Source organism: Sciurus carolinensis, chromosome 19, assembly GCF_902686445.1.
Source record: "Sciurus carolinensis chromosome 19, mSciCar1.2, whole genome shotgun sequence".
Lineage (NCBI taxonomy): Eukaryota > Metazoa > Chordata > Mammalia > Rodentia > Sciuridae > Sciurus > Sciurus carolinensis.
The window spans coordinates 6,845,666-6,989,507 of NC_062231.1; the positions used below are offsets into that span (position 1 = coordinate 6,845,666).

The 143,842-nt window shown below is 45.4% G+C and overlaps 3 protein-coding genes across 13 annotated transcripts; 1 reads left to right on the top strand and 2 right to left on the bottom strand.

The window, feature by feature from the left end:
- Positions 1–1,058: 1,058 nt before the first annotated feature.
- On the bottom strand, positions 1,059–30,188 carry Uroc1 (urocanate hydratase 1). Of its 4 annotated transcripts, XM_047534892.1 has the most exons (20): positions 30,000–30,188; positions 25,683–25,813; positions 24,288–24,381; positions 22,387–22,446; positions 21,767–21,895; positions 21,542–21,603; positions 19,780–19,846; positions 19,548–19,691; positions 18,068–18,156; positions 16,795–16,857; positions 16,314–16,493; positions 15,441–15,538; positions 14,299–14,371; positions 10,786–10,907; positions 10,155–10,225; positions 9,286–9,384; positions 9,040–9,139; positions 6,493–6,574; positions 3,721–3,820; positions 1,060–1,954 (listed from the first exon to the last, which is right to left on the bottom strand). In XM_047534892.1, the coding sequence occupies exons 1-20, from the start codon at positions 30,123–30,125 to the stop codon at positions 1,814–1,816; spliced, it is 2,031 nt and encodes a 676-aa protein (XP_047390848.1). In that variant the 5' UTR covers positions 30,126–30,188; the 3' UTR covers positions 1,060–1,813. The 4 variants fall into 4 exon arrangements, with proteins under 4 accessions (XP_047390850.1, XP_047390848.1, XP_047390849.1 ...); XM_047534894.1 differs by lacking the exon at positions 16,795–16,857 and having other exon boundaries at positions 1,059–1,954; XM_047534893.1 differs by lacking the exon at positions 22,387–22,446.
- A 4,374-nt stretch (positions 30,189–34,562) lies between these two features.
- Chst13 (carbohydrate sulfotransferase 13) lies at positions 34,563–45,140 on the top strand. Of its 2 annotated transcripts, XM_047534896.1 has the most exons (4): positions 34,724–34,831; positions 36,904–37,872; positions 42,365–42,447; positions 43,620–45,140. In XM_047534896.1, exons 2-4 carry the CDS (start codon positions 37,626–37,628, stop codon positions 44,460–44,462), a joined length of 1,173 nt encoding a protein of 390 aa, XP_047390852.1. In that variant the 5' UTR covers positions 34,724–34,831; positions 36,904–37,625; the 3' UTR covers positions 44,463–45,140. The 2 variants fall into 2 exon arrangements, with proteins under 2 accessions (XP_047390853.1, XP_047390852.1); XM_047534897.1 differs by lacking the exon at positions 36,904–37,872 and having other exon boundaries at positions 34,563–34,831.
- A 1,779-nt stretch (positions 45,141–46,919) lies between these two features.
- On the bottom strand, positions 46,920–111,886 carry C19H3orf22 (chromosome 19 C3orf22 homolog). Of its 7 annotated transcripts, XM_047534768.1 has the most exons (5): positions 111,818–111,886; positions 101,927–102,124; positions 49,014–49,139; positions 48,597–48,722; positions 46,920–47,263 (listed from the first exon to the last, which is right to left on the bottom strand). In XM_047534768.1, the coding sequence occupies exons 3-5, from the start codon at positions 49,103–49,105 to the stop codon at positions 47,080–47,082; spliced, it is 402 nt and encodes a 133-aa protein (XP_047390724.1). In that variant the 5' UTR covers positions 49,106–49,139; positions 101,927–102,124; positions 111,818–111,886; the 3' UTR covers positions 46,920–47,079. The 7 variants fall into 7 exon arrangements, with proteins under 7 accessions (XP_047390724.1, XP_047390731.1, XP_047390730.1 ...); XM_047534775.1 differs by lacking the exons at positions 101,927–102,124; positions 111,818–111,886 and adding an exon at positions 111,731–111,772; XM_047534774.1 differs by lacking the exons at positions 101,927–102,124; positions 111,818–111,886 and adding an exon at positions 51,204–51,863.
- Positions 111,887–143,842: the final 31,956 nt, after the last annotated feature.

Below are 143,842 nucleotides of genomic sequence, written 5' to 3' on the forward strand. Positions count from 1 at the left end.
TGATGTGGGGTAGTGAAAGGGGGCTTTGATGTCACACTCAGTTCCCTCTGGCACTATTTGGTTTTGTTTTAAATGACAGGCACTTGTATCTAAAATGCTTTTTATAATACAAAAATATTTTTCTACTATGGAAAACACTGTGAGAGTTCCTCAAAAATTAAACATAAAATTACCAGGTGATTCTGCAATCAGACCTCTGCATATATACCCACAAAGAATCGGAAGTAGAGACTAGAACAGAAATTGGTACTCCCATGTTCCTAGAAGCATTATTCACAAGGGATCCTCAGCTCCTGGAGGCTCCAACAGGAGTCACGGAATCATCCCTGAGTTTTTGGGAATCATCTCTCTGAGAGCAGAATCTCCAAGATAGAATTAGGATGAGAACGGAATCAGGGAGGCTGCATACGAGATCACTGCCAGAATCTAAGCAAAACCCGACCTCTTTAGTAACACAGCTCTGCACTGATTGTGGGCTCAGGGAGTAAACAGCTTCCTCTTCCATCTGCCATTTGCCATTTGGCAGCCTTGCCAGAGTCCCAGAGCAGTCAGGCTGCCTAATCTCAGGCTGGAACATTCAGAACTGTAAGCCAAAATAAACCTTTTCTATTTATATGTTATTGCCTCGGGTGTTTCCTTATGGTAATGTGAAGCGGACCAATATAACGTCTATGATCCTCCGTTAGGATCAGACTTGAAACAAATTAAATGGTTATTCAAGGTTTGGTGTCTCATTAACAAAGCCTAATAAATTTCTTTAAAGGAAAGGGGCCAGTGTCATGGGTTGCTCAAGACAGGGAAGCAGCCAGGTGCCATGATGCAGGTCAGGTAATCCCAGCGACTTGGGAGGCTGAGACAGGAGGATCACAAGTTGGAGGCCAGCCTCAGCAACTGAGCGAGGTTGTTAAGCGAGACCCCGGATTCAAAATTTAAACTTTTTAAAAAAGGGCTGGGGATGTGGCTTAGTCAGTGGTAAGGTGCCTCTGGCTTCAATCCCTGGTACAAAAAAAAAAAAAAAAAAAAAAAAAAAAAACCAACCAACCAAAAACTGGAAATGTATGGCTACAGAACCCCCTGGCCTTGGTGGGTCCAGCCGTGGGTGGGTCATGGAGTCTGGGGAAGGGGTGCAGAGTTTCAGTCTCAGGGACCCACACATTTCCTGCCGGACACACAGGTCCCGAACAGAGCTCTTGGGGACCTCTCTGTTGGAAGTGGTCAGGCTGCGTTTCCCCGCAGTGTAGGCCACTGGGGGACCCCAGCCTCTCCTTCCCCCTGGAGAAATGGGTGGGTTTCCCTGAGGGGACGCCCGCTGCTCAGTCCCACCAGGCCACACTGCCAGCTGTACAGAGTCCTGTCTTCTCCTTTATTTCTCATCTTTCTCCAGAGGCTCCTCCTTTGCGTCCCCAAGCCTGGGGCACGGAGGGGCCAGAAGTGCTGGCAGACAGACGGACGACAGAGAGAGAGAGAGAGGAGAGGGTGTGGGGGTGGCGCATGGACAGGAGGCCAAGCCACCTGATAAAACTGGGGCCTTCCGAAGGACCTGGTAGGTGACCAGCGTGGTCAGTGTGCGTAGGGAGCGTGTCCAGAGCTGGTGTCCGTTCCATGACCCTGAGCATGCTGTTCCCTGTGCTCCCTGGGTCAGGCTGTGTGGTCCCGGACAAATGGCTACACCTCTCTGGGCCTTGGCTGGCTGGCTGTGTGAAGACGGTCGTGGTGCTCCCATCCGGGACACTGCGGGGTCCCGCCAGCCTTGTGGCCCAGGGGAAGCTGCAGCGGGGTGGGGGGAGGACGGAGGCTGGTCCCGGGCCCCCTCTCAGGGCCGCAGGGCCTGCTGCAGGATGCCTTCCTCTGCCACCTGGTGGGGCAGGGTCACCTCCAGGCCGCTGTTCTCCTGCATCGTCTGACAGATGATCTCGTAGGCCTTTGGGTTCCCGGACCAGCAGCGCCGGGCCACCTGGAGGAAGGGGAGGTGGTGAGGCCGGAGCCCAAGGGCCACCCGCGGGGTCAGGAATGGCGGCTGACTTGAGAGGAGACAAGACACTGATACCTCCAGAGCGTGTCCCCCTCCTCCAGCCTGCTGCCCAGGGGCCCTGCCCGCAGGAGCTGTGGATGGGGCCTTGCATGGAGAGCAGGCCTGGAAGGTTCCTTTCCCACCTTCGGGCCACGTTGGGGGTGAGGGGGGCGCAAGAAGAGAGGAAAAGGGGGCAGGACACCCCGCTCCCGTGGGCACCGGCTGTGGCTCCCCTCCTCTCCGGAGGCCTCTCTCTCTCCCGTTTCTGGGGTGTCCCCTCTTCCACCCTGGGGGAGCGGGGCTCAGAGCGCCCGGCCCCTCTCTGGTCTCAGTGGGGTGGATGGAGCAGTTGGGGTCAAGGTCACTGAGCTCCTTGCGAGGTATGGCGGCTCCCACCTTCCACCCGGGGACCTTGGATGCCCTCCGTGGGGCTGCTGGCTTCCTTTGCATCTGTCCCCTCCCCAGCTCGGGACGCCTCCTCTCTTCTGTGGGCTGCGGTTGCAGGGAGTTGCCCTCTTCTTGGTCTGAAGCGGGGCCACCTCCCCACCCTAAGAATGACCTGGCCTCCCTGCCTCCCAGGGCCTCAGCACCTGCCTCCCCACCAGCTTTAGGGAATCCCATCCACCTCTGATCCACCTTCAAAATCCCTCTCCAGTCCACTCCTTTCTCTCCACCTGGTCTCCCCGGGCAGGACAGTCATGTATGTCCCCCACCCCTGTGGCCATTCCTGCCCAAACCCCTCCATCCACCCCCATACTGCACCCAGGGAAGTTTCCAGAACAAAACTCATTGTGGCTCTCTCCGGCTTTCACAGCTTCAGAGCGAAGGGTCCCCAGTCCCACTGGAGTCCCCTAGTCTCAGACTCACCCTCTGGGCCCAATGCTGGGGGCTCCCAGTCAACTGCTGTCCTGTCCTTTCTCACATCTCACGTATCCTCTGATCTCCAGTTTCAGCTGCTTCCTGCCTGTCCCCCTGGCTACCTGTGATGCGGTCCTGGGAAGGAACCCAGCCCCTCCCATCCCAGAGGCTGTATCGCAGCACAGGTGGGTCACCATCGTACGACCCGAAGGCCAATCTAGTTTAAGAACCTGTCTTAAGGATCTGACCCTCTGAGCTGAACACAGTGGCCCATGCCTGTCATCCCAGTGGCTCGGGAGGCTGAGGCAGGAGGATCGCAGGTTGGAGGCCAGCCTCAGCCACTTAGCCTGAGCAACTCAGTGAGACCCTGTCTCTAAATAAAATACAAAAAAGGACTGGGGACGTGGTTCAGGGGTTAAGCACCCCAGGGTTCAATCCCCAGTACTGGAAAAAAAAAAAAAAAAAAAGCTGCCTTCAAAGATGGTAGACATACTTTAAAAACGAGGCTGTATAGACTGGAAGTCGAGTCCATCCCAAGCACCAAAAAAATGTGAGACCTTTTAGCACCGAGGGTGGCTGTGCCAGGAGGAAGGGCTGGGACCACCAGGGCCACCTGAGTAGACAAAGGCTGGACTGAACAGGTGAGACCAGCATTGGGAGAGTGCGAAGAAGATTCTGGAAATTGTCAGGACGGTGTGGTAAGGGGGTGGCTGGAGAGGGCAGGACCTGCTCCTGACTGTCGGGGCGGCGGGTGTGCGAGGACCCTGGCTCACGTCTGCAGTCTGGAACCTACTGAAGACACGGAAGCAGCCAGGCAGCAGAAGAAGAGCCGGGGGTCTGGGGGCACTTACGCCATTGGAGACGTCCCAGCTGAGCATCATTCTGGCTCTCTGCTCCGCCTCTGGGGTCCCATCCAGCAGGAGGCCAAAACCCCCGTTGATCACCTCTCCCCTGCAAGAGGCAGAGGGGCTCTGCGGTCACTCCCTGAAGTGGGCACGAACGCGTGTTTTGAAAGCATGGGCTTGAGGTTGTCAGGAGGGGGGACATCCTGCCACACCGGCCTCTGCAGAGGAGCCACGGGGGCACCAGAGAGGCAGAGCCAGGGGCAGCTTCCTGGGCCACATCCTGGCCTCTCTGCCTGTGCCTCTGAGCTGCTCCAATGGACCCTGAGGTCATCTCCATGACCCACTTGGTGTCTCTTCCTTCTTGACGTCTGCCTGACCCCCCAGTCAGGGGTAGCCTCCTTCTCCTTCCTGCTCAGAGACCTGCCCAGGACCTGGGGTGTAGGTTGGTGACCTACACGCATGTTTACCTAACACGCATGAGGCCCTGGGTTCAACTGCCAGCCCTGCAAAAAACCAACCAGCCAATCAAATAAAAAACCCACAAAAACTCTAGTGTAACTCAGTTCAATGATCATTCTTCTTGATTTTACCTTTATGCTTTCTTAAATTTTTGTGCACCTGTGATAGAACCCACTGAGCTACATCGTCAGCCCTTTTTATATTTTATTTAGAGACAGGGTCTCGCTGAGTTGCTCAGGGCCTCGCTAAGTTGCTGAGGTGGGCCTCGACCTTGCGTTCCTCCTGCCTCAGCCTCCCGAGCTGCTGGGATGACATGCATGTGACAATCACTCCCTCTGCCCCCCTTGCTTGGACCCGGAATTTTAACAAGAATCTGTATTTTAACAATCCCCAGAAGACTCCTGGGCGCCTTCAAGTTTGCGATGCACTGTAAATAGACAGAGCCTGGCCTGACCATGGACCTGCCAGATCACCCATCCTGCAGCCCCATGGTCCAAAGTCCACTTGGGCACCCGGGGCTATGGTCAGCATGTTAGTGCCTCCATCAGCAGGTCTGTGGCCTTGGACAAGCGACTTGACCTCTTCCCTTCCAGAATCATCCCAGTAAATCCAGGGCCAAAATGTCAGGCAAGCCAATGACCAGGCAGCTCTTCTCCGTCCTGGTTTTCTTCAGGCCACGTGTTGGAAAGGACATGCGCTCTGGTCATAGTTTCCATTAATTAAAGCCACCTGACTCGGCTACAAGCTCAGAATTTCATCCTCCACGGGCAGGAGGCCAACCCAGCCCGTTGGAATGCTCTGGGAAGCTCAATTTCTGGAGGACTTGGCTGTGGAGGGCAGGGGATTACTTGATCCCGCCAAATCAGGCTCAGAGGTCAGTTCAGAGATGGCCATTGGAGCCAAGCCTGGGGAACTGTTCTCTGTTCTGAAGCCACAGCGCCCCCTGCTGCTCAGAGCAGGCAGAAACCCAGCCTGAATGACAGGATTGCTTGGGGCGGGGCGGGGCCGGGGGCGGGGCCGGGGGCGGGACCTGCAGAGGCAAACCCACGCAGGCGCAGTTCATCAACCTCTTAGTGCCTTGGTTTTCTCATCTGTCAAAAGTACATTCCTGCTGGGTGCAGTGTTCAAAGCCAGCCTCATCCACTTAGCGAGGTGCTAAGCAACTCAGTTTTTAAATAAAATATAAAATAGGTTTGGGGAAGAGGCTCAGTGGTCAAGTGTCCCTGAGTTCAACCCCTGGTAAAACTCTCCCCGACAAAGAAAAGTACATTGCTTCTAAGATTAGGCGAGCTAGTGGGTTCAAAGGGTTTAGCAAAGGTCACCGTATGGTCCACGTTCAATAAATGTGAGTTATTCCTTTTCCTTGGGGTGGAGAAGGTTTATTTTGAGCCAAAATAAACCTTCCTTCTTTATAAACTGATGATCTCAGGCATTTGTTACAGTGACAGAAAGCAGCTGGATGTGGTGGTGCAGGTCTGTCATCCCAGTGACTTGGGAGGCTGAGGCAGGAGGATTGCAAGTTGGAGGCCAGCCTCAAAAACTTAGCAAGGCCTTCAGCAACTTAGCCAGACTCTGTCTCTAAATAAAATACAAAAAATGGCTGGGGATGTGGCTCAGTGGTTAAGCACCCCTGGGTTCAATCCCTGGGACCAAAAAGAAAAAAAATAAAGAGATCTTCTGAGAAACCTCAATCTCAGTCTGGGAACTGGAAAGGACAGGGACAGAGCTATGAGCTAGGGAGAGAGTACCCAGGTCTCCTGGTTCTCAGCCCAGTTTCCCTGGGAACTTTGGGTGTTTCTTTTCTTTTCTTTTCTTTTTTAATTGGTACTGGGGAGTAAACTCAGGGGCACTTAACCATGGAGCCACATCCCCAGCCCTTTTTTGTATTTTATTTAGAGACAGGGTCTCACTGAGTTCCTTAGGGCCTTACTCTTGCTGAGGCTGGCCTTCAATTTGTGATCCTCTTGCCTCAGCCTCCCAAGCCTCTGGGATCATGCCTGGCTTTGGTTGGGTCTTATGCTTTCAAATGAGGCTGTCAGAGGGAAGAATGAGACCTTAGACCCTGGAAGGGGTGACTGCTGTTCTTATCAAGCATCCACAACAGGGCTTCATGTCCCACGTGACAGGTGTGACCCAAAGAAGTGGAGTCCCCTGGGCAGGTTTCCCCTTGATATTCTGTCCCTCCAATTCCTGGCTCACAGGAGGAACATTTTTTTTAGCGGAGCTATTGGTAGAGTAAGTGGTAGGGAAGCTGGGGCCCAGGCCTTTGGTTCCCCCAAACCTGCTCAGCAGCCCACAGCCCATGCCCTGGCCCCTTACCAGCCCACGCCCCCTCCATTGTGAAGCGCGACCCAGGTGGCTCCACGGCAGGCATCTCCCACGAAATTCTGCACAGCCATGTCTGCAGAAACAGGAGAGCCACATGTCATTCCACACTCCAGGCAGGCCCGAGTGCCTACTGGGGATTGAGGGACACATGGGAAACGGGGACAGGTAGCTCCAGAAACAGCCATCATTGTATTTGAAGAGCCCAAGCTGCAACAGGAGACACTGACAAAGACTCGGCTCTTTTCTTTAAATAGGAGGTGGGGGGCTGGATGTGGTGGCGCCCGCCTACCATCCCAGTGGCTCCGGAGGCTGAGGCAGGAGGATCGTAAGGTGGAGGCCAGCCTCTGCAACTTGGTGAGGCCCTAAGCAACTCAGCGAGACCCTGTCTCTTAATAAGATATAAAAAGGGCTGGGGAGGTGGCTCAGGGGTTGAGTGACCCTGGGTTCAATCCCCAGTACCAAAAAAAAAAAAAAAAAAAAAAAAAAAAGAAAAGAAAGAAAAAGAAAAAAAGGAAACAGAGAAAGAAAACCAAACAGGAGGTGGAGGAGGTAGCTGCAAGGCTGCAAGGCTGACATTTTTTGAGGTGATCATCTGTGCTTGCAGGGTGGGGCAGTTCTTGTCCCTTTAAAGGACTGTTAAGATTCCTTGGAGTTCTTCTTTCATTTCGGGTAACACCTTCCAGAAAAATCTAAGGAACCAGCTCACATCAGGGAGTCACTGACCTGCCGTTTCAGGGACCTGAGTCAACTGTGCGTGTGATAATCCTGAATCCGCTGCCCAGGTGGCCCCTTCTCTTGGTCAGGTAATGTGCGAAGAAGCCTGATCTCCAACTGGGCATGCTCAGAAATGTGCCCGCCTCTTATATGAATATGCATGAGTTTCTCCAGTGGAAGCTCCTTGCTTTTTTATTTTTTTGGGTGGAACAAGGGAACTGGACCCAGGCGTGCTCTGAGCTACATTCCCAGCCCTTTTTATTCTGAGACAGGATCTCTCTAACTTACCCAGGCTGACCTTGAACTTGGATCCTTCTGCCTCTGCCTCTGGAATTGCTGGGATTACAGGTGTGCACCACTAGGTACAGCTGATTGTGTGTGTGTGTGTGTGTGTGTGTGTGTGTTTTCAGACAGGGTCTCGCTAAATAGCTGAGGCTGGCCTCCAGTTTGTGGTCCTCCTGCCTCAGCCTCCCGAGTTGCTGGGATGACAGACTGTCTTCATTCAGGGAAAGATCGGGCTTTGGGGGGTAATCCCAGGTACTCTCCTTACTTGCTGCAAGTAATAAACCTTTCTTCCCTTGTTTATCTCCTGGTTGTGCTAATTGGCTTTGCACGCACCAAGGGGTGAACCCATTGCGTTGGGTCGCACCAGGACAATCCAACTTGCAATCTAGCGGGAAACGGTACTTGTAGAGGCAGAGTCCCCACTGGGTGCTTTCAATATCTAACACACTGTTAAGGGACAGACATGAACCAGCCTGAGACTGTGAAGCCTGCTGGGGACCCGGATATAGGGTGTCTCCTCTCTCTCTCAGACTCTTCCTCCAAAACTACCAGGTGCTAGGGCTGGGGAGAGAGTTCAGACTGTAGAGTGCTTGCCTTGCAAGCACAAGGCCCTGGGTTCGAGCCCCAGCACCGCAAAAACAAACAAACAAACAAACAAACAAACAAAACTATCGGGTGCTCACAAGATCAGGGAGAACCCGGAAACCTCCTCCTGAGGCTGGGCTGTGAAGACAGAGAAGGGGCCACAGGCCAAGAAATGCAGTTCTAGAATCCGGAAAAGACAGGAAAGCAGCTTCCCTCCTAGGATCTGAATGTCACCCAGCAAGTGACAAGGTCAGATGCACGCTCAGGTACAGAGAATCCAGTTAGTCCCTTTGCCTAGCACTTGCTTAGTTTGAAAGCAGCAAGTCCTCCATTCCAGAACCTTCTCAGCCCGAGGCACAGGCTTCCAGATACTAGAGCATCTCTCATAATGCTGAGACTGAATGAGTGACTCAGTTCATTTTTAAAAAAATAAAATCCAAATCTAGGGCTGGGGTTGTGGCTCAGTGGTAGAGCACTTGCCGAGCATGTGTGAGGCCCTGGGTTCCATCCTCAGCACCACAGGAAAATAAAGAAAAGAAAATAAAGATATAAAAAATCCAAATCTAACATCAAACAATTTATTTATCTACCTATTTATTTATTTAGAGATGGGGTCTTACTCTGTCACGCAGGCTGGTCTCAAGCTCCTGAGCTCAAGCAATCTTCTGCCTCAGTCTCCTGAGTAGCTGAGACTACAGGTGCAGGTCTCTGTTCCTGGCTAACACTACATTTTAATTTTTTTTTTTCCTTCTGAGTACAGTAGCACATACCTATAATCCCGGTGACTCGGGAGGCTGAGGTAGGAGGCTCACAAGTTGGAGGCCAGCCTCGGCAACAGAGGGAGACCTCATCTCAAAGTAGCAAATGAACAGGGCTGGGATGTGGCTCAGGGGTGTGTGTGTGTGTGTGTGTGTGTGTGTGTGTGTGTGTGTGAGATCTCTCGGTCGCCCTCACCTGCACAGAAGGCAGAGCCATCATAAATGTTGGAGGTCTCCCGAAATGGGCTGTCGGTTCCACTGACGTCGTGGTGGTCTCGGCTCAAAACTACGGGTGCCTGCAGCAAGGGGAGGTGTGACATATTAGCCCACAGAGGGCAAGTCAGGCTGTTCCCGGAGGCTCGGAAGGTGGGCCAGGGAGGGGGAGCCCCAGGGGAGGCCCAGCACTGAGGCCAAGGAACCTCCTGGACGTGGGGGTCCTTACCTTGACCTTCCCGCTGGCGATGGCCTGGTTAATGGCAACGGCGATGGCCACGCGACCCTTCTGGTCCGAGTACAGGATCCTTGCCTGGGAGCCCACCACCTGCAGAGGGAGGCCAGAGAAAGCCTCTCAAACGAGAGGCAAGCATGCGGACCCCCGAGGACAGGGCGAGGATGTGGGTGACCTCCACGCCACGTGCCACGGTCCCCTGATCCCTAGAGAAGTCCCACAGCCAGTGGCTTGGGAGGATCCCAGACGGCCTGGAGGCCTGCTGAGGTGCCAGATCAGCCCCGGGTCACTGCATGTCCACGTGAGGTCTGAGCTACCTAGGGATGAGCCCTGGATCGTGGAGACTCAGACATCGCGACCTGCTTGTGCTCTGGAGAGGTGACACATGATGGGATTCATCCCCACTGGAATCCATTCATTTGTTTTCTTTCCTTTTTTTTTTTTTGGTGCTGGGTCTTGCTAAGTGGCTGAGGCTGGCCTCCAACTTGTGGTCCTCCTGCCTCAGCCTCCTGAGCTATTGGGATGATGGGCCTTGTTGACGTTTTTCAGGAACTTCCTGGTTTTGATAGTAGTGGTACCATTTTGCTTTCCTGCCAATAGTTCACAATGGTTCATGTTCCTCCACATGTCACCCAAGTCACCTTATCTAAGGTCCCAGGCTCCTTTATGCATCTCTTTTTTGGGGGGCAAGATGGTGGCCACTGTCCCCCTAGAGGGGCCACCATAGGACTACTGCAAATAGTCACATGGTGTCCAGCATCTGTGTCATCTCAGTGCCTGGCAAGCTGGGTGCTGAGCCCCAACTCGGCCTCATCCAGGATCCAACTGTCCAACCCTGCCAATCCCAAGGCCTAAGCCCTCACCAGCTGGTGCTTGGCAGCCTCACGGATCCAGCGGACATTGTCCATATACTGTAGCTTCACAGACGTCTTTACTGCAGAGAGGAAGTGGGTGTGTCATGAGCAGAGAGAGCCCCTGCTGGGGTCCCAGCCCCTCCATACACCCTACTTGCAATAGACACCTGCTGGAACCTCGTCACTGGAGCCAGAACTCAGGGCCAAGAACAATGGAGTCGCCCAACCACAGATCGAAACCTCTGAAATTGTGAGCCACAATACACCTTTCCTTCTACCAAGCTGATTTTTCTCAGGCATTTTGTCACAGTACTGGAAAGCTAACTAATGCAGTGACTTTCTGTTTATTACAACCAGAAGATCCTGAGTGGTAGAGCTGAGGACATCTCTGGAGGGCAGCAGCTTGGCGTGCCTGTAGGGTTCTTGCTTCTGTGCCTCAGAACATGCAGGGAACAGGATCTTCCTGGGTTGCCTCAAGGTTCTTTGTGTAGTTAATTGAGTGCCTACTAGATTCACGAAAGCCATCTGGGCCTAGGGTCCTATGCAGACTCTCCTTCCAGCAGCCAGGTCCCCCATGGAGGCAGGAGCTTTGAGAGACCACCCACTCGTGGGTGAGAGACCACCCCATCCCACGCATTACCTCCTTCCGCAATTGCGTTCTCCAGCACAGATGTGGCCAGCTGGTCTGTGACGGCCAGGTCCTGGGGGTCCCCCGACGTGCATACCCAGCGGAAAGGCCCAAATCCCTGGGAGAATATGTCCCTGCATGGACAAATGTCTCTTCAACTGGGGTTTCCCGGGCTGATGGCACTTTCTGTCAAGGGCCACGGGGGGCGGCATGTGCGCACGCCCAGTACCGAGGGATCGGAATCTGGAGTGGAGACGGAGACTCCCGCACGTCTAAGTCGACAAGTGTCAGAGGGCCTCCTGGTCCCTCAGGTCCCTCTCCCTGGCCCCGCAGGCCTCCCTCCCTACCTCCAGGCCCCTCCTTGTCCCTAAATCCCTCCCAGCTTTCTGTCCTCTCTCTGGGCTGGGTCACCTCTCTAGCGTCAGAGAAGCAGCAGGGACAGGGACCAGCAGAATTTTTCTCAAACTGCGATCTGTAATTTTTGTAAAATAATTACAGGAAGTTTTTGTAAAACTACGGGAAACGACATCACCTGAGGAGCTGAAGAGTTGAGAGAAAGGAATCCACGTGGGGACCTGAACTTGGAGGAATTCGCAGTAGGCCGGCTGACCTTCCCAGGTGCCCGAGCTGCTGTGGCTGGGTGACGTGGGGCAGAGATGCAGTGGCCCGGGGCCCACCTGGGGCTCCTGTTTGCCGGGCTGTGTGGGTACATCCCTTATGAACTGTCCTCGTGCATCCCTTCCCCAGGCAAAGCCTAGCCGCCTCCCCTGGCTCCGCCTCCCGTGGCTCCGCCTCCCCTGGCTCCGCCTCCCCTGGCTCCGCCTCCCCTGGCTCCGCCTCCCCTTCCCATGAACTAGAGAAGGTGAACTTCACCTTTCTTCTTTTTTTAAAAAATTTCTATTTGTTCTAATTGGTTATATATGACAGTAGAATGCATTTTGACTCATCATCCATAAATGGAATATAACTTCTCATTCTTCTGGTTGTACATGATACAGAGTTACACCAGTCAGGTAATCATATATACACGTGGGGTCATAATATCCGATTTATTCTACTGTCCTTCCCACCTGCATACCCCCTTCCCTCCCTGGCTCCCCTATTCCTAAAGTACCTCTATTCTTCCCTAACCCCACCACTAATTGTGAATTTTTAAGTGCATATGAAAGAGAAGATTTGACCTTTGGTTCTTTAGGATTGGCTTATTTCACTTAGCATGATCTTCTCCAGTTCCATCCATTTACCTGCAAATGCCATCATTTCATTCTTCTTCAAGGTTGAGTAATATTCCATTGTGCATACATACCACATTTTCTTTATCCATTGAGGTTGGCTCCATAGTGCAGCTATTGTGAGTTGAACCTTACCTTTCTTGCTTCCATTCCTTTCTGGCTCCATCTGTACACACCCAGGACTGTAAGTCTTAAAGCTAGACTCTTGGGCATGGAGCTGTGGCCTCTACCATTGACCCTGGTCCCCTCTCCGGCTCTCTCCTCTTCCCCTTTCTGTCCTGGGTCCTCCCAAGACCAACCCTGCACAGTCAGTTGGGCCAGACAGGGCCCCAGGGCCGCTGCAGGTCTTAGTCTTCAGGATCAACCTACCAGCCCCCCCTGCCCCCAGGGATGTGGCTGTGACCCTGAGGCATGCCGCTCTGAAGCAGCAGCTCCTTGCTGAGATGTTTCTTTTGATCTCTGCTCATAGCTGCAACCTGCTAGTTTCTGCTTCTGTCTTCATGATTGCTCAGCAGCTATGGCAGAACCCAGAGCTGCCCGGGGAGAGGGGGCCATCAAAGCTACTGGCATGAGAATGTCTTGAAACCAGAAGTCTGTACTGAGAACGGAGGGCTCTGCTCACCCGAGCCCACCCAGGACTGCTCCCGGCATGCCTTTCTCTTCCGAGGGCCATGATCTTCTGTATTCTCCAAACGGCACCACAGATGCGCATTCAGGGTTGCAGGCACAGGGAGTTTACGGAGCACACAGGAAGTGACCTTAGCTTCCTGCTGCCTTGGTCCCAGCTTCCTGCTTGCTGGTATCAACTTCCTGCTGCCTTGGTCCCAGCTTCCTTCTCCTTGGTCCCAGCTTCCTGCTCCTTGGTATCAGTTTCCTGCTCTCTTGGTCCCAGCTTCCTGCTCTCTTGGTCCCAGCTTCCTGCTCCTTGGTAACAGCTTCCTGCTCCCTTGGTATCAACTTCCTGCTGCCTTGGTCCCAGCTTCCTTCTCCTTGGTATCTGTTTCCTTCTCCCTTGTTCCCAGCTTCCTGCTCCCTTGGTCCCAGCTTCCTGCTTGCTGGTATCAACTTCCTGCTGCCTTGGTCCCAGCTTCCTGCTCCTTGGTATCTGTTTCCTTCTCCCTTGTTCCCAGCTTCCTGCTCCCTTGGTCCCAGCTTCCTGCTTGCTGGTATCAACTTCCTGCTGCCTTGGTCCCAGCTTCCTTCTCCTTGGTCCCAGCTTCCTGCTCCTTGGTATCAGTTTCCTGCTCTCTTGGTCCCAGCTTCCTGCTCTCTTGGTCCCAGCTTCCTGCTCCTTGGTAACAGCTTCCTGCTCCCTTGGTATCAACTTCCTGCTGCCTTGGTCCCAGCTTCCTTCTCCTTGGTCCCAGCTTCCTGCTCCTTGGTAACAGCTTCCTGCTCCCTTGGTATCAACTTCCTGCTGCCTTGGTCCCAGCTTCCTGCTCCTTGGTATCAGCTTCCTGCTCCTTGGTATCAGTTTCCTGCTCTCTTGGTCCCAGCTTCCTGCTCTCTTGGTCCCAGCTTCCTTCTCCTTGGTCCCAGCTTCCTGCTGCCTTGGTCCCAGCTTCCTGCTTGCTTGGTATCAACTTCCTGCTGCCTTGGTCCCAGCTTCCTTCTCCTTGGTCCCAGCTTCCTGCTCCCTTGGTATCAACTTCTTGCTTCCTTGGTAACAGCTTCCTGCTCCCTTGGTATCAACTTCCTGCTGCCTTGGTCCCAGCTTCCTTCTCCTTGGTCCCAGCTTCCTGCTCCCTTGGTAACAGCTTCCTGCTCCTTGGTATCAACTTCCTGCTGCCTTGGTCCCAGCTTCCTGCACCTTGGTCCCAGCTTCCTTCTCCTTGGTCCCAGCTTCCTGCTCCTTGGCATCAGCTTCCTTCTCCTTGGTCCCAGCTTCCTGCTCCTTGGTCCCAGCTTCCTTCTCCTTGGTCCCAGCTTCCTGCTCCTTGGTCCCAGCTTCCTGCTCTCTTGGTCCCAGCTTCCTGCACCTTGGTCCCAGCTTCCTTCTCCTTGGTCCCAGCTTCCTGCTCCCTTGGTCCCAGCTTCCTGTGCCTTGGTCCCTGCCTGTCTGCTCCCCGGGGCCCTAGAGGAGTCTCTGTTTTTCTTTCTTGTTCGTCTGCACATCACAGCAGGAACCCTGGGACCTGGGACCTGCCTGCTCTGGGCTGTGTGAGGGTCTCAGCACATGACCTTGGTGTGGTCAGCTGGAGGCCTTTCCAACCCGAACACCACGTCCCAGACACTGAAAGGGACTGGGGGTGGCACTGGGCACCCTGGAACTGGTGGCCCCCAAGTCACTTACCCCATAATGTGCTGGACATAGGAGGGGTAACGAAATTCTGTCTTATTGGCACTTTTCTTCTCCACGTCTGCTCCTGTGGACAGGATCATCATCCCAAGGTGAGAACCCACATGGCCACCCCCATGGTGACCTCAGCTAGGGTCCCAGGGAAAGGCTGGGGAAGGAGCATCACTTTTTTTTTTTTTTTAAAGTAAATGAAGAGAAGAAAAAAAGCAGAGAAGAGGATCTAGAGGGAGGGAGGAAGGGGACATGAGGAAATCCTGGGGAATCTGGCAGTGAAGGAATGTTCTAGAACCATCTTGAATCTTCTCTTGCTCAGACTTATAGGATGGTACGAATCCTGGTTCCTAGTATTTGAGATCCAAATCTGGGGCCGAGCACTGTGGTGCACACCTCTTATCCCAGTGGCTTGGGAGGCTGAGGCAGGAGGATATCAAGTTGGAGGCCAGACTCAGCAACTAAGTGAGACCCTAAGCAACTCAGCGAGATCCTGTCTCTAAATAAAATATTGAAAGGGCTGGGGAGGTGGCTCAGGGGTTAAGCACCCCTGGTACATCATCATCATCATCATCATCATCATCATAATAATAATAATAACAGAAGGAAAACCAGTAGCGTAGGGAGAGGGAATTAGGGGAGAGAGGAGGCCGGAAAAGGAGGTGATGCTGGGAAACGATCCCAGTGTAGTGACTTCCTCATATATGGCATAATGGAATCCATATTCATTTTGTATAATTAGAATCCATGGGTGGCAGGGTGACATTTGAGTGGCTGGTGAAGTTGGGAGGCTGGGGACACATTCGCCCAATGTCTCCAGAGGTGCACCCGAGACTGCCCTTCCAGGGAGGAGGTGGGGCCGGGAGGAGAGCCCCGGGCACCTCTCGGACGTCTCCTCTGTGAATGGATCTGCGACCTGACGGAGCGAGACCGCGCGCCCGGGCGCAGAAGCGCCTTCCTGCGCGCCGCCTGGCGCCTGCTCTCTCTCTCTCGCCACTTACGTTCCGCAAGTGTGGGACCCGCTACTAGAAGGAAGGCCGGGGCAGAGGCGCAGTGGGGACTCCCCGGGGTGGGCGGGGGACCCGACGCTTGGCTGAGTCACCGTGGAGAGCGCAGCAGCAGGAGGGGATTCCCAGCCTCCCTACCTGCTCTCTGCGCCTCTAAGAGGAAAGCGTTGCCATAGTCCCAAAAGAAGAAGTTCTCCTTGGCCAGCCTGTTGATGGCCGAGACGTGCCTCCTCAGGCTGCAATGAAGGGGCACGTCAGCCTCGCCCGCGGGCACCCTGGGCGCTCCCGGGTCCCGCCCACCAAGCCCTGCGCGCTCTGGTCTCTCAACCCCACTCTTGTGCTTCATGGGTCTGGTCCCTCCAGGGGCACCGAGGCCCCCAAAGCTACCCCACCCAGTCCAGGTGCCTGGAATGCCCACGACCCCGCTTCAAGACCCAGCGGACAGCGAGCATTTCCTGATCACCAGGCTCACGGGGGCGCTGGGGAAAACAGGACCCCAGATGTCCCAGAAGTGACTTAGCACACTGACTTCAGTTGGAAACGGGACTGGGGACTTTGCAAATCTTTTTATTTTATTTTGTTTTTGTTGGCACCAGGGATTGAACCCAGGGCTGCTTAACCCCTGAGCCCCATCCCCAGCCCTTTTTCTATTTTATTTAGAGACAGGGTCTCGCTGAGTTGCTGAGGCTAAGTGGTTGAGGCTGGCCTCCATCTTGCAATCCTCCTGCCTCAGCCTCCCGAGCTGCTGGGACGATCGATAGGCGTGCGCCACTGTGCCTGGCTGCAAATCTTACTTCTGTTTGTCTCCCCACCATTTCTGGGAGTTATGTGAGCCCGTGACCCCGTCTGACACAAGGCAGAGAAGCAGAGAGCTTCAAGTCTTGCCCAATGTCACCCAGCTGGCTGCTGGTGAGCCCGAGGGCAACTCCTCAGGGTGGGGTGAGGAGCTGGGCTGTCCAGGCTGGAAGGTCTTGCCGTCCCCACCCCGAGGAGCCCCGGGTGTCCCCTCACCTCTCTTGGACCAAGTCTTTGAACTCAGCAGGGTTGGAGGCCAGGAGGCTCTGGGCCTCCGTGAAGCCGAGCTGAACGGGGTAGTAGCCGCCATTGAAGGGGTTGTGGCAAGATGTCTGGTCTGAGCCAAGGTCCACCAAGAGCTCCCCGGTCGTGTCCAGTTCATGCACCAGACGCTCCCTGGGGAAGGGGCGCGGTGATCAGTGCAGGGAAGGTCCGGCAGGGCCCGAGGTCCAGCGGGAACAGCAGCCCGCAACCCCCTCTCCAGCCACGCACCCTGCAAACTGAACCTGCCTCCCGGGGTTGGGCATCAGGGGAAAGGCCGCCGTGGACTCGGGAGAGGACGGGGACCAGGGTGGGGCAGGGCTCAGGGACAAGGCTCGTGTCCTGCACACACCTGGCCAGCTGAGGGGAATTTGCCGGAAGTGGCGCTGGGGGCTCACGTGGCGGCCGGAGGGGCCCAACCCCGCCCCCCACTTACCAAAGGTCCACCACGTTGCCATGGTAACCGAGGCTGAGCACCTCCTTCTTTTTTCTTGCTTCTCTAGAAGGACCCAAGAGCAGAGCAGAGCTGCCCACGGTGCCCGGGACAAGCCTGCACCCTCCCCTGGCGCACGGAGCTGGCAACACCCAAGAAGCCACCAAAAGAACTGTGTGGGACTCTGAGTCCCTCTGTTCAGGACACACTTTTTTTTTCTTTTTTTTGGTTCCAGGGATTGAACCCAGGGGTGCTGAACCCCTGAGCCACATCCCCAGCCCTTTTTATATTTTATTTAGAGACAGAGTCTCACTGAGAGGCTCAGGGCCTCGCTAAGTGGCTGAGGCTGGCCTCCAACTTGAGATCCTCCTGCCTCAGCCTCCCAAACTGCTGGGATGACAGACATATGCCACCAAGTCCAGTCATTTGTATTTATTTATTTTTTTGGTCCTAGGGATTGAACCTGGGGGTGCTTTACCTCTGAGTCATATCTGCAGCCTTTTAAGTTTTTATTTAGAGACAGGGTATTACTAAGTTGCTTAGGGCCTCGCTAAGTTGCTGAGGCTGGCCTCCAACTTGCGATCCTCCTGCCTCAGCCTCCCCCTGAATAATCACGCCCACCCTGATGACCTTTTCTGAGGTGGTTCCGCGAATCAGGGCCACGGGCTATGAGAACTCTGATAGAGATCTTCACAGCACCCCAGGGGGTCCTGATATTGTAGGTTCACTAAAGATGATTGTCAAGATTATTTGGGAAAACAGAAGGACAAGAAAATTCAAAGCTCATTTTGGCAAACAGAAGATGGGAATAAATAACAGGCCCTGCAGGTGGCAGAGGTGTCCCAGAGCAACAGCAGGCGGGTCAGGAGGTGTGGGGAGAGAAGCCCTGGCACCAGCCACCTCCTCTCCTCAAGAGGGCGCTGTGGAGCACGCCTGTCATTCCAGCAATTCAGGAGGCTGAGGTAGGAGGATGGAAAGTTGGAGGCCAGCCTCAGCAAATTAGCAAGACCCTGTCTCAAAATAAAAAATAAAAAAGGCTGGGGATGTGGCTCAGGGGTAGAGCGCCCCTGGGTTTCATCTCTAATACCAGAAATAAATAAATCTCCCTCCTATTGATGAGTCAACAGTAGGACCCCTGGGGTGGCACCGGATGTGGTGCCCACCTGTGGCCAGGTGGCAGGGCCATGCGAAGCTGCCCAGCCTCCGGTCACTCCTCTTAGTCTCTTGCTTCGGGTGCTCAGGCCTCAGGTGTCCTGCGCCTGGCAAGGAGCCCTACCTGAGCCTCTCAATGCAGTGATCCAAGCTGTCAGTCACCTCCATCAGCCAGCCTTGCTGGTGGCGTTTGACAAGAGCTGCTTTATCAACCTGGGCCGGGAGACACAGGGCAGCTCAGTTACACTGTCCCCACCCGTATCACCCTCCGCTCGGAAGGATAGGCTGGAGAGCTCCATGCCTGTGATCCCAGCAACCAGGGAGGCTGAGGCAGGAGGATCGCAAGTTGGAGGCCAGCCTCAGCTACTTAGTTCATTTTATATGGTGATTTTCCTAGAGTGACATTCCCGGGAGCCACAAAGATGTACCAGAGCTGGAGGGTCCCCTGGCTTTATTTCTAGCCCACCTCAGGAGGCGAGAGGTTAAGGGGATCATGAGGTCAATGGACAGGTAAAGCAAGGACACATGAGAGTCGGGTTCCCGGGCATGAACAGCCTCCCCGCTGTACTGTCAGAGGCAGAGAGCGGAGGTGCAGAGGCTGCCCGCGAAGGTCCGTCATGCAGACGGCTGCAGGCTTATGACACAGGCTCAAGAGTGGCACCATGAAGTCCCTTCACACCACTCCTCCTCCTGGCTCCCTTGCCAGTGGAGCCCAGGCTTGTACACAGCGACACCACCCAGCGCCGGGAGAGGAACTGCATCCCAAGTAAGCACAGAAAACTATCCACTCTTCCCCTCCTTCACAGATAAGGACATCCCTTGGATCCAAGAGTGACCCATGAGATGACAAAGAAGGGGTTTCTGAGATGGGACATTCCTGCAGAAATAAAGTCAGTCATCCATGAAACTTCTCTTCTCACTTTCTACCTTGGAGGTGGATGAGAGGGCTGGGGCTGGGGCAGCAATTTTGTATCCACGAGGGAAATCCAAGCGAATCTAGAGGTGTGGACCCTGACTTCACTGAGAGGCTGAGCCAAGGTCAATACTGTTGGTTACATGAAAAAAGAAAAAAAAACTATTGATGTCATGTCAGCCATTACAGATACATTTTCTGTTAGCTGCTACCCACACATACAGGTGTGGACGGCATGGATTTAGTGTCACACTGGTATGTATCACCAAGGTTTATCTCCGGCTCTTCGCCTCTTCTACTTTCTGCCTCTACTGAGGGGTGACTTGTTGGTCGCCACCACCTGACTTTGCACTGCACAAAAGCTGTCTATACTCGCTGATCCCCAGACAGATGTGGTCTCCCACCTGGAGTCCCGGGATTTGGTGGGAGAGAGGGAAGTCATGCCCGTAGACGATGCTCAGTGTCCCCGAGGGGAAGCCACGGGCCTTGGTCACAGAGGGTGAGGGGCGCTTGGAAATCCAGAAGCGTGCATTACAGCGGATCCTACCCTACGATGTTGGGCAGGGCTCTGTGGAGGCTGTGGGCGGTGGGTGGAGGCAGATGAGAGGACAGAGGAGCCTGGATGTGGGCAGCTTCGAAGAAGGACCGACGGACGGAAGGGAGGGAGGGAAGGAGCAAAGCAGGAGCTCACCTCTGCGATCACCGCAATGCAGCCCACGATGACAGCAGCCTTGGCCTGAGCCCCACTCATCCCGCCCAGCCCGGAGGTGACGAAGACCTTGCCGGCCAGGTTCTCGATGCCCAGGTACCGACGTCCGGCGTTCAGGATGGTCAGCTGCAGACAGAAGAGACCCGGTGCCCGTTCCCCGTCCAACCACCTCCAGGGACCCGCCCACCTGGGCCAGGAGTGGCCTGTCACTCACCACCGTGCCGTGGACGATTCCCTGGGGACCGATGTAGCAGTAGCTGCCTGCCGTCATCTGGCCGTACCTGACCACGGAGAAGGAGAGCAAAGCAGAGGACTGAGCCAGGTGACAGGCACCACTTCCCTGCTTTAAGAGGCTGAAGGTGGACTTGTGGCTCCCCCCAAAGGCATTCCAACATTCTCCTTTTCTTAAAAAAAAAAAAAGGTGCTGGATAGACCCATGCCTGTGACCCCAGTGACCGGGGAGGCTGAGGCAGGAGGATCGCAAGTTGGAGGCCAGCCTCAGCTACTTAGTTCATTTTATATGGCGATTTTCCTAGAGTGATATTCCCAGGGAGCCATAAAGATGTACCAGAGCTGGAGGGTCCCCTGGCTTTATTTCTAGCCCACCTCAGGAGGCGAGAGGTTAAGGGGATCATGAGGTCAATGGACAGGTAAAGCAAGGACACATGAGAGTCGGGTTTCCAGGCATGAACAGCCTCCCCGCTGTACTGTCAGAGGCAGAGAGCGGAGGTGCAGAGGCTGCCCGCGAAGGTCCAGCACTACCTACGTCAGAAGCACAGGCATGATTTTTGAGAGGACGCAGGCGACAATAGCTAACTGGGGTAACAGCCAAGTCCTCTGCTTGACCCGGCATGGAGAGGTATTGCTCTCGTTCCGGGCTCCCCAGGGGACTGCTTCCAGGGTCCCCAAAGGTCCCCAAATCCTCCTTATAGAAAATGGTGTACACACATCCTCCCAAATAGTTCAAAACAATGTCAAGATTACTTAGAATCCCTCGTTCTAGGTGAATAGTTTCTATATCATACCATTTGGGGAATAATGGAAGGCAAAGTGTGTACATGGGTAGTACAGAGATTTTTTTTCAGTGTTTTTTGGTTCCAGGGATGGAACCCAGGGCTGCTTAACCCCTGAGCCACCTCCCCAGCCCTTTTTATATTTTATTTAGAGACAGGGTCTCGCCGAGTTGCTCAGGGCCTTGATAAATGACTGAGGCTGGCCTCCAACTTGAGATCCTCCTGCCTCAGCCTCCCGAGCTGCACCGCTGGGCACAGCTTCAAACATTTTTGATCTGCAGTTGGTTGAATCTGAGGCTATGGAATGCATGTATATTTAGGGTTCACTGTGCAGGCAAATAGAACTTGAAAAGAAAAAGAAATATTGTAATATCTACCATGCATCTCAAAACAAGCTGAATGGATGGATAGAGAGAAAGACAGACATGTGATAAAGTGACCACAGTAGATGTCAAATTAGAGTTTTGGTTGTGTTCCTTGCAAATTCAATTTTCCCTAAGAACAAAATTGCTTGTAATAAAATTTTGGAAAAAGAATCCAAAATAATATGTTCTCTTGCTTATATGTCTAGAAAAATTATACACATATGTCTACCCACTATGGGGATATGTAGAGCATAATTAAATATGCTTAGGAACTGATTGCGTTTTTCAACAATTATTATTATTATTATTATTATTTTTAGTTTTAATTTTTTTGGGGGGGGGTACCAGGGATTGAACCCAGGGGCACTTAACCACTGAGCCACATCCCCAGTCCTATGTTGTATTTTATTTAGAGACAGGGTCTCACTGAGTTGCTTAGGGCCTGGCTAAGTGGCTGAGGCTGGCCTCCAACTTGTGATCCTCCTGCCTCAGCCTCCTGAGCCTCTGGGGAAAATTATTTTTCATATTACCCTGTTGTTTTGTAGTAAGGTTGGGTTAATGGGGAAATTCATGTTAATAAAGTGAAGTAGCAACTTACATAGTAACCCCCAGGGCAAAGAGCTTCTCATACTCTGTCCTGGAGGAATAGTTGGGAATGACCTGGAAAAGAGGCAGGGAACAGACATGGAGGACCCGAGGGCTGGGGGCACTAGCACAGAGACCTCAGAAATGGTGCCGGAGTGGAGTTGGGGGCGCCAGGCTGTCCTCTCTGCCTCAGGGACCCCCTCTTTAGGAACCCGCATGCCCACTGCCTGAGCCCCACCATTCCGTTGGTGATGATCAGCCGGGGGGCACCAGGGCTGCTGGGGAAGAGGCCCAGTGGATGTCCGCTGTACATGACCAGCGTCTGCTCCTCTGTCATCTTTGACAAGTAGGACATGGTCAGCCAGAACTGGGAGAAGAACAAGAGCGAAGAGGTCTGTAAGTGTCAGCGGGTACCCGACGACACTGGGTTCCCAAGCCAAAGCCAGGCCCCGCCCAGTGGCTCTGCCCTCCAGGCCTCCAGGTCTCCATTATACTCCACAGACTTGTGGGGCCTCCAAAATGCTACTCCCACCCATTCTTTCTTTATTTTTGGATCTAGGGATTGAACCCAGGGGTGCTGTAACCACTGAGCCACATCCCCAGCCCTTTTTTGTAGTTTCTTTAGAGACAGAGTCTCGCTGAGCTGCTCAGGGCCTCGCTCAGTTGCTAAAGCTGGCCTCCAACGAGATCCTCCTGCCTCAGCCTCCCGAGCCACTGGAATGATAGGCGTGCCTATCACGGGCTCCTGCCCATTCTTACAGCTGAAAAGTCCCCAGATGTTGCCCAGCGTTGCAGCCTTGGGCAGGGTCGGTAAGTTCCTTCCGTGGATGGGAGGGGTGAGGCCACTCGCCCACGTACCTGAGCCCAGTTGCTGAAGACCTGTCCATTCCCTCCGTACGTCACCAGCTCCTGTGGAAACTAGAGAGCACAGGGCGTTGTCCGAGAGGCTGAGCTCAGGGGGAAGAAGGACCCCAGCCCTGGGCTGGGCTCAGAGAGGCAAGGGGCTGGGGAGAAGCGGGGAGGCTGAGCCCCTGGGACAACACATCTGTGAGAGGTTGACCCCTCTGTGACTGCAGCAGGGGCTTGGCTTCTGTTAGGATCAGAGCTGGGTCTGGGGCACTTTGGGAACTGGCCAACCTCTGACCTGGGTCTGAGGCCAGGGCCAGGCCCAAGGACCTGCTAGACGGATTGACCCCAAGGAACCAGGGGCCTCCCTCCCCAGAGGCCACTCCTGGTCACTGAGAATGACCGGTCACACACTGGTTCTCGCAGGGTGCGTGTTAGGCAGACGCAGCCAGATCCACACACCCAACTGGCGGCCACCGACACGCCTGGCTACCGAGCACCCTCGGTGTCAAGACTCACAAAGGGCTGTAAGAGATCTCGTTAAGACTTTTATATTGATTCTATGTTGAAATAATATTTTGGGATATATGTGAAGAAATAGAGCATGAAACCTGCTTCTTCAAGTGGGGCTCATTGGTGCACACTGGGAATCCCAGTGACTTGGGAGGCTGAGGCAGGAGGATTGCAAGGTGGAGGCCAGCCTCAGCACCTTAGCGAGGCCCTAGGCAACCTAGCAAGACCCTGTCTCAAAGTAAAAGAGAAAAAGAGCTGGGAATGTGGCTCAGTGGCAGAGTGTCCCTGGGTTTAATCCCCCACGCTAAAATCAATCAATCATCAATAAAATAAAAATAAGTAAAATAAATAAATGAATAAAATAAAAATACATCCATAAATAAAAACTAAAATAAAGTAAATAAAAAATAAGATCAAATAAATAAAAATAAAATTAAACAAATGAAATAAAATAAAAAATAAGAAAAATAAATAAAATAAAAATAAATAAAATAAAATAAAGATAAATACATCCATAAATAAAATAAATGAAAGAAAATAAATAAAATAAAATAAAATAAATAAGATGAAAATAAATAAAGAAATAATGAAAATAAAGAAAATAAAATAAATAAAGAAAATGAAAATAAAGAAAAGAAAATAAAAATGAAATAAATAAAAATAAAATAAATAAAAAATAAAAAATAAGAAAAATAAATAAAATGAAAATAAATAAATACATACATAAATAAAAGAAATAAAAGAAAGTAAAATAAAGTGAAAATAAAATAAATAAATAAACTAAAATGTAAAAGGGGCCGATGGGGAGGTAGCTCACTGGCAGAGCACTTGTGGGTTCAGTCCCAGTTGCTTCCCATCTACACACACACGAAAGAAAAGAAGAAAATTTAGCTGGGTATGTAGCTCAGAGGTGGAATGCTTGCTTGGTGTGCATGAAGCCCCTAGGTTCAATCCTCAGCACCACAAAAAAAGAAAAAAAAAATCATAGTTTAAAATTACAGGAATCAGCTGGGTGTGGTGGTGCATGCCTGTAATCCCAGCAGCTTTGGAGGCTGAGGCAGGAGGATGGCAAGTTGGAGGCCAGTCTCAGCCACTAAGCAAGGCCCTCAGCAACTCAGCGAGACCCTGTCTCTAAATAAAATATAAAAAGGGCTGGGGATGTGGCTCAGTGGTTAAGCAGCCCTGGGTTCGATCCCTGGGACCTAAAAGAAAAAAAAGACAGGGACCTACTGTACTAATTCGATGTCCTAGTTAATGAGAGGGGTCAAAGGGGCGAAGCTGGGAAGGACACAGGGACCTCTCTGTTCTAGCTGGATAGTGTCTGCTGAATCTATAAATTCGAAGCTTCGGAGGATCACATGTGTGTCTCGGGTCCAGGCCTCAGTCTCCGCAGCCACTACCTGAGCCACCGCGGGGTCCAGGTTGTTCATGATCATGTGCATGATGGCCGCGGCCGCTCTCGTCCGACAGGGGTACTGCTGGATGGGGTAGGCCCTGCAAGGGGAGGTTCGGTCACCAGGCTGGTGATGGGGAAGTCCCCGGCTTTCCTTCCTGCTGATGGGCAGCGTCCACCCGGGCCACAGTCTTGGACAGTCAGAGCTGGCTCCTGCAGCGGTCTCTAGGAGCTTCAGCCCAGGGCTGTGGCAGAAGCTTCCAGAACCACTCATGCCAACCCCTCTGGTGCTTGGCTGGTGCCCAGCTCCCACAGGAAGCTGAGGTCCCATCCTACCCCTGCCCCGGCCCCTCCTCACTTGGCAAGCACCACCTCGAAGAGAGTTGACTGCAAATCACAACCAAGGTCTGCTTTCCAGAAACTTCTATGTCCAGGCAGAATTTCTTCATTTCTTCTCTCACTCACTCCACAACACTCCTGGGTACCAATTCTATCAGCAGGTACTTTAGGCTAGGAATGACGTTCGCTGGGGTGATTCGAGGTGAGTCTGGTTTTCCGGTATTGATAGAAATACCGGAAACAGCTGCCCTGTCTGGGAACCCTTAGAAACTCAGCTTCTCCAGCCTCACCCTAGAACTGCTGAAAAAGAAATCCAGGGTGAGTCCCAGCCCTGTGTTTTGACAAAGCCTCTGGTGACTCTGTGCATGGTACAGTGTGAGAACCCCGATCAAGATTTAGGGTCTCACTGATAGCACCCCTTAAGCTCTTCCTGCTGTCTGGCGGATCCATCCATAAATCATGTCATTCAAAAAAGGATTTTGTATACAGTTTTTTTTTTTGGATTGAACCCAGCGGTGCTTAACCACTGAGCCACCTCCCCAGCCCTTTTTATATTTCATTTAGAGACAGGGTCTCTCTGAGTTGCTCAGGGCCTTGCTAACTGGCTGAGGCTGGCCTCCACCTTGCCATCCTCCTGGCTCAGCCTCCCAAGCCACTGGGATGACAGGCGTGCACCACTGTGCCTGCTTTTTGCTCTAGAATCTCACTGGACTGACTGCCCAGGACAGGGAGGGCCAGGTCTCACAGAGACTCAGCTCATATGTTCTACCTGGACATAGAAGTTTCTGGAAAGCAGACCTGGGTTGCAATTTGCAGTCAACTTTCTTCTGGGTGGTGCCTGCCAACTTCTGGCCAGGCTTGGGGCCACAGGCAGCTCTCAGCTCCAGCGCCCACAAAAGACTACTTCCTCTCTGGGAGTGAGGGAGTCCATGCACCGCTTGCTGTGACCCCTCCACCTGCCCCCCACTTCGGGAAGCCTGGGTCCCCCAGCCTGGCTGCTGACTGCCCGGGCTTCCCGGCCCCCGGCCCCGCCTCCTCTGGATCTGTGCCCATCAGCACGCACCTCATTTCAATGGTGGGGCAGAACCGGTACATGTAGATGTGCCCGTACAGCCGAAGCTCCTGGGCAAACTCAGCGGCCAGCAGCCTCTGGACGTCAGGTGGGAAGTATCGCAGGGCGTTCCTCAGGGCCAGCTGGGGACACAGCGGTGGGAGGCAACTGGGGTGATGGGGCGCCTTCTCTTCCTGCCTGGAACTGCCACCGCTCGACTCGGAAACCCACCGGCCCCCTCTGGGATCTCCAGATCCTTACCCGGGCTCATAGGTGCTATCACCTCCTCCAGGGAGCCCTCCCCGATTGCAGCCTCCACCCGTTTCCTGCAGGCAGACCTATCTCCTCTCTCCTCTTGCTCGTCACAGACCATCTCTTGGCCCAGACATGGGGCTGTTGGCCCCCAGGTGAGGGCCAACCAGGGGCCTGCACAGGCTTGTGACTGGGGGGGTTGCAGAAGGCGACAGAGCAGAGGTGTCCTCCACCCGGTGCCCAGCTTGGTGAGTGGTACAGAAGCTGCGACCTCTGCTGGGCAGCCCCAGGCAGTGCATGGCTGCACCTCAGTAGCTCTGGGAGGAAGGTCCCAGGAGGCCAAGGCAGAGCCTGAAGCTGGGACCAAGGGACCAAGGGACCAAGGGAATGGCCTCAAATTTGCAATCCTCCTGCCTCAGCCTCCCGAGTTGCAGGGATTACAGGCACGCACCATCACTACTGCCTCGCTATTTTTTTTTTTTAAAGGACGCGGAGACATCTAGCCCAGCTCATAGGTGTCTATGATTGTGTGTAGGATTGGGGAGGTTAACCAAGGGAATGGAGAGCCCCAGTGAGACCTTCTCGCCCAACTCGGGAAAGCAGCCCAAATCCCCATGCTGTCTGATCACTCTTCTCTCTTCTGTCCCTCATGTTCCACGTCCTGCCCCAGGGCCTTTGCACATACCGTCCCCGTCTTCTCATTCAGGTCTTGGACTAGACAGACCTGGCCATAATCTTGCTTTTTTTGGCATGGTGTTGGGTATGGAGCCTAGGGCTTCACACGTCCTAGGCAAGTGCTCTGTCACTGATCTACATCCCCAGACCCCTGAATGTCAGGATTTTTTGTGCGGGGGAGGGGGTACTGGGGATTGAAGCCAGGGGTGCTTAACCCCTGAGCCACACCCCCAGTCCTATTTTGCATTTTATGTAGAGACAGGGTCTCACTGAGTTGCTCAGGGCCTCATTCAGTGGCTGGCCTCCAACTTGTGATCCTCCTGCCTCAGCCTCCCTAGCTGCTGGCATGACAGGCATGTGCCACATCTTTATTTAGATAACCCCACAACTCAAAAAAATATAATGAACATGGATGTGAAAGTGAGTAATGTATAAATTGTGTCTGTGATGAGAAATGAAGAAGGCTGTGTACTCTAAATATGAAAGGGATTTGTGCAATTTTCCCGAATCCTAAACACAGTGCTAAGGCTGGGGTGCTTTTCAGGGGTAGAGAATAGGCTCAGCATGGGGCTGGGGATATAGCTCAGTTGGTAGAGCGCTTGCTTCATGAGCGCTAAGGCCCTGGGTTCTAATCCCCACCATTGCAAAAAAAAAAAAAAAAAAAAAAAAAAAAAAGGTATAAGCATATACTTAGCAGGTTCAAGGTCCTGGGGTCCAGCCCACACACAAAAATAAATGAAATAAATTTTACAAAAGGCAAATTACTACAATAGAAAAAGCCCTCACACAGTGCAAAGGCTCACTTTGTTATGTTTTGTTTATGCAGTTTACCTTGTGTAAAATTTCCATTTTCGGCACAGTGCATGGGTGCACATCTGTAATCCCGGTGGCTAAGGGAGCCCCTTTTTATTTTTTTATTTTGAGACATGGTGTTTGAGTCAGTTTTTTCGCTGCTGGTAATGCAACACCCACCAGCGCAACTGGGGAGGAAATGTTTACTTGGGGCTCAGGGTTTCAGAGGGCTCAGTCCACAGACGGCCGGCTCCGTTCCTCGGGCCTGAGGGGAGGCCGAACCTCATGGAGGAAGAGTGTGGTGCAGGGAAGCAGCTCCCCTGGGGACCAGGAGGCAGAGAGAGACTCCACTCCCAGATGCACACATGTCCCCACAGCCAGGCCCCAGTGCCACCTCCTCACCACACCATCTGCCTCCAGGTGCCCCCAGTGGATCCCCCAGGGAGCCAGGCACTGACCGGGTTGAGGCTCTCACGACCCGATCGTGTCCCCTCTGAACCTTCCTGCACCGTCTCTCATGGGGGCTTCTGGGGACACCTCACATCCACACCATAACACATAGTCTCACTGCTGAGGGTCTTGCTAAATTGCTGAGGCTGGCTGGCCTCAAATTTGCAATCCTCCTGCCTCAGCCTCCCGAGTTGCGGGGATTACAGGCACGCACCATCACTACTGCCTCGCTATTTTTTTAAAGGACGCGGAGACATCTAGCCCAGCTCATAGGTGTCTATGATTGTGTGTAGGATTGGGGAGGTTAACCACAAAACTTGCACTTTTATAATATCCTATTTGCTTAGCTTATAAAATAACCTTTAAAAATTTTTGAAAACTAAAGAAACCCATTTGAGGTTTTTTTTCAGAAGACAAACAAGTCAATGTATAAAGCTGGCTGGTGATGAGAGTCGCTGGGTGTGGGGACCAACTGAAGGCTGGCTGCCCCTGCACCTAGATGTGGCCCCAGCCCCAGCTCCAACTCAGAAGGCACACGCGTCGCCTCCACTCCAAGGGCTTCGTGTCCTCCAAGCAAAGAGCGACACAAATGAGCAGAGCCGGGAGGCCAGCCTCTCAGCTCCTGGGTGTCCTTCTGCTATCCCAAGACACCGTGGAGGCTGATCCCCATCACGCAGCCACGAGGGTGGCACCGAGACCAGCAGGCGACAGGGCCCTCCATGGCTGAGTGGCTAAAGGTCGAGGCAGTGGCTCCCCCCAGGAAGGTGACCAAGGGGTGAAAAAAGATTAAGCGCTCCCTGGACATCCGGGTAGCTGAGCCAGATGGGCGGATGAAGGGGAGGGGCGCCCCGCCCCTCTCCAAAGCCCCTCCCCGAAGGCCCCGCCCTCCGCAGTGCCGGCCCCGCCCCCTCCCCGCCCCCGCCCCGCCCCAGCGCCCAGTTCCAAGGATCCCCACTGCTCCCATCCGTTTCCCTGCACCTTTCCTGCTCCACCCAGCCCCAATCTCAGCGACCCCCTGCCACCCCGCACTTTGGGTGTGTTCAGGGGAAAGTCCAAGGGGCAGCCACCCAGAGGGGCTTCATCTGGGCAGTGCTAGGCTTCCTCTTTTAATCTGTGTGCTTATTGGTATGTTCCACTCCCCCTCCCCAGCGATTCTGAAATCATTGAGCAATTCTGAGTGCAGCAAAAGGAGCTGGGTGCGGTGACGCACGCCTGTCATCCCAGCAGCTCCGGAGGCTGAGGCAGGAGGATCGCGAGTTGGAGGCCAGCCTCAGGAACTTAGCGAGGCCCTGAGCAACTCAGCGAGACCCCGTCTCTAAATAAAATATAAAAAGGCCTGGGATGTGGCTCAGGGGCTAAGCACCACTGGGTTCAGTCCCTGATAAAATAAAATAAAATAAAATAAAATAAAATAAAATAAAATAAAATAAGTAGAAAACTATATAACCGCCACACGGGCTGTACTTCAATAAGCCTCCTCTGCAACCTAGTCATAAAATCATTTTCCATCCTCAGCTTGCAAATTAGAAAAGCAAGCCTCCCACACGGTCTGGGACTTGTCCTGAGGTCGGGGAGCTTGGGGACAGGTGCTAGCTAGCACGTGCGTCCTCCCATCTGGTAAATTGGGGCCATCAGGTGAGGGGCTCCCTGTCTGGCACCTGTCCCCAGCACCCTGGTGCCCTGGATAGGATGCTAGCCACAGCCTCATGCTGGCTCAGCGCACGGTGCGTGTGCGCATGCGCGCCTGCGACCGGCTCTGGGCCATTTACAAAGGGAAGACAAGAGTCGCCCTCCTCAGGCGCAGAAGGCCACAGTGAAGCCAGGCAGTGTTTGGGGCAGGGCAAGGTACACACTCTGCTTCACACCCGGCCTGTTTCTTCTCCCACTAGAGGTGGCCTGAGGGCCACCGCTTGCTGGCCCGGTGACCTTGAGCCTCAGGATCCTCATCTGTAAATAGCGAGGGTAATTCCAAACCCACAGGTGACCCCAGGGTGTTTGCACCTGAGAAATGTCAAGTGTGACAGGCCCGGCACACAGGGTCCCCCTTGCCGCCTCTGAGAGCCCAGAGGTCAGGGGGCAGGAAGTAGGGGGTCCCCATGTCACCACCTAGAGGGGACCCGGAGGACACCAGGCCCAGCAGGCTTGGGCCAGAGTTCTTACCCGCTCTTCTGCCGGACTGAGGCCAGGGGTCCGGACAGGGGCATGGGGCACCCCAGGCCAGCGACCCCGGTTCTCTGGAAGGGGTCGCAGGGGAAGGCCGGAGCACAGGACCTGGAGGCTGGACATGTCTGGCTGAGGTCGGGGTGGAGGCCAGCACTGTGGAGAGGCCAGGAGGAGACTGGGCAGGCAGAAGCCAGCAGGGTGGGGACCTCCGGGCTCAGGGCCACCTCCCAGCCCCTCATTGGGTCCAGGGCTGGAGGAAGGAGCCACGTGCAGGTCAGAGGGGCAAGTCCTTGTGTCGCTGACTGATAGGACGCCTGCCTCCTATTGACGTGGGGGGAGGGGCAGGCTTCCTACCGCAGACCGGCGGATGGGGGTCCCCGGGTCCTTCCAGGTGGGCGGCCGAGAAGCGTGGTGCTTCTCAGAATATGACTCTGGGGAACCGGTCGGGCCCCACGTGGGGACTGCTTTGCAATCTTATGGGGGTGTTACACCACGGTGACAATCCAGGTGAGTCCAGTGGTCCTGGAAGGGACACCTGGGGGTGACTCCAGCCCAGCTCCTGACCAGTCCAGTGGCCTTTGGTCCTGTCCTATCTACACAAGTGGGTGGTAACGAACTGCTCAGGCGGCAGGGGCAGGAAGTGTACAAACACCCTGTGAAAGGAGCGGCGGGCGGTCACTGGCTGTCACCTTACAGGGCTTGCTCTTCTTTTTGTACCAGGGATTGAACCCAGGGGTGCTTAACCCCTGAGCCACGTCCCCAGCCATTTTTATATTTCATTTAGACACAGGGTCTCGCTGAGTTGCTCAGGGCCTCACTAAGTTGCTAAGGCTGGCCTCCAACTTGTGATCCTCCTGCCTCAGCCTCCAAGCTACTGGGTATAGTTGTGTGCCATGGAGCCCCAAAAGGGCTTACTCTTCTGAGCACATCCCTGGGGCAGTTGGTATCACCCTCTCTTCCACCCCGAGGGTTGCACTGTCCCATTTCACAGATGAGGAAACTGAGTTTTAAGAGAGGTGAGGCGACTTGCCAAAGCTCCGTAGCTAATGGATGAAGTTCTGATGGGAGCCCTCGAACCCCAAAAGTCTGGTGTTAGCCACCCTCTGGTGGCTGTTCTTTTATAGCACAGTAAGGGTGCTAGGAACTAGCTGTGAAATTGCAAAATAATAAGAAATACATTTTGGTCTCTGCCTCTGGTTCATAAAAATCTTCTAGACAAGTTGGGCACAGTGGTGCATGCTTGTCATCCTTGGGAGGCTGAGGCAGGAGGATCGAAAGTTGGAGGCTAGCCTCAGCAACTTAGCGACAAAAAAAATACTCTTTGTCCAGTACTCAGGATCTCTCTGTATTTCTTACAAGTGTACATGAATCTAGTTATAGCCAATGAGTTTAATTAAAAAGCAAACAAATATTGTTAACCTATTTAAAAGAATGAGGATCTCATAGAAGTTAAACCAACCCTGTTAAATTTAACCCTGTTAAATCCAACCCTGACTGTTCTGCTCACTAGCTCTGTGTTCTTGGACAAGTTACTAAGCCTTTCTGTGCTCAGATTTTTTTTTTATCTGTAAGGGAAAAATACTGCTGGGCATGGTGGTGTGCACCTGTAATCCCAGCAACTCGGGGAGGCTGAGGCAGGAGGATCGCAAGTTGGAGGCCAGCCTCAGCAACTTATTCCTACTTTTGTAATGACGGCCTGTCAAAATAGCTTCGTCTCTCTTGGAGGCAGTACTGGCCTCTCACCTGGTCCCTGCCCCAACACGGCAGCCCAGGTGTTTGCCTGTCACTCAGCTAGTCTCTTTCCTATTGCGCCTGGGAACATACATTGGGCACAGGGCTCTGGTCTGATCTCACCCATCCACTCCAGAGCCTCCTCCATCTCCGGGAAGGAGCAGGATCGTTTGCAAACAGGCCCACAGATTCTTGGGCATGTGTCTGCCTGAGGCTGGGATGGAGACCAGCCTCCAGGATCCAGGCCAGCCTTAGTGAGTCTGGGTAACCAACAGAAGGTGACTAATGGCCACACGTCAGGCCCTGTGGGAGCAGATGTAGGACGCCGTCACCTGTCATTTGGAGGGTGCACGTGGAGTTCCCAAGAGAGCCCCATCACTCCCCCGTGCGCAGGAGAGGAGAGCTGATTGGGACATCCGGCCTGGGTGGGACTCCAGGTGACAGCCACCCCAAGCTTCCATCTGACAGTAACAACCCAACAGCCCCAGTCAGAAGTACACAGCCAAGTCCCTTCCCCAGTCCCTGATCCGCGGAAGTATGAAAAAAAATTTTTTTTCCAATGGTTACTTTAAGCCACAGAATTTTAGAGTGATTTGTTACTTAGCAACAGAAAATGGCACATCACCTGAGGGTCTTTGCAATGACGGTCCATTGGCCTGAAAAACTCCATCCCGTTACCTGTAGGACTGACTCCTGCCTGGATGCACATCTCTGCTCCAATGTCACCTCCAATCTGAGACCTGTCACATCAGATAGGCTGCCCCCCTTCTCTCTTGATTTTTTTTTGGGGGGAGACGGTACTAGGGATTGAACTCAGGGCACTTGACCACTGAGCCACATCCCCAGCCCTATTCTGTAAATACAGAATTTAGAGACAGGGTCTCGCTGAGTTGCTTAGGATCTCGATAAGTTGTGGAGGCTGGCCTCCAACTCTCGATCCTCCTGCCTCAGCCTCCCAAGCTGCTGGGATGACAGGTGTGTGCCACCGTGTCCGGCTAAGCTTCCCATCTCTTTAACACACTTTATTTTCTTGGTATTGCCACTCATATCCATTTATTCCTATTTTCTATGTCCCCATATATAACATAAGCTGGAATCTCTGTGGTGGGACAGCAGGACACGGCAAGTGACATCTCAGGGAAACTACTGAGACCCTGGGCCTCTGGCCAAGCATCTGCACCTTCCGACTCCAAGAACCTTCCTGGTGGGCTTCCTAGGACCCCCATCTCCAGGACCATCTCTAAAGGCAGAGAGGCTGAGATGTTGTTCTCAACTCTGGCCACCAGGTGGCAGCCTAAAAAGCCAAGATGCACGCAGGACTCCCGGGCAGGTCTGGGTACCTGGGAAGGCAGGTCTGGGGAAACTCAGGAATGGGGGTTTAGGTGATCTTTGGCGCTGGCAGGGGACGTTGATACTTGAAATCTCTGGGTCCCGGGCCAGTCTGGGGACCAGCGGGAGGTGCTTAAAGCCAGCACAACTTACTCAATATTCTTTAAGCATTTCATCTCCACGACATTGTGAGGTTTAGTGTTATCCCTTTGTACAGGGAACTGGGGCACAGAGAGGGTAGGTGATGTTCCTGCTCTCACACAGCTGGTAAGTGACACCAGCGGGATTCGGGCACCAGATTTTCCAAGAGCGGTTAAGAAACTGAGTGGAAGGCACTGTCCTATCCCACAGCTCACACCAGCAAACACTGGTTCCAAGAACACACCACAGAGTCTGTGGCACCCTGGAGGTCCTCACAACCAGACTTCTGGACGGCAGGACCATGGGGGTCAAGGCTAGCGGGTGTCTTTTTCTCCTTCTTTTTCTACTGGGGAATGAACTCGGGGTGCTCGACCCCCAACCCTTTTTACTTTTTATTGTGAGACAGGATCTAGCTAGGTTGCCCAGGCTGGCCTTGAACTAGCAATCCTCCTGCCTCAGCCTCCAAGTCACCAGGATTAAAGGCTGGGCCACTGCAAACAGCTAGCTTCCTTTTATTCACAGGGCTGGGGATGGAACCCAGAGTCTTGGACATATTAGGCACTTCAGCTAGACTCCCTGTCCTTCTGCTTTTTGGGGTGTTGGGGATTGAACCCAGGGGCACTTCACCACTAAACCACCTCCCCAGCCCTTTCTATATTTTATTTAGAAACAGGGTCTCACTGAGTTGCTTAGGGCCTCACTAAATTGCTGAGGCTGGCCTCCAACTTGTGATCCTCCTGCCTCAGCCTCCCAATTACAGGCGTGGGCCACTGAACGCGGCCTGATCTTCTTTATCTTTGAAGGCAAGTTCTGAGGACTTGTCTGGTGCCTGAACTATTGTGGGTGACATAAGATGAGGCACAACAGGATTTACAATAGGGGGACATGTCTGAGGGGCTCCTCCCCCTTCCAGAGGCCGGACAAGACCTGCATGAGCTAGAAATCAGATCCGGTAGTCTGGCAGCAAAGCTAGGGCGCAGGATGGTCTTGGGGGGAAAGAAGGGACACTCTTGTGCCTGATCTGAGTCATATACAGGGGCCACACCTTGGCTCATCCCAGACCAGCCCCTGGGTCCCTGGAATGGAAGGAAGCAAAACGGCAAGGGACATTAGCCTGGAGGGACCGGTCCGTCCCACTTCGCCACTAAAAAGATGCTTCTCGGCCTTGGGAGGATGGTGGCACCGCAGGACAAACTCTAGGAGGCGGAGACTCTGCCCCGAGAGAGTTCCCACCCACCCGGTCTCCGCCCAGAGTGGCCCACTCTGTCCGGTGGGGGCAGAGGACCAAGACCGCATGTCCCTATCTGCAAGACCCACCTCCCCAGTCTCCAGGGGCCAACAGGGTCCGAGTGCCTGGTGGGGGTCCAGCTGCCGCGACCCACACCCGCGCCCCGCACCCCTGCGCCGCGCTGGATGGTACGCGCCACCTGGGCGGGCCGGGCGGGTCCTAGGGCGGGTCCTGGAGCCCGGCACCGATGTCCCCCGCGCGACGCAGCAGACTGCAGCCCCGCCGCGCGCTGGGCACAGCATGGGGAGGCGCTGCTCCTGGCGGCGGCGCGCGTCGGTGGCCGCGTGTCTGGGCGCTGCGCTCCTGCTCCTGTGCGCCGCGCCCCGCGCCCTGCGCCCGGGTGAGTGACAGCCCCGCTCCGGCCGCCCCTCCGCGAACCCAGTCCCATCCCCATCAGCGGCCTGTCCCCTTGAGGATCGTGGGGGCATCTGCCGTCTCCTCCCTGCCTGGGAGGCAGGAATGACAGGCGGTGGCACCGTGCGGTGGGACTCAGCCTCCAGACCTCCCCCTGCCCCCATCCAACTTCTGCCCCGCGAGTGTATTGCTCCCATTGGTCTCCCAACGCCTGGGAGAGGCGACCCATCTGTCCCTCCCCGCAGCCTGAGTCCTGGTGGTGGAGGGCTTTTGGCCAATCCTGGAACGTGGTCGCATTTACCTTTATGCTTGGAAACCCCTGGATGTAACCGATGTGAGCAGGGTCGTCACTTCGAGGGGACACTTGATTCTCTTCAGTTGTCCATGTGTGCACCCTGCAGTCCACACCTCGAGAAGGACTTGGTGCTTCTCTGGACCCACCTCGAGGTCTGGCGGGGGAAATGGGACAGCCAGCCGTGACTCCGCAGGGCTCAGCACCCACTCCCTGGCCAGGGATGAGCAGAGTCTGCACTTGGAATCTCCTGGGGTTCTCTTTTAAAATCTCCCACCCACCCATTTCATAGAGGAGGAGACTGAGGTCAGAGAGGACCAGTGTAGATGGCCAAGAGCCAGCTACACGATCTTTCTGGAGCTGGAGCCTGATCCTGGTGGCTCTGTGTGTGTGTGCGCAGTCTGGGGGTCTCTCTGAGCCTTCCCATCCCTAGTGTGGGCTCTGTGCGAACCCGCCAAGCCTGGGCTCCATATCTCAGGGAGGGCAGGGACGGTGGGACACTGAGATTAGGGTGACCCAAGGAATGGGGACCCAGGGAGCTGTTTCAGCATGGCAGTCACCCGTGGAGAAATCCAGCTGGATCCAGGCTGGTGGCTGGGGGGGCCGCTCCACAAGCCTCATCTGCTCGTGGCCATCCCTCCCCTGGCATGGCCTCAGTGGTCCCATCTATAAAATGGGCTGCTCAGCCCTTCCTTCTAGGGCTGCTGGGGGGTGAACTTGCACGTGGAGGTGGACAGCAAGGACGTACCGGGCCCTCACCTGGGTGTCCTTAGGAATGGCACCGAGCTCCCTGCAGCCTTGGGGTGAGGAACTTCCTTCTCTGGCTCTGCCTCAACCTCCCCTGGGGTGGAGGCCCTGCCGGTGGCCACCAGGCCTCTGCCCACTCCCCCTGCCCTCCGCGGTGTCCCCTCCATGCCTCCTGAGCTCCCTCTGTCCAGCACCCCCCCATCCAGGAGCTGGCTGGCGGTGGGGGGGTGCTCCTCAGGTGGAGCTGAGCAGACTGTCCCCTGGCACCGTCTGGGGTGTGGTCCCGGTGTCTGCGGCTGTCACCGCCTCTTCTACCCAGTCATTCCGTAGACAGATGTTTACCTGTCTCGACAGGGAACAGGCTCCTGCTGCTCAGAGCGAGGGGCGTGGGAGAGGACACCTCAGTGTCTGGGTTCTGGGGTGCTGAATGTCTGCATGTCTCCATGTCTCCCAGGAGCCACCTTTTTCCTGGCCACCTCCTTTATCCAATTTTTAAACAAATTATTATTTATAATTAGGGATTGAACCCAATGATCCTCTACCACTGAGCCACATCTCCAGCTCCCCCCCCCCTTTTTAACCTTTAATTATTTATTTATGTGGTGCTGAGAATCCATCCCCATACTCACCATGGATAAGGCAAACAGGAGGGGACTCTTGTCAGGTGCTGCTCTGGAGCACACCTGTGATCCCAGTGGCTTGGGAGGCTGAGGCAGGAGGATCGCAAATTAGAGGCCAGCCTCAGCCTCTTAGCAAGGCCCTCAGCAACTCAGCGAGACCCTGTCTCTAAATAAAATATAAAAAAGGGCTGGGGGTGTGGCTCAGTGGTTAGCACCCCTGAGTTCAATCCTATGACTCTTATTAGCCCTTCCTAACCTTGGCTGTGCCCACCATCCGGGCAATGCACGCACCCCTCCCCCATATCCTGCCTCATTCCTACCTTCGGTACAATCTTCAGCCCCCGTCTTCCTGACCCAGTCATTCATTATCTGCACTGTCCTTCCCCGCCTGCCCCCCAGGATGATGCTATTTTGGTCTGTGCAGACTAAATGCAGCAACGCCCAGTGACTACGGAAAGCCAACAGGCCAGGGCATCAAACATGGCACCTGACTGGCCAGGGATGGGATACCCATAGCCCTAGGGCAGAACAGGGTCCTGGAGACTCAACCGTGGAACCCTGCAGCATAGATGTTGCTGGCGCAGCCCGAAGAGGCCTCAGCAGGCACATGGCCTCCTACCTGGTCCCTGTCCACTGCCTGCCACCTGGTCCCTGTGGGCCCCAGCCCCCTGCCTCTGGGGGGTACCATCGCCTTGTTCTGCACATCTGGACCCCTTCCCTGGACCTGATCGGTGCCTACTCAAGAGGATGTGGAGTCAGAGCCCGGGGACCAGCCATGGTAGCACTGGTCGCTGAGAACATGTCCCTTCCGCCAGCTCAGCCCCGAAAGGAATTTTTCTGAATATGGAACTGAGAAGTCAGGATGTGGCTTCGCTGGGTTGCAGAGATCCAGGGTCTCAAATCACATCCAGCTTTAGATCTGGCTTTTCCCTGGGATAACTGTACTTTGAGCCTTGACACCTTAGCAGACCCAGGGCAAAGAGGGTCCCTTGACCCAGAGTTCCAGCAAGTTCCAAGGAAGTCTCTCCTCGGCTTGGATTGGATCACACTGCTGTCCATCTCTGAGCCAGTTGCTCTGGCGGGAAGCGGTGGGATGCACTGATTGGCCAGGCCTAGGTCACATGCTTATCCCAGCCAATGGGAATAGAGCCACGAGGAATGGCCCTCCAGCCGGTTTCCCCCAGGAGAGGAATCAGGTGAACCAGCAAAAGAGAAGAAGCGCTTGCTGGCGTGAATTCATAGAGACTCGCCAGGCGCTGATGTCCATCTCAGATGCCATGGGAGTGTCCCCAGCTCAGAGGCACCTCCAGAGAGTACCAGGGGAACAGCCATCTTGGCGGCAAGCTCAACCCCAAAGACCAGAAACCGGTAATACTAGTTTGCAGAGGAAGCAACTGAGATCAAGAGAAAGCAAGTGATTTGTTCAAGCAGGAAGAAGGGGGATTAAATGCCAGTTTCAACCCCAAGTCCTTATTCTTTCCACTCTGCAGAGCAGAGGTATTTGGGTTGGGGTTTTGAAGGATGCATAGGAGTTTACCGGATGGGAAAATGAGGAGAGGAAATCGTAGGCAGAAGAATGGCCCAGGTCACAGCATGGAGGGGTGAAATGGGGTGTGGGTGTTGTGTTAGGCGTGGGGCTCAGGGTCTCTGAGAAGGCGTGATGGAGCGGAAGTCAGAAAGGGAACTGGTCATGAATGGACTTGAATGGCAGGCTAGAAGGTGGCTTTTCCTGTGGCTCTCAGTTTTAAATTAATATTCAAAATGAACATCTTTCCAAGTCAATAGTCGTCGACATGGGGTGAGGTAACATTAGCCTTCCTTTTAGAACTGATCTTCAGGAGGGGTCAACCCCCACACAAATCAGATGATTTCAACATGAATAATTGCGAATAAAATAATAGGAGAATCGTGGAAGACCCGGGTGTGGAGCCCTGATTTAGGTCGGTTAGAGAGGCTCTGTTTGCGGCATCTGAGTTGAGATCTGATCAGTGAGCCATACCTGCTCCTTTCAAGACTCCTGGAAAAGCATCTCAGGCAGAGGGAACGGCCAGTGCAGAGGCCCTGAGGCAGGAGGGAAGGCCACGGTGGTTGGAGCTGAGGGAAGGTGGGCAGGAGGGGTTGTGAAATGTCGTGAGCTGAGTCAGTGGGAAATCAGGTGGATTCCGAGGTCACCAAAGTGGAATATGAAGAGATGGCAGACTGGTGGGTAGGATCCCTCGACTGTCCTGGGCGAAGCCGTGGGTCCTGCCTGGGCTGGCTGTGTTGCAGGAGGTGGAAGTTGGGGTGCTAATCGTTCTGGAGTCAGAAGTGCTGGGACAATCCCCAAGAATGATCTAGATCATTCCCAGGCGGCCGGGGAATAGAGTGTGGATGGAATGCAAGGGGAGAGACCTTTTTTACTCCAAAAATATAAATTAACGAAGGCCGATGGGCTTGTCCAACCTGTTCCTCCCTGAGGCCTCCCCGTGGTAGGGGACGCCCTGGACTCTGGAGCCGGCAGGTTGCCCCCGCTTGTGGGAGGCGGTGGTTGGGGACAGAGCCCAGCAGCCGCTGCCGGGCTCCCCGGGGCCGTGCTGTGGGGCTGGCTGTGTCTGCTGCCCCCATCTTGCAACACCCCGACCAGCTAGAACTTATTAACCAGAAACCGGGTGTCGTAATCTCTGCTCACAGGACGCGGGCGTCTCCAAGTACTGCGGCTCCCCACATGGCGACCTGGGCCCTGGACCCCTAGAGGGCAGGCAGGAGCCCCTCCCTGGCTGGGAGCAGGGTGGCGAGGGGCCTGGCCGGCGTGTGGCAGGATTCTCTGGGCGGCACTTGGAGGCCTCACAAAGTGAGGTCTGCAAGTGTCCCCCTGCGTCCCGCCACTGTGTGACCTTGAGCTAGTGGCCTTCCCTCCCTGGCCTGGCATTTGTCAAACAGAGACTGCTGGCCCGCGGGGGAGGGGAGAGGGGCAGAGTGAGCGGCCACCCAAGGGACAGGACGGTGGGGCGCGAAGGAGGCCGGCGCTGGTCTCCCAGGGTCGGGTCCGATACCGTTCAGGCCCAGCGGGTGAGCTTTGAGGACTGGGGCCGCGTTCCGGGGCCTCCTGGCCTCAGTTTTCCTATCTGATCAATGGGAATAACTACAGTTTCCACCTGAGAGGAGGAACCGTCGTCCATGCACAAGGCACAAGAGTCCAGCCCCGCGCTGGGTGGCAGCCACCCTGGATTCCCAGGGCACTGCCGCCTGCCACGGGACGTTCTGTGCCACACCAGGACCTGGCTGGGGGAAGCCCGCCTTCCTGGGACAACCGGAGCTGGGCTCTGTATGGTGGCAGGCTTAGCCTGGCCCTGCAGGCGGGGGACCCAGCCTGCCTGGGCAGTCACCCACCGGAGCCTTCCGCCCCTCAACCCCAGCTGGCCTGCTCTGGGCTCTGCTGAGGTGACACGGGCTCACCACCCTGTTGCCCTGAGTCTGCGTCTCCTTCCCCCAGCCAGGTCCCCCTCCCTCCCTCCTCTCTGGTCTCCTGGACACCCTGCCCCCTCCCCTCGGCCCCTCCCTCACTTCCTGCTGCTTCTGCGTTTCCGGTTTCAAAGCGGAGCCCCTCCCCCTCCCCCAGTGGTTTTGCTGTGGCCGCCCTAAGTGACCAGGCCTTAGCTCAGGCCCGGGCCCTTCCCTGGGACTGGGAGGGACTCGGAGCTGAGGACACCGGCCAAGGTGGATCCGGGTAATGGGATTGGAAAGGGGGGTGCCCTGGTGTGGCCCTATTTGAGGCTGTCGCCAGGGGAACCTCAGGGCATCCCCCTTTTGATCCTCTGGCCCTCCTCGGTCCCCCTCCACGGCCGGCCTGCCCATCCCAACAGGCCCGGGCCCCCTGTGGTCTGGGTGCTGGGCAGGCGTGGGCGGGAGCAGAGGCGGCCCTGCCCTGTAATCAGGGGCCACAGCTATTCTGGACTCTTCTCTGATGCCGCGCTGGCCCCTGGGGACTCCAACCCACTCTGCTGCAGTCTGTGATCAGCCCAGGAAATAACAGGCTCCAGGCAAGGCTGGCGCTTCCGGGCCAAACCCGGGACCCTGGAATAGACGGGCTGCTCCTCTCGCCCCTGCCCACTGCCCAGCGCCGGTGGGCACTTCAGTCCCCAGCTGTGACCCTGGGCACGCAGCCCTTCCCTGGGTGACCTCGGGCTAGAGGGACGACTCTCACCTGCCAGATGATGACAAGACTGGCCTTCTCTCTGGGTGGTGAGAGGTGCCCCACGGGCTCAGCTGGCTGGGACTGCTGTATACCTAGGCCAGCAGCCTGGCGGCCCGGGGCCGTCCCTGCCTGGAGGGACCAGCCAACATGGCTGCCTCTGCTCTCAGCTCTCCTCTGGGGAGTGCTGTTCCGGGAAGGCAGCCACAGGACCCTCAGAGACCCCTGAGTCTGAGTCTGGAGGGAGAAATTCAAGTTCTAGAACCATCCATGACCCCCAGGGGTCACAGGCAGGCCTGAAGCTTCCAGAGCTTCTGCCTCCCTCCCGATGCCCTGGTCGTAGGGGACTCTGGCTCTTGTTAAGGGACATGTGGCATGGCCTGGGGTGTGGAGGGAGCCTGAGGTGGCAGGGGACCCTGCACAGTGGGTCTTAGTTACACACAGTAGGTTCTGGAGCGAGAGCAGGGCCAATCCAGCTGTCATTCATTCCTTTAGCCAAGGTTTTTTTTTTTTTTTAATTTTTCCCCAGTATTGAGCATTGACACCAGGGGGCGCTCTACCACTAAGCTACACCCCCAGACCCTTTGAGACAGGGTCTTGCCAAATTGCTGAGGCTGGCCTCCAACTTTCAATCCTCCTGCCTCAGCCTCTTGAGTTGCTGGGATAAACCATGCACCCCTGCACCTCAGACTCAACACCCAGTGCTACATACCAGGCTCTGTGACCTCTTATATGATTCCATTTCTATAAAATGCACTTATGTACATCTGTGATTGGCAGGCGCTGGGTAGGCATTAGGGGGACAGGAGGAATGACCGTTAATGACTAATATTTGGGAATGATTTCATTGCACAAATTCTGAAGATGCCAAGAAACAATAAATTGCACACTTTAAAAAGTGAATTTTAGCTGGGCGTGGTGGTGCACGCACGACTGTCATCCCAGCAGCTCGGGAGGCTGATGCTGGAGGATTGAAAGTTGGAGGCCAGCCTCAGTTACTTGGTGAGGTGCTGAACAACTTAGCGAGAAACTGTCTCAAAATAAAAAAATAAAAAGGGCTGAGGATGTGGCTTAATGGTTAAGCACTCCTGGGGTTAATCCCTGGTATAATAATAATAATAATAATAATAATAATAATAAATGAAAAAGAATAAACATTAATAAACTGATTATTCTGTAGTTTTAGGGAAACCAAAGAATGCAGCAATGAGACTGTGTCCCTGTCCCCAGAGCTCTGGTTCTGGTGCATGAGGCCATACATGTACTGGCAGGAAATCCACCCTTCCCTAGTCCACAGTGGGTCACCCCTGAGAGCCTGCGGTGCCCTCTCCACCACAACCCAGCTCTTTCCGGGTGCCCACACCCAGGATCTGGTGCCAGCAAGGGGGGCCTGAAATGAGGGCAGACGGAGCTGGGAAGGCGTGTGCTCCAGCCTTTTCCCAGAGGGCTAGGTACCTCCTGTCTCTTGTCCCTGTTTTCCTGGCCTCCTCCAACTTGGAGAGCAGGACACTTTCCTGGTGGTCCACGGGTCCCATGGTGTTTCCCCACACCTCATCGAGCCCCTGGGAGGCAGGCGAGATGCAGGAAGGAAACTGAGTCCCAGCGGTAGGACAGATGTGTCCAAACCCCCCAAGTCCACAGCCAGTGCCCCTGATAGGGCATTGACACTTCTTTCCTGTGTCCCCACAGCATTTGAAAGCAGGGCCCTGGTCTCCAGCTGGCTTGGTGGGGAGAAGAGGAGTCCCCTGCAGGTCCTCTATGACCTCGACCGGGTAAGTGGACAGACCCAACCCACCGATGCCTGCTGGCACCCCCAGCGCGCCTGCGTGTATCCACTGGGAAAAGGAGGGCCTTGTTTCCCAGTCCAGGCTTTGCCCAGTGAGCGTGACTTGGGCAAATCTTGACACATTGAGACCCCTGGGGTCTCCACCCTCCTATCCTGCCATCCTTCATCCCTCCCGCGATAGCCCGAGGCCACGCTGTGCCAGCAAGTGTTCTGTGTGTTCCAGATAAAATTAAAAAAAAGAAGGTAAAATGGACTATTCCCAGGGAGCCCGCAGGCCAGTGGGGAGACAGTAGTTTACTCCAGAATTTTAGTTGACAGGCTGACAAAGAAAGGTTCAGGGAGCCCCAGCCTCTCTAACCTCCAGCAGACGACCTGGCGACCCACTGCGCATGCGTGTAACTCCTGGGCCCGCACGCCGGTCCCAGCACGCACGCGCGTACACGGCCTCGCTACCTGTATACTTCTTGATTTATGATGGCGTTATATCCTGAGAAGCCCACTCATTGTAAGTTAAACATATCATTAATCTTTTTTTTTAAAATTTTTTTAGAACCAGGAATTGAACCCGGGGGCGCTTAACCACTGAGCCGCATCCCCAGCCCTTTTTAATTTTTTTAACTATTATTAAAACATTTTTTTTGGTAATGGGGATTGAACCCAGGGGCATCCAACCGCTGAATCATATCCCCAGCCCTTTTAATTTTTTTTTTTTATTTTGAGAGAAGACCTCGCTCAGTTGCTTGGGGTCTCCCTAAATGGTTCAGGCTAGTTTTGAACTCGGGATCCTCCTTCCTCAGCCTCCAGAGGCGCTGGGATTGCAGGCGAGCGCCACCGCGCCTGGCACACTGAGCCCATTTTGACGTAGTTCTGCTTCATCGGGCTCATTCTGATCTTGTCGCATTCATCCTGAGCACTCCTCCCAATACTTGCCAGCTTATCTAGTCACATCCTTCTCCACACCTCGGCCAGGTTGGATCCCGTTAGCCCTCAATCCAAGTCCAGGGCAGATTGTGCAGCCCAAACCACGCAGGGATTGGTGGCAGATCCGGAGTTGTAATCCAGGTGCCCGAGTCCCTGGGCGCATCGCATCCGGGTGGCCCTAGAATTGGGGCGCCCACCTTGACCAGCAGCTCTGAAGCGCGCCCCTGTCGCCTGCAGGCTCCGCGCTCACCCCTGGCGGAGGTGCACCGGCAGCGGCGCGACCTGCTGCGCCGCGCCTGCAGCCGCCACACGCGGCGACAGCGCCTGTTGCGGCCCGAGGACCTGCGCCACGTGCTGGTGGACGACACGCACGGCCTGCTCTACTGCTACGTGCCCAAGGTGGCCTGCACCAACTGGAAGCGAGTGCTGCTAGCGCTCAGCGGCCGAGCCCGCGGCGATCCTCGCTCCATTCCCGCGCACGAGGCGCACGCGCCCGGCCGCCTGCCCTCGCTGGCCGACTACAGCCCCGCGGAGATCAACCGGCGCCTGCGCGCCTACCTGGCCTTCCTGTTCGTGCGCGAGCCCTTTGAGCGCCTGGCGTCCGCCTACCGCAACAAGTTCGCGCGACCCTACAGCGCGACCTTCCAGCGACGCTATGGCACGCGCATCGTGCGGCGCCTGCGGCCGCGCGCGGACCCCGATGCGCTGGCCCGCGGCCACGATGTGCGCTTCGCCGAGTTCCTGGCTTACCTGCTGGACCCGCGCACGCGGCGCGACGAGCCCTTCAATGAGCACTGGGAGCGCGCCCACGCGCTCTGCCACCCGTGCCGCCTGCGCTACGACGTCGTGGGCAAGTTCGAGACGCTGGCGGAGGACGCGGCTTTCGTGCTGGGCTTGGTGGGCGCGTCGGGTCTGCGCTTCCCCGCGCCGCCGCGGCCCAAAGCGGTGCCGGCGCGGGACCAGGCTGCGCGCCTCTTCCAGGACATCAGCCCCTTCTACCAGCGGCGCCTCTTTGATCTCTACAAGATGGACTTCCTGCTCTTCAACTACTCCGCCCCCGCCTACCTGCGGCTGCGCTAGGTGGCGACGGTGGCTGCAGTAGATGGCAGTGGTGTCCCCTGGAGGGCCTGTTACAGGCAGCTGCTTCAGGTCCAGATGGGACCAGAGAAGGAGATGCCGGTGCTGCCACCCAGGGGACCCCTCTTTGAGAACACTGCAAACACACTTACCCAGCCAGCCAGCCATCTGGGTGCAGGTCACACCTGACCAGATTGGAAGCAGCCCACCTCAGATGGCACCTCTCCAAGCCCCTTGAGGGGGCAAGGGCTTTATAAGCCATTAAAAAAAAATTTTTTTTTTTTTTAGGCTGCAAGAGGTCAATTTTGGGGTCAAGTCTGTCGCAACCCTGTCATAGAGTAGAATGCCAACAGGTGGTTTATGTGGCCTGTGGTCCAAACCAGTGCTCTGCCCACCTCACCCAGCCTGGTAAGGACAGACCTGGCCAAGGAGAGAAGCCCTCCATGGGCCAGCCTCAGGTTAGGTCACCACTCAGAAGCCAGAGCGAGCTGCCCCGCACTGGCCGGGTCACAGAGTTGGTCCCAGGTGGCCGGCCCTGCCCAGGTTCCCCTTTGATCTCAGTCTTGCAAGATGCTAGATCTTTCTGTGTGCCAGGGGAGCCCCAGGTGCCTTATGGGGGCAGATTTTATAGGACACTGGTGAGGCGGAAGGATCTTGTTTTTAAAATAAAAGTGTTTTGTTACTTTATGTCCTTGTGGAGTTCTTTCTGCTTTTACTGTGCAGTTTGCTCTGGGGGCCTGGGGCTGCCAGATCAGGGGTGCAGCACGGAGTCTCTGAGCCTCGGTTTCCCATGCTGGCAAGTGGCATAAGAAGGCCAGGTGGCTGGGAAGATTTGGAGGGGAGAGGTCGCAGGATGTGGGTTCGCTCTTCTGTGGTCCACAGGTGTGAGGAGGTGCAGGGGTGGTAGGTGGCGAGGTGGCAGCAGGGATGCTAGATGCAGGCACAAGGGTGTCCGTTCGGTGACAACTTGGAGAAAATCTAATCTGTCACCCTGACCAGGCCAAGGATTCAAACCAGCTCAGCCGAGTCCTGTCCTTAGCACGACTGTGTGTGAGTGTGTGGTGTGACTCCTCTCTGGCTTTGGGGAGACTGTCGGCCATGGGAGACCATTAGGAGAAACTGCATGTCCCTTAGGGACTGGCCAAATCTGTGGTACCCACCGTGTTTCTTTTGGTGATCACTAAAAATGGCAGAAGTTTGGGAAGAACAAGGGCAGGAGTGCTTGGGGGAAAGTGGAAGTCAGAAGTAACTGAGGACGTGCCGCTTGACGGCAATGCTGTCAGAATCCCGGCTCTGGGGACCAGATTGGCCAGGGACCGGCAGTTCACAGTCACATTCGCTCTGGGCCTTTGCCTCTGCTGGGGTCTCCCTCTCAGGAACCTGCCTGAAGCCATCCCTGAGCTGCCCTGGGGCTGCGTTCAGGGGTCCTGCTGTGCGGATCAGGAGTGGCCAACCCCCCAGGAAGGCTGGCCCAGCCACGGCCTTTCCCCGACCCAGGGGACACAGAAAGCTCCTGCCCGGCACAATTCCCCGGGGGCGCTGGGCCACGGCTCTGCTTTTCTGCGCTGGGCTGCAGAGGGAGAGGTCCTGGGAACTGGGTATTACTTTGAGGGTTTTTTTCTTTAAGAGAGGTGTGGTCACGTGGGAAGGATGGGGAGAGGAGCTCCCAGGCAGGCCTAAGGGTGGGCTGCTTGTCCTTCACTGTCTTGTAGACCCCCGTGTTACTGTATTTTGCAGAGAGCAAGGAGTACATAGCTTTGCACATGGGACAAAACCTCTCGGAAGCATCTGCAGTCTAAACAGGGACCAGTTTGGCTCCAGGTTCCAAGAGGTGGGAGCCCTGGGGGTCTCTGCTTCCTGCAGGCTGCAGAGGCTGTTGCTGGACTCCCCCACCCAACACTGAGAGTGCCCCTCCTGGTTCCTGGGGCTTGCTCCCCACCCGGGCTGGGTGCCTCTCCCCCACCACAGCAGCAGAACCGGTCCCAGGTTCCCCTTCTGCAGACTTCGACCCTCCAGTCACGAGGATCCTCATGCCCCCTCCTTCCCGGGGCAGCAGGGTCACTTGCTCACCCTGCGTCAAGCAGTCCCCATGCCCCCCTTCTTCAGAGAGAGGACCATAGTGAATGCCCCAGTTTCATTTTCCCCTGGAGGACTTTCCGGTCTTTTTTGGGGGGTGGGTACCAGGGATTGAACCCAGGGGCACTTAACCACTGAGCCCATCCCCAGCCTTTTTATATTTTATATACAGGGTCTCGCTGAGTTGCTTAGGGCCTCACTAAGTTGCTGAGGCTGGCCTCCAGCTTGCGATCCTCCTGCCTCAGCCTCTGGAGACATTTGCTCTCTTTATAACCCTCACGGCAGTCCTGCAAGATTACACCTAACTACACTGATTTTACATGTGAGAAAATAGAGACTCAGAGAGACAAAGTCACCAGTCCAAGTAGAAGTGGGATTTCCATGTACAAAGTTTATTGCTATGGTGTGGTTTCTGGGGAGATGGAGAGTTCCTGGTTTTCCATGGCCACGAGGGCTGTTTCCCCTCACTAAAGTCTCTGTGGCTGCTGTCCAGAGTGTGCCAAGGAGAAGGTGGCCGAGTGGAAGGCCACGCAGAGCTGGGGCATTAGGAGAGGCCCCTGGATGGCCCAGTGGCTTCGCTGCTCCAGGGGTCGTTGCTGTACAGAGGGAACAGCTGGCGTTCGGCTTGTCTGGGGAAGCGGAGGCTCAGTAACTGCAGTTCCCAGAGGCTGCACGGTGGGGGCGCTGGGTAGAGTCTGGATGGTGACGAGTACCCTGGAGCCCCGAGCCTGGAGGAGCCAGCCACAGCCACACCTGACTCCGGGAGCTGGCTGCAGCCAGTGTGGTCCAGGGAAGGCAGACAGGGCCCCCCTGGGCAGGGCTCCAACCAGATTCCCTTCTAGGGGGACTTGTCCCCGCCCCCCCCCACATACAGCCTCGCGTCCTGGTGGCTTCCCCGGAAGCCAGAGAGCATCACAGTCCCCTCCTCCTCCCTGCTCCTCTGGCCACCAACATCCAACCCAGCAAGTTCCCACGGCCTCCTGTGCTCCTGCCTGTGCACGGCTGGGGTGTCGCCGAATCCTGCGCTGATGGTGAGGGGTAGGGACACCCCTCCTTGCCAGACCACCCTGCCTTGCGCGGTCCCCTCCCCAGCCGAGACTGTCCCCTCCCACCTTCCCCCCTCCTCCTTGGCCTCGCCTGCCTGTCTCTCGGGGCTGAAAAGCCGCCCTTCAGACTCGCCAGGAGGGACTTAACTCCTCCTCAGGCCATTGGCACGGGAAGTCCCCGGGCCCCAGCCTCTGCTTCCACAAGCTCCCCGATTCCCCGCCTGTTCACTCCCTGTCCTTCTCCGCTGGCTCTGAGCTCTGCAGGCCCGGCTCCCAGCAAGAGGCTCAGGCGGGAGCTCAGAAATGGCGGACAAGATGGGGATCCCTCTCCCACTTGCAGCCCACTGATCTGCCATCAGACACTAGGCGGATCCCATCTCACCCAAGTGCCACCTGAGACCCAGGGACATGGGAGCTCTCTGGCCCCGGCCTCGGCAGCTCAGCCCTTGGGGTCTGGCTCAGGGATCTGTGGCAGGAGCCTGAGGGTCTGATGGGCCAGCAGCCACAGGAGAAGGGGAGAAGGGGACAGCGAGGCCTGGGGACAGAGGCCAGGGGTGCGTGCCTGTGTTTCCTTGAATGTCCCCCAGGTGTGCGCACGGTCTCTCTGGGTGACCGTTCAGGGGAGCTGGCATGCATCTTGGTGACTGTGACCGGAGTTGGTACACAAAGGGCTGACCGAAGGCCAAGGGCCAGTCAGAGTGGACACTGTCCTCTGTGTCAAGACTCGTGCCCTGGCCAGCATGAGATCTAGTTGGCAGGAGAGGATGAGGCACCAGGTGGGGCTGGGTGTATGGCTGGGCCCTCTACCCGCTGGCCCTGGAAGCCCCTGGGACGGAGCTGCTGCTTCTACCAGGCCCACGTGTTCATGCCGAGTCGTTCCCTGGAGCCGAGTGCCTGCTGCTTTTGGTGTCTGTCTAGGAGGGTGGACCTCTCCTCGACGGCTCTCTGTCCGTGCCCTTGTGTGTGGGGTGACATGTCCCTGTGGTCATCGGAGGGCTGCCGTGCAGGCACTTACCCTGGGACCGGGATGGATCTCCTTGGCACCAGCTGCTTCTGCAGGGGCAGCAAGTCCCTCTGGGAGCTGCTCCTGCCCGCCCAGGCTCTCGGGGACTCACAGCTGGGCTCTGTCAGCCAAGAGAACCTACAACAAGCGTCCTAGCGTTGAGGTGGCTTGCAGTCGCTGGCTCTTCTGGAACTTTCTATCTGCCAGGCACTATTCTGGATGCTTTGCCTGGGCACCTCTCAGCTTGGCTGTGATGAGGCGGGAGTGTGGGTGAGAAGGCAGGTCCCAGGCTGTCCCTATAGCGCGGGGCTTCTTGCGGGGCGGGGGTCCCCTGTGAGTGGGCAGCTCCAGCTCCTCAGGATGCCCCAGGACGCACTCTGTATTCTGAGGACATTAGGGGGGGGGCAAAGGGACTTGGGCATCTGGTACCTGTAGGGAAACTTCTTGGCGAACTTCTCTTGGGCCTTGCTCCTAGATTTCTTCCGCTGCTGAGATTTCCTGCGGGCTCTGAATTCCATCATGGAGGGAGTCAGGCTGGGGCCCTCTTAGCCATGGCTGGAAGACAAGAGGACTCTGGAGAAGGGGCAGGACAGGGGGACAGCTCTGTACAGAACTCCATGTAATTCCCTCCCTCTGTGGAGAACACAGGAACTTCGCCTCCATGTTTCAGGGAAGGAAAGAGAGGAGGCCGACTGGGGGGGACAGGAAGGGTTCAGGGTGGGTGCTCTGTGTGCCCACTGCTGGGCCAGCGAGGCTTCCGGATGCCCAGAACTCAGGGGTCCCCGGGCCATTCCACACCCGCCTTCCTCCTTCCCCGAGTGACGCCAGCTTCACTCCGTCTGCTTCCCCGGGGACAGGGGCCATGCAGCGTCCAGGGCAGCCCGCTGACCTCATGAGCATCCATCCTGGATCATCTCTCCCACTGTCCTCTTGCCACTTCCCAAACTGACTTGGGCTGTCCTTCCTGGCCACATAGGGTGCCTGAGGTCACCGGGCAGCCCTATCCCAAATCCTGACGGTGACACCAGTTAGGGGGTCATTGGGTTGGATCCTGGACGCGCTCCTGCCCAGGAAGGTGACTGGGAGGCTGCGAGGGCTTCCCCGAGGCTGGTCACATGGGGGTCCCAGAGCCGGGGGTCCCCAGAAGCAGACAGACTGTCGGAGCTTCAGGCCACCGCGCTCTGGCTTATGACACCACAGGGGCTGACATCAGCCATGGTCTCACCGCCACACCACCGAGGGGGCCCAGCTGCATGGCTCTGGCAGGCAGGACCCATAGAAGCCTCTGAGGTCACAATCGGTCACAGGGCAGTTGGCTGGCTCCTGCGGTTCAAACCCCAGCCTGGAGCCACCTGGCCAGGGAGTGGCTGTGAGGACAGCGGCCCGTGTGGGCGGGGGCGTCTCGTCCAGGTCCCTGCGCTTGGAAGGGGACACCCAGGTCTCACACCTGAGCTCCCGCCCCCGAGAGAGAGCCCTGGAACAGCCCCAACCTCACCTGGCTGCAGGTCCATGCCGTCCAGGCGACCTTGTCCCGAGCCTGAGCTGTGGCCCCAGGGAGCATCGGGCTGGGGCTCTGGCCCTAGGTCTGGGGCTCTGCAGCCTGAATTCCCGGCTCCTAGTCTGGGCCCTGCCTCTGCGCCACAGCGACCACCTGCCTGGGGATACTGTCAGCTCCACCTCCAGGGCTCTGGGGGGCACTGGATGTGGTCATGCCTGTCACATGCTTAGAACAGTCCTGTGCCACAGGAAGGCCTGGCAAGGCTAGGGCACGGCAGGTCACAGCGGGCCTGTCAGTCACGGCTGCACGGAGGAGGGGCTCTGGACCAGTGTTGGAGAACATCCCAGGGTAAGGTCACTCTTTCAGAGGCAGGGCAGCAGGAAGAAAGGACAGGGAGCGTCGCCCCTCTGCTCTGAGGTCCCGGCCTCATCCGAGTTGCAGACACAAAGAATCACATCTGTGTGTTGGGCCAGGTAGGAGCAGCCCTGGGGATGGGGATTCTAGAACAAGTGATCCGCTGAGGGAAGAACTTCAGCAGAAGGAGGTGGGAGAACAGGAGAGGTGTGGGAGAGGCTGAGCGGGACAGGAGGCCATCTTCAGCCTGGCCCCAGGGGACTCTGGAACAGGGGCTCCTCAGGAGGGGGTCACCTTTTCTGCCCCAGGCAGTGGATCTTAGGTGGAGGGGTTGTAGAGAAGGGGACCCAGAGCAGTACCACTCTCCCAGCAGCTGGGGCTTGGTGCGCCAGTCCAGGAGAGGGGATCCTCCCTTGCCATTGAGAGACACTGGAAACAAATAGAGAGGGAGACAGGGAGCGAGATGGGGACAGGTCAGAGCTGTAGGGGACTCCCAGGAGACGTCGTTCTTTCCTTCTGGTACTGGAGAGTGAACCCAGGGGTGCTCAACCACTGAGCCACATCCCCAGCCCTTTTTATATTGTATTTTGAGACAGGGTCTCGCTAAGTTGCTTAGGGACTTGCTAATTTGCTGAGGCTGGCCTCCAACTTGTGATCCTCCTACCTCAGCCTCCTGAGCTGCTGGGATGACAGGCATATGTCATGATGCCTGGCTCCCCAGGAGATTTTTCAAGGGAAGTAATGCAAGATGTTTCAGGAGACCTCACCAGGGCTGTGTAAGAATTTGGATTCCAGGCAGGCTGTTCAAATCCTCAATTTAAATTTATGTTCTCCCATTTTTTTCCTCCTCCAGGCCAGAGGATCCTGCCAGCGTCTTAGACAGTGGCTTGAAATGAATAGCAGGGAAGAGCATCTTTGGTGTCATAACCACTGGCTGGGGTCCAGGGTGCTGAGAATTTGCTCAGGAGACAGTGGTCCCTTGGAATTCTCACAGTGGTTGAATCTGGGGAAAAAAAACTGGTTTTGTAGTGAAGAAGATCAGGTGAGAACGTCCCCTCTGTCCAAATTGCTGTGTGGTCCTGGGTGAACAACAATCCTTTCTGAGCCTTGATTTCCTCAGTAAAAGGAAGTGATATTCAGTCAGTCAGGGGGCTGAGGAGACCAGAGATGAAACATTGCCAAGGGTCCTTGCCTGGCACTGGCTTTGTGGCACAGATGCTGAGGGGCATGAGTTTTGCACCAAGAACCTGAACTTTGGGGATCAGCTGGGAGGCCCACTTATCTTGGCGTTTCATTCAGCCTTCTTGTCTTTTCCAATCTGATTATCAAGCACTGGAGATCTGAAAGGAGCCCCCTGGCAGGAGAAAAATGGGGCACAGCAAAGCTTAGGCGGTCAGTCCCAAGGTTTGATGAGTCAGGCCTCAAAGGTTGCAATGGAAAGTTGACAAAGGTCTGTGAGGACAGAACTGTGGGAGAGAAATACAGGACTAGATACGCAACACAGAAAAGAAAGGATGTGGGGCCGGGAGGAGGTAGACCAGATGGCCAGCAAAGGCGATCATTCAGCTGAGCGAGGGCGGCAGCTTAGAATGAGGTGGTGTTGGGGAACAGAGGGAAGGAAGTGTGCTTGAGAGACCTGGGGTTTCAAATGGTTGCCTCAGACACTTCCTCTGGCAGCCCAGTTGTCTCAGTGCATAGATTCCTGAAGATTCCTATTCTACCTTTTTCCAGAATGTCACTCCTGTTCTTTCATTTTTAGTGTTGAGTAGATTCCATGATATGGACACAACACAGTTTGCTTAATCGTTCACTCACTGAAGGACATTTTGGTTGTTTCCACTTTGAGGCTATTAAGAATAAAGCCGGTTGGGTGGGGTGGCTCAAGACTGTAATCCTAACTACTTGGGAGGCTGAGGCAAGAGGATATCAAGGTCAAGGCCCAGCCTCGGCAACTTAGTAAGACCCTGCCTTAAAATGAAAAATTTCAAAAGGGCTGGGGATGAGGCTCAGTGGTGAAGTGTACCCGGGTTCCATCCCCAGTACCAAAGAGAAAAAGAATAAAGCTGATGCAAATGTTCATGCACACACAGGAATAAACACACACCTTCATTTCTCTGGAATAAGTGCCTATCCATTGAGTCTTAATGTCTGCTATCAAAAAGGTATGATTTTAGAAAAGGAGGGAACTCTGCCAAATTCATTATATGAAACCAGTATCACCCTGATATCAAAACCAGACAGACACATCAAGGAAAGAAAACTTTAGACCAATATCCTTGATGAACACAGATGCAAAAATTCTTCATAAAATATTGGCAAATTGCATACAAAATATTAAAAAGATAGTGCACCAAGATCAAGTGGGTTTCATCTCAGGGATGCAAGGTTGGTTCAACATATGGAAATCAATAAATGTATGTAGACTTAAAGATGAGAATCATATGATTATCTCAATAGATGCAGAAAAAAATCATTTAACAAGGCAAAGCACCAATTCATGTAACAAACACTAGAAAAACTAGTATAGAAGGAACATCCCTCAACAATGTAAAGGTCATAGATGAAAAACCCAAGGCCAACATTATTCTGAATGGAGAAAATCTGGAAGCATTTCCTCTAAAAACAGGAACAAGACAAGGATGCCCACTTTCACCACTCCTACTCAATACAGTCCTTGAAACTCTAGCCAGGGCAATAAGGCAAGAGAAAGAAATTAAAGGGATACAAATAGGAAAAGTAGAGCTCAAATGATCTGTTTTCCAACAACATGATCTTATATTTAGAAGACCCCAAAAACCCCACCAGAAGATTTCTAGAACTCATAAACGAATTCAGTAAAGTATCAGAATGCAAAACCAACACCCATAAATCCATCATGTTCCAATGATGAATCTGCTGGAAGATAAATCAGGAAAACTATCCCATTCACAATATTCTTAGAACCAAATCATAACACCAAAGCCAAACCCAACAAACAAACAAAAAAACCCGTGAATCAATCTAACAAAAGAGGTGAAAGATCTCCACAATGAAAACTACCGAAAACTAAAGAAAGAAATTGAAGAAGGCCTTAGAAGATGGAAAGATCTCCCATCATCTTGGACAGGCAGAATTAATACTGTCAAAATGACCATACTACCTAAAGCACTAGACAGATTTTCAATGTTCAATGCAGTTCCCATCAAAATTCAAATGGTATCCTTCACAGAAATGGAAAAAGAAGTCATGAAATTCATTTGGCAAAATAAGAGACAAGCCAAAGAGACAATAGCCAAAGCAGGAGGCATCACAATACCAGACCTCAAATTTTACTATGGAGCTACAGTAACAGATAAGCATGGTATTGGCACCAACCAGACATGAAGACCAATGGAATAGAAGACATGGAGACAAATCCACATCAATAGTTATCTCATACTAGACAAAGGTGTCAAAAACCCATGTTGGAGAAAAGACAGCCTTTAAAACAAATGGTGCTGGGAAAATCGGAAAACCATATGTAGTAGAATGAAATTTAACCCCTATCTCTCATCCTGCACAAAAGTCAAAGTGGATCAAAGATCTCAGTATTAGACCAAAAATCCTACATCTACTAGAATAAAAGACAGGCCCAACTCTCCATCATGTCAGCTTAGGACCTGACTTCCTCAACAAGACCTCTAAAGCACAAGAAGTAAAATCAAGAATCAATAAATGGAATGGCATCGAAACAAAAATCTTCTTCATGGCAAAGGAAACAATCAAGAGCCTAAAGAGAGAACTAATAGAATGGGAGAAAATCTTTGCCAGTTGTACCCCAGATAGGGCATTCATATCCAGAAAATACCGAGAACTCAAAACACTGAACACCAAAAATCTCCATAAATCACCCAATCAATAAATGGGTAGAGGAACTAAACAGAAACTTCTCAAAAGAAGAAATACGAATGGTCAACAAATACATGAAAAATGTTTAGCATCTCTAGCAATTAGATTAGGCAAATTAAAACTACATTGAAATTTCATCTCATTCCAGTCAGAATGGCTATTATCAAGAATACAAGTAATAAAAAATATTGGTGAGGATATGGAGAACAGGGTACACTCATACATTGTTACTGGAACTGCAAATTAGTGCAACCACTTAGGAAAGTAGTACTGAGATTCCTAAAAAAAAAAAAAAAAAAAAATCTAGGAATGGAACCACCGTTTGACCCAGCTATCCCACTCCTTGGTATATATCCATAGGATTTAAAATCAGCAGTGACGCAGCTACATCCATGTTCATAGCATCTCAATTCACAATAGCTAAGCTGTGGAACCTACCTAGGTGCCCTTCAACAGATGAATGGATAAAGAAACTGTGGTACATACACACAATGGAGTATTACTTAGCCATTAAGAAGAATGACTTCATGGCATTTGCCAGTAAAATGGATGGAACTGGAGACTATCATGCTTAGTAAGACAAGTCAGTCCCCCAAAGTCAAAGTTTGAATGTTTCCCCTGGTAGGTGGAAGCTAATCCAAACTAAGGTGGAGGGGGGGGGTAAAAAAAAAAGAACAGAAGAAAGATCAGTGGAGTAGACAAGAGGGAATGAAGGGCAGGGAGGAAGAATGGCATAGAGAAAGATAGTGGAAAGAGTCTGACCTAACTTTCCCATGTCCATATATGACTATTCCACCAGCATGCACACCTGTAAGACACCAACTAAAAAAGTATAAGTAAATGGCAGAAAGATCAATGGAGCAGAGGGAAGGGACCTGGAGGGGGGTGGGGGCGGGGGAGGGGAAGTACTGGGGACTGAATCAGAAAACTTATACTCTATGCTTCTATAATTATATCAAAATAAATTCTGTTGTCATGTATAACTAAAAAGAACCAACAAAAAAAATTGCCCAGTGGGACCAGGTTTGCATTTTGGCTCTGCCATTTACTAGAGGAATAAACTTGGATAATTTATTTAACCTCAAAAAAAAAAAAAAAAAGAAAAAAAGAAAAGATCAATGACACTATACTATAAATCCCACGGACCTGACAGATGTTTCCAGAGTACTTTATCCAACAATATACCTCCTTTTCAACTGCCCACAAAAGTTTCTACAGAATAAACCGTATATGAAAACCACAAAACCAGGTTTTAATGAGTTAAAAAGGAAACCATAACCTCTATCTTTTCTGATCACAATGGAATGATACTGGACATCGCCAATGAAAAAGAATTCGTAATTATACAAATGCACAGAGAACGAAGAGCAGCTGTGTGAATGAACTGTTGGTGATTCAGAAGGGAAGTTTTGAAGTTTCCCAAAGGAGATAAAAAGGGAAACACAACATACCCCCAAATTTGTTGGATGCAGCAAAAACCAAGTGAACAGGGAAGTTTATAGCAGTGAGTGTCCTACAACAGAAAAGTAAAAATATTTCAAATACACAATCTAATAATGAATCTCAAGAATATACCAAACCAAAATCAAAGTTATGGAAGGAAATAAACATCAAAGATCAGAGCAGAAATAGAGACGGTGAACAAACAAACAACCAATCCAGCAATGAAACAAATTGGGATTTGTTTTTTTTTTTTGAGAAGATAAACAAAATCCACAAACCTTTTCCTAGACTAACCAAGAAAAAAAGAGAGAAGATGAAAATAAAGCTAGAGCTGAAGAAGGAGACATTGTAACTGATACCACAGAAATACAAAAGCTCATTAGTGACTATTAGGAAAAACTACATGCTAACGAACTGGAAAACCTAGAAGAAATGAACAAATTTTAGAACAGTTATAACCCAGCAAAACTGAACCAAGAGGACATAAAAAGACCAATAACAAGTAATGAGATCCCATCTCTAATAAAGTTCACCATCAAAGAAAAGCCCAGGAAGATGCCTTCATTGCTGAACTTTACCAAACTGTGTGTGTGTGTGTGAGAGAGAGAGAGAGAGAGAGAGAGTGTGTGTGTGTGATAGAGAGTGTGAGTGTGTGTGTGAGAGAGAAAGAGAGTGTGTGTGTGAGATAGAGCGTATGTGTGATAGAGAGTGTGAGTTTGTGTGAGAGTGTGTATACGTGTGAGAGTGTGTGTGTGTGTGATAGACTATGTGTGTCAGTATGTATGTGCATGTGTGTGTGTGAGAGTGTATGTGTGATATTGTGTGTGTGTGTGTGTGTGTGTGTGAGAGAGAGAGAGAGAGAGAGAGAGAGAGAATGTGTGTGTGTGTGTGTGTATTTGATGTGCTGGGGAGTGAACTCAGGGTCTCACCCATGCTTGGCAAGTGCTCTACAAAACCAATCCCGCCAAACATTTAAAGAAGAACTAGCACCAGAGAATTAATGAGAGAAAACCCTTACAAACTCATTCAGAGAGGCCTTTTTGACTTTGTTTCTAAAGTCACATAGGGGCACAACAAAAACAAAGATTCATAAGCCAACAATCCTGATGAACACTGATGCAAAAATTGTTAATAAAACACTAGTAAGGCCAGGCGCTGTGGCACATGCCTGTAATCCCAGCAGCTCGGGAGGCTGAGATGGGAGGATCGCAAGTTGGAGGCCAGCCTCAGCAACTTAGTGAGGCCCTAAGCAACTCTGACCCTGTCTCCAAATAAAATACAAAAAAGGGCTGCGGATGTGGCTCAGTGGTCAAGTGCCCTTGAGGTTAATCTCTGGTACCAAAACAACAACAATTAAAAAAAAAAAAACCCATAAAACAAAAAACAAAAAAACACCAGTAAGTTGAATTCAACAAACACATCAAAAAGAGCATTCATCATGATCAAGTTTGTTTCAACCTAGGAATGCAGGGATGGTTTGATATATGGAACTCAATAAAAGTAATATGTCACATCAATAGAATAAAGATAAAAGTCATGATTGTTTCAATAGGTGCCAAAAAAGCATTTGACAAAGTCCAACGTCCCTTTATGATAAAAGTTATGAGCCTATTAAATCAAAAGATTATAGGGAAGGGAATGGGGAGGGAAGAGGGGAGGAAAAGGGGAAGTACTGGGGACCAAATTAGAACCAATTATATTCTATGCTTTCATAATTATGTCAAAATGAATCCTATTGTTATGTATAACTAAAAAGAACCTGTAAAAATAAAACAAAACAATTTTTAAAACAACAACAACAGAGGGATTATACAGCAACATAATAAATGCTATTTGACAAACCTACAACAAGCACCATAGCGAATGCGGAAAACCTGAAGACATTTCCTCAAAGATCAGGAATGAGACAAGGATGTCCATTATCACTGCTCTTACTCAACACAGTACTAGAATGTCTAATGAGAGAAATCAAGCAAGAAACAAGAAGACATACAAATACAGAGGGAGGAAGCCAAGTTATTCTTGTTTACAAATGATATAATTCCATGCAAAGAAAAAGTTGAAGATTCCAGCAAAACCTCTTACAGTGGATACGTGAAATCTGTACTGTAGTAGGAAACATGACCAACATAATAATATCAGCTTGTCTTTGCAATCATGCATGTGCTGAGAAATCATAAAAACAGTACCATTCACAATATCTACACAACAATAAAGTGCCTGGGAATAAATCTAACAAAGGAAGTGAAAGATCCAGTCAGAATTATGAAACGCTGAAAAAGAAATCGGGGAAGACACAAAAACATAGACCTTCCATATTCATGGGTTGGAAGAATGTTCTAAAAATGTCCACACTACCCCCAAGTGAGCTACAGTTTCAATGCAATCCCTATCAAAATGCAATGAAAATAACTAAAGCCATCTTTTTTGTTTGTTTTTTTTTAATATTTTTTGATTCATTGTACACAAATGGGGTACAACTTTTCATTTCTCTGGTTGTACATGAAGTAGAGTCACACTGTTTGTGTGATCATACACGTACATAGGGTAATGGTGTTTGCCTCATTCCATTATCTTTCCTTCCCCTGCCACCTCCTCTCTCCTTCCATCATTTCCCTCTACACAATCCATCCTTCCTCCATTCTTCCCTTAGTCCCTCTCCTCCCCATTATATATCATCATCCACTTATCAGAGAAAACATTCAGCCTTTGGTTTTTGGGGATTGACTTATCTCACTTAGCATGATATTCTCTAACTCCATTCATTTACCTGCAAATGCCATAATTTTATTCTTCTTTATGACTGAGTAATAGTCCATTGTGTATATATACCACAGTTTCTTTATCCATTTATCCATTGAAGGGCATCTAGGTCAGTTCCACAATCTAGCTATTGTGAATTGAGCTGCTATAGACATTGATGTGACTGCCTCACTGTAGTATGCTGATTTTAAGTCCTTTGGGTATATTGCCAAGGAGTGGGATAGCTGGGTAAAGCCATCTTGAACGGAAGGAACAAAGTGAGGACATCACAATGCCTCATTTCAAAACTTATCAGGAGCCAGAGTAATTAAAACAGCAGGATTTTTGACACAGAAACGGACACACAGACTAACAGAACAGGATAAAAATTCCAGAAATGAACCCATGCATTGATAGCCAAGTGATTCTCAAGAATGTCTCCAAAAACATACACTGGATAAAATACTGCCTCTCCACTAAATGGGGCTAGAAAAATTGGACTTTATTGGGGTAGACTGAAAAGTGACCTGCTATCTCTTGCACTATGCCATAATCAACTGATGATGGAACAAAGATTAAAATATAAGACCTGAAACTACAGAAGAAAGACTTTAAGGCATTGCTACATACAAATTTTTCTGGTAGGATGCCCAAAGCACAGAACACAAAAGCAGAGCAAACATTAAATCTTACAGCTCCCTGCCCAGGGCATGTGTGAGCCCCAAAGGGCTTAAGGAGCCCATGCCTATCACGCCTCTGACCCTGCGGGGTACAGTACATGGCCTCTCCCAGCTCCCCTTAGCAGGCAGGCCGCACCCCTGGCATCTCTGCCTTCCTGAACCTCCATTGCCGCTCTGGCTTTACCCTCACAGCTTCACCAACTTCTTCTGCTACTTGCAGGGACTCTGACCTTGCACATACCAAGCAGTGCACCTTCAGGTTCTTCTCAAAGGAAGGTCTCTGAAAGAGTTTATACATTGCAACTCTAAGCCTGCCATGGATGGGTTCCTGCTGATTTCCGATAAACCCTCAAAGTGTCTTTCCCACTGTCCTGGTGCAAAGTACTTGGCTTCTTTTAAAGGAGTGTGATCTCATTAGAAACCACATAGTCCTGGACAGGAATTTTACGAGCCCTTCTTTTCTGGTGAGATTGCGGGACTTTCAAATCTTTCTGTTCTGCTTTTTTGCTTCTAATTCTCACCAGAAATCTGGCAAAAAGAATCCAGCAATGTGGTGGGGCTGCAAATTAGTGCAGCCACTCTGGAAAGCAGTGTGGAGATTCCTTAGAAAACTTGGAATGGACCCACCATTTGACCCAGCTATCCCACTCCTTGGCCTATACCCAAAGGACTTAAAATCAGCCTACTACAGAGATACAGGCACATCAATGTTCATGGCTGCTCAATTCACAATAGCCAGACTGTGGATCCAACCTAGATGTCCTTCAATTTATGAATGGATAAAGAAACTGTGATATATATATATATATAATGGAATATTACTCAGCTATAAAGAATAATAAAATTATGGCCTTTACAGGCAAATGGATGAAATTGGAGAATATCATGCTAAGTGAGATAAGCCAATCTCAAAAATCCAAAAGACGAATGACCTCACTGATAAGCGGATGATGACACATAATGGCGGGTAGGAGGGGGGCAAGAATGGAGGAAGGAGGGACTGTATAGAGGGAAAAGAGAGGTGGGAAGCGGGGGGAAGGAAACAATAACAATGAATCAAACATCATTACCCGATGTGAATGTATGATTATGCAAATGGTATGCTGTTATTCCATGTACAAATAGAAACAACATGTATCACATTTATTTACAATAAAAAGAAATAAAAAAAAAAAAAGAATCCAGCAATGCTGAGGCCATCGCCTGGATGCGGTTACCTGGAAATGTCCTCTGCCAGTTAATTAAACCATCACCTTTAAACTCAACCTCCCACACAGTCTTGGAGCATGGACAAAACATAAAAAAGTTCTTTGCCAGAATCGCATGGGTGGCCTGTAACCCAGTTTCCAATAGAACTCTCGCTCCCCGCTGAAGCCTCATAAACACAGTCTTTACTGTCCATTACCATCAGTGGTAGTTTGTTTTTCTGAGCTCACACAATAATCACCCCTGAAGCTTTGCTTATAGAATCCTAGACTTTCCCCAGCCTGCTCCTCCAAACTTTCCAGACTCCTCGCGTAAACCAGTCGCAAAGGCTTTTGAACCACATCATCAGGTATGGTCCCAGTGAGGACCACTTCTTGTGTAGCATGGCTAGGTATGAACTTTTTGATTAATCAGCTTTTGACTTCTTTGAAAAGGTAAAAAGAGAGAGAAATAATTTCAAGGAGGAAACTTTTTTTTACATTTTGGTTCACAGTTACGGAGGTTTCAGTCTATGGCCACTCGGCCCTGTTGCTTTGGGTCTCGGGTAGCATAGTTCACCACGGTGAGGAGCACGCGGTGAACAAAGACGCTTTGCTCATGGCATCCAGAAAGCAAAAGAGAGAGAGGGGAAGGGGCCGGGGTCAAGATGTTTTTCAAGGGCAAGTCCCCAATGATCTTACTTCCTTCTAACAGACTCCACCTCCTAAACACTTCGCCACCTCCCCATCACGCCACGGGCTGGAGATGAGTCCTTCAACGCCTGGGCATTGGGGAATCTGGGCTTGGGCATTCCAGATCCGAAGTTTCACACTGGGCTAAGCCAGGCTGTGCCCACTGAGATCCACCTTGCAGTTTTCCCCTGAGGACCCGTTCAGAAACATGAACGTTTGTGTGATCTGTGACAGCACGTGGTTTCATTACCTATTATGTCTACGCCATCCATATGCATGGAAGTGAATAAGCAAAAGGGAAACAGCACGACTCCATGTTAGAACTTGGCCAAAAGAGAACAAAAAGGCCAGGCGCGGTGGCGCACTACCTATCATCCCAGCGGCTCAGGAGGCTGAGGCAGGAGGATCAGCAGTTCAAAGGCAGCCTCAGTAACTTAGCGAGGCCCTAAGCAACTCAGGGACACCCTGTCCCTAAATAAAATACAAAAAAGGGCTGGGGACATGGCTCAGTGGTTAAGTATTCCTGGGTTCAGTTCCCCACACACAAAAAAAAAAAAGAAAAAAAAGAGCATGTATGTATATGTGTATGTGTGTGTGTGTGTGTGATCTGCTATTTTATACATATATACAAATATACGTCACATATATTGCATATCTATTTATACATATATATCATACTCTGATTAACTGTTCTGCAGCCAGCGCATTAGCCGATCTTAACAGAATGTATCCATCTCTGAATAATCAAGTATTTAATGGACTCCCCATGTGGATTTCATAGCCAATCATATGTTTTTCAGTACAGACGAACACCAAAGGGCTGACTGTGGCATAGGTATGAGCCACAAAAATACGGAGGTGATACAGAATCTGGTCACTGTTCCACATAATTCTCGAGGAAGCGATAACGTAGTCCAAAGTGGACACGAGCACAAAGAAGCCCACGAGCAGCAGGATGGTCCTGGAGGCCCTCAGCTCTGGGGTGCCTTGGAGAGAGGCTGGGCTGTGACGGTGGCTGGCACTGCCCCTTGTGCCTGCACAGCAGGGTCTCCAGGTACCCGCTGGAGAGGGCCACAAGCCCCAGAAGGAAGGCTTCCCGGAAGGCTCAGTGTGGAGGATGTCTGCCTGGGGAGGTAACTGACGGGCCAAACGGAGCAGGTTCAGTGGCACACATGAGACCATCTGAGGTCTCGTTGGGGGGCAGTAATGGAGATTGAGAGGTGACTGCTGACAGACATGTAGAGCACCCAGGAACATAAGGGAGCACAGGCTCTGATGTGGGGACTGATGTTAGAACTTTCCCAGGCAGGAGCTTCGGGGCTGAGCTGATGGCCTGGAGGACACTCAGCAGGCAGGAGGCACAGAGGGAGGAGCCCCTCACCAATCTGTGCAAGAGGACAACTGATTCCATGTGATGTCCTCCCAGAATCTCTCCCGAGACATAAAACTGTCTAGCTGTGAACCCCATGAGGACCAGCATCGGTAGGTGGATTAGGGCCAAGAGACCAATGGGTAGGTCAGTGGGCTTGGACCTGTGCCCAAGAATGGACAGGAAGACGTGCAACAGAAGGAGGACGCTGTTGGCCACAATCCCAATGGCAATTTCAGACAAAAAGCCACTCCTTACGGCAGCACTTCTGCACAGGTTGATTTTGCTCATCTTACAGGAGAGGAAGCATGGACTAAAAATCTTTGGAGAAAAGGAAGAATAATTCTGTATGAAAAATACGACTGCTTCTTCAGTCTCCAACAACACTGCTCACTTCAGCAAAATATGGGGTCCGCCTCCATATGACCTTTTGCACTTTCCATGCGTGTCAGCTTCATGTCCTCTAGAAGCCATCTCCGTCCTCCTGCCCCACCTCTTCCAGGTCAGGGCAGGATTTAGAAATTGCCATATGTTATGGGAAACGCTTTCTTATTATTACCTCGTTGGTGAGTTTTTCAGAAGAGCAATGTCCGACTTGGTTTTCATCTGCATCAACTTAGGCACAACTGGAGAGTTCATGCTTTACAAAGTCTGGTGAATCGAATGAGGAGGATTGCAAACAAGTGGAAAGAAGGCCCTCTGAAGTAGGTCTAAGTAGATTAGATGTGCACAAGGTTATGGTTCTTCAGTGCTATCTTTATTAAAGTTTAATTATCCTTTTATAGTTTTTTCTTTTGCATACTGGCGATTGAACCAGGGGACCTCCACCACTGAGTCACATCCCCAGTCCTCCTTGGTATTTTATTTAGAGACAGGGTCTCACTAAATTGCTGAGGACCTCACTTTTGCTGAGGCTGGCTTTGAACTTGTGATCCTCCTGTCTCAGACCCCTGAGCTGCTGCGATTACAGGTGTGTGTCACCGAGCCTAGCTATTCTTTTTTTTCTTTTATTGTAAACAAATGGGATACATGTTGTTTCTCTGTTTGTACAAGGAGTAAAGGCATACCATTTGTGTAATCATAAATTTACATAGGGTAATGTTGTTTGATTCATTCTGTAATTTTTTCCTTTCCCCTCCACCCCTCCCACCCCTCTTTTCCCTCTATACTGTTCTTCCTTCCTCCATTCTTGCCCCCCTCCCTAGCCCTAACTCTAACCCTAACACTAACCCCTCCCACCCCCCATTATGTGTCATCATCCACTTATTAGCGAGATCATTCATCCTTTGGTTTCTTGAGATTGGCTTATCTCACTTAGCATGATATTCTCCAATTTCATCCATTTGCCTGCAAATGCCATAATTTTATCATTCCTTATGGCGGAGTAATATTCCACTGTATATATATGCCACGGTTTCTTTATCCATTCATCAATTAAAGGATATCTAGGTTGGTTCCACAAACTGGCTATTGTGAATTGAGCAGCTATGAACATTGATGTGGCTGTATCTCTGTAGTATAATGATTTTAAGTCCTTTGGGTATAGGCCAAGGAGTGGGATAGCTGGGTCAAAAGGTTGTTCCCAAATGACTGGGACTACAAGTCATATCTCAATAATAACCCTGAATGTTAATGGCCTAAATTCATCAATCAAAAGACATAGACTGGCAGGTTGGATTAAAAAGAAAAATACAACAATATGTTGCCTGCAAGAGACTCACCTCATAGAAAGAGATACCCATAGACTAAAGGTGAAAGGATGGGGAAAAACATACCACGCACGTGGACTCAGCATAAAAGCTGGAGTATCCATCCTCATTTCAGATTATGTGGACTTCAAGCCAAAGTTAGTCAGAAGGGATAAAGAAGGACATTTCATACTGTTTAAGGGAAGCATAAATCAGCAAGATATAACAATCATAAACATCTATGCCCCAAACAGTGGTTCATCCATGTATGTCAAACAAATCCTTCTGAATTTTAGAAACCAAATAGACCATAACACAATAATACTAGGTGATTTTAACACGCCTCTCTCACCACTGGACAGATGTTCCAAACAAAAATTGAACAAAGAAACCATAGATCTCAATAACACAATCAATAATTTATACTTCACAGACATTTATAGAATATACCATCCAACCAAGAGTGAATACACTTTCTTCTCAACAGCACATGGATCCTTGTCTAAAATAGACCATATATTATGCCACAAAGCTAATGTTAGCAAATACAAGAAGATAGAGACACTACCTTGTATTCTATCAGATCATAATGGATTGAAGTTAGAAATAAATGAAAGAGTAAAAAACAGAAACTACTCCAACACCTGGAGATTAAACAATATGCTATTATATGATGAATGGATAACAGAAGATATTAAGAAGGGAATTAAAAAATTCTTAGAGGTAAATGAGAACAAAGAAACATCATATCAAAATCTCTGGGACACGATGAAAGCAGTACTTAGAGGAAAATTTATTTCATGGAGTGCATTTAATAAAGAAGTAAAACTCAACAAATAAACAACCTAACACTACAGCTCAAAGCCCTAGAAATAGAAGAACAGACCAACACCAAAAGTAGTAGAAGACAGGAAACAGTTAAACTCAGAGCTGAAATCAACGAAATTGAAACAAAAGAAACAATACAAAAAATTGACAAAATAAATAGTTGGTTCTTCGAAAAAATAAACAAAATTGATAAACCTTTAGCCACACGAACAAAGAGAAGATGAGAGAAAACCCAAATCACTAAAATTCGGAATGAACAAGGAAATATCACAACAGACACAAGTGAAATACAAAACATAATTAGAAGCTATTTTGAAAATCTATACTCCAACAAAATAGAAAATTTCGAAGACATCAACAGGTTTCTAGAGACATATGAATTGCCTAAACTGAACGAGGAGGACATACACAATTTAAATAGACCAATTTCAAGAAATGAAATAGAAGAAGTCATCAAAAGCCTACCAACAAAGAAAACTCCGGGACCAGATGGGTTCTCAGCTGAGTTCTACAAAATCTTTAAAGAAGAGCTCATTCCAATACTCCTCAAAGTATTTCATGAAATAGAAGAGGAGGGAACCCTCCCAAACTCATTCTATGAAGCCAGTATTACCCTGATACCTAATCCAGACAGAGACACATTGAGGAAAGAAAAATTTCAGACCAATATCCTTAATGAACATCGACACAAAATTCTCAACAAAATTTTAGCAAATCGCATACAAAAACATATTAAAAAGATAGTGCACCATGACCATGTGGGTTTCATCCCAGGGATGCAAGGTTGGTTCAACATCCGGAAATCAATAAATGTCATTCACCATATCAACAGACTTAAAGTCAAGAATCACATGATTATTTCAAAAGATGTAGAAAAAGCATTTGATAAAATACAGCACCCCTTCATGCTCAAAACACTAGAAAAAATAGGGATAGTGGGAACATTCCTTAACATTGTAAAGGCCATCTATGCTAAGCCCATGGCTAATATCATTCTAAATGGTGAAAAACTGAAAGCATTCCCCCTATAAACGGGAACAAGGCAGGGATGCCCTCTTTCACCACTTCTATTCAATATCGTCCTTGAAACTCTAGCCAGAGCAATTAGACAAACCAAAGAAATTAAAGGGATACGAATAGGAAAAGAAGAACTCAAACTATCCCTATTTGCTGATGATATGATTATATACTTAGAGGAACCAGGAAATTCCACCAGAAAACTTTTAGATCTCATAAGTGAATTCAGTAAAGTAGCGGGATATAAGATCAATGCACATAAATCTAAGGCATTTTTATACATAAGTGATGAATCTTCAGAAAGAGAAATTAGGAAAACTACCCCATTCACAATAGCCTCAAAAAAAATAAAATACTTGGGAATCAATCTCACAAAAGAGGTGAAAGACCTCTACAATGAGAACTACAGAACACTAATGAAAGAAATTAAAGAAAACCTCAGAAGATGGAAAGATCTCCCATGTTCTTGGATAGGAAGAATTAATATTGTGAAAATGGTCATACTGCCAAAAGTGCTATACAGACTGAATGCAATTCCAATTAAAATCCCAATGATGTACCTTACAGAAATAGAGCAAGCAATTATGAAATTCATCTGGAAGAATTAAAAACCCAGAATAGCTAAAGCAATCCTTGGCAGAAAGAGTGAAGCAGGGGGTATCACAATACCAGATCTTCAACTCTACTACAGAGCAATAGTAACAAAAATGGCATGGTATTGGCACCAAAATAGTCAGGTAGATCAATGGTACAGAATAGAGGACACGGACACAAACCCAAATAAATACAATTTTCACATATTAGACAAAGGGGCCAAAATATGCAATGGAGAAAAGATAGCCTCTTCAACAAATGGTGCTGTGAGAATTGCAAATCCATATGCAACAGAATGAAACTAAACCCCTATCTCTCACCCTGCACAAAACTAAACTCAAAATGGATTAAGGACCTTGAAATCAGACCAGAGACCTTGCATCTTATAGAAGAAAAAGTAGGTCCAGATCTTCAACATGGCGGCTTAGGACCAGACTTCCTCAACAGGACTCCCATAGCACAAGAAATAAAAGCAAGAATCAATAACTGGGATAGATTCAAACTAAATAGCTTTCTCTCAGCAAAGGAAACTATCAGCAATGCGAAGAAAGAGCCTACAGAGTGGGAGAAAATCTTTGCCAATCATACTTCAGATAGAACACTAATCTCCAGAATCTATACAGAACTCAAAAAACTCTACACCAAGAATACAAATAATCCAATCAACAAATGGGCTAAGGATATGAACACGCACTTCACAGAAGAAGATCTACAAGCAATCAACAAACATATGGAAAAATGTTCAACATCCCTAGTAATAAGAGAAATGCAAATCAAAACCACCCTAAGATTCCATCTCACCCCATTAGAATGGCGATTATCAAGAATACAAGCAACAACAGGTGTTGGCAAGGATGTGGGGAGAAAGGTACACTCATACATTGCTGGTGGGGCTGCAAATTAGTGCAGCCACTCTGGAAAGCAGTGTGGAGTTTCCTCAGAAAACTTGGAATGGAACCCCATTTGACCCAGCTATCCCACTCCTTGGCCTATACCCAAAGGACTTAAAATCAGCATATTACAGAGATACAGCCACATCAATGTTCATAGCTGCTCAGTTCACAATAACCAGATTGTGGAACCAACCTAATGTCCTTCAATTGATGAATGGATAAAGAAACTGTGGTATATATATACAATGAAATATTACTCAGCCATAAAGAATGATAAAATTATGGCATTTGCAGGCAAATGGATGAAATTGGAGAATATCATGCTAAGTGAGATAAGCCAATTGAAGAAACCAAAGGACGAATGATCTCGCTAATAAGTGGATGACGACACATAATGGGGGGTGGGAGGGGTTAGTGTTAGGGTTAGAGTTAGGGTTAGGGAGGGGGGCAAGAATGGAGGAAGGAAGGACGGTATAGAGGGAAAAGAGGGATGGGAGGGGTGGGGGGGAAGGGAAAAAATAACAGAATGAATCAAACAACATTTGTAAATTATTTTGTAAACATTATGTAAATTTATGATTACACAAATGGTATGCCTTTATGCCATGTACAAACAGAGAAACAACATGTATCCCATTTGTTTACAATAAAAAAAATTAAAAAAAAAATGGTGGTTCTCTGGTCTGATTTCGAGGTCCTTGATCCATTGTGAGTTGAGTTTTGTGCAGGGTGAGAGATAGGGGTTAAGTTTCATTCTGTTGCATATGGATTTCCAGTTTTCACAGCACCATTTGTTGAAGAGGCTATCTTTTCTCCATTGCATATTTTTGGCCCCTTTGTCTAACATGTGAAAATTGTATTTATTTGGGTTTGTGTGTGGCGAGCCGCCTCGCCACCATGATAAGATGGCGCTGGTTTCCTGAAGTGCTTTCTAGGTAAACAAGCCCATATTTGGTTGAGCCAACTGTTGCAAATGGGAGCACCTATGAACATAGGCCAAGTGGCAGGAGTAGATTGGCTATTGCAAGAGTATAAAAGTGTATGAATTCGGCTCAAGAAAGAAGAAGAAAAACCATGGTTTTATAATAATAAGGTCCTTATTAAATTGCTGAAGGAAGATTCCTGTGTCGTGCTTTCTTGCGGGCGAGGGACACGACAAGTGGTGCCGAAACCCGGGAGTCAGAACTTTCAGTGGTCAGGGGGTGCACCGGTGAATACCACAGGTAAGTGTGGCGCTCCTCTATAGATAAGAGAGAGCAGGAATCGACTTTGCATAGTCGGTGAGCAAAGATAAATATAATCGACTTTGCATAGTCGGTCAACAAAGATAAATATAATCGACTTTGCATAGTCAGTCAACAAAGGTAAATATAATCGACTTTGCATAGTCGGTCAACAAAGATAATCGACTTTGCATAGTCAGTCAACAAAGAAAAATATAATCGACCTTGCATGGTCGGTCAACAAAGAAAAATATAATCGACCTTGCATAGTCGATCAATAAAGAAAAATATTTTGTTTTCGCTTTCATTCTGCTTGCTCTGAACGCTGCTTCCATTATGGGCAATTCTCCATCTAGTTCATTAGTACAGCCTTTAGATTTTTTGTTGCGCTCCAAAGAGCTCAAGGTCAAACGCAGTACTTTACAAACATTCATTGTAAGAATTGATAAAGCGGCCCCATGGTTTGCTGTCTCCGGAAGCTTGACTCCTGCCAGTTGGGATAAGTTGGGAAAAGATTTGGATTTCCTTCAGGAGCAGGGACAATTGGAGAAAGGGGCGATACCGCTATGGAAATTAACAAAAGGATGTATTCTTGATGGTAGATGTCAGGAAGCTATTCATAAAGGACAGGAAGTTCTTGAACAACTACATGAGGAGAAGTCCGAGGATTCTATGAGTACTTCCAGTAAACATAGTGCAGGAGAGCAGGTTTATGGAGCTATTCCAAAGAGGAGACTATACCCAGATTTAAAAGCCCTTAGAACACCAGAAGAAACAGGGGAGTCAGAATCAGACGGTGATGAGGAAGTAAAAGAGCTAACGCAGCACTTACGGAAGGTGAAGATAAAAGAAGGGGGAACTAAGAGGCAAAAAGATTTTAGACAGAAGGACTATGAGGAAGAACAGGAACCAGCTCTAGCCTATGATCCTCCCCCATATGTGGGAGGGATTCCAAGCACGGGTAGAACTTTTAACTCTGCAGCTTGGAGGGCTGCCCATGTAGAGTTGGGGTTTGCCTGTCCTGTATTCCAGGACAATGATGGGGGAAGACATCAGGAACCCATAGAATTTAAAATGATAAAAAATATAGCAGAATCTGTCTGCACTTATGGTGTGGATGCTGCTTTTACTATCGCCCAAATAGAGGGGCTCAATAGATTCTGCATGACCCCCTCGGACTGGGCCAGTTTAGTGAAAGCTTGTGTTTCCCCAGGTAAATATTTAGACTGGAGAGCCTTCGTGTTAGAGGGGGCCAATGAACAGGCTGCACGCAACCAAGCTATGGGCAAACCTGCCTGGGATGTGGATATGCTTCTGGGGCAGGGTAGATTTGCCAATCAACAAACAGGCTTTCCATTAGAGGTTTATGAACAAATTAATAAGATCTGCATTGCTGCCTGGAAAGCACTCCCTAATAAAGGAGAAGTGCGAGGTAACTTAACAAAAATTGTCCAAGGCCCCACAGAAGCTTTTTCAGATTTCGTGGCTAGAATGGTAGATGCAGCAGGGAAGATCTTCGGGGATGCTGATGTAGCTATGTCTTTAATTAAACAATTAGTATATGAACAATGTACAAGAGAATGCAGAAATGCTATTAATCCATTTAAAAGCAAAGGCATAGAGGCATGGATGAAAGCTTGTAGAGAAATAGGCGGCCCGTTAACAAATGCAGGCTTAGCCGCTGCCTTCCTTCGCATGGAAGGACTATTAAAGGCTTTATTAAAGGCTAATGGAGCACCTTTAAAGGTTTCCTCAGCTAGGAAGTTTTTAAAAACTGTAGAAGACAAAGCCCCTTGGTTTTTAGATGAGGGATTGTTGGATCAAGAGAAACTATCACAAGAGACAGAAAAAGGCCCCCCTCCTGATCCCTTCCACGCAGCTCCATGGCCACCTAGGGAGGGAACACCCGTGTCCTTGAAGCAGTCCTCCCCCTAGGCAGAGATCTCAGCATCTCCATTCCTCAAAAGTAGTAAGAAATAATGTTTTGTGATTTTCTGCATTCAAACCTAACCTGATTTCTCAACCAGGAAGAAAAAGGGTTAAAAAGTCCTGGGTGATCCTCCCCCCCCCACCTGGCCTTGCTGAAGCCTGCATTGGAATGTAGGCTGCAGCGGTCTCAGCGGGAAAGGGAGGTAACCTGAAGATAAGAAAAAAAGAAAGAAGAAAGGGTGTCTGTTTTAAACTTCTGGGCTGCTACACAGAACTAACTCATTTTCCAGGATTCTTGTTTTGTTTTGTTTTTCTTTAATGCTGTATTTTGAGCTCATAATTTTGATCTTGCATACCTAGGTTAATGATTTTTTTCTTTTTGATCAGTTCTATTTTTTATTCAACTAAAGTTTTTGAACATCTGTTACATTGCAATGGAGATTCACCTATAAAGTTACAAGGCCTTTGATTTTGTGTTATGTGTATGTTGTGCTGTCTAATGTCATGTTTTGTCTGTATCAAAACTGAGCGCTCCTAAAATTAAAATTTAAAAATGGATCCAAATACTTTTATTCACGTGATTTAAAAAGGTTCAATTTAAATTGAGTAAACTAATAAAAGTAAAATGTCTTTAAAAATAACTTGCAAGTCTCTAGGTGGTCAAACTAATGGAATGTTGATGTTAAACAATGTCTAATATCAATTGTTTCTAGGACTTTTCTTCAACAGGAAAGAGACAGCAAATACTGTTCAGGACACCTGCCTGCTTTCTTGGGTTTTACAGAATAAGTGAATTAGAGTTAACATATATGGGATTACTCAAATGTGTTTGTAGAGACATCTGATTAATTTGCAAAATTAAAATGCTCATTGTTAAATAACATCAAGTACTCTTAACTCCTCAAATTCCATGGGGTATCATACTTAAACATTATTGGCGTTTTCATAGGTTGGTAAATAAAAGGGTTTAAACTTGCTTTGTGTCATCACTAAACTAAAAACAAGGTTACTAAGAGTTATGTCCTAACAAGTGAAATTCTATATACAAAGGGTCCCAAAAGTTTCAACTGTGTTTCTATTAGAGTACTATAAACAACAAAATATTTAATCTTATTAAAATAGAGCAATTTATCTAAATTCAGAAATTTCATAAGAGTTGTTTCAGAATGTGAACAAAAAGGGGTCAACAGATAGAAAAGAAAAAATAAAAGGTTCTGGGTTTGGAAATATATTTAATAAAAAGGAAAAAAACATGTTTCTGGGTAAGAAAGTGCCTGTGTGATGGAATACATGAGGGTCTAAGTAAGTGCTAAGAAAGTCTGTGTGTAAGTAAAGGACAAGTTTCAACAAGTCTGTGTGTAACTAAGTTGGTTGTGTGTATGTGAGACAGCTAAAGCTATTTAAGGTTTTTCCTAATGTGAAATACTAATGTTCTGATATAAACCAAAGTTTAATCTACATGGTAAAATGACATGGTAAAATGGCAAGGATTTCTTAGAAACACTAATTTACTCCTAACTTTGTGTCTATTAAGTTTTTTTTTTTCTCTTTAGAGCAATTAATCTTAAAAATTGGGGTTTATCCAATTATGGTTAGACAACTGTTAAGAGTATTGTACTATGTTACAGAGTCTAAATTTTTCTTTAAAAACTAAATTTGGTAAGATAAAAGTGTCAAGGTAATTGTGAAATGGTCACTAGTTGTATATTAAATGTGTTCATATTTTTCAGGTATACAAGTTTTTAAAGCAGGGAATTTATCAAGCTGTGCTATTCTCCAGATTAAACTTGTCTGTAATGGTAATCTTAAACTTATAAAAAGTAAATTTTAATTGGGGATTTATTTCTATCATTTAATGTTCTATTATAGAACCTGCTATCAATGGGGTACGTGTAAAATTTGTTACTTTTTACATTGAGATAAAGAACTTCAAATATAAATGTATTTATAAAAGTTAGAGCCTGACTTATTTAAAGGTTAATTTTGTGAAATATAAAGGTATTTTGCCACTTTATCACACAAAAGGAGAGTTAAAAACTCTCTCGGCCTTTCTTTAATTCATGTTTTAGATACAATCTTAAATTGTGTTAATTATAAAGTTTATATAGACTCAGGAAACAATATATGTAGACTACTTAATGATATTTAAGAAAGACACAAAGATCAACATCTGAATTAGAACACTTAAGATTTGTAAGGAGCCACGCCTTACCTGAGATAAGGCTCTGCCTCCCACCTTACTACATGTTAAAGTGACTCCAAAATAAGTCAGACTTCAGCTTATTTAAAGTTATAATCAAAAGATTGGTTTTTTTTGTTGTAAAATTACTATGATCTCAAATAAGAAATATAATGTGGTTCTCAGTCAAAATTCAAGATAGCTATTATACAAGCAAGATATATTTTTCCTCTTACTTATTTCATTTTGTAAAACTGTTACCTATTAATATTTTACAAAAGTAACTGCTTCAAGAACACGCAACCTAGGTAACTTGTGATAATAAGCCACCTAACAGATAGTGGTAACAGATACCAAACAGATAGTGGTAACTTCCAAAACTAATGCAAACTCCAGTTAGATAAAAGGGTAAATAACTGTAAAGTTATGAACATTAAAGTTAAAGCCCAGTACTCTTACTTTATGACTGGTGAGACTGGCTTGCTGGATGATTAAGATCAAACTTAGAGATTGGAATTAAATACAGAGGGCAAGATAGACCAGTATTTGGATCTTTTGCCCTCAGTCAGCCTGAACCCAGGGAATAGGAGGACTTCTCTAAGGAGCGCTGCAACTCTGGGTCACACAACCTCCTGATCAAGGAGATTGTTGATACTAGAGGATGAAAAAATCGCTCAGTGCATCTGCTGCAGAGGAGGGTCATGGAAAAAGGGAGACATCCCTTAATGCTTCCAAAGGAAGTCACCTCATCAAGGAGACCCTGCCTAACCAATGGCACTGGTGGAGCTAAGAAGCTGCCCTTAAGTTCTCTACAAGTGGCCCCTGTGGGAGCTCAGCTGACTCTTTAACAAGACAGGAACCAGGTCAATTTGACCAACTTGATCTTAGACACCCAGCAAAACAGTTAAAACCAAAATATAACTATTCTTGGGCATTTAAAAGAAATAATAGTTAAATGTAACTTAAGATGTACACTTGTGCCAGAGTCAGAAGTTTTTAGTCAGTTTAAGGCCTGCAGACCTTCCTAAGCTACACAGGTAGACTTAATCTATGTTTGCTCGTATGATTACCTAGCCCTAAGTAACAGAAGTATAGAGCTCTCTACTAAACACAGGTTATACCAATAAAGGGATATTTTACAAAATCAGATGACATTAAGTAGCTTAACTATATTTTCTGGGGACATCTATGACATTAAGAGTTAAATGTTGTGTTTACATTCCTGATAACCTGGACAATGTTAAAGTTCCCAAATAAAGGCCTTGTCCTCTCCAGCCTTTTGCTAGGCCTAGTTATGGGAACAATTTCTCAGTTCTTCCACCTCCTGGTGAGAGATTGACTTCTGTCATTTTCATGATACTCAGTGGAATGTTCCAGATGCTGCAACATTTACTTTGTACTAATCTCATTTCAGTATTCATGTCTTTTTGTTCTTCTATCATAGAAGCACCCACCCCCAGATGACTTTACAACCTGCTCTTCCCCAACCAGGCTTCTACTTTGGACCCCTCGATTGACCCAATTTTAAAAAAAAAAAAAAAGGAACTCCAAACTGCTTGCCCCTCGCTGCCCCCTTTCAGCTTCGAAGCAGCCAGAACAATCGGCGCCCCCTTTTCCTTAAAGCAGTTGGGAGTTCCTATAGCTAAAGGGGGGAATGAAGCCAGAATTAAGGACAGGTAGTTAGTGTAGAAATAGGGAATCGGGTCAATTCGAGGAAATGAAGCCATGAAGCCATCTGCCTTTGGAAGTTGGAGACTGCCCCTGGAAGAATGGAATGTCAAGGATCTCCAGAGCTCATTGATTACCAAATTTACCTGCCTTTATCAAGGACTGCAAGCAAGGAGATGCTAATTAATGCCCCTGGGCCCTTACCTGCCTGAATCACCTTAGCCCTCCCCCTGCCCATGGTTTCTCACTTAATGCAAAACCAGGCCTAGTCATGTAGGCAAGAAGGAGAGAGAGGTAAGGGGGGAGAGAACTGAAGAACAAAAGAGACTTTAACCTATAAAAGATGTAGGGTGCGCTCACTTCTTGGGACTTTTAGAATATCAGCCATGGCCCCCTTCTCCCTGCCGGGAGAAGTCTGTATTATTCCCTTTAAACAATCCAGACTATGGTTCTTACTCAACAGTACCAAATGATTAAGCAAACTGATGAATACTCTCCATAACCGAGGCAGGATGGACAAATGGATATAGGATTCTATCCATGATAAAGAAAAAGGGGGGAATGAAAGGCCCCTCTCCCGTCCTTGACGGATAAGGTCTCCAGGCAACCACATTCCTCAGACAAATATCTCTTAACACAGGGGCCCAGCAGTCCTGTTTGTCTTTGAGACAGTTAGCAGCACAGATACCACCCTGCTTTCAACAGCACGCCCTGCCCGGAGGCCGTTACACTGATAAGCAGGAACCATGAAGATGTCAAGCAAAAATTTGAAAAATAACCTTACCCTTTAGGTGACCATTGTGCTGGATTCAAAATAGCCAATAAGAAACCTGTTGCTTACCGCGTGCGCGAAACCTGCCCCTTCACCCTATAAAAACCGTGTGCCCCAAAGCCCGGAGAAGGCGCCACTCTGGGACTGACATTCACTATCTGCCATTTTTGCACAGTAGGATAGGGCCTCTACCTTCCTGTGTTCATAAAATAAAGAAGGGGGAGCTGTGGCGAGCCGCCTCGCCACCATGATAAGATGGTGCTGGTTTCCTGAAGTGCTTTCTAGGTAAACAAGCCCATATTTGGTTGAGCCAACTGTTGCAAATGGGAGCACCTATGAACATAGGCCAAGTGGCAGGAGTAGATTGGCTATTGCAAGAGTATAAAAGTGTATGAATTTGGCTCAAGAAAAGAAGAAGAAAAACCATGGTTTTATAATAATAAGGTCCTTATTAAATTGCTGAAGGAAGATTCCTGTGTCGTGCTTTCTTGCGGGCGAGGGACACGACAAGCTTTTCTCCATTGCATATTTTTGGCCCCTTTGTATAATATGTGAAAATTGTATTTGTTTGGGTTTGTGTCCGTGTCCTCTATTCTGTACCATTGATCTCCTGTCTATTTTGGTACCAATACCATGCTGTTCTTGTTACTATTGCTCTGTTGTAGAGTTGAAGATCTGGTATTGTGATACCCCCTGCTTCACTCTTTCTGCCAAGGATTGCTTTAGCTATTCTGGGTTTTTTGTTCTTCCAGATGAATTTCATAATTGCTTGCTCTATTTCTGTAAGGTACATCATTGGGATTTTAATTGGAATTGCACTCAGTCTGTATAGCACTTTTGGTAGTATGGCCATTTTGACAATATTAATTCTTCCTATCCAAGAACATGGGAGATCTTTCCATCTTCTGAGGTTTTCTTTAATTTCTTTCATTAGTGTTCTGTAGTTCTCATTGTAGAGGTCTTTCACCTCTTTTGTGAGATTGATTCCCAAGTATTTTATTTTTTTTGAGGCTATTGTGAATGGGGTAGTTTTCCTAACTTCTCTTTCTGAAGATTCATCACTTACGTATAAAAATGCATTGGATTTATGAGCATCTTGTAACCTGCTACTTTACTGAATTCACTTATGTGTCTAAAAGTTTTCTGGTGGAATTTCCGGGTTCCTCTAAATATACAATCATGTCATCAGCGAACAGGGATAGTTTGAGTTTTCCTATTCGTATCCCTTTAATTTCTGTGGTTTGTCTAATTGCTCTGGCTAGAGTTTCAAGGACGATATTGAATAGAAGTGGTGAAAGAGGGCATCCCTGCCTTGTTCCCGTTTTTAGGGGGAATGCTTTCAGTTTTTCACCATTTAGAATGATATTAGCCATGGGCTTAGCATAGATGGCCTTTACAATGTTAAGGAATGTTCCCACTATCCCTATTTTTTCTAGTGTTTTGAGCATGAAGGGATGCTGTATTTTATCGAATGCTTTTTCTACATCTATTGAAATAATCATGTGATTCTTAACTTTAAGTCTGTTGATATGGTGAATGATGTTTATTGATTTCCTGATGTTGAACTAACCTTGCTTCCCTGGGATAAAACTCACTTGATCGTGGTGCACTATCTTTTTAATATATTTTTGGATGCAATTTGCTAAAATTTTGTTGAGAATTTTTGCGTCGATATGCAGTAAGGATATTGGTTTGAAATTTTCTTTCCTCGATGTGTCTCTGTCTGGTTTAGGTATCAGGGTTTTATTGGTTTCATAGAAAGAGTTTGGGAGGGTTCCTCCTCTTCTATTTTATGGAATACTTTGAGGAATATTGGAATGAGCTCTTCTTTAAAGGTTTTGTAGAACTCGGCTGAGAACCCATCTGGTCCTGGACTTTTGTTTTTTGGTAGGTTTTTGATGACCTCTTCTATTTCATTGCTTGAAATTGATTTATTTAAGTTGTGTATGTCCTCCTCATTCAGTTTAGGTAATTCATATGTCTCTAGAAACTTGATGTCTTCGAGATTTTCTGTTTTGTTGGAGTATAGATTTTCAAAATAGCTTCTAATTATGTTTTGTATTTCACTTGTGTCTGTTGTGATATTTCCTAGTTCATTCCGAATTTTAGTAATTTGAGTGTTCTCCCTCTTTCTCTTTGTTAGTGTGGCTAAAGGTTTATCAATTTGTTTATTTTTTTGAAGAACCAACTATTTATTTTGTTAATTTTTCCGATTGTTTCTTTTGTTTCAATTTCGTTGATTTCAGTTCTGAGTTTAACTATTTCTTGTCTTCTACTACTTTTGGTGTTGGTCTGCTCTTCTGTTTCTAGGGCTTTGAGCTGTAGTGTTAAGTCGTTTATTTGTTGATTTCTACTTCTTTTGTTGAATGCGCCCCATGAAATAAATCTTCCTCTAAGTACTGCTTTCATAGTGTCCTGGAGATTTTGATATGATGTGTCTTTATTCTCGTTTACTCCTAAGAATTTTTTTATTTCCCTTCTGATGTCTTCTGTTATCCATTCATCATATAATAGTGTATTATTTAATCTCCAGGTATTGGAGAAGTTTCTGTTTTTTATTCTATTTTTTTATTTCTAATTTCAATCCATTATGATCTGATAGAATACAAGGTAGTATCTCTATCTTCTTGTATTTGCTAACAGTAGCTTTGTGGCATAAAATGTGGTCTATTTTAGAGAAGGATCCATGTGCTGCTGAGAAGAAAGTGTATTCGTTCTTTGTTGGATGGTATATTCTATATGTCTGTTAAGTCTAAATTGTTGATTGTGTTTTTGAGATCTATGGTTTCTTTATTTAATTTTTGTTTGGAAGATCTCTCCAGTGGTGAGAGAGGTGTGTTAAAATCACCTAGTATTATTGCGATGTGGTCTATTTGATTTGTGGAATTAAGGATTTGTTTGACGTACATGGATGAGCCAATGTTCTGGGCATAGATATTTATGATTGTTATGTCTTGCTGATTTATGCTTCCCTTAAGCAGCATGTAATGTCCTTCTCTATCCCTTCTGACTAGTTTTGGCTTGAAGTCCACATTATCTGAAATGAGGATGGATACTCCAGTTTTTTTGTTGAGTCCCTGTGCATGGTATGTTTTTCCCCATCCTTTCACCTTTAGTCTATGTGTATCTCTTTCTATGAGATGAGTCTCTTGCAGGCAACATATTGTTGGATGTTTCTTTTTAATCTAACCTATCAGTCTATGTCTTTGATTGATGAGTTCAGGACATTAACACTCAGGGTTATTATTGTGATATGATTTGTATTCCCAGTCATTTGACTCATTTTTGTTTTTTGACATGATTTGGTTTCTCCTTTATTTGGCTATTCCTTTAGGCTAGCGCCTCCTGTTGCTGACTTGCATTGTTGTTTTTCATCTGTTCCTCATGGAATATTTTGCTGAGAATGTTCTGTAATGCTGGATTTCTTTTTGTAAATTCTTTTAGCTTTTGTTTATCATGGAAGGATTTTATTTCATCGTCAAATCTGAAAGTAAGTTTTGCTGGGTATAAGATTCTTGGTTGGCATCCATTTTCCTTCAGGGCTTGGTAAATGTTGTTCCAGGCCCTTCTATAGGGACTGGATTCAAAAATTTGCTAATATTCTTATTGGTTTCCCCCTGAATGCAATTTGATTCTTTTCTCTTGCGACCTTTAAAATTCTGTCTTTATTTTGTATGTTAGGTATTTTCATAATAATGTGCCTTGGTGTGGGTCTGTTGTAATTTTGTATATTTGGAGTCCTAAAAGCCTCTTGTACCTAGTTTTCCATTTCATTCTTCAGATTTGGGAAATTTTCTGATATTATTTCATTGAATAGATTGTTCATTCCTTTGGTTTGTTTCTCTAAGCCTTCCTCAATCCCAATAATTCTTAAATTTGGCCTTTTCATGATATTCCATAGTTCTTGTAGATTCTGTTCATGATTTCTTACCATCTTCTCTGTTTGGCCAACTTTGTTTTCAAGATTAAATATTTTGTCTTCAATGTCTGAGGTTCTGTCTTCCAGGTGTTCTATCCTATTGGTTATGCTTTCTATGGAGTTTTTAACTTGGTTTATTGTTTCCTTCATTTCAAGGGTTTCTGTTTGTTTTTTTTTTCAGTATCTCTAACTCTTTATTGAAATGATCTCTTGCTTCCCGCATTTGCTCTTTTAACTGTTGATTGGTGTGATCATTTAATGTCTGCATTTGCTCTTTCATCTCTTCCTTCAATTCCTGCATTTGCTCTTTCATCTCCACATTTGCTTCCCAGATTGTTTTAATTATGTACATTCTGAACTCCCTTTCTGACATTTCTTCTGCTGTGCTGTCATTGGGTTTTATTGATATAGTATCTAGTTTTGTTTGGGACATTTTCTTCCCTTGTTTTCTCATATTGGTCAGATATCAGTGGGACTCTGAGATATTGCAGATTTCCTCTATTGGCTTATAGTGTCCCAGTAGATTTCCAGTATATCACCTCCCAGCCTTCAGTAGCCTGAAGTCTTGGAGGAACTTTATAATGCAGTGCTTCCGAGGAAAGCTGCCCCTAACCTGCTACTGGGTCCAGGGCTGGGGGCTGGTTCTGCGTGGAAATCCTCTCACTGGGCGGTCCTGCTCCGAGAAGCTCGCTATAGACAGGGCCTACCCCCACCTGAGGGAGCCAGACTGCTAGGGGAAAGCCTCTCCTGTCCTGCCTTGGTCCCAGAAGCCGCCTTCAGGCCCGGGGCCCGCCGCTGGGTTCAGGGATTGGGTTTGGCTCTGTGCAGAAAAGCTCTCACTGGGTGGGCCTGCTCCAAGAAGTTGGCTGTGGACCCCACCTGCTGCCGAAGGGAGCAGGGCTGCTTGGGGAAATCTCTGGCTTCCCTGCCCTGGTCCCAGAAGCCGCCTGCAGGCCGAGGACTGCTGCTGGGTCTGGGGCTTGGGGTTGGCTCTCTGCGGAAAAGCTCTCACTGGGCGGCCTCCTCCTAGTAGCTGGCTATGGATTGAGCCTGCCGCTGGAGGCAGCAGGGCTGCTTGGGGAAGACTCTAGCTGCCCTGCCCTGCTTTGAGAAGCTGCCCCTGTCTGGCCTGCTGCCTGGGCCAAGCTGCACCTGGTGGGGGAGACTCACCTCGCGGCTTTGTGTTGGTCCAAGTCTCTCATTGCCTCCCCTTCTTGAATCCTGAGTTCTGGAGTGATGGGAGATGCAGTCACCCTCTAGTCTGCCATCTTGGATCCCCCCCCTGCCTATTCTTAATATGTTAAAAGAACAGAGGTTGATAAGTGTGGAATCTGAAGCTTAGTTATTTGAATTTATATCTGTGATCTGCTATTTACTTTACAGTTTGAGTAGCCTATATACCAAACTCAAGTCTTTACACCTATAAAATGAGGCCAGTCATATCACCTACATCCTAGACATATTATGTGTGAAAGATTAAGAATACAAACCAAACAAGTAAGTATTTCTATAAAGTTCTCTATTGAAATGTTGGCAATTACTTATATCATTATAGTCCCTCAGACATGTGAGTTAATACTTACTACATTTTTTTTTGTACCAGGGATTGAACCCAAGGGCACTTAACAACTGAGCCACATCCCCAGCCCTTGTTATTCTTTATTTTGAGACAGGGTCTCACTAAGTTGCTGAGGGTCTCGCTAAGTGGCTGGGGCTGGCCTCCAACTTGCAATCCTCCTGCCTCAGCCTCCTGAGCCACTGGGATGACAGGCATGTACCACCCACCTGACAATGCATTTCTTTTTAATAATTGATCAGCTTTCTACCATCTTAAAATAGAGAGAACAAAATATTACCAAAATAGAATACTTTGGCAACCTCTGTACAGAGAACTCTGATGGATGTTCAGGTATTTCCTTTGAATGCTCCTAGATAGCTACACATATCACACATTTTTTATTATCATGCTGGAATAATTACCCTAGGTGAGCTGAGTCTATCAAATATAAGCAGGAAGTTCATTTTTCTTCTATTTGAGCAAGTGGAATAGGGAGGGTAAACAGAAGTATACTTTAAATAGATTCAGCGTCATTTCATTTTAACGTTTTAATAAAAGGACAAGTATCCAAACCAACCCTGAAGGATGGGTCTCCACGGGACCCTAAACTTTCACCTTTGCTTCAAGGAAGCAATGTATTTCTCCAAACTTAAAAGGCTAAAGAATAAAATTTAGACTAGAAAACTTGGTGAGGATGTACTTATAAAATATATCCTGGATGGAGCTGTACGAGGCAGGTAGGAGTTAATCCCCTTCCCCCAGGGTGTACACCAGAAAGGATCACAATGAAATGCAATCACAAGCCACCATGCATCTTTCCTATAGTGTCAGAAGACATTGAAAAAAATGATTTTTCTGGCCATCCAGTGGTCTCCATTTTGTCTGTTGTGTGTGTGTGTGTGTGTGTGTGTGTGCACAAGCGCGCATGCTGAGGATGGAACCCAGATAGCACTGAGCCACATTCCCAGCCCAGGTCCCACTGAGGGTCACTTAACTGCATCAGTGAAATATACACATAGGAAATACACGGTTCAAGGCAGGCATGGTGGTGCACACCTGTGATTCCAGCAGCTTGGGAGGCTGAGGCAGAAGGATCGTGAGTTCAAAGCCAGCCTCAGCAACTTAGTGAGGCCCTGTCTCTAAATCAAATAAATAAATAAAAAGGGCTTGGGATGTGGCTGAGTGGTTAAGCACCCCTGGGTTCAATCCCTGGCACCTATATATATTTTATATATGTATGCATATATATATGGTGTAGATTTCCTTAAATATTATAAGTTTTATAAAGAATGGAATACAGCTGAATCTGTGATATGTGATTTTTATGAAAGGAATTTTGGTGAAGCACTTCAGAAAATGAAGCTAAGAGAAATCCTCTTGGCACAACCTTTGGCCGCCAGGCCTGTCACATACCTGCCTAGCCCAGCACCATCCAGACCAGGAAACAGGACAGAGGCTCTCTGCCCACAGCAGGATGAGCTAGGGGAAGCTCCCCAGGTAAGGCTCCCTCTTAGCAGTGCTCGGATGGCCCTTGTACCACATCAAAAAAACTGCATGACACTCAAGAGGAATGAGCTGCCCTCAAAAAGACCAGAAATTGTGTCTATAAGGACATCAGTCACAGGGAAATCAACGTGAATATCTGAAGCAGGTCACATTTAGAGAGCGCTCCAGACAGGGAAGGACCAAACATACATGGAGTAATAAATGTCAAAGAGAAATCTGAGCGTTCATTGGCTAGATCTGAAGGCAAAGGTTGGGGAATCCTCCAAAGACACACTGCACAGTTAGAATACCTCTAATTACCTGGGTCAAGGGAGCAATCGCTTCTGATATAGCACCATCATGCAATTACCCAAATCATGGGCATCCTCTGATGTATGATACAATCAAAAGGCCCCCAGCTAGTGACAAATGCTCAGATCAGTGAACCTGACGCAGTGGTCAGGAGAGAAGTGGAGAGTGCCACGGAAGGAGGGAACCATGCAGCAGACCCCAGTGCAGGTCTGGGTGCTTGTGACCTTAGAGATGGGCTGATTTCAGGAAGATAAAACTATATTTCAGGAAAATAAATAGTATTAATAATAATAGTGCAAGTAACAATTTGTGTCCAACGAGGGCAATATGTGTCCATATGTACCTAAAATTACACATTCCACTTTGCCATTATCACTCATCTTCACCATCGTTATCAGTATCATCACCTGCTGTATACTCAGCTAAAAATGGACAAAGGCAGTGAGATGAATCCGGCATAACTTTCCTGTGGATCTACCACAGTGAATCTCACCATCGTGTACAACCACAAGACTGGGGTGCTGCTGATTAGAATAAGATACACGCCAGGCTTGTTTACATATATCAGAGTAGATTCTTATTCAGTTTTAAGTAAAGGATGTATTAATCAGGTCATCTCTCTGTGGGCCTGTCGATTTAGTGCCTATAGGAAGGTGACCAGATCCCACTGAGGAGGACGCAAGCATGGAGTCCCTGGTGGAACAGGTGGAACACCTGTCTCTCAGTTTTCCTTTATTCCCTGATGGATAAAAGTCATCTGGGGAGATCAGTGACCCCAACTGTTCTCCACACTCCCTTGACATATCTGTAGGTGGGATCACAAGGGACACCACCATGTAAACAGTACCAATGTCTCTCATTTGCTCTCAGGATCAAATGAGTCCAATGCCCCTTCTCTGGAGTCAGAGATTTTTGGCACCTTTCATGAGTTCCCAGTGGCTCTGAGGGCCCTCTCCCTGCCACGTGGGAGGGACACCCTCTTCTATAGTCCACTCCTCAAATAGTGTTAGTTATATATTCATGACTTACAGACGCTTGACTGCAGATTTTAAGATGTAAGTAAAATGTAAAAGTTAATTTTAAAAAAATCAATAGTTTAAGAATGGAAAAGTAGAGGCAGAGCTAAAGCTCAGAGGTCGAGGTCATCACAGGCAGACTGAACATAACCAGAGCTTCAGAGCAGAGCCCAAGCTGGACTCTACACCATAAGGAATCTGAAGGAGAAACTCTCTTCAAACAGAAGGAGGTCAGAACAGGCATTTTCTCTGAAATAACATAGTTAGTTTTAGTCTCCCATGGAATTTGAATCAAGTTATATAAGGAACTATGAAACCCGACAAAAACATAGGACTCTGTGACCTATACCCAAAAGACAATAAAATATTTCAGGTAGACCCACTGATGCTCCAGGTACTAGAATCAAAAAATAATACTGTTTGTTTGTTGAGCTGGGGGTAAATCTTTACTCTTGCTAGGCAAGTGCTCTACCAGTGACACACAGCCCCAGCCCAGAAACAATACTTTGACTAGTGGCAATATGCAAAATGTTAAAACAGATATATAATGAATGGAAATCTTGGTTATTTGAAGAGAGAAATGGAAATTTAAATGAATCACATAAAAAAAAAGAGCTAAAATAAGAAGGAATAAGTACAGAATTTTAAAAGCCTTGAGAGAGAAACATCGGGTCAGAAGTAACATCAGGTTAGAAGTAACTAAATTAGAATAATGTATGATTTCTCAACAGTAATTCTAAGGTTACTGTTTTCCCAGTAGGGTTTGGAAAACAGCCCTGAAGGAAAATTAGTACATCTGAGGTTCTGAGGTTGCTATATATTGAAAAGTCATTCTTCAGAATCAAGGGAGAAGTGAAAACCTTCCAAGATAAGCATAAACTAAAGAATGCGTGAATACTAAGCCAGCACTGAGGAAAATACTTAAAGAAACCCTACATGAAGAAGAGGTAAAAACAAATAGCTATGATTAAGAATAGATAAATCCCATTGATAGTGTAGTTAAGCAAATGAGAATTAGGATAGAATTAAATGTTAAAAATAATCAAAATGGCAGTAAATAATAAGCATCGCTCAGTCATAACACAGCATGTAAATGACCTCAACTCTCCAATTGAAATACATAGACTGGCAGATAATAAAAAAAGTCCCACCTATATGTTATCTCTAAGAGACTCACCTCTCAGGTAAAGGTATCCACAGGTGGAAAGTGAAATGATATTCCTTGCAAAGAGAAAAAGAAAACAAGCAGGAGTACCCCATATCTGATAAGCAGACTTCAAGTCAAAATTATTAGAAAAGAGAAGATCACTTCATACTGATAGTGGGAATAATCCAACAAGAAGACTTAATTATAGTAAATTTTGTGCCCAAAATGTCAGTTTATCCAATTACATGAAACAAGCCCTACTCAATATAAAGGCTCAGACAGGACCCAATACTGAGTTATTTCCACACAACTCTCTCACCAGTTAAATAGGTCATCCAGTCTCCTCTCCAAAATCAGCAAACACACTTTAAACCTAAAGAATACCATAGGTAAAATTATCTTAACAGCTTCAGAACATTCTATTCAACAAAGGTTGAATACTCAGTCTTTCATGGAACTTTCTCCAAAATAGACTATATGTTAGGCCACAAGAAAATCTAAGCCAATACAAAAATGTCAGTATAATTAATTACATCTTATCAGATCATAGTGGAATGAAATTAAAAAATAGTTAGAAAAACTACAGAAATTATATAAACACATGGAGATTAAAGAATATAATTTTGGATTTCTTCATAAAAGAAATGAGAAGAGAAATTTAAAAATTTTTTAAATCAAATGAGAATAGAGATGCAATGCACCAGAACCTCTGGGACATCATGAGGGCATTTCTCAGGACCATTCACAGCTATGAATGCCTATGTAAAAATAAATAAATAATCTTACAAGTAAAGCAGCAGAGCAAAAGATAAATAGCTTTTACAAAAACCAACAATGAATCTGCTGAAAAAGAAACTGGGAAAACCATTTCATTCACAATTTTTTAAAAAAGTAAAATATATAGAATTAAATCTATCCAGAGAGGTTAAAGACCTCTACAAAGAATATTACAGAACATTGAAGAAAAACTGAAAACACTTGAAGAGGACATATTCCCACATATTCATTGACAAGGAGAATTAAAAATGTCAAAATAAGTATTTTACTAGAAGTAATGTGCAGATTCAAAGCAATCACCATCAGAATAACCAGTGACATTACTCACAGAACTAGACAAAGCAATTCTAAAATTTGTTTGGAAAAAAATCAAAGACCCAGAATAGCCAAAGCAGTTCTTAAAAAAAAAAAAAAGCAATGTTGACAACCTTATAATATCAGTCTTCAAATTACACTACAGAGTTAGAGTAAGAAAACTAGCATGTTACTGGCATAGACCAAAGTTACAGACACAGACCAAAGTACTAGAATAGAAGGCACAGAGACAAATACAAACAGCCATCGAATCATTGACAAAGTTCCAAAAACAGGTTGAAAAAAGAGGACTACGTTTTAACAAATGGTGCCAAGAAAATTGCATTCCATGTGCAAAAGAAAGGAACTAGGTGCACATCTCTCACCTTGCATACAAGTCAACTCAATGTGGATCAAAGGCCTTGATGTTAGACCAGAAACACTACAAATGCTAGAAGAAAACAGGATCAACACTCCCCCATAAAGATACAGGCAATGACTTCCTCAGTAAGATGTAAAAGGTTCAGAAAAAAAAAATACATGGGATGACTCCCATTAAAACTTTCTGCACAGCAAAGGAAATAAGAGCGTGAAGAGGAAGCCAACAGAAAGGGAGAAAATCTTTGCAAGCTACTCCTCCAACAGAGGGTTAAAACCCAGAATTCAGGAGTCAAGAAAAAAAAATCCAACCAGTGAATGGGCAAATGAACTAAATGGACATTTCTTGAAAGAGACATTCAAATGGTCAGCAATATATGAAAGAAATTTTCAACATCTTTTGCAATCAGGCAAATGCATGTCAAACCTACTTTGAGATTTTATCTCATTCCTGTTAGAAGGGATCAAGAATGTAAGTAATAATTAATACCTGGGAAGGGTACAGGGGAAGAGAAGAATTGTACACTGCTGATGGGATTTAAATTAGTACAACCATTATGTAAATCAGTATGGAGTTTCCTCAGAAGCCTAGGAATAGAACTGCCATATGACCCAGCTATACAATCCTTGGTATTTTTCCAAAGAATTCAAGTCAGCAATACATGTGTACCTACTTTTTTATTTGGTATAATTAGTTATACACGACAGTAGAGTGCATTCTACTGTCATACATAAATGGAGTATAACTTCTCATTCTTCGGGTTGTTCATGATGTAGAATCACACTGGTTGTGTAGTCATATATGCACATAGGGTATCAATGGCTGATTCATTCTACCATCCTTCCCACTTCTCTATCCCCTCCTCCCCCTTCACTCCACTCTGCCTAATCCAAAGTACCTCTCTCATTCCCTAGCTCAGCATACAACAGATACAAATTAGCATCTGCATATCAGAGAAAACATTCGGCCTTTAGTTTTTTGGGACTGACTTATTTTACTTAACATGATATTCTCAAACTCCATCCATTTGCCTGCAAATGCCATAATTTCATTTTTCTTTAAGATGAGTAATAATCCATGGTGTATATACACCACATTTTCTTTATCTATTCATCTGTTGAGGGCACCTAGGTTAGTTTCATAGCTTAGCTGTTGTGAATTGAGTTGCTATAAGCACTGATGTGGCTGTGTCACTGTTGTATGCTGATTTTAAGTCTTTTGGGTATAAACCGAGGAGTGGGATAGCTGGGTCAAATGGTGGTTCCAGTCCAGGTTTTTTTCAGGAATCTCCATCCTGCTTTCCAGAGTGACTGCACCAGCAATGGCATAGCTAATTTTTTTTTAAGTAAAGCAACTCATAATAGCCAAACTACAGACACAGCTTGGGCTTCTGTCGGCAGATGAATGGATGAATACGACGTGGTATGTATACTCAAGGGAGTTCTATTAAGTCATACAGATGAACAAAATAATATCACTTATAGGAAAATGAATGAGATTGGAGGCCCTTATTTGAGCGAAATAAGCCAGACTCAGAAAGTCAAGGGTCATATCTTCTCTCTCACACGTAGAGGCTGGCGAGAAGAAAAGGGGCCTTATGAAAAAACAAGAGGCAAACAGTTAAAGAGGAGGATCAGGGGCAGGGAGGAGGGAGAGAGGGAGGATGAAACTGATCGAATGACAGCATGTGCATTTATGCACACATCACAGTGAATTCCACTACTATGAATAACCACAACGCACTAATAAAAGTACTGATGGAAGAAGAACCGCAGTCAACCAAGAGTAACGTATGCAGGGAATGTTCCCTTCATAAGCAGAGAAAATCTTACACAAAATCTAGGGGAGTTCATCACCACGGCTCCTGTTGTAGTCCATTTTTTCTTGTGGTAACAGGAAAGAGTTTTACTTTGACTGATGGTTCTAGAAGGTGGGAGGTCCACAAGCTCAGGGCTGGAATAGGCTCAGCTTCTGGCCAGGCCCCTTGCTGCTTCATCTCCCAGCGGTAAGTCAAAGGGCAAGCAGGTCCGTGTGGATGAAGAAAACACTGGGGGCGGGTGGGGAGATAGCTCAGTTGGTAGAGCGCTTGCCTTGCAAGTACAAGGCCCTGCTTTCGATCCCCAGCACCGAAAAAAAAAAAGAAAAAAAAAAAAAAAAAAGAAAAGAAAACACTGGAGCACCTGGCTTTTAAATCTGCTCTGTGACAGCTCATCCAGTCCATGAGGAAAATGGGCTCCAATGAGGAGGCGATGTCCCCCGACAGGCCCGCTCATGAGGCTCACCTCCCAACACCACCTCACTGAGGAATTAAGGTTCCGACACATGAAGTTTGGGGCACGCACCTGACAAGAATCTCTATTTAAACTGGAGTTGTTCCAGTTTAAATAAAAGGACATTAGTCAGTCATATGGAAGCAGTCATGCTCTTGACTGCAAATATACAGTCATTTCAGAATAACGAATGTATACTGAATTTATACTGCTGTCTGAATCATTTTAACTCCGATATAAAGATTAAAAGTAAAACCTTTAAAAATAACTATCACTAAAATATGTTGTTAGGGAGCCCGGTGGGGTGGCACGTGCCTGTAAGCCCAGTGGCTCAGGAAGGTGAGGCAGGAGGACTCCAAGTCCAAGGCTTAGTGAGGCTCTAAGAAACATAGGGAAGGGGATGTGGCTTAGTGGTTAAGCACCCCTGGGTTTAATCCCTGATGTGAAAATAAAATAGAAATCAAAATAAAATAAAATAAAATAATAAAATAAAACTTTTGGTGGGGCCATGCAATATAAAACCAGGTAAATTGTAACATAAACACCATAAAATACAAGGAGGGGAAGAAATAAGGGGAGATCTGCACAAGTGAAGTCAACTTGTTTTTAGTTTAAAATAGTCCATCTGCCTATGTGTTATGAATGTCTCATAAAAAAAGATTCATAAAACACAAAGAAAAACTAATCAACATATACTACAAAAAATCTTCAAATTACAAAAGAAGACAGCAAAAGACACACTGTCACAAAACAACCAGAAAACAAGTAACTAAATGTCAAAAATGAGTTCTTGCCTAGTACTGATGACTTTAAATGTAAATGGCTGAATCAACTAATAAGGAGACAGAGAGGTTGAATAAATACAAAAACCAAGGCTCAACCATGTGCTACCTACAAGAGACTCATTTAGCTTTAAGGACGTTCATGAGCTAACCTCAATGAAAATGCTAACAGAGAACTTGGGTGGACCTAATACACGTCAGGTCAAAAAGTGTCCCAAGCTACAAAGAAGGTCCTTATCTGTTACCCAGGGGTCAATCAAAGAGGATATGACAAACATATGTACACCTAGCATCGGGATGCCTAAGTACATGAAGAAAGAAATAATAGTAATGAAGGAGAATTAGGAAGGAATGTACTAGAAGAATTCAACATCCTACATTAAATAATCTACTGATGACCTAGACATGAAAATCCATAAGGAAACACTGGATCTGAATGAGACCTTTGTATGATCTGGAGATGAGATGTACCCCAAAGGTTCTGTGGTGAGGGGGTGGTCCCCAGTGTGGTGATGTTCAGAGGTGAGGTGTCAGGGAGGTGACTGGATCATGAGGGTCATGAACTTATCAGTGAGTGGATCCCTGAGGATTCGGGAAGTGAGGACTGGAGGTCACCAGATGGAGCTGAGGAGGAGTAGGCCCTGGAGCGCATGCCTTTGGGATGGCCCCTTCATCTTCCTCTCTGCTTCCTGTCACGAGCAGAGCATCTCCTTTCTGCCATGATGGTCTTCCTCACCCCAGGCCCAGAACAATGAAGTCAACTGACTATGGACTGAGACCACAATCCTAAGCAAAATTTCCCCCTTGAAGTTGTTTGTGGCAGGTATTTTGGTCACAGAGATGAAGAAGTAGCACATGTTTAAACCAGATAGACCTAATGGATGTAGATGGAGCGTCAGATTGAAGAGCGACTGAAAGCACATTCTTCTCAATCACACAGAACATTCTCCAGGAGAGATCACCAGAGCCACAAGACCAGTCTTTGAAAGTCTAAGATTGAAATCATGGCCAGTGTCTTTTCTATCCACAATGGTGTGATACTGGAGACCAAGAGAGGTAAATGGACAGAGTCACAAGTGCCGTCACACAAGACCTGAGGACATGCATTACTAGGTACCCTTAGGTAGTGACACCATCATGCCATTGGGTCAGTGTGTGAATGTCGTAAGGTGCATTTGCACAACCTACATGGCCTAGGTCAGTCACTCAACACGGTCACTGAAGATCTCTGGTTAATACGAATTGTACGAGACTGCTGCTATTGTACACAGCACAGGGTTTTAAAATAAAAGTTTATGTTTATAACAGATGTGCAATCTAAAATAACAATAAAAACTATAACACACAAACCAGGCACCATAATACAAAAATATAATAAACACATAAACCAGTAACATATCACTTGTTATCATGTATTTCAAACTATATAGAACTGTATGTACTATGTACTTTTATAACTGGCTGATATAGATTTATCTACATGGGCATGATCAAAATAAAAAATAATGAATTGCACTACAATGTTATGTCAGCAGGGTGACAGGATATTTTCAGGTCCATTAGAATCTACTCAGTTCTGTTAATATTTACTTCATATATATATGTGTTCCAATGGTAGGTGTATCTAAAATTATAATTATTATGGAAGCTTCTTTATATATGTGGTCCACACTTGACCATAACATTATGTGGTGCATGACTAAAACTTATTAGAGGTTAATATACAAAATATGGAAGGAAGTCATAAAATTCAATAGCAAAAACCAGATAGATAACCACCCCTCCTAAAAATAAGAAAAATGGGAAAATACTTTTTTCAAAGAAGAAGGTACATCAAAAGACCACTAACCATCACTAGTCACGTGGGCTACACAAATCAATACCACAATCAGGTATCACCTCACACCCATCAGAAAGGGTATTACCAAAAAAGACAAGAGATCAGGATTGCTGAGGATGTGGAGGAGAGGGAAGGCTAGGGAACCATTGGAGAGGGTGTTAAACTCATGGTCATGATGGAAAACAGAATGGATTTTCCTCAATAAATTAAATCATCAGGTTAAATACCTTCAACATATTCAATTATCTTGTTAATTCTGCATTAGTAAACCTGAAAAAGGTCTGCCCAGCATGGTAGTGCATCCTATAATCCTAGCTGCTCAGGAGGCTGAAGCAGGAGGATGGCAAGTGTGAGGCTGGCCTCAACAACTTAGTGAGACCCAGTCTCAAAATTAAAAAAGAAAAAGAACTGGGGATGTGGCTCAGTGGTTAGGAACCCCTGAGTTCAATCCCCAGTACCTGCTACCAAAAGAAAACAAAAAATAAAAAAAAACCCAAAAAAATACATATAGTTCATTTTTTACAATTTCAGCTGTTTTTTAAGTTGTAGTTCTTTACGTATTCTACATATTAACCACTTTTCATGTTTATTATTTGTATTTCCACCCATTTTGTATGTTCCCTATTTATTCTATTCACTGTATCTTTTCATGAATAGAAGTTTCTAATGTTTATCTAGTCCTATTTATCTATTATATTTTTGTTCCCTTTCCTTGGTATTATACCCAGGAAGGCTTTGTCAAATCCAACTTCATTAAGCTTTCCTATATATATTTTTTTAATTAATTAATTTTTTATTTTTTACAGACTGCATTTTAATTCACTATACACAAATGAGGTAAGAATTTCATTTCTATGGTTGTACACAATGAAGATTCACACCAATCGTGTAATCATACCTGTACACAGGGTAGTGATGTCTCTCATTCCACCATTTTCCATACTCCCTCCCTCTCATTTCCCTGTATGTAATCTAAAGTTCCTCCATTGTTCTCTCAGATAGAGCACTTAATTCCAAAATTTATAAAGAATTTACAAAACTTTACACCAAAAATACAAAGAACCCAATCAATGAATGGGCCAAGGAACTGGACAGACACTTTAAAGAAGAAGACGTACAGATGATTAATAAATACATGAAAAAGTGTTCAACATTTCTAGTAATTAGAGAAATGCAAATTGAAAGTACTCTAAGATTTCATCTTACTCCAATTAGAATGGCTATTATCAAGAACACAAGTAATAACAGATGTTGGTGTGGATGTGGGGAAAAAGGCACACTTGTACATTGTGGGTGGAGTTGCAAATTGGTGCAGCCACTCTGGAAAGCAGTGTGGAGAATCCTCAGAAAACTTGGAATGAACCCACCTTGTGACCCAGGTATCCCACTCCTTGGTTTATAACCAAAGTACTTGAAATCAGCATATTACAGTGATGCAGCCACATCAGTGTTTATAGCAGCTCAATTCACAATAGCTAGATTATGGAACCAACCTAGATCTGGTGATTGGAGTCTTCCTGTCACTGCTTTCTGATCATCATGGAAGCTTTCTCCTACCACATTCTTCTGCCCTGATGTTCTGTCTCAACTTGAGCCCCAAGGAACAAAGTCGACTTTCTATGGACCTCTGAACCTGTGAGCCCTCAAATAAACATTTCCTCCTCTAAAATTTTCCTGGTTGTGTCCTTTAGTTACAGCAGCAAAAAGCTGATCAAACACCCTGATAAGGTGGTTTTGTAGAAAACTCTTTTTCAAAGGCTGTGATGTCTGCCCCGAGCCTGTTAGCAGAAACAAAACATCTCCACTCTTTTCTGTTTGGACACAATTCCATTTTGAGTATGTAGTCTCCTGTATTTGAGTTAAAAAAATTTGGCTGAGAAACCCTGAACAGAATATCCAATCATTACCCTCTACTATCTGGGGTAAAAAGTAAATGGGATGTTTTGGGGAAAAAAATCTTTATAATGGAATTCTATTTCTTGACTTATAAAAATTAGGGTATAGCAAAGAGAAAGGTATGTCTCCATGAATCGACAGGTATAGCAGTCAACTGCTCTACCACAGCCAACCCCAGAAGCCACCCAGGGAATGGATATGCGGAGAGGAATGGGAACCAGGAAAACAAACAGCACAGACCTGGTCAGGGAATAGGGTGGAAGCCCAGCCCACCAAAAGTTGAGGTGCGACTGGGCCAGGGAAGGGCCACCTATCAGGATGTCCATTTTACAGCACAGCAAGCTGTGTGTCTCCCATCCAGATAAAAAATGCCCGGTAACATATATGTCATAGTGCCACGACTGTTGATTTTAAATTCTTACCCTTTGTTCTTCCCTCCCTGTACGAGGCTGGACATCTATTCACAAGTGTTAAAGTTTGCTGTAGCTTTCTTCTGCTGTTTCCAATCCTCTCTCGGCCCATCCATGTGAAGTTTCAGATTATAGATATTGTATTTTGCATTTCCTGTTTTTCTATTTAGTTCCTTATACATCCCCATCTCTCTGAATGTGACGACATTTCATCCTTTGTATCTGAATTATTTTTATCTTTTATATCTGGATTGATTTTTAACCCTTTCTATCTGGGTGAGTATAATTAATTGTTGAATATAAGGTTGAATTTTGTGTAGGCCACACGGGATACTGGAGCACAACAGTATATAGTTTCCATCAGAGAAGGGACAGGCCTCCTCCTACCTGCACTAGGGAGAGGAGGGCTGTCATTCAGGTTGCTCATGGAGAGCAGCACTGCTGACGCTCCGCCTCGCCTGCCAGGGATTGCCACACCCAACTCCAGCTCCATCTGTGTTCTTAGTATTTATTCCATCACATATTTTTTGACAGCTCGATTCTGGACTTTAATCATGCCATTACCCTCAATCCAAAACACTACCATGTATTTAAATATATAATAACAATGACTTGGAACATTTGTTAACTTTGGTAAAACTATTAAATCCTTCCATTGCATTTTAATTTCAGTTTAAATGCACTCACACCTTGAACCCTGACCCCACTACTTTGGAAACTCAGGGAAAGCAGAGCCAACACTACCAAGGAAAGCGGTGCTCCATGCACAAATGGGCTGGGGAAGAGAATGAACGTGGTAAGTTATGGGCAGAGACCTCAGAGCCAATGGCAACTCCCGGGGGGACAGGAATCTCTCAACTCAGAAAGTGGCCTGGTGAATCATCAAGTGATTTTAGATGAATCTGTCCTAGCTCAAAATGGGAGAAGTTGATACTTCCCAAATGACAGGGACCACTGTGATCGCTAATACATATGTCAATTGACTTACAGAGACGTTTGGAGCCCTGTGCTCCCTAGACTGCTGTTATCCACCAGAGCAGAAGGTCTAATGAAGAGGCAGGTGAAATGTCCCACTGAGGACTCCATGGTTCTGTGCTCTCCAGTGGGACATCCTTCTTACAGACACGGAAATGGAGGGCCTGCAGAGAGAGGAGCTAAAGACCTCCCTTCCCTAAACCAGCACAGGTTCTATAGTCTTTCCTGATACGTCCATCTGAGTAAGTAGCTCTGCATCCACAGGTGCAGAACCAGTGAGAAAGGAGGTCCTGGGAAGGATGGAAGTTTCTTATTGAGCTTGTTGGTATCTGCAGAAGAGACATCAGCTCTAAGAGTCCTTCTCAGGTCAGAAGATGTTTTCTGCATGGCACAATGAGGATATTTCTTTCCTAGGGTATTTACAACTTTAACTTAGATAAGACTTTTGCATAGGAGACATCAATAAATTTTAGGTTTTCATAAACTAAGTTATATTTACTGATTAGCTCCATTATTATGCAAGCTACATATAAAATGTTACTCTGAGATTTTAAACATTACTTCTTCAACGCATTTTACCCAGCAAGTGACAAGATTAAATTTCATAGTTTTGTTAAACCTATATAGTTCTCATTCTGTTATTATCATAATTCAAATAGAACTACTGTTGATAAAAGTGACCTCTGTACTCTGTTTAATTTCTTCAAGTTTTAAAGTCTTTAGAAGAAATGGGGTTCTATGTTCAATAGCTAGTACAGGAAGGTAACCCTGTATTATTCCCAAGTATCAACTAGGATTTTCTTGTGAAGAATTTCTTGTCCCAACATAATTTCACAAGTTACAAACTAATAGAGTCATCCCTGACCCTATGAGCTACCATTTAGGAAATTTCAAATTATAGGTGCATGATGGTGAGCTTGAAAGTACATTAAATATTCAAAACATAAAGATGGTGCTTGTTTCCCATTTCTGGCTACAAAACACCCAAGAGCTTGAGAAAACAACATATATGTTCAGTAATCTTAGGTTTTAGGATTTCAGGATTTTGCTGGGATTCCAGGTGTGCACTAATATGGCCAGTTCCCATTTCTTTACTTAAAAAAAAAAAAAAAACCAAAAAACTCTCATCTCCCAAAACTTGGGAAGATTTATTTGAAAATATTGGTAATGTCAATATTCTGAAACACAAGCTATACTTAAAATATGTTTTAGTTTACAAAGAATTTTGTCTACTTGTTACCCTATTCTCAGAAATAGGACTTCCATTCATTTGCTTCAATCTTCTCCAGGGTTTTGATTACCATATGCTGTGTGTCATTTATTTCAGAGAATTCCTGTACACAGCCCTGAGACCTGACTGCTGAGGGCTTGTCTCCCCTGATGCATAGGCTGTTTCTTCGTAGTTTTCCAGCTTGACCTGGCCCATAGGACAGAGAGCATGCTGCCCAATTTATCCATGGTCTTCAAACCACCTGCCTGAAACAGAACCTGTCTCACCTCCCAGAGCTCTGATGTTATGGTTCTCTGGATAAAATGTACATGAGGTTAAAACACCATGTTTAAACAGTAAGTCAGACAGGGGAATTTACCTAATTATGACGTCAGTGTTGTGGAAGTGAGGCACTTGTGATATATTCCATTTCAATTCCAAAATAAGTCAAATATAAAATACTCTCAAATAAAATATCGGTAGACAATGTAACAAGTAAAGGAAGCAAAGGATATGAGTATAAAGTTTTATAAAACCAAAAAAGAACACAGAAAAGAGGTTAGGGACCAAAGACTTACAGAACAGAAACCAATGGACAAATGACCATGTAACTCATTATCAATAGCTGTTAAGTGTGAATAATGAAACCCCCACAGAGTAACACAGAGTGGCTGAACGCACACCCCTAAATAAATACCAATAATAAACAACAAACACAAACACAGGAGGAGTAAGAACACACAGGCTAACAGTACAGGAAATGGGACGCCTTGCAGAAGAAACCCAGGAGAGCCTGGGCGCTGAATTAATCACTGGGACTTAGGTCACCAATGGTCAGAGGAGACAAAGGCCATCACAGACTGACAGGAGCATCAACCCACCAACAAGCTGTCACAGTTACAAATGTCTGACATAATGTTAGTCAATGAAATAAGTAAAGTATTGACAGAAGTCAAGATAAATGAACTGCAATATAATAGGAGGAAAACAATTTCAGACTTCACATCAAGGTGCAGCTGTAAACACTACCAGGACAAAAGGACCTGAGACACATGCACAACCCACAGACAGCAGAACACAATGTATTCCAAAGTGTTCTGGAAAGTGCTCAAGACAGGAGACACACCAGGTCACCAATAAGCTTCCTCAATTTTAAAAACACCAAGAGAATATCAAGTATCTTTACAAAAACAATAGAACAAAAATAAATTAAATGCAAGGACACTGTAAATCATGAATATGTGGAAACTAAACAACACTTTTTAACCAGTAATACAAAGAACTCAAGTGAAATCAGAAAATTTCTTAAGAAAAACAAGAAACAAAGTACAACATACTCAAACTTGGGGAAGCACCAAGAGGAGGATGGAGAGACATAAAATAAAACCTGCCGTGTTACAAAAGAAAACATTTGCACATAAGCTACCTAACTTGACCTTTAAGGACCCAGAGAACGTACATCAAAACAAACCCCAAATCACTCAAATAAGGACCATAATGAAGATAAGAGCAGAAATAAATGAAAAGCACTCAGAGCTCCAGTAAAAATCAACCAAACCAAGATCTTGTTCTTTGATAAGGCAAACAGAATGGACTATCTTCCATGTAGAAGACCAATAGAACAAAAAGGAAGACAATAAAATCAGAAATAAAAGAAGTATAACTGATACCACAGGAATAATGGGAATCATTGAAGAGTGCTGTGAACAATTACACACCAAGAAAACATAACCAGATAGAAACAGATCCCTAGACACATAGAACCCCAGAACACTAAAGATGAAAAAATAAAAACTTGCATGGAACCATAATGAATGGAAAGATTGAGCCAGTAACACAACTCCTGCCTGCCCCCCGCCCAAAGTTCCAGGCCACATGACTATGATGGAAGGTTACCAAATTATTAAAGAATTAACACCACACCATCCTCATCTCTTCCAAATGATGGAAGAGGAAACATTTCCACACTCATTTCATAAGGGCAACACACTCACACACCAACACCAGGAAACATGAAAAGCAAAGAAAACCACAGACCAATCGCCCTGAAGAGTACAGGTGGAAAATACTTGAGAAAAATGAGAGCAGATTGAAAGCATCATACATCACTAAGGCCTGGGATTTATCCATGGGATACAGGATGGCTCAGCACATGCAGATCAATTAGACCAACACCCAACACCAAGTAAATGAAGAACTGAAGTTAAGTAACCATCTCAACAGATGCAAAGGAAGCATTTGACAAGATGGTGTAAAGATAGAGGGAGCCCGCACCTGTGTAAACACGGCTCCGTGTAAACACAAGGCTCTTCCAAAACTGCCCTCAACCCCTCGTAAAAGTGGCAAAGAATTTTCCACTCCTATCTTATCTGTGAAGGCCAGGGGGCTGACCCAAGAGCAAACCTTGCTAACAACAACCCTCCTCTTGGAGGTCAGGGTGACCCAGAACTTAAGATAACGTGCTAACCAATTAGAAAGAACACTGTATAACTGCTTGCCTTTCATTATATAAACCCTGCTAAATGAGGGCTTGGGGCCTCTTAGCATCACTGGTTTCTGAGTGCGCGGAGGGCCAGGCTCAAGCTTGCTAATAAATGACTCTTTGTTGCTTGCATTGATTGTGGTCTCTGGTGGTCTTTGTTGGGTCTCGAGCCTCTGGGCACAACAATGGAAAACCCTTCTGCAATAAACATTTTCAACAAAATAGAGAGAGAAGGAACTAACCTAAACATAGGGAGAGGACATATATTGAAAATACACTGTCAAGAGCACATTTAGGGTCTGGGGAGATAGCTCAGTTGGTAGAGTGCTTGCCTCACACGCACAAGGTCCTGGGTTCAATCCCCAGCACCACAAAAGAAAAAAAAAAAGAAAAAAAGAAACAGCACATTTAGTGGTGAAATATCAAAATGATTTTATATGTGATCAGGAATGAGGCAAGGACACCCACTCTCACCACTTCTAGGGAAGACGTCCCTGAACGTTCTTGCTACAGTGATAAGGCAAGAAATAAAAAAGGCACATCAATCAGAAGTAAAACTGTCTATGTGAGTGATGCGATCATATATGTACAAACACTAAAGATTCCACAAAAATTTCTTTTTAAGATTATTACACAAATTCAGTGGAATACGAAGACAACATCCCAAGAACTCTGTTTTGTTTCTTTACATTTGTCACAAAATATGTAAAAAGAAAATTCAGAAAGCAATTCCTGCAACAATACCATTAGAAAGAGCAAAATATGGAGGAATAAACTTGGCCAGGGAAGGGAAACAGGTATACTCTGAAAACTATAATGATGAAAGAAATTAAAGAAAATAGGAATAAGAGGAAAGAAGCATCATGTTCACAAATGTGAAGAATCAATATTAAAATGTCCATACTATCAAACTTATGTACACATCAGATGCAATCCCTATCCAAATCCCAGTGATTTATTTTACAGAAATAGGAAATAAGAAATCTGGGGAGGGGAATCCATGAAAATGAATGAACAATCGGTGGACTAGATGAAGGGGACAGAGGGAGAGGGAGAAGGATGGGGTAAGGAAGGCACAGTGGAATGAATCTCAGCTAACTTTCCTATGTGCATATATAAATCTACCACAGTGACTCTCACCAATGTGTAGATCCACAAGACACTAACTATAAAAATGTAAAAATAAATAGCAGAAAAGTCTGCAGAATACAGGGAAGAGAACATGGGGAGGGAGGAGAGGAGCAAAAGGGGGCTGAATCAAGGCAAATTATATTCTATACTTTTATAAGTGTGCCAAAATGAATTCCAACATTATGTTATAACTAAACAAAACTAATAAAAATGGGGAAAAAACATGAGAAAAAGTGCAGCTGTTAGGGGGATGTCAACGACTTAAAATTCCATGAGAGTTCTCTCAATGCAGATTTTGAAATATTCTATTTTGATAATTTTCTATCTTCTCTGTTTTCACAGGGACAGAGGTCATCATTATTGGAAGAATTGGGTTATGTATCCCAAGTCAAATGTATGAAGAACTGCATAATAACAAAAAAAGCACAGCCAGGCTTTCTAGAGATCATTATGTACCAGACACATTTCCCTGCTTGGAATGTATTGCTTGATCATTATTTCTAACACAATATCTCTAGCATCAAATATATATCACACGTAAGATGATGGATCTCACTGCTGCGGGCTTTTCAAGGTCACACACATTGTAAGAGGCAGATGAGACATGCAAATTCAAGAAGTCTGAAGTCAGTGTCCACATTTATCAATATTTCCTGGTTTAACATGTTGGAAATATTTAGTCTGGCAATAGACCAATTATAATAAAGATAGCACTGAAATAGCATAACCAATTCCACGTGTGATTCATTGAGATGATCTTTCTTTCACTTTTGCACCTGCCCAAACTGGCCCACTTACGATTCCCTAGGACTTACAATATTCCACTTTTAGTTCTATGCTTTAAAAAGCATACCTCTAAAATCTTTGAGTTCTGTTCACCTGAGTTTTGTCTATTGGAACAATAAGCAATATGCCTATTAGATATAGAAAAAGTAGGCAGGGTCAAATTTTAAACAGTTTTGACTCACTGGAATGAGGTTCAAATTCTGAAAATAATTATTTTTTGAGAAAAAAAAGACCCCTATCGTTAGTTACTAGCTGGCCAAATATGGCAACAAATTAGAGATTTTTGTCTGCAAAATGAGCTCATCGCACATCTCAGAGAGCACCGTTGCTAATACCCTCACTATCATTTCATATCATTCTTCTTGATCATAAAAGGGAATCTATATCTACTGTCTGTGCTCCTTCAGCTCACATTCTGCCTTAACTCATCCAACTGCCTTCTGTTCCCACCACTGGGGACACTGGTTCCACTGAGACTGGCAGTAACCTCCACAGGGTCGAATCTAATGGTCCCCTCATGCCCACTTTCTAAGTGACCTGCAGCACATGGAGACCCCACTTTTATTATTTCTATCCTCTCCCCTCAGAAAACCATATATTTACATTTAGCTTGTTTTCCATTCCCCAAACTGAATGCCCTTCTCTCTGATGGTCCCCCTTAGACATACTCTTGCTCACTGTCTGAGTGGTCTTCAGCACATGGGGATCCATCTTTCTTTTTGAAGTCATCTGCTCTCTGAAATCCAGATTGATATATTATCTAGTTTTCCATCTCTCTGACTAGAAGTCCTTGCTCTGTCTCCTTCATAGATTTCTTTTCTGCTCCATCTCTACATACAGATGTGAACCAGGGCTCAGAGACTCCACATACTACACTCTCTGCACGCTCACCCTACCTGGTCACACTTGGTCACATGGCACTAAATACCATGAGCTCTAATCTTAACTGCAAACCTGTCCACATGATTACCTAACAGGCATTGAAATTTAACAATGAAAAAACAAAAGCCTTCTCCCAAAGGAGCAATCTTCCTGTCCCATGTCTCCTATCTGATCTGCACAGTATGGGAATCACTAACACCCTAGGTTTTAAACATCAGCAAGCCTAGCTTAATCTCTAATAAAAGCAATATAAATCACAGATCCAACGAATTCTGCCCTGCTATTACATTGTGAGGATAGCATATTACAAAATATATTTATTTATTTATTTATTTTTTTGGTAATTGGAATTGAAACCAGGGGGCGTTAAACACTGAGTCACATGCTCAGCCCTTTTTAAATTTTTAATTCAGAGAGAGGGTCTCGTTAATTTCCTAAGGGCCTAGCAAAGTGGCTGAGCTATCTTTGAACTCACTGTTCTCTAGACTCAGTCTCCTACCCCACTGGGATGACAGGGTTGTGCCAACATGCCTGGCGCAATATACATTCCTTTGAAACACATGTGCACAGGGGCAAGTTCTGCTAGGTGCTCACAAATCTTTACATAAGCCTACACTTCCCAGTATCACTCATCTTATTTAAGGACCATGTGACTGAGATCTGGGTTTTGGATATAGAAAAGGATAACTGTCCTTCAGCTGAGAAGCTCACTTGGGGGACAAATGTCCTATTAAATCCTCCTTCCAAGCAGGGAATGAAGATTTGACAACACCTGCCTTTTGGGTCCAGAACCTGAGACACCTTCCAGGGCAGCTGTGCCCAGCCCAATACCAAACTCATCAGGCTGCGCAGCTGAGGAGGAGAGAAACTTTTCTACGTTAAGCAACTGAGATGTGGGTGCTTTTCTTCCCTGCAGCCAGCATGTGCTCTAACAGTGACCACCATAAACCACATGCAGAGACTGAGCCACTGAAAAGTCAGACCCCCTCTGAAGGTCCTTGGACTGGTGGGTGGACAAAGTGAGCTTCAGTACAGTCTGCAGTGAATTGTTTTAAACATGGTTAAGAAATAAGTCTTTCAGGCACAGGAAAATCAATTAAAAGACAATGCCTGCCTCCCCCTCCTCTTCCTGCTGAAGCACACTCAGTACCTCAGTCAACAGACACTTACCAGCACCTGTCAGTCACATGCACCAGGCACCCAGAGGCCGATGACTTGTGTTCTCTGCCTTCAGCAGCTCCATGGTCTCACCATTCTTCACAGCCTGACCACTCTTCACAAGTAATTCTGCCACAATCACAAGCTCACGTGCTGCACATGGACTTATCCAGGGTCCAAGGTGGTTTCATTTTCTCTGTGTGTCCAAATCTAGCAAAAGAGAGAGAAAACAACAGGCCACTGTATCAGGGGTAAAATGGCAAAGTGCTCACAGCTGGAAGCGGAGGGAAGGGCTCAGGGGAGGAAGGCTGGCTCAGGGTGGGTCTGAGAGGCTGAGCAGGAGTCACCTAGAGCACCACAGCAAGGGAAGGCACCAGCAAGCCAGAGGCACACCCACCTGCAGGGGGACAGAGGGCTGAAAGGACATTTTGCTCTCCAGGTGCTGATGCCTTTAGTTTGGTAGAGACCCAGGGTGTGTGCAGGGGTGGACAGGTTCCTCTGACTTTGACCTTGACCCACACAACTGACACAGCCCAGTGCTCAACATGCCCTGGGATGCCTGAGCAAGAATCAAGTGGGGCTGAAACACAATCAAGTTCAACTCATAAACGTGAACTCAAATGCACGTTTGGGTCCACCAGGAGAAAGGGGTGCCTTTTCCACAGCACCCCAATGTGTCCTGTGGTCTATCAGGAGCCCTGTCTCTCCTGCCCCAGCAGCACAGTCTTCAAATCCTTTTCACACGACATCTGGCTGACCTCTCCCAACACCATGTAACAGAGATCATCTGCACCATCTTACAAATGAAGAAACTGAGGCAGAGACATCGAAAATAGCAACCCCTGCAGGGGACACTCCTAAAAGGAACTCTCACTTCCCAGAGATTTCCTCTGGTCCTGGGGTTTCTGGAGGAACACAATAAGACTTGGAGATATTTGCCACATGACAATCTTAAATTCATCTGAAAAAACAGAGGCTTCATATAAACAAGTGATTTACAATACATCACATGGCCATGCATTTATATTTAAAAAGCAGTGGTAAGCTGGGTATGGTGCTGTATGCCTGTAACCCACCAGCTCAGGAGTCTGAGACACGAGGATTGTGAGTTCAAACCCAGCCTCACCAACTTAGACCTTGTCTCAAAATAATATATAAAATAGGGCTGGGGATGTGGCTCAGTGGATTAACATTCCTGGGTTTGATCCCTATTACAAAAATGAAACAAGAAAAGTGAGGTAAAAGAGACATTATTGTAATCATTCCAATATTGTCCCCATCCTAGTAGGTTGTCTTTGCAGAAAATTCATCTAGGAAATGTGGCATGTTCCTTTGCACCCAGCTAGCAGAGACCAGGTGACATCCAGTATTTTCATTTTGGATGCACTTTCACTTTATGGTCCCTCCTAAGACAGGAGTACAGAGGCTCACAGAATTGAGCTGAAAGAAAGTTTTCTGAAAAACCAGAGAAGAGTTGATTTTTAAGTAGTATTAGGCTCCGGATCCACTTCTTGCTTTTCTTCCTGTGTTCAGGAGCCCCAGGTTTCTGTGCGACACAGGAAAGGAGAGACTCCGAGGGAGAACACGGGGCAGAGTGAAGACCAGGAAATGTTCAAAAACCTTCATGAGGTTTTCAAAATGGTGGACTGGAGGGTGCTGCATTTCATGTTGCTCCAGGACTCAGGATTCAAGAAGAGGAGATATTGAGAGACTTGGGACGAACTCAAAGCCACCGGGTGAGTCTCTCCGGTGGGGGAGGCATCCCAGATGGGGCAGCAGTCCCGGAATGCAGGGAACTTTGTGAAGTAGAGTTGCCCAACGAGACACCCCTCCCCCTGCTGGAGCAGTGAACTCGGAGAACTGGGAATGTAGAGGAGGCCGCTCAGCACAGCGCTTGGACTCGGAGCAACCACCAGGACTCTGGGCGGTTGCCCAGAGGACGAGCTGCGCGGCAAGCTGTTTGGACTCAGAGCGACCACTCCTGAACACCCGGGGTGCTGCCTGGAGGAGGAGGAGGAGCGTGGCGGGTCACTTGGACTCGGAGAGGCTGCACCAGAGCTACGGGCAGCTGCCCGGAGGAGGAGGCGTGCTGCAGGTCACTTGGACTCGTAGTGACTGCACCAGGGCTTCGGGCAGCTGTGGGGAGGAGGAGGTGCGCAGTGAGTTGCTTGGACTCCTAGCTACCAAACTGTAATACCAGGTGGCTGCCCAGAGGAAGAAGCGTGCAGTGGGTCAGTGGGTCGCTGGGTCTCAGAGCAACTGTACGGGGTTCCAGGTGGCTGCTCAGAGGAGGGGCCGCATAGCCAGGCGATTAGGTGCAGAGCAGAGTCCCAGGACCTAGGTGGCTTCTCGGTGGAAGAGGCACACAGAGACAAGCTGAGGGGCAGAGCAAAGGTTCCAGGACTGCGGGCAGATTCTCTGAGGAGGGGCAGCCTAAGGAGACTCGTCTGTGAAGGGTGAGGCTCCCAGGCCTAGGAGGTAGGTCCGGGCCCCTGGGAATGTTGCAGAGGAAGTCAGCACAGCCAAGCTGGTAGTTGGGAATTGAGGGGAACCTCTAGGAGGGGAACTGACCAGCGAGACCTCCCCACCGGGTGAGTCTTCTCTGCTGGGTGAGGTTTCCCCACAAGGACGGTAAAACCAGAGACACAGGCCCAAACAGGCTTACCTCAGTCCGCAGCCTAGTTCCCCTTTGAATGACCACTGGTCAACAAGTGGAGGCTCCTCTGCCCACTAGCAGGGAATATACCCCACCTGAGGGTCACCACCCCTAGAGAGGCAGCTTCCTTGTGGAGCACCACACTATCAACTTTTTCCAAGACTTCAGGCTACTGAAGGCTAAGAGGGGATATACTGGAAATCTTCAGGGACATTATAAGTCAATAGAGGAAATCTGCAATATCTTAATGATCCACTGATACCTGAACAATATGAGAAAACAGGGAAGAAAATGCCCCAAACAAATCTAGATGTTACATCAATAAAATCCAATGACAGCATGGCAGAAGAAATGACAGAAAGGGAGTTCAGAATGTACATAATTAAAATGATCAGAGAAGCAAACGATGAGATGAAAGAGCAAATGCAGGCACTGAATGATCACACCAATCGACACTTAAAAGAGCAAATACAGGAAGCAAAAGATCATTTTAATAAAGAGTTATAGATATTGAAAAAAAAATACCAAACAGAAATCCTTGAAATGGAGGAAACAATAAACCAAATTAAGAACTCCATAGAAAGCATAACCAATAGGATAGAACGCCTGGAAGACAGAACCTCAGACATTGAAGACAAAATATTTAACCTTGAAAACAAAGTTGAACAAACAGAGAAGATGGTAAGAAACCATGAACAGAATCTACAAGAACTATGGGATATCATGAAAAGGCCAAATTTAAGAATTATTGGGATTGAGGAAGGTTTAGAGAAACAAACCAAAGGAATGAACAATCTATTCAATGAAATAATATCAGAAAATATCCCAAATCTGAAGAATGAAATGGAAAATCAAGTTCAAGAGGCTTATAGGACTCCAAATACACAAAATTACAACAGGCCCACACCAAGGCACATTATAATGAAAATACCTAACATACAAAATAAAGACAGAATTATAAAGGCTGTGAGAGAAAAGAACCAAATTACATTCAGGGGGAAACCAATACAGATATCAGCAGATTTTTCAATCCAGACCCTAAAAGCTAGAAGGGCCTCGAACAACATTTTTCAAGCCCTGAAAGAAAATGGATGCCAATGAAGAATCTGATACCCAGCAAAACTTACCTTCAAATTTGATAATGAAATAAAATCCTTTCATGATAAACAAAATCTAAAAGAATTTACAAAATGAAAGCCAGCATTATAGAATATTCTCAGCAAAATATTCCATGAGGAAGAGATGAAAACAAAGAAGCAAATCAGCAAAGGGAGGAATTATCCTAGAGGAATTGTCAAATAAAGTAAGAACCAATTCATGTCAAAAAATAAATAAATAAGTAAAATAAAAAAAATGAACCAAATGACCGGGAATACAAATCATATCTCAATAATAACCCTGAATGTTAATGGCCTGAACTAATCAATCAAAAGACATAGACTGGCAGACTGGATTAAAAAGAAAGATCCAACAATATGATGCCTGCAAGAGACTCATCTCATAGAAAGAGATGCCCATAGACTAAAGGTGAAAAGATGGGGAAAAGCATACCATGCACATGGACTCAGCAAAAAAGTTGGGGTATCCATCCTCATTTCAGATAATGTGGACTTCAAGCCAAAGTTAGTCAGAAGGGAAAAGAAGGACATTTCATACTGCTTAAGGGAAGCATAAATCAGCAAGATATAACAATCATAAACATCTATGCCCCAAACAGTGGCTCATCCATGTATGTCAAACAAATTCTTCTCAATTTCAGAAAACAAATAGACCATAACACAATAATACTAGGTGATTTTAACATGCCTCTCTCACGACCGGACAGATCTTCCAAACAAAAATTGAACAAAGAAACCATAGATCTCAATAACACAATCAACAATTTAGACTTAACAGACATTTATAGAATATACCAGCCAACCAAGAGCGAATACACTTTCTTCTCAGCAGCACATGGATCCTTCTCTAAAATAGACCACATATTATGCCACAAAGCTAATGTCAGCAAATACAAGAAGATAGAGACACTACCTTGTATTCTATCAGATCATAATGGATTGAAGTTAGAAATAAATGAAAGAGTAAAAAACAGAAACTACTCCAACACCTGGAGATTAAACAATATGCTATTATATGATGAAAGGATAACAGAAGATATTAAGAAGGAAATTAAAAAATTCTTAGAGGTAAATGAGAACAAAGAAACATCATATCAAAATCTCTGGGACACTATGAAAGCAGTACTTAGAGGAAGATTTATTTCATGGAGCGCATTCAATAAAAGAAGTAAAACTCAACAAATAAACGACCTAACACTACAGCTCAAAGGCCTAGAAAAAGAAGAACAGACCAACACCAAAAGTAGTAGAAGACAGGAAATAGTTAAACTCAGAGCTGAAATCAATGAAATTGAAATGAAAGAAACAATACAAAAAATTGACAAAATAAATAGTTGGATCTTCAAAAAAATAAACAAAATTGATAAACCTCTAGCCACACTAACAAAGAGAAGACAAGAGAAAACCCAAATCACTAACATTCGGAATGAACAAGGAAATATCACAACAGACACGACTGAAATACAAAACATAATTAGAAACTATTTTGAAAATCTATACTCCAACAAAATAGAAAATTTTGAAGACATCAACAGGTTTCTAGAGACATATGAATTGCCTAAACTGAACGAGGAGGACATACACAATTTAAATAGACCAATTTCAAGTAATGAAATAGAAGAAGTCATCAAAAGCCTACCAACAAAGAAAACGCCAGGACCAGATGGGTTCTCAGCCGAGTTCTACAAAACCTTTAAAGAAGAGCTCATTCCAATACTCCTCAAAGTATTTCATGAAATAGAAGAGGAGGGAACCCTCCCAAACTCATTCTATGAAGCCAGTATTACCCTGATACCTAATCTAGACAGAGACACATTGAGGAAAGAAAAATTTCAGACCAATATCCTTAATGAACATCGACGCAAAAATTCTCAACAAAATTTTAGCAAATCGCATACAAAAACATATTAAAAAGATAGTGCACCATGACCATGTGGGTTTCATCCCAGGGATGCAAGTTTGGTTCAACATCAGGAAATCAATAAATGTCATTCACCATATCAATAGATTTAAAGTCAAGAATCACATGATTATTTCAAAAGATGCAGAAAAAGCATTTGATAAAATACAGCACCCCTTCATGCTCAAAACACTAGAAAAAAAAGGGATAGTGGGAACATTCCTTAACATTGTAAAGGCCATCTCTGCTAAGCCCATGGCTAATATCATTCTAAATGGTGAAAAACTGAAAGCATTCCCCCTAAAAACTGGAACAAGGCAGGGATGCCCTCTTTCACCACTTCTATTCAATATCATCCTTGAAACTCTAGCCAGAGCAATTAGACAGACCAAAGAAATTAAAGGGATACTAATAGGAAAAGAAAAACTCAAACTGTTCCTATTTGCTGATGATATGATTATATACTTAGAGGAACCAGGAAATTCCACCAGAAAGCTTTTAGAACTCATAAATGAATTCAGTAAAGTAGCGGGATATAAGATCAATGCACATAAATCTATTGCATTTTTCTACATAAGTGATGAATCTTTGGAAAGAATAATTAGGAAAACTACCCCATTCACAATAGCCTGGAAAAAAAAATACTTGGGAATCAATCTCACAAAAGAGGTAAAAGACCTCTACAATGAGAACTACAGAACACTAATGAAAGAAATTAAAGAAAACCTTAGAAGATGGAAAGATCTCCCATGTTCTTGGATAGGAAGAATTAATATTGTTAAAATGGCCATACTACCAAAAGTGCTATACAGACTCAATGCAATTCCAATTAAAATCCCAATGATGTACCTTACAGAAATAGAGCAAGCAATTATGAAATTCATCTGGAAGAATAAGAAACCCAGAATATCTAAAGCAATCATTAGCAGAAAGAGAGAAGCAGGGGGTATCACAATACCAGATCTTCAACTCTACTACAAAGCAATAGTAACAAAAACGGCATGGTATTGGTACCAAAATGGAAAGGTAGATCAATGGTACAGAATAGAGGACATGAACACAAACCCAAAGAAATACAATTTTCTCATACTAGACAAAGGGGCCAAAAATATGCAATGGAGAAAAGATAGCCTCTTCAACAAATGGTGCTGTGAGAATTGCAAATCCATATGCAACAGAATGAAAGTAAATCCGTATATCTCACCATGCATGAAATTAAACTCAAAATGGATTATGGACCTCGGAATCAGACCAGAGACCTTGCAGATTATAGAAGTAAAAGGAGGTCCAGATCTTCAAAATGTCGGCTTAGGACCAGACTTCCTCAACAGGACTCCCATAGCACAAGAAATAAAAGCAAGAATCAATAACTGGGATAGATTCAAACTAAAAAGTTTTCTCTCAGCAAAGGAAACTATCAACAATGTGAAGAAAGAGCCTACAGAGTGGGAGATTATCTTTGCCAATTATACTTCAGATAGAGCACTAATCTCCAGAATCTATAAAGAACCCAAAAAACTCTACACCAAGAATGCAAATAACCCAACTGACAAATGGCCTAAGGAAATGAACAGACACTTCACAGAAGAAGATCTACAAGCAATCAACAAACATATGGAAAAATGTTCAACATCTCTAGTAATAAGAGAAATGCAAATCAAAACCACCCTAAGATTCCATCTCACCCCAATTAGAATGGCAATTATCATGAATACAAGCAACAACAGGTGTTGAGGAGGATGTGGGGAAAAAGGTACATTCATACATTGCTGGTGGGGTTGCAAATTAGTGCAGCCACTCTGGAAAGCAGTGTGGAGACTCCTTAGAAAACTTGGAATGGAACCACCATTTGACCCAGCTATCCTACTCATTGGCCTATAACCAAAGGACTTAAAATCAGCATACTACAGAGATACAGCCACATCAATGTTCATAGCTGCTCAATTCACCATAGCCAGATTGTGGAACCAACCTAGATGTCCTTCAACTGATGAATGGATAAAGAAACTGTGGTATATATACAATGGAATATTACTCAGCCATAAAGAATGATAAAATTATGGCATTTGCAGGCCAATGGATGAAATTGGAGAATATCATGCTAATTGAGATAAGCCAATCTCAAAAAACCAAAGCACGAATGATCTCGCTGAAAAGTGGATGATGACACATAATGGTGGGAGGGGTTAGTGTTAGGGTTAGTTAGGGTTAGGGAGGGGGGCAAGAATGAGGGAAGGAAGGACTGTATAGAGGGTAAAGAGGGATGGGAGGGGTGGGGGGAAGGGAAAAAATAACAGAATGAATGAAACAGCATTTCCCTATGTAAATACATGATTACACAAATGGTATGCCTTTACTCAATGTTCAAACAGAGAAACAACATGTATCCCATTTGTTTACAATAAAAAAAAAGTAGTATTAGTTTTGGTAGAAAAGTAATGGGACTCTCCGGGTGGGGGTGGGAGTAATGAGAATCCTTCGAATTGAATTCCATTTCTTGGCTTAAGAAAATCTGAGTGCAGCAAAGACAAGGAAATGCCCCCAACATTGGCAGAGTCTAGAAACATCTCAGTAATGACAGTTGTAGGAAAAGGTCACAACTAAATTCAGACCTTTATCTCATTTGGGAATCCAATTGTGTGTTTTACTCCCCAAGAAGACGGTGGACCTAAAACACTCTGGATAGAGAAAGTAATAATACTCCCTCTTAGTGGGACAATGAATTCTATACATAAAATCTACTGAGTTATACTAACAATAGTTGCTGCTCTTAAGATTAATACTAAAAGACTTTCCAATTAACGAGGTCAGTGAACAGGTAATCCAAGTCTGGTGAACTTCAGATTTTTTTTAAATATTGTTTTTAGTTGATGACAGGTCTTTATTTTATTTTATTTATTTCCATGTGGTGCTGAGGAGCAAACCCAGCCTCACCCATGCTAGGTGAGCTCTCTACCGCTGAGCCACAACCCAGCCCCAGCTCAGCACTTCTAACAATGAAAATAAATCACATTAAGCGCAGGGAGTGTCACAGGGATGAGCTGATAGGTGTTCTCGAAATTTCGGGGATTCATGGGATGCACGTGGAGAAGAACATCAAGTCCAGCTCCTGAAGGGGCCCTTATCGCACAGGTGGGAAGGGCTTGGGGCAGCTGAGTGACATGATGAGAGGTGTGTCTTAATAATTCAGAGGTGGGAACTTCACCACGGATGGCATCAGATCAGAGGCCTAAAGGGGCCAGGCCTGCTTAGTGCCTGTGCAGTTCTGGCGCCACCTAGTGTCTAACGCCTGTTCGGGGCGGAATTCTTGGGCCAGACCAAGGGAACTGCAGCCCCTTCCAGAAGGGCAGCAGGGGTTCCTGGCTGATTTGTTTTTATTTATATTGTGAATGTTTAGCATCCAGACTGCTTCATAATAATTCTAATTAATTAAAACAGAAAGGAGAATGTTATCCCACACGTACGTCTTCATGAGACACTGTCCAAACCCTGGTCCCCACCCCACCCATTGCCAGATCGTCTTTTAGAGAATCACGAAGCTGGGCCTGTCCTCACACCAGCCTGAGAGGCAGGCCTCTCTCCTTGTCCCGCTTAACACATGCAGCAAGGTCGCCCCTGGCGGGACAAGGCCGCCTCCCCATCCATGCTTCTCTCCTCCCCAGGCGCCAGGAAGCCCCTGCCCTGGGTCAGTGAGGGGCACTGAGGGATCCGGACCAGGCTGCAGTGAGTGACAGCGGGCCACACGCATATACTCTGACTCCAGGCCTCACCGTCTACACAGCCGGTCACACGCTTACACTCTGGACTCTAGGCCTCACTGTCTACACAGCCAGCCACACGCTTACACTCTGACTCCAGGCCTCAGCGTCTACACAGCAGGCACCAGGAGAAGTCCCTGTGAACACGCTGGGACAAAGGTCACTCCCAGAACCAAGTCTCTCAGGCGACATCCCCAGACCCCTCCCAGAAGCCCCACGGACCACAACTAAATTCACGGAAGTCCACAGCAGGCCGGTGAGAGGGAGGGACTATGGCTGCCGGCTGTCCTCAGCCCCCCTCCATGGCCTCCTTGTGAAGGTGGGAAACAGGCCCCGACGGAGCAGCCTCGGAGGTCACATTTCGGAGGCAGGAACCAAAGGCACCTGCTCCCCGCTGGGTCCACACGACTTCTGACAGGATTTCCAGACACGCGCCTCTCTGGCTCCTTCACCTCATAAGGCCGCACCCACCTCGCACTCAGCTCCCAGCGAAGATCCTCATTCCGGCGCGGAGCTCACCTGAGGAGCCCTGAGCGGGGCGCGCCTCCAACGTGTTTCCGCCACTCGGACCCGCCAGCCCCGCTGGCTCCGCCCTCCAGCTCCGCCCATTAGACGGGTCCTACTTGCTTCAATAGGCCCCGTCCCACCCCTCCTCCTAGGGGTTGGGCTCCACTCAGTCTGGAGTTTGGCTCCGCCCACCAGCCCCGCTGGCTCCGCCCTCCAGCTCCGCCCATTAGACGGGTCCTACTTGCTTCAATAGGCCCCGCCCCACCCCTCCTCCTAGGGGTTGGGCTCCACTCCGTCTGGAGTTTGGCTCCGCCCACCAGCCCCGCTGGCTCCGCCCCTCCAGCTCCGCCCATTAGACGGGTCCTACTTGCTTCAATAGGCCCCGCCCCACCCCTCCTCCTAGGGGTTGGGCTCAACTCAGTCTGGAGTTGGATCCGCCCGCCAGTCCCGCCTCACCAGCCCGCCCCTTCAGCCCCACTGCCTCCGCCCTTCCAGCCCCGCCCCGTCAGCCTCGCTGGCTCTGCCCCTCAGGCTCCGCCCATTAGCAGGGCCCAACGTGCTCTGCTTGGCCCCGCCCCGCCCGCTGCTCCTCTGGGTTGGGCTCCACTCCTTGCCCTGGGCTCCACCTGGCCAGCTCTGCTGCACTGCACCCTGCCCCTGCTCCTCAGGGCTGGCCTCCACAGGACCACTCTGCGCATCACGTCAGTTCACCCAGCTCCTCTTGCTAAGCCTGACAGGGGAACAACAGTGCTTCTCAGTGACTTCTCAGTGACCCTCCCACACCGGAATAAACTTGGAGAGAAGTCCTTTGCTCAAGGTCGCCTGGGTAAGGATGGGAGATGAAGTGGGGAGTCTCCCTTTCTTCTACTTCCACTTTGTTTCCCCAAAGCAGGAGGTGAAGCCTGCCACCGTGTTCCCCATAGGTGCTTCCTGGTGCACCTGAGGGTTCACAGAGGAAACCCCACGGTCTAGATTCCCTATGGCATGCTCAGACTAAGTTATGATCCTTGCTCAGGGATGAGGCATTACACGTGTCCAAACTTCTCTTCCCACCAGAGGGAGTATGGAAGCCAGACAGAGCAAAGTGCTTACCCGGGATCCACAGCAAGTTCGCCAGAGACCCCGAAAATGTCAGTCCTGCCTCCTATGAGCTCTAAGAAAGACCCTCACCATCTCCTGGACACTTAGAAATGCAGGTGCTCAGATAGCACCGCAGATGGACTGCATCTGAACTGGGGGCGTGGGAAGCATGTGGATGATCAAAAGGCCTTCTCCTGGGGACTCTGATGCCAGAAAACTCCAAAATACACACACACACACACACACACACACACACACACACCCACATTAGTTATTCTGTGTAAAATGGCCATACAATGGTCTCAACTTCAAGTTCACTGGAAAATTCCCTTCATCTGGTGGCCCATTGAGGGGCACACAAGAGTACACCAGATCCTGCACAATCAGCAGGGTTGAATTTCTCAAATGTGGGGATCAGGCAGGCTCCTTGAAGGGGAAAACAGCTTGTGACTTCTCCCCTAGCACACAATGGTGCCTTAAATACCTTCCATGGTACTCTTGCTTAAATATATACTCACTTAAAACTGCCTATATTCTTCATGGTATTATAAATTTGACAGGTTTCAGGTTAATTATTTTAAATATTGTATTCACATTAAGCTGAAAACAATTTATATTTTCAGTCTTGAGCCTTGAGTATCTTTCTGGAATCCTAGGTGCCTGCAGATCATGTCTAGCAGGACACAGACTCGCCAGGGGCACACCTGGCCTCATTTCTGATCTGCTGAAATTAAGGCCCAGAGAACAGTGAGGACCTGCCTCTCCCTTCTCTGTCCCCTCTGACTTCCATTTGCCAGTTCTCCTTTGCTGTGGAGAACCGTGTCCCAGCCACAGTTGTCTCCACATGGAAGAGGCTGCTTTGGGAAGAAGGGGGCTGCTCTCCCTGAGAGGTACGGGCACTGTTGGCAACTGCTCAGTGGAGAAGGGCTGAAGTAGGTTCAGACACTGGAGGAAGACTGGGGCTCAGAAGGAACCACAGGGTCTGTGCTCCCATGAGGCCTATCTTGAGTGGCACCTGGGACCTTCTGCAGGAAGCCCAGCTTCAGAGGGCTGCAGAGGAATCTGGCATCTGTCTTTGTGACCAGGTCACTGGTGAACACAGAACTTTGAGACATACTGGCCTGAATGATCCTTAATATTTCTTCTGACCCTCCAGGTCTGAATTCCAAAATATGTGATTGTCATCATAATTAAATAGCTACCTTGGACAGGAGTGTATGACATATGGTGACTACTAAATTGTTTATCTATATGACTTCCTGGGACCTAGGAACAAATTTTATTGCCATTCTCACCAAATGAGGAGACCGAGTCTCAAGGAGATGCATCATTTTCCTAAGATCACACAGTAAGAGGCCGAGGCATTTGCCACTGTGCCCTCAGCATATTTCATATCTGTCTGTGCCCCTTGTTGCCCATGTGTCTTGGGAGCCTCCTGGACCTGCTTTGGGGTTCGCTTGCCCATCTGTGGATGGCTGGTCTCAACACCCTTTCCCTCCGTGCACCTGCCCAGGAGCAGAGGAGTTCGTGGGGCTCTATTAGTGGGGAGAGGGAGCCGCTGCCTTCCCAGCCCTGACGTGCATGTTCCAGCTCTCCTGCTCAGGGGGCTGCAGCCCTTCCCACCTGCCACATTTTGCCCTGGGAGGCACTGAATCACCAGGCTGGGTGACGCCCACCTTGTGCATGGCACACAGGATGGCACTGAATCTGTAGTTCATTTTGGGTAGTGTCACCTTCGTCACCTTCTAATCCCAAACACAGGTTTTTCTCCCCCATTTCTTAGGTACTCTTTTATTTCAGGATAGGACATGGGACCAAGAGCATGGCGATTTTGGAAAGAAATGTAAGAAGATGAACACTAAATAATCCAGCATATGAAATATTTTTCTAAGCAAGTGTAAGGAAAGTCAAGAAACAAATGTAACTTTATTTTTAAATTTTTTCATTTTTTCTAATTAGTTATACATCACAATAGAATGCATGTGGACACATCGTACACAAGTGGATCACAATTTCTCATTCCTTCAAAAATGTTAGAATGATAAAAAAGTTTAAATAAGTAGAAGTGTCCATGAATCATTCAGGTTACAATTAAACAGAAAAGAAAAAAGGAAAAAAAGTCTCAATGACAAGTTACAGCACTGTTTCCACTGTAGTTCAGAACATTCTCCATTTTCCGCCTTAGCAGTGTGAGGTGGGACGCCCCTGAGTGTGATGCCTGCTGCACCCCCAGGGTGGGCTTGCTGGAGTGAGAGGAAATCCCACAGGTGGAATCCGGGATGGGGCTCAGTTGGTCTCTGGGTTCTTCCTTGAATGGCAATTTGTCAGGAGATTTTCGATCAGGTCACCTCCCAGGCCCAGCAATTGCTAGTCCATGCTTGACGACGGCACTCCAGAGATCTCCCTTGGGTTCCAAACATTTGATGGAGAGCCGATTCTTAATTCCCTCCATCACATAAAGACCCCACATTTCCTGTCCTGTTGGGTTCAGTCTCCAAATTCAGTCACTCCTGCCCATTTTAAATTGCTACCCAGATGCATCCCTCCCAGTCCACCCTACAAACAGCAGGATTGAAAAAAGCAGGGCAGAAGTGAGTGGGATTCCAAGACAAGTATTCCTGTGTGTAAACCACTCTCCACATTTGATTTTCTCCTGGTCACCTAGGCCCACACTATGTCATGCAGTGTGGGTTTGCCAGGAATTGGCTGCCCCAGCTGCCATCCTGCAGCTGTCTACACAGTGTTTCCTTCCTCTGTTCTCTGCAGGTGAGTGATACAGCAGTGAGTGATACAGCTTCTTTTCTGCGGAAGAATATGGTACAGTATCTTATTTTATGAGATATTATTTATTTATGTATTGTTTATTATTATTCATTCTTTAAATTTTTATTTTTAGAGACTGCATTTAGATTCATTGTATGCAAATGAGGTACAACTTTTCATTTTTATGGTTGTACACAATGTAGATTCACACCATACATGTAATCATACATATACATAGGGTAATACTGTCTCAGTGAACTATCTTTCCTTCCCCCATCCCTTCCCACCCCATTTTTCTCTACACCACCTAAAATTCCTCCATTTCACTATTACCTCTCCATCACCCCACCCCGTTATGCATCATCATCCACTTATCAGAGAGAACATTCGACCTTTGGTTTTTTGAGCTTGGCTTATTTCACTTAGCATGACAGTCTACAACTCCATCCATTTACCAGCAAAGGCCATAATTTTGTTTTTCTTTACGGTTGAATAATATTCCATTGTGTATGATTACAACAGTTTCTTTATCCATTCATCAACTGAAGGGTATCTACGTTGGTTCCACAATCTAGATATGTGAATTGAGCAACTATGAACATTGATGGGGCTGCATCACTGTAGTGTGCTGATTTTCAGTCCTTTAGGTATAGGCCAAGGTGTGGGATGGCTGGGTCAAATGGTGTGTCCATTCCAAGATTCCAGCAATGTATGAGTGTAACTTTCTCCGCACATCCACACCAACACTTATTATTGCTTGTGATCTTGGAAATAGTCATTCTAATTGGAGTTAGATGAAATCTTAGGGTGGTTTTAATTTGCATTTCTCTAATTACTAGGGATGATGTGCACTTTTTCATATATTTGTTGATCACCTGTATATCTTCTTCTGTGACGTGTCTGCCCATTTTTTTTAGCCCATTTATTGAGTGGGCTCTTTGTATTTTGGGTGTAAAGTTTTTTAAGTTCTTTATAAATTTTGGAGATTAGTGCTGGGTCTTAAGTGTGTGTGGAAAAGATTTTATCCCACTCTTTAGGCTCTCTTCACATTATTTTTTCATTTGCTGAGAAAAAGGCTTTTAGTTTGAATCCAACCCCCATTTATTGATTCTTGCTTTTATTTTCTGTGCTTGGGGGGTCTTGATAAAGAAGTCTGATCCTAAACCAGCATGATGAAGATTCAGGTCCACTGTTTCTTCTATTTGGTGAAAGGTCTCAGGTCTAAATCCTAGATTCTTGATTCAGTTGAGTTGAGACTTGTACAGGGTGAGAGGGGTTTAATTTCATTTTACTGCATGTATATGAGGAAAACCACTATGCTCACAATAGTCTCAAAAAACACTTGGTAATCAATCTAACAAAATTGGTGACAGACCTCTGCAATGAAAATTACAGAACATTAAAAACCAAATTCAGGAAGACCTTAGAAGATGGAAAGATCTCCCTTGTTCTTGGATAGGCAGAATTAATATTACCAAAACGGCCATACTTCCAAAGGCACTATACAGATTTAATGCAATTCCAATAAAAATCCCAATGACATTCCTTATAGAAATAGAGAAAGCAATCATGATATTCATCTGGAAGAACAAAAGGGGGAAATGGGGCATTGGGACATGTCCACAAGGTAACCTCATGGACTACTATTGACTGAGTTGGGTGAAACGTAATATTTATGATAATGAATTTTCTTACTTTTCTTCTCAAATATGTATTCCATGATTCCTTACTCCCAAAGATGGAAAAGTACAAAAACTACATGACATTATTAATGTAAGAAATGCCTTTTACTCTGAAGTTGGAATTGGGATCTTGGCCAACACCATCCTTTTTCTGTTCCATCTCATCAAGTTTCTCTTTGACAGAAGGTTCAAGAACACTGACATGATCACTGGTCTCTTGGTCCTAATCCACTTGCTGATGCTGCTAACCATGGGATTCATAGCTAGAGACACTTTTACATCACAGCAGGGACTTTGGGATGACATCACATGTAAATCACTGATCTACTTGTACAAGTTTTTGAGGGGCTTCTCCATGTGTGCCACCTGCCTGCTGCATGTCCTCCAGGCCATCACCCTCAGCCCCAGGAGCTCCTGTTTGGCAAAGTTCAAACATAAATCCCCACCTGAAAGCTTGAGTTCCCTTGTTTTCCTGTGGCTTTTTTATATGTCCTTTAGTGCTCACTTCTCAATATCTGTGGTTGAAAACTCCAATGTGACCTCACACAGCCTGATATTTCTCAGTGATTCCTGCACTATATTACCCATGAGTTACTTGCTCAGGCATGTATTTTCCATACTGGGTGTGTTTCGGGATGTCTTTCTTTTAGGGCTCATGGTGCTCTCAAGTACCCACATGGTGACCCTCTTATGCAGGCATAGGAGGCAGTGCCAGCACCTTCACAGCACCAGCCTGTCTCCAAAAGCCTCCCCAGAACAGAGGGTCACCAGGACCATCCTGCTGCTCATGGGCTTCTTTGTACTCATGTACTGTTTGGACTGCATTGTCTCCTCCTCTAGAACTCTGTGGAACAGTGACCCTGTTTGTTGTTCTATCCAGATGATGGTGTGCAATGCCTACGCCACAATCAGTCCCTTGGTTTTCATCTGTACTGAAAAACAAAGTGCTAACATTGTGAAAAGCTTGTGGTGGAAGAGGAGTAAATGTTCAGTCTTTGCAAGATGGAAAAATTATCTGAATTCACCACTGAACAGCTTTGATACAATTAATCATGGAGTGGTGCATATGCACTTTGTGTTGAATGAGTAGATGAAGTGGGGTATTTAAAATGATTACTTTGAAATCTGTGAATGAGAAATACATCCAAGATTATTATCCAAATGGCTCCAAGATAAACTAAGAAATTTATAGTTCTGATTGATGATTCAAAGGGAGCCCTGAAAGAATAATATCACTTACATCATGTGTATTAGTCCATATGTGAGAGATTGGAACAATGCCTAATAAATCAATAGTCTCAGTAACTTGTGTTATGCCTAATAGAATGTAAATATCTCATAATACATTGGTCAAGTGTACTTTTTGAATATAACAAAAAATTGGATAGAGGGACACAAGTTATCATTTGAAAATCATTGCTCATGGAAACAGTCTAATATCCACAAGCATATGAATGTGTAAACATGTCATCAGGATATACCACTCAGCAGTAAATAGGAAGGAGATTCTGATGCAAAGATAACCACAGATTAATCTTCAAGTTATAATGCCAAGTGAACCATTATTTACAATAGAATCAACATTGTATAATTCTATACCTAAAGGGTGGAACTTAGGGTAGTATGAATTATAAAGACAATATAGCATATTCCAGCAGTTAAGAAAGAAATGCATTTAGGAATTCTTGTTTGATGGATACAGAGATAGATTAGGAAGCAGAAAATGTGGGGAGAGAGTGGAGATTATGCATGTACCCAAATTTGAATGTCCTTAATTACACTGATCTGTTCTCTTAAACATGGTTAAATAGTCAATTTTATCGTTTCTTATTTAACCACAATAAAATGTTTCAATAACCTTGTAGTCAATGGTGAGAGAAACATTACCTGAAATTACAAAGAAAAGAGAAAGTTTTCTCAAATGACAAAATAAAATTTTGCAATCATTTGAAAAATTTTCTGCAAAACTGTGCCAAACCACCCATGCACAGTGACTTAATCCTAGCAGCTGGGGAGGCGGAGGCAGGGGAATCATTTCTGAAAGTCAGCTTCAGCATCTTAGTGAGGCTCTATGCAACTTAGCAAAACCCTGTCTCTAAATAAAGTTTGAAAAAGGGCTGGGGTGGGAATTAGAGGTTAAGAGTTCTTCAATGGCCTTACAAAAATGGCAAATCGCCTACCACCACATTCTCAGGTCAAAGACTACTAACCAAAAGGATAAGGTCCCACAGCAGTCCCATGAATGCCATGAACACTTGAAGTCTTTGCTGCTGCAAAACCTGCAGACACCCAAGTCCTGAGAAATTTAGGGAGCTGCTAGGGAATCTGCAACACTGACACAGAACAGAAGCCCAGCCATTGAAGTCTTCCCTCCACCACAATGATGCTAAGTGCATAAAGAGAGCAAATGGAAGGTCCTGGGAAATGAGAATAGGTACATTGTGTTATGTGCACATAGAATGTGGCATCAGCAATTCCTCTATTATACATAATTATGATGCACAAATAAAAAACTGATGGATTCATCACCACCAGATGAGTTTCAGAAGAAATGCTTAAAACTCCTAAGTCTAGAAGTAAGGGATGATAGTAATCACCATGGAAACATGAAATCAGGTCTTTGATCCATTAGGAGTTGCCTTTTCTATTTCCTTTCCTTTACAGGGAGAGACAGAGATCAGGGTCAGTTTTCAATCTTCATTATATGAACATCCTGTTTACCAATCACCAGTCATTGATGAGACTGTCCTCTCAACTATGGATTTCTGGAAGTCTTATTGTGAATATATTGACTATAGATTATAGATACACAAATTTTTTTCCATTATCTCCACTGTGATTTAAGGTATTAAATCCCATATAAAAATATGCAAACAGATATAAAAAATATATATATATACAAATGTAAGCATATGAATATATACATTAAGAATGGGGTATGGCATAAAACACATATGCACATATATATTTTGTATACATATACATATATATTTTGTATATATTTAATATACACATGTGTATATATACATATATTTATACACACATATATACATATATATTTACATGTATATATGTGTAAGTTTGTGAGTGTGCTTATACCAATACCATGTTGCTGGTGAACTAAATGCAGACCTGAAAATAGGAATCAAATAGAACAAAAGAGGAAAAACCTTTCAGGACATTTCAACAGTAAACTTACTAATATTCAAGATCACACACATGAACATGGGAAACAAAAGCCAAAAGAGTGCACGGGGATGAGATCCAATTCCAAAGCTTCTACACAACAAAGGAAACAATCCACAGAGTGAAGTGACAACCTACAGAATGAAAGAAGATATTGGGGAACAATTCTTTTGGTAAAGGATTAATATCCTAATGATAATGACCACGTAAACAACAACAAAAAGTCATTCAACTGAAAAGTAGGTAACTGATAGAAACACTGAACAAGTATAATTTAAGTGTTCAATATTTCTAGTCATCAAGGAAATGAAATCAATATTACAATGATTTGTAATCTTGTTCTAGTAGCTCAGTTATTATGCAAAAGGAACTATTAAATGCTGGTGAAGATATGGAGGATAAAAGAAGCTCTCATAGTGAGTGGGAATATAAATCAGTTCAATCATTAGGAAGAGTGGTATGCAACAATTTCAAAAAAAATTAAGCAGATCTCCTAAATGATCCAGCAATCTCAATTCTGGATATATCCCAAAGAAATGAAATCATACATGCATGCTGATGTTAATTGTAGCAGTATTCAAAACAGTTGTGATTTAATAAGTCCAGGTACCAATCAACAGATGGATGCATGAGATTCACACACACTGGAATTTTATCCATCATAAATAAGAATGAATTGCTGTTATGTGAAGAAAAATGTAAGGAAATGCAGGATCTTGTTAAGTAAAATACACCAGACACAGGAAGACAGGTACTACCTGTCCTCTCTCCTAGGTAGATGATAAAGAGTCAAAAGTCAACCTGAATGTGACACTGCAATTAATAGAGGTTGAGAAAGAGTGGAGGGTGGATTAACAGAGACTAGATTTGATTAGTGAATTCTGCACACACCATGGAAATGTCACACTGAACCCCATCAATATGTATGATTAATACATGTTAATAAAATACTTTGAAAGCACATGAAATTGAATATCTCATTGGTACAGTATTACACAAGTGAGTAAAGAATCAAACCTCATCACTATAGAAAACCAGCAACCAGAAGAATATGTAAGAGAGAAAGAAAGGAACCAAGGGTATACAAGAATGGACAAGGGATCTAAAACCAGAAAACAATTAAATGGAAAAATAAGTTCTTATGGGTATCAATAATAACCTGGAATGTAAATTTCTCAATTAAAGGACATAGACTATAATGATATTATACTGGACTCTTATCTGTATGTACATACGTTCCTAATACAAATTCTGAGTTATGTGCAAATATTTTGTATTTTTTGTTATTATAAATGCCTTGATGATAACACACACACACAAAGAAAAGTGCAAAAACCAAATATACAGCTCTATGAATGACATATGCCTGACTCAGAAAGACAAGTACCATGTGTCCTCTCTCCTATGGAAATGTTAAAGGAAAAAGTCAAAATTCAAATTGAGTATGGAATAGAAATGAATAGAGATTGAGAAAAGTTTGCTAAAACCCCAGAAGCACAGAGCCTGTGTCCCTTTGCATCCCAATAACATTCCCACTGCTCCATGAGGTCATGGCTGGAGGCCCTGGACCCATATTTCTAACAATGGTAGTGCCCAACATTGGGTTCCATACATCATCTAGGAGGCAGAGGGGACCGCATCCACATAGACAGATGCACTGCCTTTCTGCAGCAATCTGAGTGTGGAGGAGGAAACCAGATTCCCGAGCCAAATCAGACCCCAAAGCAAAAGCAGATCTGCAGAACAAGGAAAAAGTCCAAGTGAGCAAGGGCCCAGGTAACTCCAGGTAACTCCATGCACAGATCAAGGTAGGAAAAATGTATTCTCCAGAATGAAGTACTTCCTGGGTGGTCAGAACATCCTGGAGATTGTGAGTGTGACAGACATGAGTGCAAGAAATCTCCAAAAAGGGGGATTGAACCTCTAAATAAAACAACAGCAACAACAACAAAATTGATCTATAGAAAGAGGATGCCAGCAGGGAAATAGAAACCCAAATTCCCACAGAAAGCCCTCTGGGATTTTGTTAAAATATTGGAAACATAGACCTAGGATAAAAGGGAAAAAGAAACCAAATAGAAAAACTACTGATTGATTTGAAATCATTGAGCATGCAGGGAGTTTGGGGCATACAAATAATCTCCAGGAAAAATTCAAAACCTATGGACAGGGAAAGAAAATGGAAAGCACAGGCCCTCCCCATGTCTGAGTCAGACCCTAAGAATCTGTGACTGGATCCATTTTATTTTCTAAAGTGTTAAATTTGATACTTTTATTTTTTTTGCCTTCTCTCTTTAGGCATTTAATACCTGGTAAAAAGTTACAAAATCTTTGTTTCCAGTCCATTCTATGTATATTTGGCACATCTGTGTATTGTATGGTGTGTCTATGTATGTAGTTGTGTATATATCATACATGCTACCAAATTAGCATATAGATAAATGAGTGCTTAGAAATTTTAAAGCAGAGAATGGATTCAGATGCCTTTTGGTTCATGTGACTTTAAGTGGTTAAATAATTATGAGTAGATGTCTTTAAGATTACTAACCCACACGTTTTCTTGGCCACTTGTCAATCAAGAGATCATTGATTTCTATAAAATATTTAAAGTACAATGTCCTCTGCCTTTAAGGAGTTCTCCTTGGTGACATTTACTGACTTAAATTGTCAACTAGACTTATCTGATACCTGGTTTTTTTTCATGGGTAACCTAGGTTAAAAATATGTAAATGAGTTTTAACATCAATGTGACTGATCTTCATAAATGTGTTTTCATAAGTTGTTGGTAAATGGGAAAACAGTAAGATTGCTTTGTTTCTGGGCCTCCACTGAAAGCAAGGTTACTAAGAATTAAAATCTAAAAGGTATAATCTTAATTCTGAAAAGTACAATAGTTCTAGTTGTGCTTTAAGTACTGCAAAACAAAATATTACAATTTATTAAAAATGAGAACTTTGTATAAATTCAGATATTTTTAATGATTGTTTCTGAATGGAAATTTAAGAAAGGGTCTCACATTGGAAAAGAAATACAATAAAATACAGCTATGAAAATAAACTTTAGTATGGAAAAGTAGAAGGCATGGTAAAGTAATATTCTCATGCTGAATTCCAAGATGAAAAAGAGGACAAAATAAGGACATTCTACAAAATAACTTGTAGAAAATCTAAGAAAGTTACCAAATGATTGTGGAAAGTAAATCTGAAAAAGTTCATGTATGGGATTAGTTAACTTAATCAGCAGCAAATTATGCAAGGTTCTCATTCCTAACCTGTAATGTACTAATTCTCTAGGTTTAGAAACAATGGCACCTTAAAATAATGATCTGCATTTCACCATCAAGATAATTTCCTGTGTCTGCTAAAATTTAATATAAAATTTTAAAACTTATTCTAAATTTAGCATTAAACTTCAAAGTTAATTACTAAACTTAGTTAATAAGGACATTAGTGACCCTAACTATTACTGATATCTTTGAATATGAGATGACTTACACAAGCCTTTTAAAATTTAATGCTCAGGAGAACATTTTACCAAGTTGGAGTTCTCCAAGCTAAAATTGTTTTTAACAATAGTCACTTCTGATTTATAGAGAAAATAGACAATTTATTATCGATTATTATTATTGTAGAACTAATCAAATTGCTTTTTATTTATGTCATTTAATATTTTTTAACTGGATAAAGGTAGTCTGCTATCCTATGTGTATATATTTTGATATATATTTGATAAACATAATTTTGCAATAATTCTTTTAACCGATTTGGGAATTTAAATACATTTGTAGAATAAGCAGAGTCTAATTTGTTGAAGTTTAGAGCTCTCCTTTTCTAAAATAAATAATTGTTACATTTTTATCATTTGTTCTATTTAGTTATAAATGACAGCAGAATGCATTTTGATTCATTGGACACAAATGGAGTGCAACTTTTCATTTCTGTGGTTGTACACAATGTAGAGTCACACCATTCCTGTAATCATACATATTCATAGGGTAATGGGGTTTATCTCATTCCTCCATCTCTACTTCCCCTACCCCACCTCTCCCCTCATTTCCCTCTACACAATTCAACTTTCCTCCATTCTTCCCTTACAGCCCCCCTCATTATGTGTCAGCATTCGCTTATCGGAGAAAACATTCAGTCTTTGACTTTTGGGGATTGGCTTAATTCACTTAGCATGAAATTCTCCAACTCTACCCATTTACCTGCAAGTACCATAATTTTATTCTTCTTTATTGCTGAGTAATAAACTATTGCGTATATTAACCACAGTCTCTTTATCCATTCATCTATTGAAGGGCAACTAGGTTGGTTCTACAATATAGCTATTGTGAATTGAAGTGCTATAAACATTGATGAGACTGCATCAATGTAGTTGCTGAATTTATGTCCTTTGGGTATAAATCAAGGAGTGGGCAGCTGGGTTAAATGGTGGGTTCATTCCAAGTTTTCTGAGGAATCTTCATACTGCTTTCCAAACTGGTTTTACAAATCTGCAGCTCTACCAAAAATGTATGAGGGTACTTTCCCCCACATCCTCACCAACACTTATTATTACTTGTATTCTTGATAACTGCAATTCTGACTGGAGTAAAATGAAATATTATATGTGCTTTGATTTGCATTTTTCTGATTTCAAGAGATAGTGAACTTTTTTTTATGTTTGTTATTCGATTGTACTTCTTTGAAGTGTCTGTTTAGTCCCACAGCCCATTTATTGATTAGGTTATTTGTTTTCCTGGTGTTAAGTTCTTTGAGCTCTTTATATATCCAGGATATTACTATGGATCTCTCTTAGCCTTTCTGTTTCAGGCATGTATCAGATGTAATGTTATATTATGTTAACTGATATTCAGATAGATTCAGGAAATAAAATGGGAGAATATTTTAATGTGATATTTAAGTAAAAGGCTTTAGAAATAAAGCTCATTAGCTACATTTGTCATGGCCTCACCTCACCTAGTTAAGGCTCTGCCTCTCCCCCTACTCCATGTTAGGATGGGTATAAAGAAGACCACAATTAAGCACACTTAAATTTATGTTCAAAAGACAGATTGTTTTTTGGTTCTAAAGTTTAGTGTGATCTCAAGATAAACAGGTATATTATGCATAACTAATTGAAAGACTGGGATAAAAAACATATTTCTTGATTCACAGCTGTTAGAAAAACTGAATATGGTTAGCCCTTTTGTGTTTTCTTTTTCATTTTCCTTGTAAATTTTTGTAACTGTTTCCTATTGGTATTTGGAAGAAGCACTGCTTCTAAAAGAAGAACCTGAGTTAATTTGAGACAATAATGCATCACCTATAGGACAGAGATATAAAGGTGACTTCCAGTAATATTAGTGACCCCAATTACATTGAAGGCTTCACTGTAAAATTAGAGTCATTGTAGTTAAAACCAGTACTCTTCTTCACCACTGGTGAAACTGACCTCTGGATGTTTAAAAGTTAAACCTGGAGATCACAGGTGAGGAAGTAAAATGCCCAAGGAAAAAGCAGCCAATAGTTGGTCTTTGCCCTCTAAGGTCAGCCAGCAACCAGGGAACAATGGAACCCCCAATGTCCATGCAACTCCAGTGAGTCACCTGAATCCCTGATCAGAGAGACTGATGACCCTAGGAAAGAGGAAGACAAAGAGTGCACATTCTGAAAAGAGAACCATTGGAAAGGAAATGTCTCTTGTGCTTCCCTGGGAAGCCTCATGTGGTCAGAAAAATCCTAACCCATCCTGCCAGGTGGCACAACTGGTAGAGAAATAAATAAAGAAGCCAAGGGCTTCTCCAAGGTTCCCAAGATTGATCCCTGACAAATTTCAGCTGATTGTAAGAGTACAGAGGAAAAAGTTCAGTTGTGAACAATGTGGTCTTAGACAACTAACAGGAGGGTACAACCAAAGCATAGCCATACATTGACATTTAAAAGATAAGTACTTCTTTTATTGTTACATGAGATGTACCTTTGTGTCAATCCTTCCAAAAGTAAGTGAAAGTGGGAGGGCATAAAGTCAGGGTTTTTATACAGGAATGCCTGATAAATATCACAAAAATTTCTGTCTGAGTGACAAGTCTCTTTTGTGTCAATCTGAGACCTACAAATCTTCCTAATGCAATGCATAGACCAACTTCATCTCTTTTTACTTTGCTGTTATGATTATTATGAGCTGCTGCTCAGACTCCTTCTCTGGAGTTTGTGATTCATCACTTGCCATCTGGTTATTTGGTTTAAATAAAGACCTATAAAGAAGACATGTTTCAAAGCTGGAAAAGACCATACTGCGCGCTCCTATTTCCTGGGATGAGTATCCAAACTGCTAAAAAGGGAAGAGTCTTTACCATGGGTGAATTCCAAATCAAAATATTAATATATCTATGATGTCTGGCAATTCCAAAGGGTACATGAACAAAAGTGAAAATAAGAACAAAAGTTAGGAAGGATGGGGGACTTGGGTGAAATATGAAGTCTGGTACACAGTTTTTAGAATAAAGCATGTAGGCTTAATTGGGATGGTAGATCCAATAAAAGTCATTTTGAGCTTTCCAACCTGTATCCAATAATGGGCATTTTAGCAATAGTTTTTGCCATTGTCCTCACCAATTTCACATTCGATCACATTGATCATTGGCTTGGGTTCCTCCTACGAGAGCAAAGGCAATGCTGTGGTGGGACAAAAACACGTGGATGGTCTGGCCAAGAGTGCAGATTTCCTTGCCAGGTTTGTTCAACAGCACAGTCTTCTGCAGAAGTCAGGTTTGCCTCTCCCCATTATTTCTGAGCACATGTTTGATTCCCATGGTAACCCAGTATTTCTAAAACTATCAGGAAGACTGTTTTCTGGCTCTTTTTCTTTAATGATTTTAAATTGTCCCTTTGGTAAAAGACTGTCCATGTCACACAAGGTCCAGATGCTGACATTTACACTCACATCCCTCACACATAGTGATAGCTTCTCCCACATCGTGATGAGGTCACAACTATGGAGTTGAGGTGAGAAAGAACTGCTCGAGGGACGGGCAATGCTGTAGCCTCAGCACTGATTTGAATCTTCCATAATATTTGAGCTGATCACAGCACTGTGCAGCTGTGGTTCCAGTTACTCAGGCAGCTTAAGCAGTAGGCTCACTTGAGCTCAGCAGTCAAGAACAATCTCTGCAACAGAGTGAGATTCCATCTCAAAAATAAAAAAACAAGTATTTGAATATTTCCTGGTGCACAGTATTTATAACTGATATTGAGGGAGACAAAAAAAGCACCAAATGCCTACATTCATCCTCTGGCTAGGGTAGACATTCCAGGAATCAGAAGAATTAGCAGCCTCCTATTTCTTTGGGATCAATGTCCTTGGGAGTTTCCCACAGCACCCTCAGGAGTGCCGTTCGTATGTCCACATGCTACTGCATAAGGAAGGGGATGGCTTTGGCTGTCCTCCAGAAGTTGACCAGTTCTGCCACTGAACAACTTTCACATTGACCTTGTAGACTTCAATCCAGCAGCCTGACTTCTTTAGTTATGGCCATGTAACTATAGGTCAAAACACATATCCACCTGCCACCCAGCTATGTTTATGAGCTGGAAGGATGCAGGACTGGAGATGGGATTTTGTTCCTTGGATGTCTGCACCATTGCTGTGACTCTCTTGTGCCACTTTAGAATGAAAGTCCTTGTTGTAGCAGCAATACTAATCATTGGCTAAGTGCTGGAAACCCAGGCCTTGCAGCCTGGCTGTCAGTGGTCTAATTCAGAATTTCCTCACATATTTTATCAGCAATTCATTTGCTTAATTTATCTGGGACTTGGGTTTCTGCACTATAAAGAGGAGATCATAATACCACAATTCTCATAGCATTACTGTGGTCATTAAGAGTTAATATATACACATGCTCTGCATGCACACAGATAGTAACTGCTGATCTCTTTTTATCAATGTGGATTGCTTTATAAATTTGACTGTCATCCTTGTGCAGGGGCCATAAGAGACTCCTATGCACCCTGCCAATGTCAGTATACATGCTGCCAAATGAACACTATTGTTATCTCTCACCCACGTCAGCCATGAAACAGATTTTGTCTCTGTTCTACAACTGAGGCCAAAAGAGTAAGACCACTGGTTGGAGGCCACAAGGCCAACAGAAGGAGAACTTGGGTATGAATTAGGTCTGTGTGTTTCCAAGACACCTGAGTACTCTCCTGTACTGACTCCTGTTTAGCTGCTGCTATTTTTCCTACCCTCACTATTATTCAGATAAAATAAAATAATATTGAAAGGAATTAATGTATAAAAATGCAATTGAAATAAATACATGGAGAATACAAGGTACAATTATGAGTGGAAAAGCTCCTGGAGTTAACATGGAGGAAATTTTATTATTCTTTCTGATACTGGTTGCTCTAATCAAAGAAATGAGCCATAACACTAATCATATCAGGCAATTTTTTTTTCTTGCTATGAAAAAATACCTCTTCCAAAATGCATTTTTCCAGCCAAGGGACAACTTAAGGACACTGAAAGATATCTGATTTAGTCATGCACCATAACAAAACAGTCCATCAGTTATTTAGCTTCATTTTTTTTGACTAGGGATTAAACTCAGTGAAACTTAACTACTGAGAACATTCCCAGCCCTTTTTATATTATATTTAGAGACAGGATTTTACTTAGTAGCTAAAGGCCTCACTAAGTTGCTGAGGCTGACCTCAAACTTTTAATTCTTACTCAGCCTTCAGAGGCACTGGGTTTACAGGTGTGTTCCACTTTACCCAGCTAGACTTAGCAACTTTACAAAGAATAATTGTTCAAATTACAACTCCTTCATGATCACTTGGAAATTCCAAAAGAAAAGGTGGAAAGACCAAAGGAGGGCTTACCCAGCACTGCAAAAACATTTCCTCTCCTTCCCCAATGTGGATTGGAAGAACTTGATTATCCGCTTTTCAGTGCTGATCAGCATCAAAGCACTGATGGTGGCATAGCCATTGCCCACCAGCATCTGGACCCCAACACGAACTGGATCATTCTTCTGAATCATTCCAGTGAAGGATGAGAAAATGCAGTCCACAAAGTACATGACCACAAAGAATCCCATGAGCAGCAGGATGGTCCTGGTGGCCCTCAGCTCTGGGGATGCTTTTGGAGACAGGCTGGTGCTGTGAAGGTGCTGGCACTGCCTCTTATGCCTGCACAAGAGGGTCACCATGTACACACTGAAGAGGGCCATGAGCCCTATAAAGAAAACATCCCGGAGTATTCCTATCAGGGAAAAGAAGGTGTTGAAGTAGTGTTGTGTGGAGGAAACCCTGCAGGATTCAAAGAAGAACAGTAAAGCTGATGTGTCATTGCTGGGTCCTCCAATGTAGACTAAAACACGAACATTAATGAACATGTTGAACACCCAGAGAATGAGAAAGCAACACAGACTGTTCTGTGGAGATGTCTGTTTGAACTTTGCCAGAAAGGAGCTTCTGGGGCTGAGGGTAATGGCCTGAAGGACACTCAGCATGCAGGTGGTGCTAACAGACAGGCTCCTCATCAACCTGTACAAGTAGATAACTGCTTTACATGTGATGTCATTCCAAATGTCCTGAACCCCAAAAATGTCTGCATCCAGGAATGTCCTGATTAATAGCATCAGCATATGAATTAGGGCCAGGTGAGCGATGGTCAGATCAGTGGGTTTGGGCCTGCGCTGTAGAAGGAACGTGACTTTGTGGAAGAGAAGCAGGAAGACATTGGCTGCAATTCCAATGACAATTTGGGAGGAAAAGGCATTTCTCAGAGCAATAAAAATGTAACCTGGATTGCTTTTTGTCATTTTTTTTTCTGGTGAAAGGAAGTATAGAGTTAATGTCTGAGGATATCATGAAGATCAATTCTCTGTGTCACAATTATTATAAGCTTCAACATTCCCAACCACCAAGAATTTCCACATCAAAATATGTGGGTACCCTTTAGTGCACCCTTTCCAAACTCTTAATACTCAAGTCCAGCATCTTCTTTTTAACACTATGCATTGTTTCCCAGGGTAAAGCAACACTTAACTTGTATTTGTGTGTGCGAATCCTGATAAAAACCTGAGCATGGTAGCAGTTTAAGTGAATTCAAATGAAGCAGATTGCAGGGATATCCAAGTAGAACTTCCAAGGAAAGGGTGTCAATGGGGCAGCCTCATACAGGTGTACACGTTCAGTGTTCTCCACTGTGGACTGTTCATCACCAGATTGCAGGCAAAATATTGATATATGTGGGCTCTAATATTAGATGCTTGCATTCATTCATTTACTTTTTGGTTGTGGGAATTGAACCCAGATTTGCTCAACCACTAAACCTTATCTGCAACTCTGTTTAAGTATTTTACTTAGAAACAGGATCTCATGGAGTTGTGTAGGGCCTTGCTAAGTTGCTGAGTCAACCTTTGAACATGTGATGCTCCTGCATCAGCTTCACAAGCTGCTAGGGTTACAGGTGTGAGCCACTGCATTGCACACAACTTAAATATTTTGTGGGGCACACATTTTAGTGTTTTAAATAGGAGACAGGAATGTACCCTGGCCCTGAGACAGGCATTTCTATAAGACAGCAGGCTTTCATATCTTAAGTAAGGAATGGTATTTCTACAGAGAAGAGAGAAAAAAATTATACTAAACAATCTGGTGATGACATCCTCATGTAACATTTCCCTATAGAATGAAGGTATTAATTTTATTTCAATTTTAATTTGAGGTGTATACCTAAGATATACACAACATTTTAAATGAGACTTGTAGCATATTTGCACAATTATATCATCTAATAAACAAGTGGGTAAGGCTATCAGATATTTTCCTAGTTACCTAAAAAAATATCAGTATAATCAGTTACTAATAGTGAACAAAAATGACAAAGAGTGAAGTATTTCAAGCCTAGTAAAATAATTGCTTTGAAAACTTTGGGGGAAGTACCATGGTGTAAGGTGGAAAGTAAATAGTCACACTAAAAAATTTAATTTCTTGCAAATTATTAATTTAGTAAAAACAATTCTGTATATACACCTTTAGCAAAAAGAAATCTACTCCATTGGTGTGCCAAAGATAAATAGAAATAAATGCAAATATAATGGTCCAGTGGTCTCCACATTTCAGGAGCCACAGTCTGTCATTTGTAGCACAGCACTATATGGTTTCTGTCTTCTATGTGGCTTTAACTAGAATATGCACACTTTTGTATGCCTATTTCAAGTAAGATATAAGATATACAGTACTGTTTTGATAAAAATTCTTTAAGACAAAATAAAGTGGATATATTTCACAATGCCCTTTAAAATGATATAAAATGAAATAACTGATTTCCTTCTACACTGCTACTTCTGTGAAATACAGGTTTTTCTTGATTTCAGTTGAATTCAGTTTCAAAAGTAAACCACAGAAGACCAAACCTCAGGAGGAAGTGTCTCTCTGAATTATCTGTGGACTGTGGACTGAGGGTACAACATTGCTAAGGGGCCTGCAGCCCTGTCTGCGTGATCATGGGAGGGAAGGTTTGAGCTGGAAGGTGCCACAGACTTGCAAACATGGGAAGGGAATCATGATTTCAGAGGAGCAGTATCTGAACACCAGTGGAATATTACATTTTTTTTCCTAGAGGAGAAATGTCCTAGTTACAGTTGGAAAACCTGATCTCCTTTTCTCACTGTCCCGATCAAAAAATGTGGCAGAGTCAGACACTCTTGGGAGTCTCACACATGCACTGACTTCCCTGGAGATGGCAGGAAAGAAAGCAACTGGGTGTCTGCAACTGTGCAGATCACACATGCATATCAGCAAGGCATAGAGTCCACTTCCATACATTTTACATGTAGTTTTATTATAAAGAAAGTTATGTATTTACTTCTTTTCTAATTTATCAGTTTTATTATAAAACATCCTGAAAGTGTAGACATTTCATAGATGTGAGTTAAAAGGAATCCTCTCACCCTTCCCTTTCCCAGCTGTGACTCACCCCATTTACACCTGCCAAGCCCTACTCAGTCTAGGAGGTGGAGAAGAGAAGGCCTGTCCAACATCAGGATGATCCAGGTTCCCTCCTCAAACAGAGCTCTTTGGAGAGAGGATGCTGAAATAGCACCTGGGGGCCCTAATGTGCCAAACCTCACTTATATCATGACAAGCTGTCCTCAGACCGGAGGCTCTGAGTATGATGACAAAAATCACACAAAAAAATCATAATGTGAAAAAGAATTTCAGAAATAGGTCACATTCAGGAAAGTTAAAATGGGGAGGAAAAAGGAAAGATCTAAGTGGGCAGATTAGAGCATAAACATAAGTGGAGAAAAAAGTGTGAATAGAACTCTTTTTCTTTAAAAAAATCATCAACAGGCTCCCTTAGAGCGAACGGTTGAGGTCCCATCAAGAGCAAGGTAACTTGGCGCAGACTCCCTTTCCTGGCCTGACCAAGGAAGCCTTCACTTAAACATTTTGTATCCTGCCATCGTCCAAATCACTGACAAACCTGAAATATATGCTATCATCCAATGAGACACTAGTGACAATCCTGCTGGCAAGGACAGCAGTAGACACTGAGGATGGCTCAGCAGACCCCAACATCACCTTGGGCTACTATGGCTTATGTTACTATGGCCAGTGTCTGGAGAGACACAACCTGGAGGGAGGGATCATGACATATCATTTTTTCAGGTCAACATGGACACAGTCACACATAGGGTGTAAATACTGTGATTTCTGTCCTCATTTAGTGATGTGCATTAGATACATGAAAGGTCGTATTTAGTTTCTTGTTATCATACCTGACAAATTCACCATCGCTTCTCTATTAACTTTCTCTATATCCATGACATATTGGAGAGATTACACAATTGGTCCCCTGGAAGCCAGGAAGGGGTGACTGTCATCACATAGTTGTCTCCTAAGCAACAGCAGCCCCTGGTCATTGCTCCAGCTTGAATACTCCTGGCAGAAAACTTGCTCAAGACATGACACCATTGGTTTAGCTTTTGAGATTAAAACTGAGACAAAATATATCTGTATAAAAAATGCTGGTTGATATTTTATAGGAATGTGAGGTTAAGTTCTAAGACAATGATTTGAACAAATGATATAATTTACTTCTGAGAAATTAAAAAGTATTTTGGTGTATATAATGATTTATCATTATCTGAGGCATGGAGAGAAATGCTTAAATAATGTTTTGAATTGATTTATGGAGACAAGAGTTGAAAAACCAAGTATGTTTAATGAAATTCTAGGATTAGAACTTGTCTCTTCCTTGGTTAATATGAATATGAATTAGAAATGCTGAAGCAGAAAATAACCAGACTACATAACACTATGTATGTTCAGAAATAATATAGCAAAAATTAAACTCTTGGTAGTCTGAGAAATAGATGGAAACCAAAAATGATTTACTCAAAATAATAATTTCTTATAAAAAATTCTTCAAATTTTCACAGTCACCAAATTAAAGTGATAAAATGATTAAAAGAAAATTTCCCTTTGCATTCTAAACACTCCTCTGAGCTACTGAGTATGTCAATAACTGGATATATAATTTAGGGCTACCAAAGAATCTAACAAAACATTTGGCTCTTCTGATTATTCAGAAAAATCACAGAAACCTCCTCACACACTGATACTGCATCTGAGGAATAGAAAGGCACTTACCTAGGCAGGGTCATGGGGAGTCAGGGGACCGGAGCTGATCCTCCTCAGTTTTAAGAAATGGATGCCTTTAACTCACCTCTCTGTAGGCCTTTAATTTGAGCATTGTAAGAGGGTGACAATATCCCAGTGGAGGATACAGAACTGTGACTTTCCCAGTGGAACCTGTCACTTGTCTCTTAATTTTACTTTAGTCTCTGCTGGATAATAGCAACCTGGGGAGAGTCAAACTAAAAACTTTTCTCAACTCAGTGGAATAGCTGTTTGAGGGATCTGAAGACTCCCAATCACATAGACTACATGATACTCCCATTTTCTTAACCTATGTTCAAATTAGTACAAAACCATTCCATATGCTGGAAAGCTTCTATTCTGAGGTGAGTGGTTCTTGACACCTCCCATGTGTTCCCAGTGGCTCTGAGTGTCCTCTCTCTAAAATGGGAGATTATTGTCTCTAGTCCACTCTCACAATGACCATGTGGTTTAGGTTACTATGTCTTCCAGGATTTCCAAGCTCAGCTTCAGGCTTGCACTTCTGTTTCAGGTTAAGAAATATATTAAAATATCCATTCTGACCATGAGCAAAGGAAGCAAAGAACACTCATTTTAAGCCGATTTATTTTTATTCTGTAGGAAATTCTTGTGTGAATAATGCATTGGGAATGTACAGACCCTCCTATTTGATGACCATAGACTCTTCATTTCAAGGATTTCTGTTTTTTTTTTCAGTATCTCTAACTCTTTATTGAAATGATCTCTTGCTTCCCGTATTTGCTCTTTTAAGTGTTGATTGGTGCGATCATTTAATGCCTGCATTTGCTCTTTCATCTCCTCCTTCAATGCCTGCATTTGCACTTTCATCTCCTCGTTTGCTTCCCTGATTATTTTAATTATGTACATTCTGAACTCCCTTTCTGACATTTCTTCTGCTGTGCTGTCATTGGGTTTTATTGATATAGTATCTAGGTTTGTTTGGGACATTTTCTTCCCTTGTTTTCTCATATTGGTCATATATCAGTGGGACTCAGATATTGCAGATTTCCTCTTTGGCTTATAGTGTCCCTGGAGATTTCCAGTATATCACCTCCCAGCCTTCATTAGCCTGAAGTCTTGAAGGAAATTGATAATGCAGTGCTTCCGAAGAAAGCTGCCCCTAGCCTGCTACTGGTTCCAGGTCTGGGGACTTGCTCTGTGCAGAAAGGCTCTCACTGGGCAGGCCTGCTCCAAGAAGCTGGTTGTGGAAGGAGCCTGCCACTGGAGGGAGCAGGGCTGCTTTGGGAAGTCTCTGACTGCCCTGCCCTGCTCCAAGAAGCTGCCCCTGTCCGGGCCTACCGCCTTGGCTGAGCTTTACCCGGTGGGAGAGACTCACCCCGTGGCTCTATGTTAGTCTGAGTCTCTCATTGCCTCCCTTTCTTGAATCCTGGGTTCTTGAGCAATGGGAGATACAGTCACCCTCTAGTCTGCCATCTTGGATCCTCCTCTTTTGACCATAGACTCTTGAGGTGAATCACACATCTATTCTAAGAATCAGGAAAATTTTCTTTCTGGGAATGAGTAATCAAGATCCTAAGGGAAAAAAAAAGAAGAAGAAAAAAAAAGAGAGAGAGAGAGAGATAATTTAACCTTCATGGGCCAGTGTGATATGACCAGAGGGCTCTCTGGAAGTAGAAGAGCCTCAGGCTTTAAATCTGAACAGCCTATGAGAGCAGTGATATTGAAAAATTTGAACAACTTCTAAAATTTCTGTATTTTATTAAATTTATTAGGAAGGAACCAGAATCATGAGTATTCAAAGGCTCTTTTAAAGAGAAAAGTTACACACTCAGGACAATTCATTTTTTAGACCTGGATAGGCTAAGTACATAACATTGAGTTTATTGGCTTAATAATAATGCCATACACAAAACACATATCCATATTGTGGGCCTCACTAGGCCAGGACACAGGGATCCTCCACCAAGGTCTTTCCTCATGTTCCTTAACAGGAATGTGGCAGAATTTGTGGTTGCTAATCAGACAGATTGTGCATCCAATGGGAAGAGATGTTGGGTGGTAGCCCACAATTACCAGCAATGTTAAGTCTTTTCCTAGCATCAGAGTGGTAAATCTGTCAGAAAAGGTAGACAGATAAGTTTGATTTTTCCTCAAATAGCTATCTACTACCAAGGATTTTAGTGTCACCAAAATGATGTCAGCAAAATGTAGGTTTTTGAGATTCAAGGTATTTTTCCAGAAGAAATACTGCAACTATGAAGCATTAGGGCTGGGGACGGGGCTCAGTGGTACAGTACTTGTCTAGCATGCATGAGGGCCTGGGGGTGTTCCAAGTACTGCATAAAAGTAAGAAGAAATCAACATAAGCAGGAGTTGGTTCTTGGAAAGATAAATAAGATTGATGGGGGGCAAGGTTGTGCATTAGAATGAGGCAGCATTTCTCCTGCTCAGCTACCCAGAACTCAAGAAGCAGGAATACTTCTCCCTGAGACTTAGAAGAAAATATTCTGAGACTGGAAGGGCAACTTGTCCTAGCCAAGTTAATGAGTCTTTGACTCATTAAAGATATCTAAAAAGACTTCACCCGGAGTTTATGTCATCTGGTGGGAACCAATCTAGAAGCCATCTTGCACCTATATGTGGTGGAGCCAATTGGAAGTGGAAAACCAGTTCCATGAGTTCAGAGCAAGGTTCACAAAAACTTTCCTGAGCCTAGCAAAAATCTTAACAAAGCCTAACAGACCTTTGGAAAATCAGAAACTGACAGCATTTTGCCCAGAAAAACAGAAGTCAGAGAGGTTAGAGAGAACTCCACTCTCCCTGACTCTGAGTCCTGAGAATCATAGTGCTAACAGGGCCAGCTACAGCAGGTAAGAAGTTGGAAGAGTAGGTGTGTGAGGCCACATGGATCTCAACATACCTGACCGACCAGTCTCAGATACCAGTCTCCAGGCTGGATGGGCCAGTCCACCACCATCTCACTTCCTGGGGCCACTCAGGCCAGCTCCTTCTGGGACCCAGGACCAGCCCCACTCCTGGAGCCATCATAGCTCCCTGAGTCTTTGGAGCACCCCAGGTCTGGCAACTGCCCAGTTTCTGACACCCACCATGTCCACAGTACTCACCTGTCCCTGGAACCTACCTGTTCCATGAATCACTGATTCCCTGGGTCCATGGCGAACACTGGATTCAGAACCAGTCCCACACACACCTGAGCCACTCTGCCCCCCAGCTCCAGTCTGTCAACCCTCTGGCCCCCCGCCTGCTGACTAGTCCTGCAGCTTCACTGATGGCTCATAGCCCACCTTACCAGGACACCATTTTGCTGCCTGGCTTGACCAGCCTAGCTTTTCTGCTGATCAGCAAGGCCCATCATCCAGTCATGATCCTCCTCCACAGGTGAGCAAGGTTCACGGGACATAATCAGCCACTTCACCCCCCAGCCACAGCCTAGTCTGCCTGGCCCCTGACTTCACAACCAGGCCTGCCTGACCCAGTCAGCCACTATGACACACAGTCTGCCTAGCTCACTGCCTTGCCACCTGTCCCACCCAGCCTAGGAAAACTAAGCCTGTCCCAGCAAGTTGCTACACCACCTGGCCCCACCAATTGCCACTAAGCTGCAGCCCTACTTGCCCCACATGCATTTGCTGCCAGGTCCACCTGCCCAGCCAGTAGCTAAGCCAACTCATGCACATTTGATTACACCTCCAACAATCTTCCAAGAAGGGAAATTGGAATGTTTTAAAACCCTACATTCAACTTTGTAAGCAACACAACAGAAAGGTAGGATACCACAGGATACAGCACAAAATCCCACACTTAGTTCATATGTGAAGAAGAAAGAAAAAAACATTTGTCACAGAAAATGAACACATGCTCACTATGTGTTCACCATTGTAGAAATGTCTTCTTAATTTTTTAAGTTTTCATGAAGATTTTTCACTTTGTATTGTTTTGCTATTGTTGTATTGGTATGCCGTTTTCATCTTGACTTTTTGAATTTTGTTTTTCCATTATTTGAATGTATACCTATTGATTGCAAGATTCCTATACATATACATATTTGTTTCTCTCTCCTCGTTTCTTGTTTTTTTTGGAAAGTTATTATTTTCCCAAGCTTTTTTTCTTTAGTGATAGGGATTCTGATTTACATGTTATGATTTAGTTTTGCATACTCTTTGATGATACTCTATCTCTCTTGCCTCCCTCTCATTTTTTTCTATTGCTGGCCACCAAATTCCATTCTCTCTTTCTTTATATTCTTACTTCCATTTTTTCCTTCAACTTCCTCATTAATAACATCCTACATTGCCAGTGCATCTGCCCTCTTCTCTCTTTGAAATTGTAAACAGTGTCCTACCCCCCTGTGTCTTCCTCGTTCCCCTACTCTAGTCCATCCTTAACACTACATAACACTAATTGATGTATATATCTGCCCCTACCACCAATGTGACAGCAATAATTAATATGGCAGTGGTCTTAGGCAACTCCTATGGTCTAATCTATGTCAGACATATTTCATGATGATTTACTCTTTTTAATGATGGAAATTTCTAACCCTACTGTTTTTGCATATTGTACCAATTAACAGCATAGATGTCAAAATAGGAACTGTGTTCCTACTTTACTGCTATATAGCTTTGCATAGATTGTTGCTATCATTGGGCTTCCCACCAGTATATGAGGTACTAGTACAATAGATGGAGTCTAAAATACACCTTCAGATCCATCCAGATAGATGGGTAGACATAAAAACAAGGTGAAAAAGCAGGGGAACACACCATCCGAAACAATACATATTACCTCAGCAACAGAGTGCACTAATACCACAGTGGAGGAAATGACATGAGTGGAATTCAGAAAAGTCATGGTTAAACTCCTTTACAAGGTAACAGATGACATAAGGAATGAGATCAGAGAGAAAATACAAGAAGTGAAATATTACATTAATATGGAGCTTGAGATCCTGAAAAAGAATAAGTTGGAAATTCTGGAAATGCAAGAATCATAAAATCACACTAAAAGTACATTGGAATGCATCACCAGTAAACTGGACCACTTGGAAGACAGTTTCAGGCAATGAAATTAAAATAAATAATCTTGAAAATAAAGTTGATTTTGAATAAAAGATATTAGGAGACCATGAACACAATCTCCAAGAAATAGGGGATAAATTGAAAATACAAAACTACATCTATTTTTAAGAAAGATGAAGTCCTGGAGAAAAAAAGGAATGCACAATATTGCCAATGAAATATTTGAAAATTTCCCAAACCTTAAGAATAAATTGGAAAATAATATATAGGAGACACACAGTGTATGAAATATAAAAAATTACAATAGACCCACACAAAGACACATTATGAAAATGCCTAACATACAGAATAAGAATAGAATTTTAAAAGCTGCCCTAGAAAAATGACAGGTTACATTTAGAAAAAAATGCAGATCTCACCTCATTTTTCAAATCTGACATTCAAAGCTAGGAGGTCTTGGAATAATATCTAACAAGCACTGAAATAAAATGGATGTCAGTCAAGTATACTCTACCCCACAAATTTCAGCTTCAGAATTGGTGATAAAATAAAAATCTTCCATGATGAACAAAAATTAAGAGAATTTATACCTAGGAAGCTTGTCCAAGGAAACATACTCAATAAAAGATTACATGAAGAATAAATTTAAAATTACAATGAAAACCATCAAAGGCAGAAACTAAATTAGAAGAATATTCAATCAAAGGAAAAACTAATTTAAATTTAAAATCAGAAATGACTCAAAATGACAGGTAATAAAAATATCTCAATAAAATATTGAAAATGGATGACCTAAACTCATCAATCAAAAGACATAAATTCACAGATTGGTTTAAAAAACAAGAACCAACCATATGCTATCTCAAAGACTCACCTCACAGACAATGACATCCACAGACGGAAGATAAAAAGGATGGGGAAAAATATAATTTATGCTAACTCACAATAAGTTGGGAAGGTCTAGCAAAGTATAGAAAAAGTTGGAATAGGCAAAGGAGAATGAAGGGATGGGTGGGGGAATGGTAATAGAAAGAAAAATAGAATGAATTGGCCATTTCTTTCCTATGTTCATATATGAATATATGGCCAATGTAATTCCAGATAATGTAAAACCAGAAGAGTGGGAAACTTTACTCCATGTGTGTACAATATGTCAAAATACATTCCACTGTCATACACAACTAAAAACAAAAAACAAAAAACAAAAAAATACTCACACACAATATCATTCATCTGGATGTGGTAAAGAAGCAGGAGATGCTGTCCTCATGTTAGATAAAATGGACTTCAAGAAAAGTTAATCAAGTTGGACAAAGAACATTTCACACCGTTTAGGAGAATCATATATCAAGAAGATATAACAAATTAAAATATTTATGCTCCAAACTATGGAGCATCTATGTATATCAAGGAAACATTTCTCAATTTCAAGAAACAAATAGACCACAACAGAAAAATACTGGGTGACATTAACACAACTCTCTCATTACTGGATAGATCAGCAAACAAAAACTTAAAAATGTAGGTATACAAATAAAATGACAATTACTAATTTACACTTAACAGACATGTGTAAAATATTTTATCCATTAATTACTGAATGCACTTTCTTCTCAGCAGCACATTTCTCTAATATTGACTATTTTGGCCCAAAACCAACTTCTAGCAAATGCAATATAATAGAGATAATACTACACATTCTATCACATGGTAATGGAATGAAATTAGAAATCAATGATAAAAAAAAAATTGAAGGTACTCCAACACCTGGACACTATAGAATATACTAGTAAATGACCAAAGAATAGCTGAGGAAATCAGGGATGAAGTAAAATATATTATAGTTGAATGTGAATAGTGTCACAATATCAAATCTTTAGGACACTATGAACACAGCTCTAAGAAGAAAGTTGATTTCCTTGAACTCATTCATTAAAAGGATAGAAAGCCATCAAATAAATAACCTAACATTATATCACAAAGCTCTAAAGAATGAAGAAAAAATCACCAAAAGCAGGAGAAGTCAGGAAATAATTAAAATCACAGTCACAATAAATAAAATTGAAACAACAACAAAAAGAATTCAAAAAAAAAAACAAAAAGTTGGTCTATGAATAAATTGATAAACCTTTACCAAGTTAATGAAAAAAAGAGAGAAAACTCAAATTTCTAAAATTTGTGTTAAAAAGGAAATATCACCAGTGAAACTACTTAAATACAGATAATAATCAGAAATTATTTTGAAAATGTATACTCCAATACAGTAGAAAATAATAAAGACAGTGACAAATTTCCTTGAGACATTATGATCTAAGTTGAATTAGGAAAACATAGAAAATTAAACACATTAATTTCAAGCAATGCAGTTGAAGATATCATCAAATTCATACAAAAAAGGTCAGTACCAGAGAATTCTCAGCTGAGAATCAAAGAAGAACTTACACCAATGCTCCTTGAATTATCACATGAAATATTAAAGGAAGGAGACATTCCAACTCATTCTATGAAGTTAATATTCTCCCTGATACCAATAACAGACAAAAACACATCGAGGAAATAAAACCTCTGACAAATATTCTTGATGAACATAGATGAAAAATTCTTAGTTAAATACTGGAGAATCACATTTAAAAACATATTAAAAACATAGTCCACCAACATTAAGTGGTGTTAATCCCATGGATGCAAGGTTGGTTCAACATATGGAAATGAAGTACATTTCATACCTAGACTTAAAAAAAAGAGTCACATCATTATCTCAATAAATATAGAAAATGTATTTGTCAAAATACAGCATCCATTTATATTCAAAACACTAGAAAAAGAAGGGATAGCAGAAATACACTTCAATGTAGTAAAAGCTATAAATGATAAACCCAAGGTAAACATCATTCTTAATTGAGAAAAATTCAAAGCATTTCCTATGAAAACTGGAACAAGACAGGAATGCCCTCTTTCATCACTTTTACTCAACATAGTCCTAGAAATACTAGCCACACCAATTAGAAAAAAGAAAAAAAGGAAAGGGATATGAACAGGAAAAGAAGAGCTAAAACTATTCATATTTTCCAAAGACAAAATTCTATATTTTGAAGATTCAATGAACTTCACCCCAAATCTTCTAGAACTCATAAACAAATCTAATAAATTATCAGGATATAAAATTAACACACATAAATTGATTGTGTTCCTATACACCAATGGTGAATCAGCTGAAAGAGAAATCAGGAAAATTATCCCATTTACCAGAACCTCAAAAATATAGAATATGTGGAAATCAATGTAACAGAAGAGGGAGAAGACCTCTACAACAAAGACTAAAGAACATTAAAGAAAAACACTGAAGAAGACCTTACAAGAAGGAAAGATTCCTTATGTTCTTTGAAAAGCAAAATTAATATTGTTAAAATGTCCTTTCTACCAAAAGCAATAAACAGATTTAATGCAATCGCTATTAAAGTTCCAATGGAATTCTTCATGAAAATAGAAAAAGCAGATCAAAAATTCATTTGGAAAAATAAGAGGTCTAGAGTAAGCAAAGAAATTCTTTGTAAGAAAACTGAAGCAGTAGGCATCACAGTACCAGAACTTAAATTATACTACAGAACTATATTAGCAAAAAATGAATGGCATTGGCATGAAAACAGACCTGAAGACCAGTGAGACAGAATAGAAGACACAAAGACAAACCCACATAAAGGCTGTTATCTCATCATAACTCCAAAAGGCACCATAAAGATACACTGAGGAAATGACAGTCTCTTCAACAAAAGGTGCTGGCAAAACTGAAATCCATATGTAGTATAATGAAATTGAACCCCTATCTCTCACCCTGCATAAAACTCAAATCCAAGTGGACCAAGGACCTAAGCATTAGAAAAGATACCCTGTGTCCACTAATGAAACTGTAGACTTACCTATTCATGGTGTTAGCTCAGGAACCAAATTCCTCAACAAGACCCCTAAAATAACAAAAGAATATATACCACAGATTCTGTAACCTTCATCTATTGAAGGTAATATTATTCAGCCAAAAAGAAAAATAAAATTGTTGCATTTGCAGGCAAATGCGTGGAGTTGGAGAATATCACACTAAGTGAAATAGGCCAATCCCAAAAAACCAAGGGCAGAGTTATTACTCTGATAAGTGGATGATGATGCATAATGGCGGATGGGGGGAGGCCAGAATGGAGGAAGGATGGATTGCATAGAGAAAAATGAGGGGTGGGATGGGGGAAGGAAAAATAATAAAATGAGGCAAATATTATTATCCTATGTACATGTATGATTATCCAAATGATGTGAATTTACTTCCTGTGCAACCAGAGAAACAAAAGTTGTACCTTACTTGTGTACAATGAATCAAAATTTTTAAAAATGTTAAAAATACTTTAAATCTCATAAAAAAAACAAAAGGATAACCTAGAATCAATAAATGGCATGGTGTGAAAGAAAAAAAAAAACTTCTTCATAGCAATTGAAAGAGTCAAGCATGAAAGAAAGAGAAGCTATAGAATGGGAGAAAATCTTTGCACCTGCACCTCCGATAGAATGTTAACCTCCAGGATATATAAAGAACTCATATATTTACCACCA

Excerpts from the sequence above, each read along its gene's own strand:
- Uroc1 (XM_047534892.1), bottom strand. The coding sequence starts at position 30,125 with ATGTCCAGCCTCCAGGTCCTGTGCTCCGGCCTTCCCCTGCGACCCCTT. Across the intron at positions 21,896-22,386 it reads TCTTCAGCAACTGGGCTCAG|TTCTGGCTGACCATGTCCTA; the intron begins GTACGTGGGCGA and ends TTCTTCTCCCAG. Across the intron at positions 19,692-19,779 it reads GAATCGTCCACGGCACGGTG|CTGACCATCCTGAACGCCGG; the intron begins GTGAGTGACAGG and ends TTCTGTCTGCAG.
- C19H3orf22 (XM_047534768.1), bottom strand. The coding sequence starts at position 49,105 with ATGATGGAATTCAGAGCCCGCAGGAAATCTCAGCAGCGGAAGAAATCT. Across the intron at positions 48,723-49,013 it reads GCCAAGAAGTTTCCCTACAG|GTTCTCTTGGCTGACAGAGC; the intron begins GTACCAGATGCC and ends CGCTTGTTGTAG. Across the intron at positions 47,264-48,596 it reads AGATCCATCCCGGTCCCAGG|GCTCGGGGCTCCAGGGTACT; the intron begins GTAAGTGCCTGC and ends TGGCTCCTCCAG.
- Chst13 (XM_047534896.1), top strand. The coding sequence starts at position 37,626 with ATGCTTATCCCAGCCAATGGGAATAGAGCCACGAGGAATGGCCCTCCA. Across the intron at positions 37,873-42,364 it reads ACCCCAAAGACCAGAAACCG|CATTTGAAAGCAGGGCCCTG; the intron begins GTAATACTAGTT and ends GTGTCCCCACAG. Across the intron at positions 42,448-43,619 it reads TCCTCTATGACCTCGACCGG|GCTCCGCGCTCACCCCTGGC; the intron begins GTAAGTGGACAG and ends TGTCGCCTGCAG.